Below are 125,618 nucleotides of genomic sequence, written 5' to 3'. Positions count from 1 at the left end.
TCATCACTTGCAAAACTGATCAGAGCCATAGAAAAGGATATGTGGACTGAAGATGTCTTATTCGTACAGGTACATGATACCCGAATGTGCTCTAGAGTCTGTTGTTGTGAGTACTGGAACATTTCATTCAGTTAACAAAGCTTGCAGAAAATCTGAAACTGTGTTTTCTCTTCGCACTCAATTGTGCTTTATTACACAGTTCTATTGGGCATTTAATTATTAGGTAATGTGTACAACCATGGAGACAGGAAGCTCACAGAGGTTTGCTACACATCTCTACACTTTTGCATTGCTTGATAAGTAGTAAAATAATTAAAACTAAAAATCTCTGCTGTTTACTGTGTAGGATACTACGCTGTATATTCCATTACGTTACTTTTTTTCGTTAAACAAGAAGAAGAGAATATAGATTAGGCATTTAGTTAAATTTTCTATAATTATGACCTAATTCCAAGTAACCCTGCATATATATTTATTTATATTTTTCCCCCACAGAACTTTGAGTCATCAATGACTAGGTAAGTCATTTCCTGCTTTTTTTCTCTCTGTGGTTCTGTTTTTCTTGATCTTGACAAAGAAAATAAATAAGAAAAGACATGATCCAACAGGAATAAAAAGTTACTAAAGTACTTTATTTAATTATGCAATGAAACTTTTGGGGTATTACCTTATAAAAATATAATGATGTGGCTCATAAAAGCAGAAACTGATTATTTACCAATAAAAACACTTTGACGCATGTCGTATTTTTTTATTTTATAGCACAGCAATTAGACAAAACACAATATACTTTTATCCATTTATAGCTGCATTTAATGCTCGTAAAAAACTTTTCCTTGTCATTCTCTTCACCAGCTTATCATTTTTGTACTGATTCTTTAATGCACAGTTATTAATTTCACAAAGCACCGACACTGGAGACTTCTTCTGTTAATGTCACTTAAAAGTCTCCTCACAACAATTTCCATAACAATAACAACCAAACAATAAACTAAACACTTTATTTAATAGAACTATGCATTTGTTGTATACAGTTTTATTTAGGTTCACCGATAATGTAGTTTTTCTCACTTAGGATTTCACCAAAAGATTTACATTATTTTTACGTTTGCATGATGTTAGTTTGGAAACTCAGCACCATACTGACTTTTGGATGTTGTTCTAGAGCTCAGTGCTCTTTGCAGGATCCACAGATGGTTTCAGGAGCACTGATTGATGAAGCAAAGCACTTGGGCAACCTGCAATTTAGAGTTTGGGAGAAAATGAAGAGCATTGTGCAGTACAGTAAGTCTGATACCTACTTATGATTAAGGGAAATCAGAAAGGTAACAAAGAAAAAGAAAATGGAATAGCATGTTTTTACTGATACTGAACAACAAACTTTTTCCTGTGAAGGGCCAAAAATAATAATGTATAGTACAATGAGAAACAATCCAGTTTATTGTACAATAGAGTTCAATGCCTGATACAGATATTCCGTGACCTTCTTAGATACATGAATCTTGACATGAATAACTCTTCTAATATATGACATGGCAGGCCAAAACAAAAATCACCACAAGCCAACTTGGCCTATGAGCCCTGGTTTGTGCATCTCTGATCTAGATAATATTTATGAACTTATATCTTACACACATTATTGAAAGAAACATGGCTTGTTAAACTTCAGAAAATTGCAAAATGTATGAACATATATAATCATGTATGCACTGCATCTCCTTTATTGCTCCTCTCTATGATCTGTGTCATTAGGTCCCATCATTCTAGACCCCAACACTGCACACATGTCCCTTGAACTGTCTGAAGATCTGACCAGCATGACATTTGATGAAACAGAAGATATGACGCACATTCCTGATAACCCTGAAAGGTTCGAATCAAGTGCGTGTGTCCTCAGCTCTGAGGGTTTTAACTCAGGAAGCCATTGCTGGGACGTCGAGGTTGGGAATAGTAGTTTGTGGGAGGTGGGAATAACCACAGAGTCCAATCCAAAAACCGGGCTGTTTTATAACGGGGTCTGGAGTGTGGAGTATAATTGCGGCTTTTACACTCGCTCGCCTTGTCGGCCAAAGTCTCCATTCTCTGCCGAGGGAGGACTCCAGAAAATCAGAATACAGCTGGACTGGGACAAAGGACAGGTGTCCTTCTCGGATCCTCTCAATGAGACAGATATCAAAATCTTCAATCACACATTTACAGAGAAAGTCTATCCATTTTTCTGGAGTCACATGAAGAACTCCCCTGTTAAGATTTTACCCCTGACGATTGTACCCATGACAGTTCTTGAGTGAATAAAGTAAAATCAGAATAAGGGCCCTGTATAATTTGTTTAGCTATAGAGGAACATGTGTGCATGCCTTTATCAATCTAAGAGCAAGAATGAGTGCTAATGATTTTTTGTGATTTGTTATTTTATACAAAAAACTATCATAAAATGGGTTTAAATTTAAAGCAGTACATTCATGCATTAATTCCTCCTTTTTCTTTATTTTCTTCGATTTCTTTTAGAATGTCTTTTACACATGTTTTAAGTGTAAAATAGTTCACAGTTGAATTTTGTCTAACAAAGTTGTTCTAATTATTGTTCTAATTCATTGCAATTTAATATTGTATTGTAATGATGTAATTGTGATTCAATTTGACTTTTTTTTTAAACTTAAGATAAAATTGTATAAACAATAAATTGATTTTTGCACTTAAATTAAAATATTATGTCTGAATTTATGTATGCATATTTAATTATCTTTGAGGAGTAAAGGGAGAAAATAATTTTTTCCCCTTTGTTGACAAATTGTAAAATTTTGTCACAATTGTGTGTGTGTGTGTGTGTGTGTGTGTGTGTGTGTGTGTGTGTGTGTGTGTGTGTGTGTGTGTGTGTGTGTGTGTGTGTGTGTGTGTGCATGTGCATGTGCATAAATTCATGTGCTAGTTTGATGTGTGTCTATGGGATCATGTAGCCACAAGAGCATTAATGAGAGCAGGCACTGATGAGGCACTGGGGTAAGGGGTCTGGGGTACAGTCCATGTTCCAGTTCATTAAGATGTTTAGTGAGGCAAATGTTGTTTACAGACCACTTGAGTTCATCCACTCCAAATTAGACAAACCATGTGTTAATGTAAAAAACACATGGTTACTGTTACAGTAAAAAGCAAAACTGTAACAGTAAAAACATAAAAAGTCACTTTTTACTATGATTGGCTTTTGACCTGGTTTTATTGACCATAAGCAAGAGTCTGTCATGAAAACCTGGTAACCCTGGTAACTGGAACTGAATGAAAAATATGCGGTTTTCCAGGTTATTTCCTTACACACCCACAAGTAGTCAGTTCTTCAAACAAGTTAGCGTTTAAGAGAAGGGACTCTGTGAAAAAAAGGAACCTTCTACTGACAGTTAACCAAACAGATGCAACTGTGTATAGCTTTGAAAGTAATTTTATTAGACAACCAGGAAATTTTTCCAGAACTCAGCGGAGAAATTCAAATCTCAATGTGACCCACATTCGCACACACTTTTACAGCAGCAAGGGACAGTTTAGAGGAACCCAGAAAAGCCTTAATGGATAGAACAAAACTGTACACAGAAGTACACCAAAGCTCAGTATTTTCAAGGATCAGATTGAATAGAATGAATTGAAAGATTGCGTATGGCTTTGTATTTTTAAGCATATGTAGGCCTATATTTGGGCATATGTATTGAGTGAATGTTGTGTCTATCTATTGGACTTGGTATTTACAATTGCCTTTTTTCACAAACCAGAACCATGAAGAAGCAGGATGAAATAATTTTTGATAAACCTAACAAATCAAAACAAATCATGACAGATGTTTTTATGGTGTATATCATTAATAGGTACCACACAAAGGCTTATGTGCACCAGCACATACAGTAAGTAGGATACATGCTGCTTTCAATCAATCTTAAGAATAGAAAGTAAAATATATGAAGCCTTTTTCATTAAAGAAAATGTATTGATAGATGTGAGTCTATGCTTTTTTTCCCCCAGGATCTCCAGGATGGCTGTGGAAACAAAAAATGTGCTTTTTACATAATCTATTATATATTACTCATGTACTGGACACATACTGTAAGGATGTAACTCATGGAAAAGATGTTCAAAGAGGATCTGAAGATATTGTAGTTTTAGGATTTTTGTTATTGATAAAATGTCAGTTAGTTATAGTTGTGTGGCATAACTGGGCTTGTCATACATTTTTAACATTATATAAAATATACAGGAGTTTGGTGCTGAACTGATTTTTTAGCTTTTTTCATCCACAATAGCGATGATCTTGTTTGTCCCAAAGATTCCCATTCATGACTTTGAAGTAAAAGTAAGTTAGGCATTCTGGGTTCTTTCCCAATACACATACACTTCCTGGTTTTTAGAAATAAAAGAGAAAGTGAAACAAAAAAAATACGTTTGTAAAAGCAAAACAGAAACATTAGTTCATCAGTAAGTGTGTAGCTCATAAAGGTCTCAGAATGGCATCTAAACGGCCCTTCTCTGAGGAAGACTTCAACTGCCCTGTGTGTTGTGATGTATTTAAAGAACCTGTGCTCCTGTCGTGCGGTCACAGTGTGTGCAGAAGCTGCGTTCACCGATACTGGGACACCAAAGGCTGCCAAGAGTGTCCTTTTTGTAGGAAGCGATCTGCAATAAGCCCTACTATCAACCTGGCTCTGAAGAACCTGTGTCAGACCTTCGTGGAGGTCCGAGAAGATCCAGAGACACTATGCGACATTCACAGAAAGAAACTGAAGCTCTTCTGTGTGACTGACAGACATGCCGCATGCTTGGAATGCAAAGATTCAAATAAACACTCACAACACTGCTTTATTCCTGTCAACGAAGCAGTAACGGAACTGAAGGTAAACTTTACACATGCTAAAGTCAAATTAAGTACAAATTAAGTTTTTGCCAAATGTTTCAACAATGACAAAAGTCCTAAAGGCTAACAATAACCCTAATTTTGAAAATTGACCGCCAAATGGTCATTGCTGTATAAAAGCTTTTTATCCTTAATTGTATCTCAGTGTACACCTAAAAACAATGGGTTTTTTTAGATATATATTGTTGTTTTGTTGCGCTTTATAACATATATGTCCCACCACCCAGGATGGGTCTTGTTGTTCTACTGTTGTGTTTTCCAACCATACTATACTGTTGTTTGCATTGCCATAGTTTATTCATTACTAAGCTTGTTACTCAAGGGTGGACACAGATTTGTGTTTCAACAACTCAAAGCGATTCAATGCCAGAACATTACTGTGCTTTATTAAAAACATGAATATAATTGAATAAAATAGCATCTTACTATTAAAAGTGTAATTAATATAAACCAGATATATCAACAGCCTTCCTTGCGATTCTCTATTGTTATCATCATAAATGCTATTGATAGTCAACCTTATTACAGCAAAACTGGAATAATATAAAACATTTCTTAATTGGTTTTGGTCAAGTTTGTTCTTAATTTCAGCTCATTTTTCATTTTAAATAAAATGAAATCATTCGCATTTAGAATAAACAATGTATTCTTTATTCAATAGGATGTTCTTACGAGCGCACTGAATGCCTTGAAAATGAAAGTTCAATGCCTCCAAAATGCCCAGGCTCATTTTCACCAAAATATAGATCACATAAAGGTGAGAATGGCAAACCATTTTACTTTATCATCAAACTTAATTAGGATATTATATGATTTGATAATTTATAAAAGTGTGCACAAAAGATAACTTTTCATCGATAATATATATGGTTCTGGTGGAATTCCTGCCAAAAACACCCAATAATGACAGTAATTTACTTTTATTTAATTAATTTTAAGTAACTTGTATTATGCAGGGTTTATTTGTGCAGAAGTTTGTTTTTTTACTAAAATTAATATTAGTGTCTATTATATTATATTTATAAATAAATCCTAATATAATGTCTGACTAACTTGAACTTGTGTTAATCATTTCAGCAACAGACAGTGTATATAAAGAATCAAATAAAGGAGGAGTTTACCAAACTTCGGCAGTTTCTGCGAAAGGAGAATAGAGCCATGATGGCTCAGTTGAATAAGGAGGAAAAACAGAAGAGAACGAGTCTGGAAAGCAAAATAGAACAAATCAATCAAGAACTGCAGTCACTGTGTGGCACTATTAGTGATATAAGCAAGCAAATGGGAGTAGAAGACATAAAATTCTTGAAGGTTAGGCTCCCTTTCTGTCTCTCATTTATTCATCAATCTTATCTATCCAAATTTTTTAATCCTTTTATTGACTACATTTGGTTATGAATTTAATAAATTATAGTCATGGTCATAATATGTTTATCAATCATAAGCATTTCTTTTTTACAGAGCTTTGAGAAGACTTTGGCGAAGTGAGTTGGATTTGACTTCCTTTTTGTTTTTGTTTCTGTTACACTTTTTTTCACTCAAAAACAAACTTAAAAACTTATTGATACAGTCTGTTGCCATTTTTAGACAGAAGACATCACAAATTTAAAATATCTGTCTATGTTATGGCTACTGATTAACTGGTGAAGCTATTTTGTAACCAATGAGATGCAACTATATACAGTATATTTTTAAGCATAAAGATTTCAATAACCAGATGTTATTAAAAAAACTCACATTCTGGCATTTGGTATCAAGATTATTGCATCTTTTTTGTTTTTCATTTAGAGCCGATTATAAAGGGTCTGATTTAAAAGTGGCCTCAGGTGAAGTTATCAATGTTGCAATGTACGTAGGAAATCTGCAGTTCAAACTCTGGAGCAAAATGCAGAGCATCATTGAATACAGTAAGTCCTTTTTTTTTTTTTTAAAAAAAGCCATTTGATAACTGCTTCCCGTGGGCTCACCACCTGCAGGAGAGACCGTAAGGGACGGTGCTGTGAGGATTGGGCAGCAGTCGAAGGCGGGGGTCTGCTTAGACTGCTGCCCCCGCGACCCGATTTACGGATAAGCGGGAGAAAATGACATGACATGACATTTGATAACTGGACACATGCTGTTTTCATTTATTCGAAAACTTTATACATTTATTTGAAAGATTCTGAATTGATATGAAAACGGTAATGTTTCTGGTGTGGTAGCAGCTAGAATGATTTAATAGACTGGGCCTCACCAGTTTACCTTCAAATGAATGTATATTACATTTAATTTTAAAGTGAAAACCAAGATTACACATAATTAGTAAATGATAGTTGGCTAATATCAGTTATTATTGTCTGCATTCTTTTTGCATGTTTGAATGTGTAAATGTTCATGTATTTAGTCTCATTATAATAGCATTTATATTAACAGTTGAGGGCTACTTTTAACATAGTGGTGCTGGGATTTAAACAGTCTTTCAATCAAAATTCCAACATTCTAACTTCCCTACCACAACCTTCTAGAACCTTCTATACCTGTTTTAGGTATCAATAATATACACTAATTGTTATTTGCCTCTCCAGCTCCAGTTGTTTTGGACCCAAACACAGCTCACCCACAACTCGTCCTGTCTGCAGACCTGACCAGTGTGAGAGACAGTGATGACGATTGTGAGGCTAAGGCTAACAAGCCTAGCCCACCGGTTTTGTACACTCCTGGATGGTTTAAGAGTTTGTGTGTGTTGGGCTCTGAGGGCTTTTCTTCAGGGCTGCACTGCTGGGATGTTGATGTAGGAAGCAACACCTTCTGGATGCTTGGTGTTACCAATGAGACTGTGCAACAGAAAAACCCCAGTGTATTTCCAAGAGGAGCATGGGGTATTAGGTATGATGGGCAAAAGCTGTGTGCTCGATCCCCTTTGGAAATGTACACTCCCCTCACTTTGGCTGTCAAACCCAAAGTGGTCAGAATTCGTCTGGACATGGATTTGGATGAAGTGTGGTTCTTAGATCCTGTCAGTAATGTTATTATTTACATGTTCTCGCACCACTTTACTGAGAAGGTTTTTCCATTCTTTCACAGCATGTGCAGTCACTCTCCTCTAAAAATCATTCCTCTCCAGCATTTGGTGGTGTTAGGAGACATTCCGTAATGCAATAAGTGCCAGTTCCTAACATTTGTGACTATAGTAGAGTTATATAAAGTTGTAATGTATTTATTGTGTTGTAGCAGCATGAAAAATGTGAATCACTTTAGGCTATATTCTGACCATTTGTGTGATGTTGGAATACTACCACATATATATATATATATATATATATATATATATATATATATATATATATATATATATATATATATATATATATATATATATATATATATATATATATATGTGGTAGCTCAGTGGTTAAGACGTCAGACTTCCAATTGAAAGGTTATGGGTTCAAATCCTAACACCACCAAGCTGCTACTCCTGGGCCCTTGACCAAGGCTCTCAACTCTTAACTATTATTTGCATAAAATGCGATAATTGTCATCCTGGGTAAGGGTACCTGCTGTAAAAGTTTTGCTTCTTAAACTTTCACAGCTACGGCTGCAAAATGATTGATCTGTATAATATAAAATTGTGTGTCGATTGTTTGCTCACAATTTAGACATAATACTGATGCACTTTAAAATGTTTCTCTTTTACATCTTGTGCTCTAACAGTTTCACTTTATAAAGTTTGCGTTTTTAGTCATAACCTTGCTCAGGTGACCGCTTTCAGTTATTTACCGTGCTTTTCCTGTATTCATTTTCTATTTGTGTTTGTGCCTAGTGCAAAATATTATGCCAAGGGTTTTTCCAACCTGACAGAAGTAGGGGTGTCAAATGACATTTGTTAAAAACGTCTCTGTCACTTTCTGGCATCTCACAGTGTGAGCAACATTATAATGTCTATGGTTATAATAAAGCAATTACATTTGTTTATAAAGCATGACTGGTTTTTGTTGGTGCCATGACCACTATCAAAACATGGGATTAGGGACACAGCCCTTTAAAAAGGCCTGTTTGATCTAGCTATGATGTTTACAACTGGACTGTCTTTGAGAACTGCACTAATGCATTTTGGTTTTATTATTTTTGCTTTACATATAAGTTTAGTCTAGTTGAGTAGTTGAAGCCACATATAAGAGATGAGAGACAAATGGATGATATTTACATTTACATAACATTTGTGGTATTTAGCAGATGCCCTTGTCTAGAGCGATGTACAAAAGTGCATTGAGTTTTTACCAATAAATAAATCTACACTAGTACGCCAGATTACAACTTAAGATAAATCAGCCCACAACTCTGTGAGAGTTTGTTTTTCTGTTGTAATCTGTTTTTTTGGTTTTTTTTAACAAAGTAAACTTGGAATGTGTTGGTTTAAGTGTTTCAGGAAGATAGATTGAAGATTGAAAAGATGACTTGAAGATAGAATTTAGAATAAATTAGACTTTATTTGTCACATATACATTACAGCCAAGTGAAATTTGTTCTTCGCATATCCCAGCTTGCTCGGAAGCTGGGGTCAGAGCGCAGGGTTAGCCATGATACAGCACCCCTGAGGCACAGAAGGGTTATAGGCCTTGCTCAAGGGCCCAAGAGTGGCAGCTTGGCGATACCGGGGCTTGAAACTCCGACCTTCCGATCAGTAATCCAGGGATAGGTATAGCCAGGGACTTAGCTGTTTAGACATCTATAAGAGGTTAATTCCACCACTTCAGTGCCAGAAATGAGAGGAGCATTATAAGTATTGAAGTATACTTAACTCTTACTCCGATAGAAGGTGGCACCAGCGTGGTACAGTGCAAAATGAGATGAGGTCTCTGAGGTAGGAGAGTGCTGGTCCATTTTTGGCCTTGTAGGCAAGCATCAGTGTTTTGAATTTGATATGTGCAGCTACTTAAAGCTAGTGGAGGAATCGAAGCAGTGGGGTGGTGGGCAGGTTGAACACAAGTCACGCAGCTGTGTTTTGGATCATTTGCAGTGGGCGAATAGTGTTTAGAGGTGGACCTGCCAGCAGAGAGTTGCAGTAATCCAGTTGCAAAATGACAAGAGACTGAACAAGCACCTGGGCAGCCCGTGTGGGCAGAAATGGTTGAATGTTTCAGATGTTGTAGAGAAGAAATAGACAAGAACTATGCGATTCTCTTCAGGAAATAATTTACCAAATATTAACTGTGCGGGTGCCAATAATATTGAAACCAGTGCTTTTCGCAAAAACAAATGCACTGCTATATGCTGTATTTTTTTTTTACATATATTTTTTATGCACATTTTGCACTTATACAAATGTTTCATATGCATGCTGTATAATATGTATGATATATATATTTTAATCCATGTTATTATGACTGATATTTTTTTCTATGTTTCTTTTAATAATGATGCCTTTCAAAAATATATTATTAATGATTCTGGATATTGGATACTGAGCTATGATGAGGAGTAACTAGATATGTAGCTTATATATGTATTATTTCCTTTATGCCACTTTGTTTTGTCTATTTCTGTTAAACAGTTCAGAAAATTATACAATTGCAGATTGTACAATTGCAATTAGTTGCAATTAATTAACAAATAGTTGCAATTATGCAATTGCAGAATAATATTTTAATATGATATGGATTGTAGTCAGATCTAGATGGTGAACGATACAAAATACAAATTTGAGGTTAAAATTTTAAGCTTGGCAGTATGTATGATTAGCTTCGCTCACAAAACGACCCATTACTGCTGCTGTTGTATTATTATTTTTTTCAATAGAAGTAGTAACTTTCTGCACTAATATTTTTCTCGTTTTTTTCTCCAACACTTCTCAGAAACAGTTGTTTCTGATGTGCCATTATGGTAAAACAGGTAACAGGTGTTACACCACATTCTGTGACCATCGTATGTTGTGACCATAGAGGGCGCTGTTGCTAAAATGCAGCTTAAAATAGATGGTCTAGAGATGTTCGCTACGCAAACAGCGTAAATGCAAACATCGGCGTCCACTGTTCATTAAATGTTGTTGCGAGAACGCGCCTAGTGTACGTTACCTTGAACGCGCGTGCAAAACAGAGCCGTCGTGCTGCAAAGAAACAGTTGCATGCGCCATGAACTGTTCATAAAAGACTGATTTACAGTACTTAAAAAATGTTTTACATAATGAATACAATAAAAAAAAAAATACATACAATACATGACATTTTATTAGCCTTGATAAATAAATAACATTCAGAGTGGTAAAAAAATAAATAAAAGCAGTCATGAAAATAGAGAAAGCATTTAAATGAAGTACTGTAAAATAGTCTTTTATGAACAGTTCATGGCGCGTGCAACTGTTTCTTTGCAGCACGACGCCACTGTTGTCCACGCGCGTTGAAGGTAACGTGCACGGCGCTAGGCGCGTTCTCGCAACATTTCATGAACAGTGGACGCCGAGGTTTGCATTTACGCTGTTTGCGTAGCAAACTTCTCTAGACGATCTATTTTGAACTGCATTTTAGCAACAGCGTCCTCTATGGTCATAACATACGATGGTCACAGAATCTGGTGTAACACCGGAATTAATATGACTAAACCCGGAACTGAGTAAGGGAATCGTTTTCTGGCAACACTGTTTCCAACAGAAAGTAAAGGTAATAGAGAGTAAACGACGAGGCGCATGAACAAGAAACTGGAATAAGAAATATTCTGTTGAGGTTTTCTGGTTAAAGCTGGTCAGGAAGTGTGTAGCTCATGAGGCTCTCACTATGGCGAATAAACGTGTTTTCTCTGAGGAAGACTTCACGTGTCCTGTATGCTGTGATGTGTTTAAGGAGCCCGTGCTCCTGTCGTGTGGTCACAGCGCGTGCAGAAGCTGCGTTCACCGCTACTGGGACACCAAAGGCTACAGAGAGTGTCCTCTTTGTAGGAAGCGATCCACGATAGGCCCTATTGCTAACCTGGCTCTGAAGAACCTGTGTCAGACCTTCCTGGAGGTCCGAGGAGATCCCGAGACACTCTGCGACATCCACGCGGAGAAGCTGAAGCTCTTCTGTGTGAATGACGGACACGCTGCGTGCTTAATATGTAGAGATTCTAGCAAACACCTGCAGCACCGGTTTATCCCTGTCGACGAAGCAGCTTCTGAACAAAAAGTGAGCTCCTAAACCATCTCATTGTCACTCACCAAACATCTCATTATATTTCCTAAACTATCTTACGCTCATTCACTAAACATCTCACTCACTAACCATCTCACTGTCACTCCTTATACTTAATCATCTCAGTCCCACTCCTTATCCATCTCACTGTCACTCCTGAAGCATCTCACTCACCAACCATCTCATTCTCACTCACCAACCATCTCATTCTCACTCACCAACCATCTCATTCTCACTCATAACCATCTCATTCTCATTTACCAACCATCTCATTCTCACTCACCAACCATCTCATTCTCACTCACCAACCATCTCATTCTCACTCACCAACCATCTCATTCTCACTCATAACCGTCTCATTCTCATTTATAACCATCTCATTCTCACTCATAACCATCTCATTCTCACTCACCAACCATCTCATTCTCACTCACCAACCATCTCATTCTCACTCACCAACCATCTCATTCTCACTCATAACCATCTCATTCTCACTCACCAACCATCTCATTCTCACTCACCAACCATCTCATTCTCACTCATAACCATCTCATTCTCACTCACCAACCATCTCATTCTCACTCACCAACCATCTCATTCTCACTCATAACCATCTCATTCTCATTTATAACCATCTCATTCTCACTCATAACCATCTCATTCTCATTTACTAACCATCTCACTCCTTAAACACGTCACTCTTACAATTTAACCATCTCTCTCTTGCTGCTTATCCAATATCAAGTTAAGTCAAGAAGCATTTATTGTCATTTCAAACATATATAGCTAGTAAATGAGAACGTTTCTCCAGAACCATAGTGCTACATAAAACAACTTAGAGCTACATCACACAACATAGTGCTACATCACACAACATCACAGAACATAGAGCTACGTAACACACACTGAGAGAGGACTAAAGTAAGTTGTCCTGGCAACACAAAGTGCATCATGTGCAAGCAGTGCAATACAAAAGACAGTGCAAGTCAGTGTAGGACATACACGAAACATCATAGCGCCGAGCAGTATACCTACTGTATAACATGTTCTACAGTACATTCTTACAATTTAACCATGTCACTATCACTAACTAGCCATCCTTCTCTCACTCCCTAACCATCTCACTCCCTAACCATCTCACTCTCACTCCCTAACCACCTCACTCTTACTCCCTAACCACCTCACTCTCACTCCTTAACCATCTCACTCCCTAACTATCTCACTCCCTAACTATCTCACTCCATAACCATCTCACTCCCTAACCATTTCACTCTCACTCCCTAACCATCTCACTCCTTAACCATCTCACTCCCTTACCATCTCACTCTCACTCCCTAACCATCTCACTCCAAAACCATCTCACTCCTTAACCATCTAACTCCCTAACCATCTCACTCCCTAACCACCCCACTCTCACTCCTTAACCATCTCACTCTCACTCCTTAACCATCTCACTCTGACTCCTTAACCATCTCACTCCCTAGCCATCTCACTCCCTAGCCATCTCACTCCCTAACTATCTCACTTTCTAACCATCTCACTCTCTAATCATCTCACTCCCTAACCATCTCACTCCCTAACCATCTCACTCCTAAACCATCTCACTCCTAAACCATCTCACTCCTTATTAACCATCTCACTTTCTTAACCATCTCACTTTCTTAACCATCTCACTTACTTAACCATCTCACTCTTACTCCTTAATAATCCCACTCTCACTCCTTAACCATCTCGCTCTTACTCATTAATCATTTTCATCCCCAAGGATTTTGACACACAGTATGTACATGAAAAGGGGGCTTATTGTTTTATTTAAGTTTCTAATATTATTTTCAGAAATATTTTTGGTGTTTATTTGATGCATCAATAAAATGAATTCACCTGCTGTGGAATGAATTTGTGCATTTCTTATTTCAGGAAATTCTTAAAAGTGCAGTGAATACACTGACACTGAAAAAGAAGAGCCTTCAGGGGGCCAAGGTTAACTTTCATCAGAATGTAAATCACATCCAGGTGAGAACAGCTAGAATAGATGAGTTAGACTATAGCTATTAAAAGCTAATAATATATTATAACGTGATTATATTAAATTACAGTATCCCTGGTTTTATACTAGGATCTTTTCAATATTGGTTGACAGATCAATTTAGACAGTATTTGATTTTTAGAGCATTGGTGAAAATCTAGAATACACAGTAATGAAAAATGATACAGAATTGTACAAGTACCTTTTTTTTTTTTTTTTACATATATTGGGTGCATGTCTGACTGACTGATACTTGTGTTATTCATATCAGCAACAGGCTCAGTACATGAAGACGCAGATTAATGAGGAGTTTACGAAGCTTGCGCATTTTTTGCAAGAGGAAAAAGCAGCCATGATGACTAAACTGGACGTAGAAGTGAAGCACAAAACTGAGACTCTGAAAACCAAATTAGAAAAAATTCAACAAGAGATATTGTCTCTGTCCAAATCTATTGAAGCATTAAAAGTGCAATTACATTCTGAAGACATCAGATTTCTGAAGGTCAGAATACATTTCTTCTCTTGTATTTTCTGACTCATCCCTCTTTATTTTTCTCACAAAAATCATGGGAACATTGAATGAGTGAGATATCAATGAATAAGTGGTATTGGTCAAAATGTTCTGCAGGAATCAGTGGTATTGGTCAAACCTGCTGCAGGATTATGTGAGATTGGTCAAAACCTTCTGCTGAAGTATAGGGGATTGGTCAGAATTTGCTGCAGGAATAAGTGGGATTGGTCAAAGATTTCTGCAGGAATATGTTCGATGGGTCAAAACTTTCTGCTTCAATAAGTGGGATTGGTCATAGTTTTCTGCAGGAACAAGTGGGATTTGGATTCAAAAGCATCTTGTGTGCACCTTTAATCTAATTGTTTTTTATTTTCTGTTTATTTACTGTAGAATTTTGAGAAAAATCTGGCAAAGTAAGTCACATTTCTCTTCCCTCCTGATTTAAGTACTTTTATAATCATGCTTCTGTCACAGCAGATACAAGCATTCAATTTATTAAATAAATTTTTTTTACGTCATAAAATTAAGATGCTATCTGGTATCTGGATTATGGAAGCCCTAACTCCTATTTTAAATTTTTAGAGCTCAGTACAACGATTTAGATGTAAATATTTCTTCATTCGAAGTGATCAGTGTTGCAAAGTACTTGGGCAATTTGCAGTTTCAAGTCTGGAACAAAATGCAGAGCTTCATCAAATACAGTGAGATTTCTTTCCAAACATTTTATTCATGAAAATGTGCACATTCAGCATCTTGAAATGAAACATTGGCTCTTATGTCAGATTTTACTTCTCTTATATGTACACTAATTATGATCTGGTTTTTGTTTTCAGCTCCTGTTGTCTTGGACCCAAACACAGCTCACTCACAGCTCATCCTGTCCCCAGATCTGACCAGTGTGAGAGACATTGATGATGACCATGAAGACCAGGCTGATATGAAAAACAGACCACCAGTAATGGACACTCCCGAGAGGTTTAAGAGTTTGTGTGTGCTGGGCTCCGAGGGCTTCTCTTCGGGGCTGCACTGCTGGGACGTTGAGGTGGGAAACAGCACCTTCTGGATGATTGGAGTAACCACGGAGTCTGGACAGAGAAAAGAATGCAATGTTTTTCCCACCGGAGCTTGGGGTATTGGGTATGATGACCAAAAGCTGTGTGCTCGGTCCCCTTTAGAAGTATATACACCTCTGTCCTTGGCTGCCAAACTTGAGACCATCAGAATCCGTCTGGACATGGATTTAGGGGAGGTGTGGTTCCTAGATCCATCCAGCGATGCCGTTATCCACATGTTCTCGCACCACTTCACAGAGAAGGTCTTTCCAATCTTCCACAGCATGTGCAGTTTCTCTCCACTGAAGATCAGGCCTCTCCAGCCTTTTGTGGTGCTGAGAAAGCTGCCTTAGTGTTCTTAATACATTTTTGGAACAAAAGTATTGGGACACCTGAATTTCCAGCCATATGTGGTTCCTTCCCAAACTGTTACCACAGAATTCATTGGAGTGCATTAAATTTGACTTTCAATTTGACTTGAATTAGGAGACCCAAATTTTTTCCAGCATGACAATGTCTCTGTGCATAAAGCCAGCTCAATAAAGATATACTTTAAATGGGTTGGAGTGGAGGATCTTGAGTGGCGTCTTATAGAGTTCTGACCTTAACCCTTTTGAACACCTTTGGGGTGAATTGGATCACTGACTGTACCCCAGGCCTCCTTACCTGGATTTAGGGGAGGTGTGTCAGTACCTGACTTTCCTAACACAATTGTAGCTGAATTAGCATATATCTGCACAAGCACATTTCAAATGGAACATCTAAGAATAGTGGAGGTTATTATACCTCTTTCCTCCATTCTTTCCCACACATATTTTACACTTGGCAATACACAGTTTTTGCAATTAAATGAATTTTTATTTGTATAGCACTTTTAACAATGGACATTGTCTCAAAGCAGCTTTACACAGATAATCAGGTACAAAAGAATCAATAAGATTGTTCTTTATAAGTGTATGTTTATTCCTAATGAGCAAAGCCGGTGGTGACTGTGGCAAGGACAAACTCCCTTAGATGGCATGAGGAAGAAACCTTTAAGAAGAACCAGACTTAATAGAGAACCCAAATGTAAATGTGTGTAATAATTATGTAACATTTTTGATTACTTACTTTAAATTCGACTAATGTGAACTCTTCATATATCAGACTCCTCAGTAAATATCTCAGTTGGCTTTGATTCAGACAGAAGGTGCTTCCAAAACTGTGGTTGTTGCATCATTGATTCCTCAGTCTGGCAACTTTCATCACATGACCCAAAGATAATTTGAAATCTGCCATCTTTGAAGACATATTGATTCTCAAATATTAATAACTATAGATATAAATAAACAATAATCCTTGAAAAAATGAAGAATAGATAAGCAATGTGTTTTTAAGTATTGTTATTTACAGAAAGATCATTTTCAATGTTAATTTGTTTTAAATGCTGTTTTGCTGAGCAAGGGTGTCTCATTTACTAAGTATGCAGACCTCAGTGCTTTCAAGGGGAAGACATTTCATTTGCCACAATAATTAACTGCAAGTAAATGTGCAGGAGTGATGTAATGTGCATATGGACACATGGTGTGAGTTCAGTAACTGAGTTGAAAAGGATTTAATGCCAATTTCATTAGGAGGCACACCAAATGTTCAGGGCCAGTGACAAAATACGCATCCCAATTTCAATTAAAAATACTCCATTGCCTTCCAAACTGTACATTTGTTCATGTTGCAATTGCTGTGTCATTGTACATTTTATATGGTCATGGCACAATTTGGCAGTCTAGCTTGGTTAGCATTAGACTGAACCACTAATAAAGGTTTAGGGTGCAAATATATATTATCAGAATGAAGTCAGAATGAGGTTATAAACCTATAAAACCACTGTATCAAAATGGTAAATCGTGATTTGATCCCCATTAAACATGCTTAACTTCATATAGAGCTACTGTGTGCTTTTTGATGTCTTGCTGCTGATATATTCCGACTGATGCGCCCTCACTGACCTGAAAATAAACTCTGAATGTTTGATAGATCACATTAGCAGATGGGCTGCTCACTTTACGACCGACATGAGTCAGCTGCCCTGGGTCACACAGCATTGACTTGATATCCAGAATACTGTATCATCAGAACAGCAGTGTGTTTGGACCTGCATCAAGAACATGCAAAAAAAAAAACGATTTTCAGCTTCCTTTCTCTGCTCAGGAGTTATCCTGTACCAGGTGCTACGACATCTTAAAGGATCCCATTCTCCTGGGTTGTGGTCACAATGTCTGCAAAGTCTGTTTAGATCAGTACTATTTCACATTCTTTGGACTCATTTGTCCAAAGAACTTTCACAATCACTGTTGAATTCTTGAGTGTTTTAGCTTTTTACCTAGTTTATTGCATATAAACAAAACATTCACGTGGCTCAAAAATCATAAAAGACTACATGCACTATGTATTTTTTTTTATTTCACAGTGCTTAAGAGCAGTTGCAAAATGGTAAGACTACTAATTTTTTTTAGGGATTTTTTGTCCTATAAATTATATTTCCAGCTTGTGAACTCTTCTCTATAGAACCAGTAAAGCCACTGACCACTTAATGCTGAATTCTCTACTCATAGCAGAGCTCTGTTCTCCTTGCAGGAACCACAGATGTTTTCAGGAGCATTGATAGATGAGGCAAAACACCTGGGAAACCTGATGTTCAGAGTATGGGGGAAGATGCAGGTTTGAAAAACCAAATTAGAGTATAATTTTCTTATAAGAGCTATGTAAAACACAGATTTTAGCATGTGTTCTTGAATCTTCGTTTTGTCGCTTTCTCCTCTGCAGCGTCTGTGATTTTGGATCCAAACACAGCCCATCCCGAACTGACCCTCTCCGATGACCTCACCGGTGTCCAGCGTGGTCATGGAACACAACAGCTCCCAAATAATCATGAAAGATTTGACCAGTCTTACTGTTTCGTAGGATCTGAAGCATTTACCTCAGACATCCTTAGCTGGGATGTTGAGGTCACTGATATTTCTGATTGGGAGGTTGGCGTGAGAACCGCACATATGCCAAAGACCGGAAAAACTGACTTGAATCGTGAAACCTGAAGTGTCAAGGCTTCTCATGGTGAACACCTGGCACAGGTGGGGTTGGCGTGAGGTTATGCCTAGGTGAGGTTGGCGTGAGAACCACACATATGCCAAAGACCGGAAAAACTGACTTGGATCGTGAAACCTGGAGTGTCAATGCACCTCATGGTGAACACCTGGCACAGTTTTAAACACTGAGAGCATTTAAACTTTATCCTAAAGAGAGTCTACAGAGGATCATTGTTCGACTAGACTGGGACAGAGGAGCGCTGGAATTCTCTGACCCTGTTACTGACACACACCTGTTTACTTTCAGCCATTCGTTTACAAAGGGAGTCTTTCAATACTCCATGCAAAAAGTCAGTCATTAGGATATTGCCAGTGTATATTGATTTTACAATGAATATAAAAACAGGTTTAGAGACTTGAGGTGAATAGCTGAAGCATTAATCCAATGTATTTCTAGTTTATATAGGTGTAGTATAATATGTAGCATAGAATATGACATTTCCAGAGAAAAAGAGAAATTAAATTGTCTTTTATTATCAATGTGAATAAATTGCTTATGAGGTTGGAAATGAAAGCACAGGAGAAATGATTGATGCTTGACACAATGATCAACCAAAGAAAAATATATTAAACAATTATACATAATATACTATTATTAGAGGGATATTACGTCTGTAGGTCATAAAGCAGCATGTTTTCCATGTGCATATTTACATGTAAAGATCTGTATATTTTAGAAGTATACAGTATCAGATAAAAGACTGACAAAACACTGCAATAAAAAGGTAATTCTCAGACATGGACACAAGATGGCAGGCTTGTACCTTACATTTCTAGATGTATCCAAAATGTACTAGCATATAGTAGACTGCCTAAAGATTTTGTAAAACATTCTAAACTATAATTATTAAACCTTTTTTTAAATCTTTATCAGCACAAGTGTATTATGTGGTAAAGAAACCCATTCAGAAAAGTGACTCTTTTAAAAACCCAACACTTTTAAATCTGTAAGTGCCCAGTGCAGACAGATTATTTAATTGAGAAAAAAAGGGATAAAAAAGGCATTCTTAGAACAACTAGAATAAACAGTGGCACTGGAGTTTTCGTAAAATGTGAAGAAATTTGCATTGGTGAAGAGCGCAAATAATGATGCATATTCTAACCAATTTTATGTTTAATTAATATTACAAAAACAGGAAAGATAATGCAATTGTTATCCCTTATGTCCTCCATTACCAAGATCAGTGCAGCACACAACTGCTAAATTCTTACAGCACTAATGATTAAAAAAAAAAGTGCCTTAGGCCCGGTTCACACCAGGCACTACTGTAAGTAGTCAGTGCTAAATACAGATGTGAATGGAATCCCAATTGACTTCAACATGTTTAGTGATCGGATCATTCGGACTTAATTAAAAGATGGTTCTGAGGACATATGAGAGCATAACATTTGTCGTGAAAAAATGCAAAAACATTTGGCTATCGCTGTACACTGTTCATGACCAGTATAATGGATTAAGGTAATGCTATGACAATGGAGAAAATTTCCTAGCTGCTTTTCATATCTCATATTACATTCACAATTCATTTTTTTACAAAATTAAAACAGTCTACGACATAGGATTTGCCATGTTCTGTTGATAGCTTTAAATACCAGGATTGAACAAGGCCTTAGAGATTCAATATTTCTGGTAAATATGTAGGCATATTGTAATGGACACCATTCAGCCATAATAATCATTTACTTGAGTATTTCATTACACTAGCACCTGTCAAGAGATGGGACATACTGGGCTTATCAAGTCAGCATTCATAGTTGATATGTTGGATGAAGGAAAAATGGCCAAGCATGTGGATATAAGCAACTTTGACTAGTGATACGCAAGTAATTGGGTCGAAGCATTTAAAAAAACTACAGGTCTTGTGGGGTGAGGAATGACAACCAGTAAACCAGGGCACCTGATGATCACTGAACAAAGATTTTTTGGTCTGACCCTACAGATAAGCCATTGTACTAGAAATTATGGCAGCACAAGGGTGACTTAAACCCAGTCTCAGGCCATGCATTTTACACCTAGGCCTTCAGTGGCATCCTTCCTGAGTCAGTCCACCTCTAAATATCATCATTATGATGAAACAGTGATAGAACCCATCAATATTTTACAGAAACCCATTACAACGGACAGGTATCTCATGCAGTGGGAATGAATGCCATTACTAAAGCAAGAAACCCAATTAGCACAATTCAACAAGTCTCTTTTCACTGCAGCCACAGCTGCACCAAATACATTATCACCCCAGGTTTTCTGTGCATTTTTTGCATTTTTTCCATGCATTACGTTTTTTCTGTGTTTGAAATGTGATATTAAGGCAAATTGTGTGTTTTTGTGCAAATTCTCAGAAAAAAACAAAAAAAAAGTCTAAATGTTTCAGGAAAAAGTTTAGAATGTTTTGAATGACCCTTTTCCCATAATGTCCAGCTAAAAGGTCAGTCTTGTAAATGTTAGTTAGCTAGTCAATCCACACAAATATACTTGAGCTTGTGCAGTTTGCTACAGATGTGGATTGCGAGCTCTGACTAGTTCTAGCTCTCTGACCGTCCAGTCAAAGGGCTTGAAAATGTTGATGTGATTGGACACCTTCTAGAGGGCCTAAGAGTGGGCAGATTGCAATCTTGGGAGTTTTTACGCAAGGGGGTGATCCTGAAGGGCTTTCGGCATGTATACCTTTGGCCTTGGCGACACTGAAGAAAACTTACCCTTAACTTGCACTTAAAGAAACACTATGCAAATAGGAGAATAGACTGGAATAATTAAATACATATTCTTTGACAATAAATATGTAAAAGTCATAAGTCAGTAACTGATCAGGAGAGAAGGCCTTGATTGCCCTGACACCACTGTTTAGACCTGCGTAAACTAGAACAGCTGGTTTTAATGTTTAATGTCTGTGATGATCACAAATGTTGAGCTCAGTAGCTCCTAGTTTTATAGCCATAAAGACTGTAGAAAGAACATTACTTATAATCTTATACTCGATTACTCATGTTAGTTTTCACTCTCCAGTGTTCTGTATTGTTGAAAGATTTATGATCAAACTCTTGATGTCACGCAAATGAGTATGGGTTCCCCTTTTTCTGGTTCCTCTCAAGGTTTCTTCCTTATAACATCTAAGGGAGTTTTTCCTTGCCACAGTAGACACAGCTTGCTCATCAGGGATAAATGAACCATTCACCTTGACTGATGATTTCTGTAAAGCTGCTTTGAGACAATGTCTGTTGTGAAAAGCGCTTTAGAAATAAACTTGACTTAACTTGACTTAATGTTATGGCTGATCAATGTGAAAACTGCAATCTAGAAAAGTGGGGATATAAGATCGAGGTTTCCTCCCCCTAAAAACAACCCAATAAGAGTGTCTGCTCTAGTCTTCCTGGTTGATGTGTCCTAGAGGAAAGGCGAGGAAAAGAAAGGGTTAAATCTGGTGGCGCTCTTACCCTCCCTTGAATCTTTGGGCATTTTTAAAACCAGGACGTCTCGTGTGGGATCAACAGCTTTAGGATGTCGGCTGATTTTTTGATCTGCAGCATCTGAGCAGGGATCCAAAACCGTAATAAACGATGGATGACAGCAGCAACCTGAGCGGATGTTTTCTGCAGTAGAAACCGCGATCTGTTTCAAGAGATTTAGTTTTTTCGCTCTTTTTATTTGCGACGAGTTTCCATAATGCGCTGCTCGGAGATCAGCAGATCCGCCGTGATTGTGCTCTGTCTTTTGGGATGCAATATCTGGAAAGCGGTAACAGAAGCCTTCAGAGAAGATAGCGACGCCAAGGGTACGTGTATTTAAGGGGTTATTTTGCAGGGGGAAAGGAAAAGTTTTGGTCTGTGAGCGAGGTAAGGATGAGATAGTGGATGAGAGGTGCCCGGGATTCCCTCTGCGGGTGGGCTAATCCCAGCAACAATGCTAGCTCGCTTTGCTAATATACTGTCAGCTCCTAACACCAGCAAAACGAACACCATATTCAACAACTATTTCCATTTTAAAACAACCAGGTTCCACAATTATTGTTTCCAAAAGTTTTTTGCTTGAATATATTGCTTAGGTGCTCTTCTATCATCTGACTGTCCTGTCATTGCTCTACCATTCAATCTTCTTATCCCTAGCTTATAATGAACAATATATTGATAGTATGTTTCTATTGTTTTCTAATATGATGAGCTGTTTAATTTAATAAACAGTTTGCAACTAATGTATCACAGATTCATGATTGGGGCAGAAATGCTTTGGTTTGATGTTTGTATACATAATATCCAATTCATGATATATGGTATCATTCGTGTGTCGTGATTTAGGACAGTAATAACCCATATTGATTATATTGATATAAGATCCATCTATTGGGTGATTATTTCTTATTTTTAACTAAACGTAAAAAACAACAACAAATACAAAAAAAATCTCACATGGCGTGAAAACACTGGATGCTTGGGCTTCATGTGGACCTACACTACAGGAGGTGTAAATGGGTTAAAAAGTCATGTTATTATACGTTTAATATTACATACATTTAATACTTTTATAAATCAGATAAGTCAAATTTAGGTTAGATTTATGTGAATACTGGGATGTTCCCCTCCCCCTCTTATTCCCAGGCATGTACTATCCACAGCCCACCAATTCATTTCAACTTTCCTGCCCTTCTCTCACTTTGGTACCCTTTTAGAGAGCTTTCCCACCCCAATTTACTTACTCCAAGTGCCATGCATGGAACCAGTCATCCAATCAATCTAATCAATGAGGGAAAAATCAATACACGATCAATATCTAAGTTGCTTCATATTGGCCCGAGGTTCCGGGTTGCCAGATTTATTTTATTAGGGGTTTCCATTTATTATAGAGAGACGCTTCAAGGTTGTAATATATGGACGCAAAAGCAGTCTATAATTTGATACAATTTATAAAAAAATAAAACTAATTCCTTTTATTGATTGTGTGTAATTCAGATGCATAATTACAGAAATGACAACTGAATCAATCTGGCAACCGCGGTGCGATTTTTTTTTTTTATTCATACGAATTGCCGTTCATAGAATCCCCCCCCCCCTCCAGACTTGACCACGCCTCCTGGCGGCAACTGCTCTTCATGCCCCGCCCCCTGAGGACAACTGCAGCATGACTGTTTTTTATATAGAAAGTGAGGGGGAGACATTTCGATACAATATTTTCATACAAATCACACATTTGTATTCTGGGATTTTTTTATTTTTTTTTTATCTAAAAGGAATTATTGTCATTCCAACCCAGTGATGGCAAAAGATCACTCCTTTACTGTAAACCGTTTAAGTGCAACTGGACCTCACATCATATCAATATATTAATATAGAATAATTAAAAAAAAAATGTATTCAATTAATGCATCCAGGCTGAACAACCACTATATAGAACACAAGCAGAGAAAAGATGATGTTGATGATCAGGTGATGTCTCTGTTCTCAGTCATGTTTACATCGCTGACTCCCTCCCTCTCATCCACGTTAGCCATACACCTTGTTGCCTTCTTGCTCATTGTTATCTTTGTAAACTAGCCTACGTCTGTGGTGCGTGATAGCCGGGAATGATACACCAGTGGTAGATTGATAAAGTCGCACAATGACAAGAAATTGGTTGATGGGCTGAAAACGCAATGAGAAGAAATAATATTGATCATATCAAGAAATTTAAAACGATTACGATTAAAACTAAAGTAACGAGTCTGGTTTAAAAAATGTAAGAAGTAGAAAGTACAGATATTTGTGTAATAAAAAATGTAATGAGTATTTGTTCTTCGTTATTTTTTCTATCTCTGTTCTAACCATATACAGTAGAGTACACATTGAAACGAAAAACAACATCTCTCGACCTCACGACGTAGGTGCTACATAAGAAAACAGAACCAAAACACAGAGCTACACGCAAAAAAAAAATTCAATCACCAGGACACAACGTAAAGTGTACGTAGGTGTTTTACATTTAGTGCAAAGAACAACATAAGATGGTGAGACGGTAGAAAAGTGACACCGCAGCACCAACCAGTACAGAAGATTTGTTTTGGTGCAAATAAGTTGTCTATATAATAAATGATTGATGGTTTATAGTAAGTGAGTTTTAATTGGTACTTGTTTCTGTAGTAAAATGCTGCATATAGACTAGGATTAATAATAAGCAATTCTTTAAATTCTTGTTAACCAACAATAGAACATGTTTAATCGTTAATGCGGCGCATTACTGCAGCACTTCCTCTTAGATTTCCACCATGGTGAAGTCTTCAGGACAGAATTTTGTTTACTATTATTATTTTTTTTATTCATTTATTTATTTTTTATAGACGGTACAAACGAGTTCGCTGAGGTAATGTCTCTTTAGGTGCAAATTCAATTGTCCCACTTTTAAATGTAACTATAAACCATAAAAAATTGCTCTAACTTTTGTTTATTCATGAAATAAAAATCGTCCCCCTAACTGTACCGAAATTGAACCGAACTGTGACTTAAAAACAGAGGTACGAACAGAACCGTGAATTTTGTAAACCAATGCACCCCTAGTGTGCTTCCTTCGTTACTCTCGTGCATAGTCACAAAGTGCCTTGTTTCACCACAAATGGTTTTAAGCTTCTAAAAACTCCAATATTTAATGTTGAAACACCCAGTGACCCCAGGATACATCACTGATGACATCACTTCAGTGGAAGCAAACTTTGCATGTCATTTTTCTGGCAACTCTGTAATTCCTTTTCCTTCTTTTTTTTTTTTTTTTCAATAAACAAACGGATGTTTAATGAAGTCTGGGAAACATGCTTCCCCCCTTTATATCTCAAACAACGTGCTTTGAAAGTCTTTTACTACTTTTAAAAGAACTGCCGGTTTTCCTATACATTTTCTGCACAGTCAGATGAGTCAGGTTAAAACCAAAACAGGCTTTCAAGGGAGGAAATCTTCTCTCTTCACAGCAAAAACAAACAACCGCAGCAGTAAATGAAAGACTGTGCTGGTGTCATTTAGTCCTTCCTGAGCAACTTTCCCTCGTCCACAGTTACATGCTCTCAGGACTCTCTTTTTTTTTTGTAGGGTGGAGGAGCGAGTCGGCTGCCTGCCTCACATCTGGAGAAGTCGTTTCTTTTTTTTTTCCTTTTTTTTTTTTTGCAAGAAAGGAAAGCCAGACATGTAGGCCTGCTTGTTTTATGTGGTACTGAACAACACGTGATATACAACCTCAAAAAGTGGCGCTCATTTGCACGTGGCTTTGCGTTAGGGTTGTGTGATTCATGTATTTCTTGCATATAACTTCAATTATTGGTGTATAATTGGGAATTATGATTTGGCAGATCTGTTCAAGTGGTCGTAGATACAGAAGTCTAAATCTGCAAGTAAAGGCTGAGTCTGATGGTAGTTTTAATGCTGTACATAAATTCATGAACACTTAGTTTAGGGATAGTGAATCAAGGATTTGTTTGTTTAAACTAAATTACACTTTTCTTACTGCTTCTTGTTAAACTGTGATCTCAGTGGGTTACAGTGAGAGCTTTAGTAAGAAGAACAGAAGTAAAAAAAATAACACTTAGGGGGAAATCTGTTCAAGTATATTAAGTACCAAGAGCATCATACGCCAAAGCACTTTGTCCATTACACATACACAGTTATAGTTATATATGTAATGTTCTTCATTCTTTATTCAGTGTTCTTTAGGCCATGTCCACACTAATACAGTAGGTTTTTGTTCGAAAACACAAATTTTTAGCCTTCCGTCCATACTGACACCGGTGTTTTTATTCAACGAAAAGTAGCTTCATACAAACTCTCCCCAGGTGGATCAATTTGACATTTTTACGTGTCTTTCAAAAAACGAAAATGGAACAGAAATGTTGCAGCTCAAAGCGTCTTAGATTTTGCTCATGTGCAGTACAGGGACGGTGTTTTCAGATGTTGCAGTGTGGATGAGCAACTTTTGGGAAACAATTGAAATGTCGTTTTCAGATTTATCCAAAATAGTGTAGACTGCCTCAGTTACTATTATGGGTTATGTTCTTTCAGAAATATTGTGATCTCAGTTGTGCAGTTGTGTTAGGAAGAAGACTGTAGTCATCGTTTTGAATCACACTAAGTTCCAGATCACATAATAGTGAGAGGTTCAGTTTTGACATCATTGGGACTTTCAGGTCGTCTTTGGTTGTAGAGCAGGCTGTTTTTGTACTGCGTTGGGGTTCCTGGGAAGCGATGAAATGATTTGACAGACAAACAGCAATTGTGGAAACAAAAAGACAGGGTTCAGAGAGGTCGAAAGTTCAAACTATGAACCTTTAAAGGAGTTGGTTATTAACCAGTCTTTAACTTGTCTGGAAAGTTTTATACACACTCTCACACACAATAACCTTGTGCAACCTTGACTGTCTGTACTTGAAGTTGAAGCTGATCAATGCTGCTGGGCTTTTGAGAAATTTAAAGCCTCAGAATGGGACCCGCATGCCTTCAGTGCTGTGCTTAAACTTTTATGTCAGTATTGGACACAGGATCATGTTCTCAGGGTAAATGATGCACAGACTCGGGAATAAATAGATGCTCTGGATTTAGTGTTTATATGAACTGTGTTGCAGTGCTTCTACAGGTTTCACCGTGCGTTTATACCAAAATATATGTAGGTTCTAACAAATATGTCATACCAATCGCATTACAAACAACATAATACAAGCATAGGACTGATTGCATGCCTTTTTTGAAAAAAATGTCTATTTAAAAGGGGAAATGGATTGTACCTGAACACTTTCTTTGACCTTGCTTAACAGCATGTTAGGAAGAAAAAAAAAAGACTCCTACTTAGATTGTGTATGTTTAAAAGCACCAATCCACTTTTACAACCCAGAACTGCAACCAGGTCACTGATATGTCCTCAGGGTGGGTTTAGTTCACTAGAAATATGATTTACACACACACACGCATAAGGATTAAGTAAATGGATCCGTGTCCAGCTGTGGTACAGAGGTTTGTCTGATGGAGCTTGGTGAGACATAGATTGGACTAAGTAATGCTCTCATATCTCATGTAGGTTTAAATGTCAGCAGTAGGATGACCTAAAAACACAGGGGCATGTCAATAATATGCTTAGAGCTTTTCCACCCACACACACACACACACACACACACACACACACACACACACACACACACACACACAACTTTGCTATGCTAGTCAGTTTAGATATTAAGGAATTTAGTTTAACTTACTGTTTTGTATTACACACACACACACACACACACACACAAAATAATATTTTAGCAGGTTTACCAATATTTTTTATATTTCTCTTGTAGCTTATCCTATCATAGCTGGGCTAATGTGTAAATTGGATACATGATGCCAGCCAAAAATATATTTTTTGAACTGCTACTCCTGCTGCATCACAGGGCAAAGGAAAACACTGATGAACGTTTTCTTCTGTTTGGTGTTTAGTATCAGTTTTTTCAGCAGTATTTCTTTTTTTTTCTCATACATTTTCTTATAAAATAAAGGTCAGACTGCAGCTAGTCAGAGAGTCTGGTTTAGAAGCATAAACAGGGATCTGGTAGTCATGTGATGTGTTTTTTATGACTGATTAGAACGTTAGTCTGCTTGGTTCTGTGATGTGTTTCAGTTGCAGACTACATCAAGACACAAAGCCTCAATCATTATATTATGGTGCCAGTCTGCAGTCAATCATGCTGGATTATTTACTAGCTCTCTCATTTCTATAGATAGTTTCACAGAAGAGTTAGAGAGAGAGAGAGAGAGAGACAGACAGACAGACAGACAGACAGAGACAGACAGACTTTTACTGTTGCATATTACACATTATACAGGTCATATTATAAATTGCCATAAATGTCTTTTTTTTTTTTTTTTTTTTTACTGTACAGGCTTTCCAGGGTCATGTGACCAGTTCAATCACTCTATCACTACCTCAATGCTTTTTAATTCTCTGATAACTGGGAGTGAATTATGACGTTATATCATTGATTTTAAGAGCAGTTGAGGTTGAAAATCTTGCTCAAGGGTCAACCAGTGGAAGCTTTGCAGTGCTGGGCCTTGGATTTTTTTGGACATAAACCTAGTTAAAATGTAACGTTTGAAACACATCTGGCCTTGTATCAAATAAAGCATTGTTCTTACTCCTGAGTGAACTGAGTGGGATATTAGGTGACTCGTGTCAGCCTGGTGGGCTGAACAGTATAGTCATTTGTGTTTGTGCCTGTTGAAGTTTGCATCTTGGGTTGTGTTTAACTGTTGATTGAGTTCTCAAACGCTGATTGTAGGGATGCGGCTTTCTGGGAATAGTAGGGTTAAACACCTCACCTGTGGGCACAGGGGCATTATTCATGAAATAAAATTTTAACCTGGTACCTTCATTTTTTTACAAATAAGTGTCATCTCAGTGTTCTTAGTATGTGCTGCAGTTGTTCTTGCATGTAGCTGTTTTTTGCCTGATTATCTTGAGATCAAGACCACCTGAATATGGTCTATTCACAGTGCAAATTGTATTAGTTTCTCGGTTATTAGAAAAAGCTTGATATGAATCAGGACAATTTTGTGGTGGTTCTCTGGGGGGTGGAGGACAAAGCTGGAGTAATCGCATTATTTGCTAAAAGATGATAAAATATTTTATTTGTGGTTGTTGGCTTGAAGAATCTATTATCTGTATCTGTACAGATGTTACATACTTGGGTGTCTGGTATGGCTAGCAAACTTGTTTAACTGAATACAGTAGTTTGTATTTCAAGATTTCATTATTGAGCACTTACATTTTTTACACTTACAATTTGTATTATTATGTTCCTCAAAGCTGTAGCAGTAACTAAACATTTTGAAAAGGAAAAAAAAAGACTATTTTATTTCTTTGCACAATAACAAAACACCTAAAGGGTTTTATTAATTACATTTTGCATTGTCACTTGCTTCCTGGCAAACACAAAGCCTTGCTTGTTCTTTGGCTTGCCTTTTTGTGCCATCCTGTTCTAAACATTTTGAGTGAAATCTCAGGAAGTCACATAGTATTTGAAAGGAGGCTGGAGGAGAGCTATAGGGAGGGGATTTCCAAGGTGAGACAAATAATAAAAAAAAATAAAGAGACATTTAAGATTGAAGAAGTTTCTGCAGGAAACTAGAGAATGGCGTTTCACAGGAAAGAGCTACACTGGGTCATTGTGTGCAGGGATTTAATGCTCTCCTGCTGAGGAAAAAACAATACATCTGTCATCTGTCCGGTTTGCAGCAGCACTCAAGGTATTTGAAAGGCAAGTGAGCAATACAATACGTCTCAGTGTAACAATGACAGACGTTACATAAAAAAGGCTAAAGCTAGACCAATTTTATGATGAACCATGTTCTTAATCTTAATAATCATGATATGTAGTCTGAAAGTCTTGAATTTGAAAGTACATAATATAGGCAAAAATATTTTGAACAGAATTATGGATTTTATTTTGCCAATAAGTAGCAATAAAGAATACATAAATCATAAAGTTACAAATAAAAAAAGCCTATATGATTCTAAAATAATATATAGGGATATTATTAGCATCTTAAAACTCCACATGTATCCTTTTTCAGATAATTCAGTCCAACCAAAAATGAATAGTTCACCATAAACACTATAAACCATTAAATGCAAAACATTTATGCCAATTTTAGTTCTAAGCCATTGTAGCAGACTATTTTATATTAATTAGAGTCCAAATCCATTCTCATAAGTCTTAAGTTGCTCGGTAATTTTATGGATCTTTAGGTTGTTTATGTGGAACCACTCTTAGTTGTTCAGAGTGGTCTCCAGTTGAAGAGAACTCCAATCACAGGTAGGGTGTAGGGTTGAATCAGGCAGGTCCAAAAGGAAGAAAGGAACATGATTACTGGTACTTCAGGAGCATGTCTAACTCGAGACAGAAAAGAGGATTAGAGGGATGACCGGGGGGGAGAAATAAGGATAATTATGTAGCATTATAGTTGCACAGTAGTTAAAGACACTGTACAATGCGATCAGGGTACAAGTCTGACAGAACTTGCTTGTGCAGCTTAACTAAAATGGAAAACCAGAAGCTTACACAGACATGAGGGATCTCTGGGATAAGAGACAGCCCACCTCACCATTGTCAGCAAACCTGAATGAAGTGTGACAGTTGGGAAACAACATTCTCACCAAAAACACTCTATATCCATGATCCCTCCAGATCTGCTTCTTGGCCTGAGGAAAACCTATTGACAAAAGGCTTGAATAAATATATAAATGGATTCACCACCCCACACTGTGATACTGCATTTATAATGAAACTGAATGTTTCTTGGAAAAGATTAATGTACTTGAAGTGCACAACTTTTGAGACTTTTCTGGTTTAATACACGATTATTATTAAATGAAAGTCCTAAGATACTCCTGATAGTAAGTGTGTGTTTTCAGGTCATTTAAAAAATAAAAATCAATAAAGTCAATAAAATCTTTTCTTTCAATATAAATTCAACACATGCCATGTGCTTTTAATGGCTAGGAATTATTATTATTTGATAAAGAGCACAAATTAAACAGAACAGGCAGGTCGTTCTTTTGTATCATTGTGTGAATATGCTGATAAATCTCTGCAAGTCAGCAGAAATCATTATTTTCCTTCTTGTATGTTAATATTATCTCTCCCACCTGCATCTCTCGGTATTTTCCACATTAACCGCTTGCAGTTTATGGGAACGTTTGCTTTGCAGACACACCATGCTGTGCTGAAAGAGGCTGACGTCTGTTTATGAGTCTGAACCTTGGTTTTATTTTGGGTCATGATTTTTGTATTAATAATTATTTCCAGTAACCCTTGAATGGTTGTGAAGCATGGTGGTGGGAGCATCGCGGTTTGTTTGTTTTTTTTGGAGAAAATCAGAGTAGCGGTGTATATGGAATACAAAGGGACTAAAGGACAAACTAAATGAACAACAGAGTAGTTTGCAAAGTAGTTTGCAATTTCTCTGGTGAGACATGTGTGAAGTCTGGATGAACAGGGAGGAATGATTTTAAAATTTCTTCTCAGTGTTATGAAAGCTAGAGGAAATGTTTGACATTCATAGTATACTTATCTTTCTGTTATGGATAAGAAAAATGTACAATTTTTGGGCTTTTATTTTGTGTGCACGTTGCACTCTTGACCCCTTTATAATAATTATTGTTATTCATAATGCACTCTTTTTTTCTTTTTTTATTTTGCATTTATTATTCACTTTATTTCTTCATCTTGCTCATCTGTTTAGTATAAACATGGAAATCAGTAGCCTGGGGGGTGTTCTCCAAGATTTCTGAATACTTTGAAAAGCTATATGGTGCATAAGCACAAACACTGTGTTCCTCCCTGAGACATGAAACCATATAGAGGCAACCTTCTCATCCACTGGAAAAAGCTTCAAATGCTGGGCTCTCAGCTTGGGAGTGGTGAGTATTCCCACACTGCCTTTGGCATATCTCCTGTGGGAAGTTGAGAGTAGGATAAATATCAAGAGGTTTAGTATCAGAGCTTGTACTATGCATGGATTTCAGGCCAGCTATGTCATTTCCTTTCCCAGACATTTCATGTTTCTGAACTCCATTTCAAAGGTTTAGTCTGTTTAAGATGGTCAATAACATCTGCCTGACTGGCATTGGACCTGACCCCCAAGCCTTATCTTGCAGGTAGTAAGCCCAAAACTAGCTCTTCATGTAATTATTTGTTATAAGCCCTTGGTGGACATTTTTCACAATTAGCATATTGTTTTTACGGTCTTTTAATCCCTGTCATAATAAATTGTTTAGATTCAAAATATCCTCTTTGAATCTTTTTCCATCACTGACCTTGTTGAAACAAACGAGCCATCGCTGCTCTGATCTCGACTCTGGATTAACAGATCAGGTGCATTACAGATAAAGGTCCTACAATGGAGATAGAGTGAGAGATGATCGATGATGTAAAGCAACTTTAATGCCAGGTTGCAGATCAGCACGGAGCCCTGACGCATCAAAAAGTAGTGTCTGCGTCGGCATTACTAGGCTATTTCTGTTCAGGGTAGACTTGGGGCAGAGCTGGTGTTCTGAGAAACACACACTCATTCTTTCAGCACAACAAAAACAATAATCCACCTGTCCTGCACCTGCGTTTGCAAAAGAACACAGGTGCATGCCTGGTCATGTGTGTGTTGCCCAACTGGTTGCTAGCAGTAGTAAAGTGATATCAGTTTATATATAAACAAATGTCCCAGTATTGTGTTTGAGGCTTGTTTTCAGTGTATTTGTCCCGTCATGTTCTACTCTTACAGTGGTGCACGCATTCAAGGTGAAGACGTTAGAGGCGGACATCAACCAAAATCCATTCATTCCTTTTGGAATAAAAGATTTCATGGTGTGCTGTTATGGAACATTTTGCATGTTACAAAGTGTTTCATTTCTCTTACTCAATGTGTGTGGAGAAACGATTCCTGTTCTTACTTGCATCAAATGCAGCAATAAGCAGTCATTTACTCAATAAACTCTTATTAGAGAATATAAAAATAGGACAAAAAGGCGGCTTGGCATGTTACAGAAAAACTGGAAAGTGCTAAGTGATCTTTTTGGAAGACACTCCAATGGTGGAAACCTCCTGACTATTACAAAATGCTGCCACTGGGGACTCATTACACTATACGCCACTATGTGAACAATTTTATATGTATGTATTTTTAAAATAACAACACAAATACATGTATTAATAGATTTAGATTATATAAAGCATCCACCATACCACAAATTCTTATCATTGAGTTGTCCCTTTAGATTGTGTATATATACTACATGATTTATTAAAAGCATAAGTATAAACAACACACAAGTGCATGTATCGGGTAAACTTTAACTCTTATTGCTCCAGCAGCATGCAATTGGTGATATCTGACTAGTGGTATTCTAGTGCTATGTGTAGCCAGGTCCTTGGTTTTCAAATTCTGCTCAAGTGTATATATATATATATATATATATATATATATATATATATATATGGGGGTGGGGGAAAAAGTTGTAAACGACAATTTCCCAAACTGTGCTTTTGGTGGGGTTAAGTAAATTGCAGCTGAACTGTGTGAGAAAAATAAAATAACATGTCTCCTGCTAGATAGTGACAATTGCACCGTCAGTGTCTTCCCTTTAATTTCTTTTACTCAATTAAAATCCTTTCTCTAGTGGTTTTTCCTCCTTTTGTGTCCAGCGATGAATTTCCAAAATTTGCAACATCCCCTTTCTCTGTATTTGACCCAAATTATACTACAGCAACTTCTCCATATGGCCAACTGCACTGAAAACCCTATGGCTGCCACTCCAGGCATGTTTCTAAATATATCCCACACAATGGCTTTCACATGGTTCTCACAGAATAAAGTGGCAGCAGTGACCACAACTAAACCAAACAACTGTCTATTTTAGGGTATGCAGTGCTGCACAGTCACTGCAGTTTCTTTCAGCTTTAAACGATAGTGTGGTAGATACTGACAATGGAAGAAACTTTTTAAAGAAAGAGTAGTTTAGAGATTTGAGCTATTTGTTGTAGCAGCAAAGTAACCTCAGAGCACACATTGACTGTGAACGTCACAATAGTTTTTCCACTGCCTATATAGATTATATATATCTATATCTCTAAATCAGAGAAATACAATATAATCATCCATGATAGAGCAGGAGTAAATCCACACTGGCTCTTACAGACTATGTAAATAAACTATCCATTTAAACAGATTTTGTGGAAAAAAAGACCTAAATCAAATGGTTTTCCAGGCTTTTAGGAACCAGTCCAATTTTGTGAGAAGTTCAGACTTTTACAGGAAGTGTGCTTTCATCATTGCTTAAAAAAAAAAAAATTTAACTTGGGAATTTTTAGAGGAAGGAAAAGCAGCCCATTGTTCTCACTGCATGTTGCTATTGGTTAATAAACAGGAAATGGATGGGGCTATCTCTATGACCATTGGTGCTTTTCCTTCTGTGGCCTCTCGAGAAATGAAGAAAACGTCGGTGAATTGTGTTGTTTATTTCAAAGCAGTTTGAAGAGAGAAGCGCATTCTATGTAGTTAATATTTTTTCAAGTTTTTAATGTATAAAAATATTGGCAGAGGAAGATTTATTTAGAAATTTATCCAGAAATTCTGAACAGTATTTTGATGTTTCTGTATCATGTCACATAACCTCATGCGATGGTTCAAGCTGGATAGTACCGACATTTTTGTGTTTTTGTGCAGAAGTGGCTTTGAAGGTCCACCTGAGTGACGCCAGCACTCACCAGCCGCTCTCGGATGCAAATGTGGAGGTCTTTGCTAATCACACCACCGTCGCTCGGGAGACTTCCGGCAGTGACGGCAACATTTTCATCAGGTTTCCGTATCGCCTGGGTGAGCTGCTGGTCATCACAGCTACCAAGCGAGGCTATGTCCCTAACTCCGCCCCTTGGAGACCATCCAGACTTCCTGGTATGATTTAATTTTCTTAGATTGAATGTTCTTGTTCCTTCTTTCGCTCAGATCCTATTAATGAGATTAAGCTGTTTAGAGGTTTTGCAGTGATAAACGTGAAGGCTTTTGGACCACCTGGCTTACAAGGGTAATAAAGGGAGGTAGGATATGGTGGGGTACAGTTTTTAAATTTGTTAAATGTAGCTAGAAATGGATAAATAAAGTATGACATTGCAGTGGTGGATGAGGTACACAAAATATGTACTTGGGTAAGAGTAGAGATACACTAAGTAAAATATGACTCCAGTAAAAGTAAATGTCCTCCCTTTAAACTTTTACTTGAGTAAAAGTACAAAAGTATTTGCAATCAAAACAAGTACAAAACAGAGCACGTTCTGCTCTACCCCGATTGGTGGCTTGCTGCTTGGTTGACTAGTTAAGTTTGTATTCACTCATAATAATGATAATAAAAATAATAAAAAGGAACGACTGATTTTACAAAATTTACTTGAGTAAATATTTGATAAGAAATGTAGTGAAGTTTAAGTAAAAGTCTCCCCAAATGGAAATACTTCCTAGTACAGATATGCGAAAAAAACTACTTCAGTACATTAACGAATTACATTTACTTTGTTACTGTCCACCACTGAATGTTTGTTAGTAAATGAATTGTCAGTGTTTGGAAATCAATGTGGTATAAAAGGAATAAAACACTCAGAAACTAATCAGTGATGTAGTGATCTCCCTGGATACAGAGCAGGGTTCCTAAAAACACCCTGAAATTAATTAATTAATTAATTTATATATATATATATATATATATATATATATATATATATATATATATATATATATATATATATATACTTAAGCAAACCTCATTGTAGTTTCATTCAGACTTTCATTTTGATTATTGGTGGGGGTGAACATGAACAAATGGGATAATGTGTCACTGTGCATGGGGGAGGGATGAATCCTGATCAAGTAATGACTAACATGACTGTGTGCGTGTGCGCGTGTGTGTGTGTGTGTGTGTGTGTGTGTGTGTGTGTGTGTATATATAGTCTTCTCATCACTGAGCCTGAATCTGCTTCCTGAGAGAGCTGCAACTTTAATGGTATATGAGGACGAGGTTCAAATCATCTCTGAAAACCAAGGTAAAAAAAAATGTGTGAGTGTGTCTGTGTGTGTCTGTGTGTGTCTGTGTGTGTCTGTGTGTGTCTGTGTGTGTCTGTGTGTGTCTGTGTGTGTGTGTGTGTCTCTGACACTTCCTAATCAATGCTCCATCTTTTCATTTCAAACGTCAGACCTCATTACACAGTATCGAACATGACTTAATTTTATTTATCATCAGAAATCGCTCTCACCACTCTTTACAACCGTGGTGAGCAGAAAAAGATCTCAGACTATGCAGCATGCCAGTGGGCTCCAACAACAGAACAGGAATCTGTGGCTACAGTGAGCATGGACACACACACACAAATACACACACACACAAACAAATGTTTCTCAAGGGAGCAGGAACGTCTTAATGAAGCTGACACTGGTGGGGAAGAGACGGGGGTGTGGCCATCTGTCCGCTCTAAAACGTGTGGCTTTTATTCTAATTGGAGGCTTGTGGGTGTGTGTGTATAAGATGAGTTTGATGTGTCTTAGGAAATCTTGGGGTTCTGTTTTCATTTACTCCGCTTCACCTGAATCCTATTTCTTAAAGTGTGTATACACACACACACACACACACACACACACACACACACACACACACGCGCGCGCGCTTACTTCTCAGGGTGGAACTGCATTTCATAGTTTTATCCTTACATAAGGGAACAATAATCGTACAAACACACACACACAACTATGAGATGCTTGACCCCAGCATTCTGGCACAGTAAGAAGCACCTCCCCTCGTTACACACACACACACACACACACACACACACACACTCTTTCTTGGATTCGCACACCTGCTTGCTAGCATATATTTCTCCAATAGAGAATCTTGTTACACTGCTGACAAAGCTGTTGTGTGTGTGTGTGTGTGTGTGTGTGTGTGTGTGTGTGTATATATATATATATGTATGTATATGTATGTATGTGTGTGTGTATATGTGCATGTGTGAACGTGTGCGTGTGTTTGTGTGACCCTGAGCTCATCCCAGGGAAATACTGAAGAAAGGGAAAAGAAAGGAGGAGGGGGTATAAACACTAAAATAGGGTGGGGAAATGATAGAAGAGCTCCTTGGGGATCTCTTTGACAGACAGTTAGATGGAGAGCTGAATATGACACAACTAATGGTCTCTCTCTCTCTCTCTCTCTCTCTCTCTCTCTCTCTCTCTCTCTCTCTCTCTCTCTCTCTCTCTCTCTCTCTCTCTCTCTCACTGTGTGTGAGTGTGTTAGCATGAGCGTATGTTGTGTCAATACTCCACCGGTTCTTAAAGTCTCTAATTTGTTCATCAGAGCAGTTTGGATTGTCTCCTAACGCCTGTGAAAGAGCTAAACAGAGTGTGAGTGTGTAAGAGCACCTGGTCGTGTGGTGTTTATGTGTGGGGTGGCTACGACTCGCTGTCATGTCTGTGGAATGCAGACTCCCTGCAATGGAAACTCAATGACATCATCGCACTCTCCAGAGTTGTACGGGAGGGCCACGGCTTTATGATTTACTGACCTAGTAGTTTAAAAAATAGAGATAAAGACATGGAGAGAGAGAGAGAGGGAGAGAGACTGCTTATATTTGGTTAAAAAGTAGCATGCCGAACTTGACTTTTTGTTTTATATTTAGGAAAATGAACGCCAACGCCCTCTCTCCATTCCTTTTTTAATTCATTCATTAATTTTTTTTGCTTCCAGTTTGGTCATATACCAGTTTCCACCCACCAAACAGCTATTAAGGAGGATGAAAAGTAGCATGTGCTTTGTCACACATTTGCCTTCTTCCGCATACATGGTCTGGTCTTACAGTCATAAATGATTGGCTACTGATTCCTGGCATTGAATACACTGTAAACAAAAGTTTGTAGACATCTGACTAGAAGATTAATCTGTTCTTTTTTTTTTAACGTCCTATTCCACATTTATTCCAAATTTCGTGTAATAATAACCTCCACTCTTCTATGAAGATGTTCCACTAGATTTGGAATGTGCTTGTGAAGATTTGTGCTAATTTTGCAACAAGGGTTTTAGTTAAGTCAGGTCCTGATGTAGGTGAAGTGAGGAGGCCTGGAGTGCTGTTCCAATTAATCCCAAAGGTGTTCACTAGGGTTGTTGTCAAAGTTCTATTTCAGACCAATCAATATCTTTCATTCCAACCCATGTAAAGCATATCTTCAGGGAGCTGGCATTGTGCACAGGGGCATTGTTGGGCTGGGACAGGTTTGGGTCTGTGCTAGTTCAAGTGAAGGGAAATTTTTTGATGTCTTTATTGCTACAGGCATCTTATACAATTGTTTGCCTCTAACTTTGTGGAAACTGTTTGGGGAAACCTAACTGGAAAATATTTTTTTTATTAATGCAAAACTATTTACTAATTCTTATCTTGTTTCATGTCTCTGAAATAAGCCTCTCCATAAGAAAAGTAAAGAAGTCCTAGGAGGCCATGAATTCTATATTTTTTTTCTTTATCTCGTGATCATGAACTAATTTTCTCGCCTTGTTTTCTTGTTATCACGACTTTTTTTTGTGATCTTGACTTAATGTGAAATTAACTACACATTCAGGGTTGCTATATTTTCTATTTTTATGACTGCCTCCATCCAAAGACAGACACAGAACTATTTCAGATTAGGTGAGTCCCTGAGCAAAGTAAATGTGAATGCACAGAAAAAATAAGTACTGTATCACGAGGAAACAATGTTTCTGTCAAGATTAAAAGAAGAAATAAAAAAAAAAGTTATGATGCATGGCCTCCTAGGACTTCTGAAGGAAAAATATAGAAACATCTAGAATTGTATTGCATGTATTTTGTTTGCAGGATCGAGGCTTCAGCCATTGGTTCAGTTCCAGAGACGAGCTCTGAGACTTCCTCCTAATGTCACCTACACCAACCTGACTGCCTTCCTCACTGTGACACACTCAGGCCAGGCAACACAGCAATTCCCATACCTTCAGGGCCTCGGCTCAAACAGCTCAGGTAACACGCGTATACATACACACACACACACACACACACACACACACACACACACACACACACACACACACATATCTCAATCCATTGCTCATTTTATGAACAATATCTTGAATCCTTATTAATTCCCCTATATTCATTAGGCATCTGCTTAAGTACACAGTGTTTGTACACACACACGAGATCCCACTGAGGAAGGAGTAAGTGGAAAAATAGGACCTCTTATCATCTCTAGGTTACCATGGTGACATTATGCCGAGGTGTGGCCTCGTGAGAACGGCTACAGTGCCCTTTTTCCCTGTCTTGTGCATCAAATCAGGCCAACAAAACAAAAATAGGTAACAAAAAGTAGATCAGCAGATACATATGCAACATACTGTAGATCACCTGTTTGCATTCTATTCATACTAGAACTGGCGTCTTTTTATCAGGATATGAATGTTTATTGTGGCAAAGTCTATTCATGTCGTTCTTATTTATTTATTAACGATTGAGCTTAAATGGTCTGCGGTAAAACAGGTATTTAAGACTAACCGTGCTTTGGTGAACAGCGGGCATGCATTTAGGTTGCTGAAACGGATCTAATAGGACAGGGGTGTCAAATTCAATTGCACAGGGGGGCAAAACTCAAAGCACACTTTAGGTCTCGGGCCGAACAGGATAAACATTTATTAAACATGTTTGTTTTTGTTTTTTAAACATAAATATGAATAAGAAAAGACAGGAATATTATTCCAGAATAAATCAACTTTAAATAACTAAAAATATTTTGCTTTCTATAAACATATATCCTGTCAAAGTTATACAAGTTAGACATATGAACCTGCTGCAAAAAAACCTGAAAAATAAATACAAATTGTGCTTTTAAGTAAACGTTAAAATAACAACAAATTAAAACAGATTTCTTTGCTCTTAAGCCATTGAAAAAAAAAAAAATTAAATATCTTATAATATTTTGCTCTCCATAAAAATATCTCCTGTCAAACACAAGACGTCTCACACCTTCATCATGCAGCCCTTTAGAAACTCTCCCTCGGTAAATGGCCGAGCTGAATTGGCTCTGATTTCTCCTCTGCCACAATAAAACTTGCTTTCACAGCAGCTTCACTTTGTGATTTTGCTCTGGTGAAAAAACATCTGCTGAAATGTCAGATTCTTCTTTAACTCTTTTACTTTCTGTATCTTCTGATCTGCATTCAGGTTTTTCAGCTTCTCCTGATGTTTTGTCTCATAGTGCCATATTAGATTAAATTCCTTAATTAAAGCCACATTCGCTCCACAAATAAAACACACGGGTTTACCAGCAGTGTCAGTAAACATATACTCAGCCTCCTATCAGTTTTGAAAGGCTCTGTTTTCAGAATCAACTTTTCTCTTCGCCATTGTGAGGAGCTTCACAATAACTTTACAATAGGGTTAAATACATCAACAGAAGCTCGACTTGATTGACGCTGGAATGTTTCCAGGTAGCCTAGCATTTGGTAAGGCAGCTGAAGCGCTGCGTTATGGGATATGTAGTTTGTGTGTTATCAGCGCTTACATTAATAACAATAATCATAGATCGATATAAAATGATCTTGCAGGCGGGATATAATTGTACATCGAGTTTGACACATATCTAATAGGATAATAAAAGTCTGTAGTAGCCATTGCTTGGTACGCTTCTGCTCTAGAGTCAATTCAGAGAAAATCCTGATGGCTCGGAATGATATTGATTTCAGATTTGCTGTTTATTTGTATTTATTTTTTTAAAGCCACATATCTAAAATTATCTGTGCTGAAAATTACATTCTGGTGAAATATAAAGATAGTAACAAATATAAAAGGCTCTTTGTTGTCTAGTGTAGATGTATGACCCATAATGGGTAACCGTAAGTCATGCATTTTTAAATGCTATCGTATCAAGCTTCACCAATCCATTTGTTCCTCTCTGATGGTCTTCAGGGAATTTATTTACCATTTCAATTTATCATTTGAGGATGTACCATTATCTGAATGTAAAAACATTAAAGGCCCCACAAACACACACCCTCTTTCTTACCTCTTTAATGCATCCCTCTCCCTATCTTACTCTAATTGGTAGGCAGCGACCGCAGATTTGAGCTGACCCCTGTGGCTGCTATAAGCGTTCATCTTTTGGGCAGTGATGGGGCAGAGCTTCATGTCAGCGAACCAATCAGTGTGAGCGTTCCCCTCCCTGCTAATAGTGGCTTGAAGGAGAATGACCACATTCCTGCCTGGAGGTTCGATCCCAAACTCGGTGAGTTTCATTCACACACACACACACACACACACACACACACACACACACACACACACACACACACACACACACACACACACACAGGCTCTACAAAACATTATTGTGAGCTATCAGGTACCCATGCTTTGTTTGTATTGGTGTGTATGGGAATAGAGGAAAGATGGAGCACTTGAGCATCACCAGATTTCCTGTTCCCTCCATCTGCCAGATAAGTCGTGTAAAAGGTTTTAGGGTTGGGATCAGGAAATGAATGTTTTAAAAAATGTCGATCGAAAGGTGGTTGTGATGTTCTGTGGAACAAGAAGGTCAGCCAGGTCACTACGAAGTGTTGTAAACACCACTGAGCTTTGGAACTTGTACAACAATTCCTTTTATACACTTACTCACACACACTCACACACTCTCTTTCTCTCTCTCTCTCTCTCTCTCTCTCTCTCACTCACACACACACGCACACACGCACACACACACACTCACACACACGTACAAACACTCAGAATCTTAATGTGGAATCTTTATAAACTATAGAACCTTATAGTATAAACAGTTAAAATAGTAATGAACCTGTGCAGAACCTGTGCATTTATTTTCTTGCGCTTGCTATAATTATATATTTGTTTCCTTTATTGTAGTGAGGCTGAATTAGGCACCTTGTTAAAAAGAAAAAAAAGTGTTAATACATGAATAACACCAGTCAAATGGTACAAAAGAACACTGGACCTAATTGTATCTGAATCACAAGGTTTATTTATTTTTAATCCAGTGTAAAACAGGTCAAATCTGATTGACGTGACATGGTGCAAAAACTGGTTGTTGTTTCTAATTTCGAATACACCTAAAGACCTGAGCATTCATGCAGCAATGCAATCAGACTGAATTGTGCATATAGAGGTCAAGAGCTTTTGTTCAATTTTGTATGTGATCTCATTGGTTTGTGTATTTCAGAAATGCTGCTCTACTGAGACTTTCACACATAGCAGTCTAAAAGTGTTTATACACAGAATGGTATGAAAAACAATAAAGCATTTGGTGAGTGTCGGTTCTGAGGGGGAAACACTTTGTTAATGAGTTCAGACAAGAGTTGCAAGGGAGGATATAGGAACTAAAATAAGCACTCGCAGTATGTTAAATCTCCAGTGTGGTAAATGAATTACAACAGCAGTTAAGCACTTTGGGTTACATTTTTGTCACCCAAGAACATTAATCTGAGAATACAATGGGCACATGTTGGACTGATAACGGTGGTCTTTTCTTTATTTAGTCACCTACTTCATCTAAGAGGCCTGATGCTTACAGTATCTGTTGAGGAAGTGTTCTCTCTTTAGGGGAAATTGTAGCTCACTGACCAGATTAGACAAGGAATCATTTAGAAGCAGAGTTTCTGATCATTATCTTTGTTTGGTTATGTCATGCTCTGAAAGAAAAAGAAATTGAAGTGTTATCTTTATTCTCATGCATAAATGAAAAAAGTTAAACATTCAAAACTCAAAATGGACGTTAAAACGTGCCGTTCAAATTAGAATGATTTTGCATAGTCAAATGAATGAAGGACGAAAAGTGTGCCCTTTTCAATGTGTTATGATGTTTGTAAGTAGATCTATGTGGCATTTTGACAATTCTTGTTGACTGCTCTCATCTCACTTGATTCAACAGTAAGGCTTGTATGAGGTTTAACTGTGTCTGTGTTAATGCTACTTCAGGATCAAGAATACATTGTTAGTATAATATATGCAGATCGCACAATCTTCATACATGTTGATTAGGAATGGTTTTCTTTTTTCATCCCATTAAAAACAGTTGACATAGAAATCAGGTTTGTTTGAACTCGTATTAATGGACCCTGAAGCCAGGATTAAACGGTCATTGTTTACTGATTAAAGCATGTTTCAACTGGCATTAAAAACAGCCATTATTTTTGCCCAGGCATTATAAACTGAAACCCTGCTGCACCTTCTCACAGTATACAGTATGTCAGTAAAATTTTATCTCATGTATACTACAGTATTGTACAATGTGTCACTATAGACGATAGGACACACCCATCTACCTCCTGCATAGTAAAGGTTTTTCTAATTTAAAATGGGGATAGAGTTGCATTTGTTATGGGGAAGACTTGGAGGTTTGAAAGGGGGCGGGATACATGTGGACAGACCGAGTGGACAACGGGGTCTTCTGTAATGTGGGTCATTTGTTAGACTGTCTCTTAGCAGCCAGGACTGAACAGAGGGAGCGTCAGGGTGTAGAGTAACTTGCTTACAGCTATTTTAAACAGTGTTTCAGCTTTAGGCCCTTGCCCAGGCATTTTCACAGGAAAGAAATGCCATGAGTATCTGATTACAGCCTTTAGATCCAGACGCTGACGTGCTGATAATGTCGGCAAACATGGGTAAAGCTCAGTGTCGGAGTACATGAATGTAACACAATTGCATGTGATTAATGCGTCGGTTTGCGTGACACCGGGTCTTTTGTCCAGCAGGGCGTTGCTTTGTGGTCTTATTCACGCTGAATCTTGAAGCACACTCAACTTTTTACACGGGGTTAAGTGTGTTTTTATACAGGCCCATGCGTGTAGCTAAACGATTATTTGATTGCAGCTTGGATGTGTTTTGTTTATATTTCTTACCTCAGAATTTAGGATGCACTTTATCAGCACTTAAAAACACATTTATTTTCTCTTTCTCAAACTGATATGAGGCTTTCTGTTGTGATCACACATATACTAAATGGACAAAAGTATTAGGAAACCCGACTTTTCCCAGCATATGTGGTTCTTCCTTAGATCAAATAAACATATTTGTATAGGATGTCTTTGGATGATGTAACATAATTTTCACTTCACTTGAACTAGGGGACCCAAACCTGTTCCAGCATTACAATGCCTTCTGTGCACAAAGCCATGAAGATATATTTTACATGGGTTGGAGTTAAAGATCTTCACCCCATATCAGTACCTGACTCTACTAAACCTCTTGTGGTGGAATGGTGCAAAAATTTAAGTAAAGAGTAAAGTAAAGTAAAGTAAAGTGAAGCTTTATTTGGTATTGGGGCGGGGCTAATTTCAGCTATGATGGAAAACACATCTACTTATTATTTTATGGCAATTAGGATATGTGCAGCTGTATGATAATATAGTGTAAGTATGCAGATGATTAGTCTTGATCCTCCACATACACAACACATGCATTGTTGGCAATAATGAGTACTTGTGAACTCTTTTCAAATGCCTTGCATTCTATAATCTTATATAATATAATTATTATAAATGTTTTGTTGGAGTTCCCTGTTCACGTTTGTTAAGCAAATCCCAGGTGCAATTAAATCTCTAAAAAATACTTTCCTCATAATTGAGATATCTTTACAAGAACATAAAGGCATGTAATGGAAAATTCTAGCTCATTAAAAGCCCCACACTGCAGTAGTTGTGTAACAGCTAACAAGTCATTAAGTACTGTTTTAAATGTCCTGGATGATGTGGCCTCATTGTGCGAGTGTGCGAAGATGGCTTTTAAATACAGACTAAGAGCAGGTTGAACACTGCAGACTGGCCATGATTAGTTTATGTTCAAATGGTTATAAAAGATATTTGATCTATACGGTCCTTCTTTAATCCTTTTTTCTATTTCCGTCAGCAATATTGTTCTTTAAGTGTATTGCAGTGTCATTGTGAGTGGATGTGTGTGTGGGTGGGTGCGTGTTGAGAGGTTGCTGAGTCGGTGCAGGTCAAATAGCAATCAATAGAAACTCCGGCTGTGGTGGAAAACAGGGAAAATATGCTGCATCACTAAACCTCTCTGCCCTCCAGTGTATACCTGCAACTCTTTCTACCCTATTAAACTGACTGTTCATAATTGTAGTGAATTTTTACTATGCTCTACTTAATATACATTATGTATGTGTAGATATTATACTCATTAATAATATTGTATACTCGATGTTTTACTCCTTGAAAATCATTTTTGACTCGGTCACTTCTTATCTCATATTCCTTTGTGACCATTGTAAAAATTGTACCTATTTTACCTTTAATTAATTCTTTATCAGAGTATGTAGGGTTATTCAAACAAATGGTCACCAAACTTTTTATAGAAAGTAAACATTTTTTTTTACTCCTGGTATCAAAGGATCTTTGGGAAATTATCAAAGGAATTATCAAAGGAAATTATATCTTTTTAATTATTTTTTTTGGTTGATCAAAGCAGTCAAGAACATGCTGCCTAACACAACTACAGTTCACTGCTTTTGCTGCCACATAGTGGTGTTACTTGGTAAATTACTCATAACTTGATACATGGTCTTAAAGATAGATGACCAGTATAGGGTAGTATAGTGTAATTTGTTAATACATATTAACAAAATACAGTACATCATTTAGCAAAATGGAGCGATAAATAGTATTGCACTGTATAAACTGTGTGTATGCACGCGAACACGTGGACGTACCTACCGTGAAAACCTCAAACCATTCTAATTTAGGGACCATTTTTACTAAACACTGATATGCTGATATGTTTTTTGTAGTTAACTACAGCTTGCCTTAAGCCAGTGTAAGTAAATGATTCAAGCAAGGACTGTGTGTGTGTGTGTGTGTGTGTGTGTGTGTGTGTGTGTGTGTGTGTGTGTGTGTGTGTGTGTAGGAGCCTGGTTGAAGAGCAGTTTGGGCTACGTGCAGAAAGAAGGAGGTGGGGAGCTCATCCTCACCTACATCGCCCCTCAGCTCGGTTACTGGGTAGCAGCCATGTCTCCTATAAACACAGGTAACACACACTTTCTCTCTGGATCTCTCGCTCTTGTCATCTCTGTCTCTAATTAATATTTTGTTTTTGTTTGCAAACTGCTAGCCAAACTTTTCATTGTAACTGACACCAACACTCGTACTGCAAGCATGTAGCTACTGTTAAGGTTATCTAGTTTGGGCCGCCAGTGTCTCCACTTACAAAGAGTAATCTTTGATTTATATTACATGCTAGGTTTACTGGCAGATTTCACTAGTAAGAAATCTAATTACCCTAGCTTTGTATGCCATTCAGAGTCTAATTTCTTCTTCATGATCTATTTAATTTATTTATTATAAAAGTTGTGAGTGGGGAATTGAAGAAACATCAATACCACATAGCAATAATTCAGAGAAATTATTCGGTCTAATTGTCTTTAAGTGCGGCTTTTAAATTGCCATACCTAATTTGCATTATGTTGCTTGATGTGTTTAGACTCGAATCATCGCTCACACACTGTGTATCTCTGTGTGTGTTTTAGGTCCTGTGGTTGCAAAGGACATCAGCACATACCACACTGTGTTCCTTTTGGCCATCCTGGGAGGCATGGCCCTCATCCTGCTCTTCCTCCTCTGTCTTCTGCTCTGTTACTGCAGGTGTGTGATTTATTGTATTTTTTGTTTGTTTGTTTTTCTGTTTCATCACTGAGCTCATCTTTCTTTTATTTATTTTAAATTTACTGTTGTATGTGCATTAAATGCAGAGTAATCAATAATCATTAATATGAACATTTAGTATTAAATTGTATTTTGTTGTGTAGTATGTTGTATTATTATCAAATTTATGTTTGTAATTAATACTACATTTGTAGTTTATGATATTGAGTAGAAATTAATATTTTTGTGGTAGTATTTTGTATTAATGCTTTTTTCATTATAAATATTCATTTTTCTACATCTTGTCCTCCCATATATTTTCCTATGTTTGTGTCACCAGGAGAAAGTGCTCACGCTCCAGACGGGCTAACCAGAAGTACTCTCTGACCTCACTGGACAGCTCTAAACGAGATCAAGCTACGTCCATGTCTCACCTCAACCTCATTAACGAAACCCAACCAGACCAGTTGGGAGTGGAACCAGACCTGCACACACCCATGCTGAACGCCGCCCCTCACGACTCATCCACCAGTGAGCTAGTGTCTTCTCGAAATGAGCTCGGGAGTCGGTCCCAGCGTGACTATCGCCGTAGCTACACCTCTATCATCTCATCAACTGTCCATCCTCTGCACATGTCTGCTTTGTCCTCATCTCCGTATCCGCTGCAACACGCTGCCTCAGCTGGCCGCCTGTCCTCAGAGAGCAAGGCCAATCCACGCGAGCTCCGCCTTTCTCCAGCCATGACTTCACCCACAACTTCACCAGAAAGAGATCTGGGGAGTGAGCATCGTCCATCTGACTTCCTACTTTCACGCTCTGTGGATCAGCTAGAACGCCCTCCAGGTCTTCTGCCTCGGCCCGGAGAACTGCTCTGCTGCACGTCGGAGCTGCAAGTCAGCCAGGGTGGAGCCGGATATCAGAAAGGCCGTCCCACTTTGCTTATCCCTGCCCATTATATGCGGCTGCCTGGGACACACCCTCTATCAGGACAAGCGCTTCTACTCCAGTCTGATGAACGGAGCGAGCTCGAGAGCATCCGTGCAGAGCTTAATGCATCCCATCAGCCTCAAGCTGAAGTGGTACAAGTGGACGACATGGGTGAAGAGATAGAGGAGGGGAAAACAGGAGCGAGGGAGGCAGGAGGAGGGACAGTGGATGAGTGGACGTCAACGTTGCCTGAAGCCTTGTCAATCCCGAACTCACTAAGCGAGGCGGCACTCGGGGTGGTGCAGATGAACGGAGAAGATCAGCTACTGGCTGAGAAGACGTTAATGGAGTTGAGGGGCGGGAAACCACTGCCACATCCACGAGCCTGGTTTGTGTCACTGGACGGCCGTTCGAACGCACACATCCGCCATTCTTACATCGATCTGCAGAGGGCTACACACGGCACCTGCTCTGTGGGCAGCAACGATGCCAGTTTGGACTCGGGCGTAGACGTGAGTGACGTCACGCCGAGCCGCAAGAACAAAGGCCAGGAAAAGAACACGGTTAGGACACCCAATGTGGCATGCACATCGCTGGTATTTATGGAGGATAAAGTTAATGCTCATTCAGAACCCAACGAAAGTGAAAGCCAAACTCCTGCCTGTAGCCCGGAAGAAAACTCTAATAAGCCCTTGTTGCCCAGCTCCGAGGTGGAGGAAGAGACTATAGTGCCTCCTTCACCTCCTTTGCTACCCACTCCTCCACTCCCGTCCCCTCCTCCGCTCCCGGATCCCGCCATGGAGGAACAAGAGGATTCAAGAGTAGACACTGAGCAGATAGTAAGGACTGAGCATGCACAAACGCACCTTAAGCTTCCCTCGAGCAACAGCGCCCCGGATGGTTTGGCTGCTCCTGAGGACATTGATGAGAACAAGAAGAGTCCGTGGCAAAAGCGTGAGGAAAGGCCACTGCTCTCCTTTAACCTGAAATAAACCCTGACCTTTAGCCTTATTACCTGTGGAAATGCCTTTTGGCTGAAGGGTTTAGGGTCTGACTTTTACAATACCTGTGAAAGTGGAGGGAGGGGGGAACAAAGCCATCGAAATTAATAACAGCTTCCAGGAACTTGCTCTCCAAAAGCACTCCGCGAAACCCATTTATGCACAACAGCTATGCCTTTTTAAACAAACTGCAACAAAAAAAAATGAAAGCCATTGAATGGTATGAAGGTGAGATTATTTAGCTTTATGAACTGCTGCTGGTGTTCAGGTAAGCAATAGGATCTTCAACTGGCAGCATACAGAGCACTGAGCACTGCGTCTTTGTCCACAGTAAATGTTTAATCACGTGTTCGTCCGCTGTGTCCCAGCACTTAGCTGAACAAAATTGTGTGTCGAGGTGTTGCGTCCAGTGGTTTTCCGTCTCCGACGAGTGTTTTCTTTTTTAAATGCATCACAGGCGAGTTTTCAATCTTAGGCATTAATCACATGCAGTATTTCCTTATCAGTTTGATAATCAGATTTGTCCACTCTAATATCTGTGAACTTCCTGTTGTTCTTCACATTTGAGACTAGAGGCTCGCATTGCTATGCATTAATATATTTTTTTATTATTTTTGAAAGCGTATTATGTGTGTTCATTATCGTATTCACTGTTTTGAATGTGAAACACAATTGAGTCTTTTCTTTGGGCAAAGCATATGTTTCTTTTTCCTTTTTCTTTTTTTTTTTAGCTTGTCTTACATTTACGTGACAAAAGCTCCGTCTGTCTAAAGTGCCTATGTAGCAGATGCATTCATTTACAATCCTCATGTCTCTTTTGCAGATTCAATCCTGTTACATATCTATCCTTTGTTTTTTGTATATATTTTTTTTTCCATGTAGTGCATAAACCATGTGTCTTTGTACAGTGGGTGAATGATGTGTCTCTACTCTGTGTTTCTCCTCTAGCAAATTTCAAGACGTGAGTTTTTGCCTGGTTGGTAATTTGTGTACGAATTAATGTGCTACAGTAGGTTGTGGTTGTCGCCCGTGGCCAAAATGTGTGTGTGGATATGAAAGCTGTCCTTGTGACATTACCACTTTGCAATTACTTCCCAAAAATCTCCTTTTGAGTGGTTGCTTATGATATAAATGAGTTCACAATTAAAAAGAAAAAATGTAACCAGTGCTGGCATTAAACAGTGCTTTCACAAATGTTTAGTCCACTATGTTCATGTCAGGGAATTATCATACTATTTCTATTTATAATGGCTTTAATAGGTTCAATCATACTGCAATCATATTATCCAATCAGCCAATCGTGTGGCAGAATGTGATACAGAAAATGATCCAGAGATCAGTGGTGGACGAAGTACACAAACCATGTAGTTGAGTAAAAGAAGAGAAACAGTAAGTAAAATATGACTCCAGTAAAAGTGTCCCTTTAAACTTTGACTTGAGTAAAAGTACAAAAGTATTTGCCTTAAAATGTACTTAAGTATCCAAAGTACGTTCTTTTCGGCTTCTCCCGTTAGGGGTCGCCACAGCGGATCCTCCGCACGTTTGATTTGGCACATGTTTTACGCTGGATGCCCTTCCTAACGCAACCCTCCCCAATTTATCCGGGCTTGGGACCGGCACTAAGAGTGGCTGGGGATGGTTCCCTGACCGGGAATCGAACCCGGGTCGCAGCGGTGGGAGCGCTGCATCTTAACCACTAGACCACCAGGGGACCTAGTCTTAAGTATCCAAAGTACTATGATTTATTATGGCTAATGTTCCTATTATCATTTTTGTCACAAGACTGTTGCTTAATCAACTCAGTTTATGTAAAAAGACTCATCATAAGCCCGAAACCTTTTCAACTACTTTACAAAAATCATGAAAATAAGGCCACGGGTGTTGCGGTGAGTTCGACTCAGGAGTTTCGTCCATCATTTATTCCTCTCTAAATGTTCTGCTTGCTGTTGAACTGATGCTGAAATGCATGTTCATGCTAATAGATAGCAGATAGCTGCAATCAAAACCAATTCAAAACAGAGCTCAACTCTGATTGGTGCTTGACCAGTTAAATTTTTATTCACTCATTAAAAATAAATAAATAAAAAGCTGGCACACTACTGCCAGATATCATTAATGATAACCACTTTGCTTTTCTGCATCTCGTACACATCATAAATGATGGTGGGTGAAGCTTCACTGGGCAAAGTCTCAACCAAACATTGGAAAATATAGTTTTCAAAATGTTTGTGTGAGTCTGCCCACAGTGGCTGACTGAATTGGAACTAAATGTAGTAATCTTTCTTATCTTTTCTTTTTTCATAAGCTATTAACTGATTTTGGAGACGGATGGTCCGCTGTGGCAAACCCTAATGGGAGAAGCCAGAAGAAGAAGAATTAACCGATTTGTACCATTCTAGATATATTTGGTTTGGAGGGGGCAGATGTAGAGGAGAGGGGTGTATGGAGACGGATAATCTGCTGTGGCGACCCCTAATGGGAGCAGGAAAAAGAAGAAGAATCATCATTCTAGATATAAACTATTCACCAATCCTAATGTTAAAAAACAATCTCACTGCAGTAGGTTTCGGCCTCGAGGTACAAATGTTCTCCAGACTCCTCTCTACTTAAGGTTTGTAATCTGAAAGCATCATCTTTGTACATAACAATTTAATAAAAAAATAAAAAATAAAAAAAGGATTAAATTATTCTGCCGAACCTGGAACGGCCTGATTTTTTTCCTGAGTTGTCCATCAACAGCACTAGTAATGATCTATATACAGTACAGACCAAAAGTTTTTTGGTCTGGTTTTCCCCATCACTCTCCTTCTTGGTCAAATAGCCCTTGATGCCTTCAGTATGAATCTACAATTTTCATAGTCATGAAAATAAAGAAAACTCATTGAATGAGAAGGTGTGTCCAAACTTTTGGTCTGTGTGTGTATATGTGTATATATATGTGTGTGTGTGTGTGTGTGTGTGTATATGTAACGTACCAGGCAGCAACCGAGTACTTTCTGAGTCGTGCTATTTGGGTTGCTTTGTAAAGCAAATGAATGCAGTGTATAAAAAGCAACTCAGTGCTTATGAACATGGTCACAAGATTGAGTTAAAATCTAGAGAACGTCTAATATTTAAAAAAAAAACAAAGGTAAAAGGTGCTTTATACTGGTGTGCACATTACAGTGAACTACTTTCTCCACATATCCCAGCGACATTAGTGTCAGAACACAGGGTCAGACCTGATGCAGTGCCCCATGATGCACAGAGGGTTAAGGGCCTTGCTCAAGGCAACATGAGTGGCAGCATGTCAATACTGGGGCTTGAATCCCTGACCTGTTGTGCAGTAACCCAGAGTCCCTGAAATGCCCTGAAATGAGTTTATAAGCTGTTAATTAGCTGCTCGAAAAAACTAGAACAATATAGAGCCAGCCAGGAGACACTGATTTAGGGTGTGGCTTTGAAGATAACACTGAAAATACAGACTGTATGTGTTGCAGGTTCCAAACCACAATATTTCACATACTGTAACATCCAGCTCAATTTGACACTTTGCCAAAGACACAATCATCTACATAATAAATAAAGGAAAACGTGCTTGTCATTCAACATTAATTGTCCAAATGAAGAAGTAGAAAAGTGAAATAAAAAAATAAAAAAAAATTTAAAAGAGAAGAATAAGAAGCTTATTGTCCTATTGTATGTACAGGAAACATATGTACATCAGATAATGAAATCATTATTATGCAAATCCTCCAAGAGGCCTGTGACATAGAGTTGAGGATGCTGCGATTTTCATTGTTGGTGAAGAGGATTGACAGGGTTAGAAATTAGTTTATTAGAGGGACCTCTATGATCAAGATGGCATGATTAAGATGGTGTGGTCATGTTCAGAGGAGGGACAGGAGGTATATATGGGTAGGAGAATTCTGAGGACTGAGCCACCAGGCCGGAGGAAAAAATGGTAGGCCAAGGAAGTTTATGGATTTGGCGAGGGAAGATATGTTGGTTTGAAAGAGGCAGATATAGAGGACAGGGTTGTATGAAGACGGATGATCTGCTGTGGCGACCCCTTACGGGAGCAGCCCAAGGAAAAAAGGCACAAGACATAAATGACAAATTTACAAAGCTATGATAGTGCACATGCAAGCAACAGAAGTGTGTGCATGTTCTGCATTAATGTACTGTGAAGAATCGTGCGTGTCCAGCAGGTGGCGATGTTACTGCAGTAATCTCCGCTAGCACGTATTGTAAAGAGTCCTAAATGTCCAGCAGATGGCGCTTTTACTGCACTAAACTTAAAATGCGCATGTACCGCGTAGAATTGCGATTGTCCAGCAGGCGGCGCTGTTACAACACCGAGGTCTGCTCGCCCGTAGTTTTTATAATAGCGAATGGCCAGCAGGCGGCACTGTTCGTGCAGAAATCTCCGCTCGCCCGTTCGAGCCTTTCTCCTCTCACCATCCGTGATGGCGGAGGACAGCGAGTCTGCGGCCAGCCAGCAGAGCCTGGAGCTGGACGACCAGGACACCTGCGGCATCGACGGGGACAACGAGGAGGAAAATGAACACGCACAAGGGTGAGCTTTGTTTTTCTGAAATGTCCCCTGGAAGGGACTTGTCTTGCGCTGTTCTGCATGATGGTCGTCTTTGGAGGCTAACACCACCAGCTCAGCATTAGCATATCCATCTAAAAAAGGACAGAAGTACCATATAACTGCAGAGAAGAGTAAAATCAGAGCGTCCATTAGAAGTACATCCGGGTCCGTGTGTGGCTTTTTTGTATTTGGTGTTTGATCAGATAGTAGCCGCTTATGCTAAGGTACAGCATCGGGCCACGTTTGAATGGAGCTCTTGGCTGTGTTTACTAGCTTAGCTCCATGTGCATAGCACAGAACAGCATAGCCTAACATGACTGACTAGCTAGCTAGCTAACGTAAGTAATCTCTTAACGTGCTTCATTTGGTCTCAGCGTTGCCCATCACACACGCTTCCATGGCTGAACCACAGCGCTGCTCATCTCTCGATTCTGATTGGTCAGAAAGCCGTTGAGCAATTTTCTCAAGCAGCAGCAGCTCTGAAATAAGTTCCGGCTGCAAAGCTTTAGATTCATGCGCCCGTTGCTATAGTAACAGCTCCTCAACGTGGATTTGGACGGCGGATTACTCCATCAGTGTGTCTTTCGTTAACCCTGGTTTCTCCTCAGTAAACGTTTATTTAGCGGATCTAGACTTTCCTGTCTAGACTTCCCAGTGTTCTCTCTTTGTAATTGTTAGTGTTATAAAGTTTTTCATCACAGGAACGTCTTTTGAACGAGATACCCAAACACATTAAAATAATACGTGGAACTAGTTTGCGTCACAGCCGCATGACAGCGTTGAGCCACGTGCTTTCTTTGATACGTGAAAAATAATGTAAGAGAAGCACCAGGTTGTGCATTTATTGAAAATCGATTTTAAGGTGTACCCACCTCACCGTCACACCATCCTGTCATTGGTTATTTTAACATACGTGGAAGTGTGTATAATTTTTTTGTGCCTTCAATTGGAAACTATAGCAAGTTAACTGAAAAAGCATCCACATTTCACATTTATATGTTTGGCAGATGCTCTTGTCCAAAGCCACTTGCAGTTAATGAAAACAACATGCGATTTATCGTATGATGGCAATAAATATGAGGCGCCTTTTATACACGGTTTCAATCTTCTTCTTTTTCCCGGCTGCTCCCATTAGGGGGCGCCACAACGGATCATCCGTCTCCATACCCCTCTGTCCTCTACATCTGCCTCTTTCACACCAACTACCTGCATGTCTTCCTTCACCACATCCATAAACCTCCGCCTTGGCCTTCCTCTTTTCCTCCTTCCTGGTGGCTCCATCCTCAGCATTCTTCTACCAATATAACTCATGTCCCTCCTCTGCACATGTCCAAACCATCTCAATCTCGCCTCCCTCACCTTGTCACCAATACGTCCTACATGGGCTGTCCCTCTAATAAACTAATTTCTAACCTTGTCCATCGTCGTCACTCCCAATAAAAACCTCAACATCTTCAGCTCTGCTACCTCCAGCTCCACCTCCTGTCTTTTACTCAATGCCACTGTCTCTAAACCATACAACATCTCAGGTCCCACCACAGTCCTATAAACTTTCCCTTTCACTCTCACAGATACTCTTCTCCATCCACTCCACCCTTCCTGCACTCTTTTCTTTACTTCCCTAACACACTCTCCATTACTTTGCAATATACACGGTTTTAATCATCGTTCAAAATAGTAAAAGTTAGGACAGGAAGGGATCAAGGTTAATAAGGGGCTGCTAGATGCGTTTTTAGCTGTTTCTTGAAGAAAGTTTGGTAAGTTGTTCAACCAACAGGGTACCGCGAAAGAAAACATCTCTAACTTTGTGCCCCTATGCGATGTCACCACGAGTTGCCCCTCATTTACCAATCACATGCTTTTGGAGGGGATGTAGATACCTAGGAGAAAACAGAGGTAGGATTGTGACCTTGTGTCTGTTCTGTAGGCAAGCACCAATGTCATGAACTGTATCCAGTGCCAAGAGATGAGGAGCCGTGTAACATGGGCTCTCTTGAGCTCATTGAAAACAAGACACGCTGCTGCATTATGAATCATTTGCAGAAGTTATTATTTGCTCACTGTTGCCAGGCAGATTACAAAACCTTGTGTATGTTCTACAATACGCCAAGTAATGATTTCTACAATACCGTCATCTGTCAGGTCTCGGTAGCCAAACCATCTTTGTTTGCTATCTGTGTATTAAAACGTTAATCTTGAGTTCAGCATTGCTAAAAAAAAAAATGACAACAACTTCCATATATGATCTAAAGAGGATCTGCTTTTATGCAGGAGTCCTGGTGGAGACTTTGGCGCGAAGAAGAAAAAGAAGAAACAGAAAAGGAAGAAAGAAAAACCTAGCTCTGGAGGAACCAAGTCTGATTCTGCGTCCGATTCTCAGGAGATAAAGGTCTCAAAAGTTGTACTTATTCCCTTTTTATTAGTTGTTATTTCGTTAATCATGTTGTGTTTTGCGATATTTTGAATGAAGTTCTCATTAGATTAACGAAATCATTCACTGCCTCGTCCCTGTTCTCTATCAGAATCCAGCCATTCCCATGCAAAAGCTGCAGGACATTCAGAGAGCAATGGAGCTGCTGTCTACATGTCAAGGACCTGCCAAGAACATCGACGAGGCCACCAAGCACAAGTACCAGTTCTGGGACACTCAGCCTGTCCCTAAGCTCAGTAAGTTCTAGTCAAAACTAAAGAACTGCTATGGATTCATACAGTCATGTCCATCAAACATATAGACTTTATATACATTTCTACTTCTTCATAGCTTAGCACAGTTCCTCTGATCATCTAGTGTTTCCAAAGAGACCACAGGCTTTTCTTTTATACCTCCTGGGGTCACAGATGAGAATTAGATTATCTCAGCAATCTACATTTTTCTTTACATTCCAGAGAAGTAATTTAATCGCATCAGGTCTGACTACGCTTGGGCTTTTCATATCCTAAGCTTTTCAGAGTTGAATGCGACTCATATGCATAAACAGCTTGTGTGGGTGTATTTTATTATAATCTAATCAAATTAAAATCAGCGTGAAATTTCCTTTGTTCGCTCACAGACGAGGTGGTGACCACTCACGGGCCGATCGAGCCGGATAAGGAAAATGTTCGACAGGAGCCATATTCCCTCCCGCAAGGTTTTATGTGGGACACCCTGGATCTCAGCAGTGCTGAAGTGGTGAGTGTGTGTAAGACCTTTGTGTGGGAGGTGGTAGCTCAGTGGTTAAGGCAATAGACTTTCAAACAGAAGGTCATGAGTTCAAACCTCAGCACCGCCAAGCTACCACTGCTCTCAACTACTCAGTTGTAAGCTGCTCTGGATAAGGGCATCTTCTATAAATGTGTGTGTGTGTGTGTGTGTGTGTGTGTGTGTGTGTGTGTGTGTGTGTGTGTGTGTGTGTTTATTTCTGCTCATTGGTTTTTGTTGTTCATGTTTTGTGTACACGTTCATTCAAACTCCTAGCAATCTGCATTTCCTCATTTGTTTTCTCTAACTCGTTCTCTTGTAGTTGAAGGAGCTGTACACGCTGCTGAATGAGAATTATGTAGAGGATGATGACAACATGTTCAGATTTGACTATTCTCCTAACTTTCTCAAATGGTAAGAGTACAAGTGGAATTCCATTTGGAATCGGAAAGAATCGGCTGTTCCAGTTTTCCAAAATATAACTTTATATTATATAAAAAAAAAATAATAATATTATACAATAACACATTTATTTTTCTAATACAAGAATAAAGGTACATTTTGGGTTCAATAAATGTCTTCTTTCTTTGCAAGTCAAATTCCTTGCATTTCACTATGGCTTGATTCAGCTACTTGTCTCATACAGTTCAGCCCAGTAACCAGTTTTACTTCCCATCTGGGTCATGTTTTAAATATATCACAAAGCCAAGTGATCTTGATATGCCACCTTTGGCTTGAAATGATGCTGTCTGAGCTTATTTTATTAAAGTACCCAACGTGACTAGGCTAAAGTTCGTCTCTGTTGTTTCTCTTCGCCTGCCTCCTGTAGGGAGGAAATGATGCTGAAATGATGCTGTCTGAGCTTATTTGTCTGAGCTTATTTTATTTTATTTTATTTTATTTTATTTTATTTTTTATTTTATTATATTTTATTTTATTTTATTTTATTTTATGATGCTGAAATGATGCTGTCTGAGCTTATTTTATTAAAGTACCCAACGTGACTAGGCTAAAGTTCGTCTCTGTTGTTTCTCTTCGCCTGCCTCCTGTAGGGCCCTTCGCCCACCTGGCTGGCTGCCTCAGTGGCACTGTGGTGTGAGAGTCTCGTCTAATAAGAAGCTGGTGGGCTTCATCAGTGCCATTCCTGCTGACATTCACATCTACGACACGTGAGTGCGAGCCTCTGACTTATTAATGAAGTTTGAAAATAAACAGTTACAGATCATATTTTTGACCTTAAAAACGTCTCGTATTTCTGATTTACAGGCAAAATCGAATATTTGACATTACACTTAAATTTAATACAGGTCTTACATTACGTACTATAGGCCTTTTTAGTTAATAAACATTGTGGCGGGTTTTTTGTGTGGGCAGAGCTTTGGTCGGGTTAGAAAGATTTCCCTGACCGCTTCACTAACGCTAGCTATTAAGTTTAGTTAGTTTGTTTTTAAACAACGACTGGTCAGAATCCGATTTTATCTGACTATGTAAGGGCACTCACTGTCCAGGACAGAACCAGATCGGCCGACCCGTACACAGAATGCACCTGACTCACTTGGGTCGTAGCAGTTATTAGGCAATAAAATCTATTTGTATATCTACATGAGAGTATGAAGCTAATGTTAATACTTTCGGTTGGCTACTAGCAGTGGCAAACGTTGGCAAATGAAAATACTCGTTCACAGACCTGACACAACATGGGTCTGTTCACTGTTACCTCTGACGACATACAGTTTACTTTGTTTAGTCTCTGGCTGTTAGCTAGCAAGCTAAAATGTTAGCGTTACATTGGAAATCAATTAACTTGTTCCCCAATTTCTGATTAGGTGGGCATGCATGAGAAATCTTTAGACCAGTAACCAAACCATATCAACAAAAGACAATAGTTTCTTTAACTTTACTTGATATGAAGTGTCATCGTCATCGTGACATAGGCAGTGATAGGGTCTATAAGAAAATACATGTAACAGCTGAAATTGTAAAGTTTTCTGTAAGATGTTTGTGTCTTTTTTGTGGAGGTTTTGGTGGTCTAGTGGTTAAGATGCAGCGCTCTCACCGCTGCGGCCCGCGTTCGATCCCCGGTCAGGGAACCAACCCCAGCCACTTTCAGTGCCGGTCCCAAGCCCGGATAAATTGGGGAGGGTTGCGTTAGAAAGGGCATCCAGCGTAAAAATGTGCCAAATCAAACATGCGGATGGTCCGCTGTGGCGACCCCTAACGGGAGAAGCCGAAAGAAAGTTTTTTTTTTTTTCTGTTACCCAAGCTGCATTTTGTCAACTTCGAGATACGAGTCTTGTGATGGAGCAAATATAGATTAACTTTTAAATGTCTCTTATAAAATGATATAGCATGTCGTTCATTACCTACATTTTAATAATCATTAGCAAAAAAAAAATTTTACTGATAAAGTTGCCTTTTTTTCCCAGATTAAAGAAGATGGTAGAGATCAACTTCCTGTGTGTGCATAAAAAGCTTCGCTCAAAGCGTGTAGCTCCAGTTCTGATCCGGGAGATCACACGCCGGGTCAACCTAGAGGGCATTTTTCAGGCAGTTTACACTGCAGGGGTGGTACTGCCCAAACCAGTTTCCACATGCAGGTACCAAGACAGGCACATGTACACGAATCGCTTAACGTTTAAATGTGAACCTACACAGAAACGTCTTTACTTTTTTGCAGGTACTGGCACCGTTCTCTAAACCCGAGGAAACTTGTAGAGGTGAAGTTTTCTCACCTTAGCAGAAACATGACACTACAAAGAACCATGAAGCTTTACAGGTTATCAGATGTAAGTCTTCTGTGACTTGGAGCTGCATATAGATCTACTATTTCATCAGCCAATATAGAATTAAATCTCAAAGGATGGAGAGAAAAAAATGTTTTTGAAAAATTCTTTTGGTTTTTTTTATTGCGACACAGAGCACTCGCACTCCTGGGTTGAGGCCGATGGCGGCTGCCGATGTGCAGCAGGTGACTGCGCTACTGCAGAAATACCTAAGCCTTTTCCATCTGCGACCTGTAATGGGGGAGGAGGAGGTGCAGCACTGGTTCCTCCCGCAGGAGAACATAATCGACACCTACGTGGTGGAGGTACGGTTTACTTTTTTGAGCATTTTTTTGTTATATATTATTTTTTATGGAATGTTGTTTGTCTCCCTGGTTTAGGGTTCTGATGGCACGCTGACCGACTTCATCAGTTTCTACACGCTGCCTTCTACAGTGATGCACCACCCGCTGCACAAAACTCTAAAGGCAGCTTACTCCTTCTACAACGTGCACACACAAACACCGCTGATTGATCTGATGAATGACGCGCTCATCCTCGCCAAACTGGTACGTCTGTGATTTCAATGCCACAGTACAGATTTGAAGCAAATATTGAAAATCAGTTCCATAACCAAGCTTTTCACATGCTCAAAAGATCTTATGTTAAAACGATTTCCACTAGATAGCACTTTCGAGCTAAAACTTCCCCGTGTGTCAGGTTTCCTGTTAAAATGAAATCTAACATACGATTATACAGATGTGTGACAAGTATACAAAAATAATTTCCTGCCGCTTTTACTTCCTCCTGAGCATGAGCACTATGATGACTTTGCTCTTTGTGCAAGTATCTCACTAACACACACGCACACACACACTGTAAAATAAATAATAAAAATTAGGTGTTAATTAATTTATATATTTAGTTGCGATTAATCGCACGATTGTCGAGTTAACTCGTTATTAATCAAAACGTAACCGCACCTTTGTATTTGTTCTAAATACAAACTTAAAATAAAACTTTTAATACTCTAATCATTATGGGCATGGACAAATATGGATGCTTTATGCAAATGTATGTTTATTAGTGAAACCATACTAAACATGGAGCATGAAGACAAAATATTCTTCTAAATTACAGAAATCATGAGGACACCAAACTAAACTTTTGCTTTTGTTTCCACACGGACGGTTTGAATTGCCGGATGTTTCATGGTGGATTTTGGTGCTTGATTTGAGACTTGGCGCATCAGTAAAACAAATATTTAGTGATTACAAAAAATTTTCGTTGGAGGTTTTTTTTTTTTTTTTTTTTTTTTGTATCTGAATAAATGTGTTGCATTTCAGATTAAAATTTCGCCCTTTATATTTATTTATTTATATTTTTAATAAAACTGCCTGTCCAAAAAAAGATACAGTAATATTTCGTTGGACCGCCTTCAGCTTTGATTACAGCACGTATTCACCGTGGCATCCTCCCGTTAAGCTTCTGCAATGTCACAGCATTTATTCCCGTCCAGAGTTGCTGTAAGTTTTCACCAAGATCTTGTATTGATGATGGGCGGGTCAGACAGCTGCGCAAAGTCTTCTCCAGCACATCCCAAAGATTCTCAATGTGGTTAAGGTCTGGACTCTGTGGTCATCAATCTATGTGTGAAAGAGTTCTCATGCTCCCTTCTTTTCTTTTCATTACAGAAAGGCTTTGATGTTTTTAATGCTCTGGATTTAATGGAGAATAAGACTTTCTTGGAAAAGCTCAAGTTTGGAATTGGAGACGGAAACCTTCAGTATTACCTTTACAACTGGAAATGTCCTGGCATGGAGCCTGAGAAGGTGAGCAGAATAAATATAAATAAAGGGCAGTAATATCCGTATGAGGCCGAGTGATATGGCATTGCGGTATAGACACTGCAGGATAATAGCATTATGATGAACTTCATTCCAATTGTTTCTTATGAGAATTAAACTGAAGAATCTGGTATAACTACTGGTGATTTATTTAAATACTGTAAGAGTCTATTTCTGCCTTGTTTCTACCTACCTTGATCATGCCATAAAAATAGCCATTAATGCATTGAAAAACACAAAGTCACGATCCTAAACCTTTTTTGCATCACGGACCAGTTGCTTAAAATAAAGTGCATATTATATTACTATTATACATATTATATGATTTTAATTGCTTTTATAATAAAAATATAACTTACCACAGTGTGGAATCAGTGGAAGATGAATTTATCAAAGAAGAAAAACTGCAACTGAAACAGGAAATGCACGAAATTGGCCTAGGTGGATCCTCCTCCTCTCCTTCTACTTTCGGCTGTTCCCATTAGGGGTCTCCACAGCGGATCATCCAGCTCCATACCCCCCTGTCCTCTACATCTGCCTCTTTCAAACCAACTACCTGTATGTCTTCCCTCACCACATCCATAAACCTCCTCCTTGGTCTTCCTCTTTTCCTCCTTCCTGGTGGCTCCATCCTCAGCATTCTCCTACTGATATACCCCATGTCCCTCCGCTGCACATGTCCAAACCATCTCAATCTTACCTCCCTCACCTTGTCTCCAAAACATCCTACATGCGCTGTCCCTCTAATAAACTCATTTCTAATCCTGTCCATCGTCGTCACTCCCAACAAAAACCTCAACATCTTTAGCTCTGTCTTTTACTCAATGCCACTGTCTCTAATCCATACATCTCAGGTCTCACCACAAAGTATGAAAGTCAATACAATTGAAATAAAATAAAACATTTGAAGTATTTATTCTTGCTATGTGGCCTGATACCAAGTGATCCATGGCCCAGTGGTTGAGGACCTCTGTCATACAGCATGTTTTCTTCCTGCAGTCGTCATTTTATTCGCTTCCTCACTTCAAATGAATCGTGTTCGTGTAGGTCAGGGTTTATGATGTCATGAATAAAAAAAAAAAAAAGAATTTTCTTTGATCCCATGCTTTCAGATTTCTAATACTGACTACAATAACCAACATGATATCGTCGGTAACATAAATGTGTGCAAGCTTAAAGACTAATGCACATCGGGAAGTCACTCACGATCATCTCTCGCCTTTCTTTCAGGTTGGCCTCGTGCTACAGTAACCAGCTGCTACATTCAGGTCCACGGGACGCCAGTCAGAAAAAAACCATGAAGAAAATCCATTCAGTGAATGAGTTCCATCATGCAGCTCTCTTAGGTCTCTTCTTTTGTGACAAGAGATTCTCCGGTGATTTTTTTTTCTTTCCTTTTTAGATATGGCAGAATGTGAAAAGCATCAGCTTCAGACTGACTAATACTTCATACTATAAACACACAATTCTTTCTTAGGGCATGCATCAACTCTTGATGTCTCTATTTAATTTGGGGATTTTTTTTATTTTATTTTTTTTGCAAATACATGATCGACAAGCGCATGTCTCTCATCTGATGTGTAAACACCCTCGATTACTTTTTAGTTTTGTTCCTAATCAGTGGAAAAGAATTTGAAGCGGTATAGTTAATATGCGATATTTATTACGTGTTGTGGTTTACAGAGGAGCCGAGAAACAGGGCAGGGTCGCATCCAAAGTTTTGACCATTGAACGCTGCTGTGGTTCCGGCTCTCGGTTTCGTTTTGCTGCGTACATGTGAAGAATGTATCACTTTTATTCCATTTCTCCTCGAAGCACGTTCTCTTAATAGAGCTTAAAAGCTTTAGTGTGCTTTTTTTTTGTTTAGGTCATGAGTGTGTGCAAATCAAGAAGAATGTGAAGCGTTGTTTTTTTTTTTTTTTTTTTTTACTGTATTCAGTGTTTTAGTCCGAAACAATTCTGATATTTAGAATTGTGTTTAAGTTTTACACGCATCATCAGTCAGTCGCAAAGAAAACCTTGCTGGGAATTTTCACACACAAGCACAAAGGAGACGAGACAAACAATCACTGGCGTCTCTTTGACGACGTCGCTGTCTTTCTTTCTAGCTTTCCCTGTGCTTTTAAATATACGCAGCTGAAAAATTGCTCATCACTTGATCAAATTGCTGTTACATGGGCCTCTAGAAACTTACAAAAAAAGAGCTTTTTTATATACAGTAGAAAACGCCTTAGTGTTCCTGCTTTTCTTGTATTTGACAAATGTATCCGTGTCTACAAGCCATTCAAGCACATCCAAATTACAATCCTGAAGAATTAGACACAAATCAGATGCTTGTTCTCAAATCCAGGTTGCTTTTTTTTGCCAGAGGTGTGTGTGTGTGTGTGAATGTGTGTGAGCACAGTCTTGAAGCTTGCTGTATGAACCAAGCATGATGATTTTTTCCTCTCCACCCTCATGAACGTCACCCAAAGTACTTACCTTATTTACGAGGTCGTTTTTTTTAAAAACCTGATGTAGATTCAAAAGGACGCTCAGCTTTCTCTGAAGATTTTTATTAAATTCCATTTGCAGGTTGTGTGAACTACGAAACGAACTGAAAAGATCAATTGTATACCAGCACCATGTCAAACACGGTGGCCACCAAGATATCTGATCATGAAAGATGCATTAACGAATACCAGCATGGATAAATTTCAATAAAATAAAAATCATCTGAAACCTGTAACAACTCTCATTCACTCAATCCCTCCACTGATTTACCCAGTGGTCCATATGTCCATATGTAATGATGTGCATGGTGGACTGGTTAGGGGGTGCCTTTAATTATTAGACACGTAAAAAAAAAAAAAAAAAAAAAATCAATTGCACCAATTTCAGTAATTCTTTTCACCTGCTTTACCACTTTTGTGAGCAAAATGAAATTGTGACCATCATGCATTAGATGTTTCAAGGGAATACGGTGGCATTGTTGCAGTTTGTCCACGTGCTCACTTTTGTTTTGCTTTCTTCTGCTTGGTTTTACGGATTTTTAAAGGATTTGGGATAATTTTCTTTACTTTAAGAGGTTGCAGTGAAATCACCGGGTCCTGAACTTCAAGGCAATCCTCCAGTCTCCTTTTTCTCCCTCTACCCAGTTTCTCCTCCTCATGTTCTTGCTTGGTTTCTTCTGACATTTCAACCCGTTTTGATTCTGACACATGGGCCCCTGGAGGCATCCAAGCCACAGCGAGCGGGGGCGTTTTGGCCGCGAGGGCCTCCACCGTGTCCGCGAACGTGCCACTCTGCCGCTTAAAGCCGAGCGCGAGGACGCTGCCGAGCCCGAGCGCTCCCGCGAGACCCGCACTCAAACCCGGGACCTGGCACGCAGGTACCGCGCGGGTTTGGCTCAGGGATATGAGATGGCTGGTCATGTGAGCGGGTTTCACCGAGTCGCACACGAGCACCAGGCCGAGCTCGTTCCTCTCCAGACCTTTCGTCACCTCGTTGATGCCGATGGCGAGCTCGTTCCTCAGGCGCTTATCGGTCCAGCATCGTTCATCTGACTTCTGTGTCGGTTCAGCGGTGTCCATCGATTCCTGGTTTTCCTTTTTGTCCTTGCGCTTTCTTCGCCACTTGCGGAAAACCTTTCCGTGCTGTTTCCGGAGATCGAGCGAGCTGAGTTTCTCGGTCACGGTTTTCAGGATGAATCGGGCCTGGCCCTTCTCTAACGGCTTCCACTTTAAGTCGTACGGGTTGCCGAGGCACGTTTTCACTGGGAGAGGTTTCTTTTTCTCCTTTTTCGTGGCTTTCTGCCCCTGTGTAGCCATCCTGCTATTAATACACACGTCTGCTTTAATACGGATTTAAAATATACGTATACGTTTTACCTCAAACACGCCACAAATCGCGTTTCTCTGAAGCGTGTGAGCTGTCCGTGGAAGCAGCCATATTTGTTTTTGTGCTCTTCTTCGCCGCATCAACATTTTGGATTTAAAGCCGTAGTGCCACCTGCTGTCCCGGTGCTATAACAGTCTAATAAATACCGTGGGCTTGTTCAAGTCAAAACTCATCCCCATAGTTATTGAAAGCAATGACCAACAAGAAAAGTGCAAATAATGTAAAACACAATTACAACAATCACTGTTGTAATTGTGTGTTGTAATTGTGTTTTACATTATTTGCACTTTTCTTATTGGTCATTGTTTTAAATAACTATGTGGATGAGTTTTGACAATAAATGAGTACAGTCTGCTACAATGACTTGGGTCTGCAATATACATGAACAATTTAGCATTCAAGAACCCATCACTAAACTGCACACCTCAACAATAAACTATAATGAATGGACATTCCATGTGCCCCAGATAAGGATGGGGGAAAATCCCTTTTGAGTCTGGTTCCTCTCAAGGTTTTTTCTCTTAACATCAATGAAAGTTTTAGATAAAATCAATGCATTATTTAAAAAATTATATTGCATTAAAATCAATGTATTTATTATTTACACTTGCACTTGTGTTATTGACATTTTGTGACATAGTTTAAGTCAAATGATTGAATTAAACTACAAACCTTAATACTATAAATATAGGAATCCTATAAATGTTGACTTGGTCCTAAAAATTCAGGAATTTTTGTATTTTGTTAACATAATAAATTAGCATGCAATAAAAATCTATGCTGCGTTTATGTTTTTAAGAGAGGTCAGAGGAAATGTCTTTAAAGCTGCTAAAACTCAAAAGCGTCTCAGCATTCACAATTGGGGTCTACTGGAGTCAAAAGCAGGAATTTTAAAGCTATAATAAAAGCTATAATATATATAAAAACTTAGCAACGGCTTAGCTAGTGAACCATATTAAAAGAAATCAGATTATTGCCTGGTTTGTAAAGACCCGTAATATATATTTTTTTTGTCTGGTTATTTTATCTTTGCCCCAACATTTTAATAATATTTTAAAAATAATAGAAAACATGACTCAAAAGCTGTACTTAAGAAACAACTCAATTGAATGCACAATTCAGTTCAATGCCTAATACAGATTTTCAGTGACCTCTAATCAGGGTTGGGCAAAGATACAAATAAAATACCAAATACCTCAACTTCCAGTGTATCAAAATAAACTACAAAATACAGCAGCCACACCATGTATCACAACAAACTACTATTTTTTTTATTAAAACTACAAATATTTTTACAAGGAAGCATGAAATGTCTTCACAAATCTTCCATTAATTGGTCTATTTGATTTGTTCCTTTATGATGTGTTATGATGTGTTATCCACATACATAGCTTTATATGGTTGAAATAACAATAAAAGTTTTTTGACTCATAACACTTGACTCATTTCACTGACTCAGTTGATTAAGTAAACAATGTTTGATAGCAAAAGCTTTTCTCGCAATAAATCTGCAAACTGTTAACAGATCAAATATTCACATACAATATTCCTGTGATCTCCCAGATGAAGATTAGTTTTAATGTAACCAACAGTTTAATGTTGAACAGTTTGTAAAAGACTCATAATTGTATCCTAATTTATTTCCTAGGTGTTTGGTAATGAAGGGCTGCTTCACATCAGCAGCACCTACTCAATGACAAACACGTCATTCATAAGAAGACGACTGATGGCACCTGCATTCATTGCAACTAGTTTCTAACTGATTCATCATTTGACTGTTATAATAAATATAATCATATATTATGTGTCATGCAATGTTATGCAAAATCATGTTCCCACTAAACAGTTACTTTAGTTAGGCTTCAATATTCAGCAATGACGTATTTATTTATGTCATTGGACGCCTATTTGAAAGCTGGCAGCCTGCACATTTCTTACCTTCATCACCTTCTTCCATATGCATATATTATTTGTTCTGATATGTGCAAACTACTAAGTAGGCACCAATCAGAGATCACGTTTTTATGTCGTCATCATGTAGAACTTCTTACGTATTTTATAACTTCACAAATACAAAACACTAAACAATTTAGATAGAAAATATGGAGCCATTTTCATCAACCCGATCAAGTACAAATGATAAGAACCTATTTTATATTTAAAATACTTGTATCATAAATACCGCCCATCACTGCCTCTTCATGCCTCTGAGAAGCTGGTTCTTATTTTTTATTTTATTTTTTCATATGCCATTTGTCTTTCCATTATTTCCATCTCATCTCATATAAATGGCACGAGCGACCAAATCAAATGTCGCCAAAGGCCCAATTTCTGCCCGCTGGCTTCAGTGTGGTCATATGTGGGTTATTTAAATGTTAGTGCGGTGATCATATTACTGTCTTTCCAAAACACACACACACACACACACACACACACACACACACACACACACACACACACACACACACACAGAGAGGGAGAGGGGGGGATGGGGGGGGGGAGAAAGAGAGAGAGACAGAGAGAGAGAGCGCGCGCCCGTTACTCTTATTATGGATTGTGCACGCGCTCTCTCTCTCTCTCTTGTCGTCTCAGCTCGACACGAACTGCGCAACTTAGCGGCAGATTCCGCGCGCGCTCGGACCGATCAATACTTCCGACGGAGAAAATGCTGCAGGTGAGAAACTCATGTCGTTTATAACATCGTGCACAATTTATTTTAATTTTTTCCTGTATGAGAACGAAAACGCGCATTTTTTCTGTCGTCTTTTTTGCATTTTTTTTAATTTTCCTGCAGGAAGATTTTTTAGCGCGTGTTACAAAATATGCTTTGTGACGTGTTCGATATCGATGTTTATTATTAATTGATTTGAGCATGCAATTTGTGCAAAAGGCGTCTGAGGTGTATCATTATTATAATAACAATAATAATAATAATAATAATTATTATTATTATTATTATTATTATTATTATTATTATTATTATTATTATTATTTAACAGCAGCTATCAGACACTTATGTTAAACAGCAGTGAGCATCTTTTTTGCCACATGAGGAAAAAAAAAAGCAATATATAGGATGAACATTCTGTGCACTGACTCATGCTGCCTGTCCAAGTGCATTTTGGGAAATCCTTATAATATGTAGCAGTGTAATATAATGCCATTAAGATTGTCTTGGAAAACACTGAGGCTTGAAATATAATCTGTGTAAGAATGTTAATGTGTGCATGGTTTGTTCTGTGTTGTTGTTTATGAGCATTTTACTGTACTAATAAACTAACCTTCTAGCCTTTAGGCAATAGACAAAATACAGAAAATCAGTAATGGAAAGAAAGGCATAAATAAATGGAATGCTTCTTTAAATTGTTAGTGACATAATTAAAACATTAATGAACATCTAGCATGAAAGAGGGACCACTTTGTGTATATAGTGATTTGTTTCCAGGACTGAAGAGATGCAGTACGTTTTTGCTGTGTAATGTTAAATTGGAGAAGGAGGTCAGTTAGTTCCTGCTTCTTTGTGATTCACTGCATGATCTTGCGGCTGTGAGGGGAGTTTCCTCTGGCATGCACAGCCATTTGTTAGTTGTTGGCTGAATAATAGACTTCCTACAGTAGAGGAATAAAGACCATGGCACACTGATTAATCATGGGCTTAGTGAGACCAACGGAGAGAAATAGGTCAAATATTCACAGGCTGGATTATTATTTTACCCAGTGTGAATTAAACGAACAAGGTGGACTAAATGTAAAGAAATGACATGCATTAACATGCTTTTTCCACATTAGTAAAGATTGCATGCTTTTTGTACCCAGAGGTAGTTGTCGGAATATATATATATATATATATATTGTTTTTCCAGGCAGAGTTTGAGAAGATTGCAGTGGATGTAAAACAGCTGAAGACCAGGCCATCCGACCAGGAGTTACTAGACCTGTATGGCCTCTACAAGCAAGCTACTGTTGGGGACATTAACATTGGTACTTTAAACCTTTCATCCTGACATTATATATAAAACAAAATTATAACAACAACAACAAAAAAACGGAAAGTGTCTTGTTTAATGCAGATGCACCTGGAATGTTAGATAGGAAAGGAAAAGCTAAATGGGATGCTTGGAATTCCAGGAAAGGTACTAACTGACTTTGTATTAATATTTGGACAATAACCCTATTTTGTAATATGTATTGGTTAGACACTTTGCATACTCAGGAATGCTCCTTCATGCTGTGTGATTTGCTCTCTAATAATAAACCCATCACCTTTTGTATTGAACAGGCATATCTACCGATGATGCCATGACTGCATACATCGGGATTGCCAAGGAAGTCATCAATAAATATGGAATGTGATCAGTTTTTATGCTTGGAATAGATTAACGCATGAACCCAAAAACTGTGAATGTGATAATTGCACACATAGATTTAAATAGTTAAGCCTGGTATTGGTGTCACTAATGTCACACTGTAATAGTCCCTTAAAGAGCAAGGAATAATGCTATTGTTTTTGCATACTACATAAAATAAGTTATACATTTAAAAAATTGTTGTGATTTGTGTTATTTCTTTGAATAATAATAATACTTTTCATACAGAGACATCCTCAAGTTTGTGATTAATATTTCCGTCTGATTTAGCACCTCTACATACGACTTCAGCACAATCTGTCAGAAGGAGTTCTTTGTCATGGAAAGCACTTCATTGGTATTCCAGTCTGGAGAGCAGAATGAGTGCTTAATGTGCACACTAACTACAAAACAAGTAGTAGGTTGTTCATCACAGTAAGAACTGAGCCAAACAAGTGGACACACTAAGAATATTAAAATTAAAATTATTATTGATTCGTCAGTGGCAGTCAGATGGAAAAAGAAATCGCCAAATTTCGTTTTATCTATTATAAGATTACTGCAGAAACTTAAGTGCCTCTGGTATTTGAATATCCAGGATCTTGACTGATATGGTTTGAGTTTTTATTCTCCATTAGCTTATACAAGAAAGTGATTTTGAGCATGACATATTTTAAATGGAAGATTTTGTCAGATTACCACCAGCTCCTACTGTGTCACCAGGCTGATAACTAATACTTGAATATATTATTGACTTGACCTGAGGCATCCAATGATGTTTATTGGTAATAAATATTATATTTTCCTTATGAATGCTATTATCTGCTGCAGACCATTTGGTGGGTTAAGGTTGAGTACAATTTTGGGCCAATATCAGTTTGTCCTTTTGGCTCCTAATGCCAACAGATTTAAAAACACATTTGAGCCAACTTTAGCATGTTGTCAGGGTTGTTATGAAAACTGCTCCATTTGTCAATGTTGAACTAACATTTTGCCAACTTTGGTGTGCCAATATGTAATAGCGTGAATAAATTGTACACATGAAGACATTAGTCATGAGCCATCAACAGAGCCATTATAAAAACACTTACAAAAATTATTACATTTATTAATAATTATAAGCACATCATTTTTTTTTAAGTACGTTTCATTGAAGAGTAACTAGTAATGATTTATTTACACAATATGACAGAACAGGTGGTGCAGTCATCTCCCAAATGTTGATATTTATTTATTTATTTATTTATTTATTTATTTATTTATTTATTCTTGGTCAGTCAGCTGATCTTTAGACACTATTCAGCAAGATTATACTACATCTTAGTCCTGCTGGCTGATGAGCTCATATGTGTACAGAGTCTAGAATCTGCTATTAGAAAGGCAAATCTGTGGTTGGCTTCATCACCATGACTGTAGCAGAAGAAACCATGTGATGATATTACATCACCCTAAGTAGAGTAACGAGTGTAGAGGGAAAGAAAGTGGAGATGGTTTGCGCACAAAACCCTAAGGAAATTCAGTGGAGGGTTTGTTTTGAACTGATGTATACAATCCTCAAAGGATTTATAGTTTCATGATGGAAAAAAAATCCATGCATCATATATATATATATATATATATATATATATATATATATATATATATATATATATATATATATATATATATATATATATATATATATATATATATGAAGAGAGAGAGAGAGAGAGAGAGAGAGAGAGAGAGAGAGAGTTTATTGTTCTCACCATTGTGTGAGAGGATATTGAAATTAAGACAGAACAAATATGGAATTATGTGGCCCAAAATCCGAAATATGTTTTATATATTATATATTTATATGTTTGATTCTTTAAAGTAGACACCTTTTGCTTTAATGAAAGCTTTGCACACTCTTGCCATGGTCGCAGTCAGCCACATGTGGTAATCACCTAAAATGATTTTACAACAATCTAGAGGAGATCCCAGAGGTGTTAAGTGCTTGTTGGCTGCTTTTCCTTCACTGTCCAGTCCAACACATCCAAACACCATCTCAACTGGATTTAGAACAGGTGATTGTGAAGTTATCTGACGCAGCACTCCATCAATCTCCATCTTCAACTAATAGCTATTGCAATTTAGAATACATTAAAAGTTTCCTGAGATTTTTTTTTTCCGGATTGACTGACTTTTATTTCTTAAAGTAGGAACAGACTATTTTCTCTTATATTTTTTTTTTTGGCAAAATTTATTATTATTATTTTTTTATATATTTTTTTACTTTTATTTATTTATTTATAAAAGAACAGCATAAAAAAAAGTATTTTTGCTGTTACTTCATTGGCTTCCTATTCTCACAGTTTAAATATACACAGACCAGAAATATCATTATGACATTATAACAATATGACCTGTGAGTGAATAACACTGATTGTCTCTTCATCATGGCACCTGTTATTAAACATTTTGTCCAAATTTGGCGTTTAGACGACTGGGTCAGAGCATCTCTATAACTGCAGCTTTTGTGGGATGTTCCTGGTCTGCAGTGGTCAGTATCTATCAAAAGTGGTACAAAGTAGGAACAGTGGTGATGTATATACAGTGGTGTGTGTGTGTGTTGTAGGACTTAATGGAGGTGGGTTAGCTCTAGTACTTATGGTACTTTTATTTTGAAATAGTCGACACACGCCGCCATTTTGCCTCATTACCTTCCTCGAGCTGTTTACAGGCAACTGTGTGAAAGGTCACTGAATCGGCGCACGGTTTTGAGTGAAATCTTTATTATTCAGTGTCACTGCACTGCGTCTTCCCTCTAACACCAACTACAACGTCTGCAACTGGACACAATCACCAGATGTTCACTTCTTGCTTCTGGGTCTCTTTCCTCTTTGCAGAACGGTTCATCTTTCTTTGAGGTGAGTTTGTGTTTATTTACCATGTGACAGTTACTATGTTGGAGAGGACACTGGTTTAAACATTAGATTTGGATTAGACAGTGCATTGGACAGCACAGTAGTATAGCACTCGAAAGGCAATTTGCAATGCATATGTCTTTTTTGCATTTTTATATAAAATTCTATATTTACTGTTTTACACTGTTTTTGGATTATTGCCACTTGTCTAAACAGGTTAGTGTTCAGTGCATGTCTAAATTATTTATTAAATTTCTAATGCATATGTAGCCTTTAATTGATTTTTTGTAGATTGATTATTTAATTGGACAGTAACAGAATCCTAGAAGCACAATTTGCATATGTAAATTTGCATACAGACTGTTATATCATTCTTATTATTCTGATTCTAATTGTTCATGTAATACTTGATTCTGGTTGGTCAGATTGGTGTTGGTTAAGAAGAGATTGTCAGCGCCTCTTTAACATCATGCAAAACATACTGAAATGATCTTTGCATTGCATTTCATGAAGGGGTTAATTATGTGCATAAACTGTTTGCAAGAATTGTTTGCATAAACTGTTACTATAAACTTTAGTGCAAGCTGTTGGTATGTTCAGTTTGATGGATCGAATATTATATCCTCACAGACATTACATTTATTTACAACTGAACTCACTGCTAATACACTGCTTTTCTCTTGTATTAAAGGTAATATGGATAATCATGCGTTCGAATCAGTGGCCGAGAGAACGTTCCAGTATCAGTCCACGCTGCCACCCCTGCCTGTGCCCTCTCTGGAGGAAAGTTTCAACAAATACCTGGACGCAGGTAAGATGAACTCCGTGCAGATGCTCCGTGCGTCGAAAGCACTGCTTTTCGGATGTTTTTTTCCATTTGTTTTATTGTGTTGCTCTCTTGTGTTTGTCTGGTAGATCAGATGTTGTTGCAGGAAAATCCTAGAATACCCCAAAAAATTAAATAAAAAATCTAATTATGACTAACATTTCTTTATGTAATATACATTGTGATGTTTATTTTTAGAATATTTACCCAAAATGATAAGGCTGTAAAATAAGGAGCCATTTTTAAAAGAAACAACTTTAGGCTATGAAAACATTGTTTTAAATAGTTATACATTTAAAATAATTTTCATTGTCATGTTTTTACAGATCCTGACCAATGCACTCTCGTTCTGTCGAGCCATGGTTTCTTTCTATCCACTTTTCCATACAGAGCTTTTACAATCATCTGCTTGTTCAATTCATATTCACAGAACTCCTTCAGAGTGACCTCATCATTGCCTCTCTCATAGTTTTGCAACCTACTGTATAGAGTTTACACTGGAAAATAGCAGTATATTATCATGTGAAGAGATTTTACAGACCATCAGAAATTTGTAAGCATGCAAAGGCATGTAAAGCTTTTTTTATTTGTGCAGTATAGGATGAGGTTTGTGTCGCAAGTATTTGAGAATTTGAACATTTTGATTTAAAAACATTTAACACTGTTTTGACCGTGTATGCCCTCATTTGTCATTGGATTGTCATCGAAATGAAATTGCTGCTTTTCCGCAGCGCTCAGATGCAGCCTTAATAAATTACAATCTATATTTGTTGAATTTAAAATGCGCTTTGCCAACAAAATCTCATTTTGTTTAGCTGAAAATTAAAAATTGTAGGTTTTCACCCAAATTTGCTTTATTTTACGTCAAACCTTATAAAAGCTTCACTATATATCGAAAAATATTCACAGGCACTTCATTCTTATAAAAACTTAAATATCAAAGAAAAAATAGAGCTACATGTGGTCATGGGGAAGGCAACTACACAAACTAAAATACACAACTTGTGATATTTTTTTTTATTTGATTTTTTCAGTGAAGCCTTTTGCTTCGGAGCAGACGTTTCGCAACACAGCAGCCATCGTGAAGCGCTTTACTGAGGGAATCGGGCAACACCTTCAGCAACGACTCCTTCAACGAGCCAAGAGCAGGCGAAACTGGGTAACACTGACACAATTTACATAGAATTCCTTTAATACTTCATTAATCTGATACATCTATTTAAATCTAAATCGATTGAAATGTAAAAGTATGGGACATTTCCTGTGAACTTCATGGTGTTTGTTTTTTTTTTTTTAGTTGGAAGAATGGTGGTTGGATGGCGCGTATTTGGAAGTTCGAATCCCGTCTCAGCTCTATGTGAACTTTGGAGGTCCAGGGCCGTACCTCGAGCACTTCTGGCCACCGTGTGATGGGACGCAGTTGGAGAGGACCAGTTTTGCAACATGGCTCACGCTTCAGTACTGGGACCTCATCCGCACGTAAGCATCGCTACTCGCATGTAATGCAAATGCCTATGTTACAGGAAAATTCAGACGTGACTGTTTGAGCATGAAACGTTCGATAGAAAATTACAAATTGTAGCTTGATGCCAAAATCACCAGTGATGCCGGATCAGATTCTCCAGTATATGGTTGATCCCACCTTCTGGTGTGGAAATTTTGTTATTGTTGAGTGTTTATTATGGTGTGTGTTTGTGTGTAGCGAGAAGTTGGCAATCCATAAAGCAGGAAACATGCCCTTTGATATGGATCAGTTCCGCATGCTCTTCTGTACCTGCAAAGTACCTGGTGTTAAGAAGGACAGCATTCTCAACTACTTTAAGACAGGTGTGTGTGTGAGTGTGTGTGTTGCAATACAGAAGTTGTGCATACGGGGTTGAATTTGAGTACAGAGGCGTGTCTCAGTTATCTGTGATTCTGACCTTTAGCCTTTTTTATTACTTTGCAATGTTCTCCTGCAGTATAATCTTGAGTGGGGAACAGTCATACATCCAGCACTACTGTTTGTAATTTATGTTATGGGCAGCATTAAATCCATAAATACATTTATATGGAAAAAGGTTTTGGCTGTATGTGGTTTTTCCTGAAACTGTTGCAATAATGTTGTAGGCACACAATTGTAGAACATGTTTTTGGATGTGGCAGCATTACATTTTCACTTCACTTGAACTAGGATACCCAAACCTGTTTCAGCATGACAATGCCTCTGTGAACAAAGCCAGCTTCATGGAGATACACCAAGTAGGAATAACTTTTACACCAATCAGACCTACTAAATATTGTCCCCATTTTAGTGCCAAAACAGACCTGACTGTTATATAAATCTGTGTTATTCACTTCACCTCTCAGTGGTCATAACGTTATGCCTGATTGGTGTATGGTTTGCATGGGTTGGAGTGGAAGATCTTAAGTGGCCCACTGCAGAGCTTTGACCTTAATTATATTGAGCACTTTTTGAATGTTTGAAATGCTACACTACACCCTCCAAAATCTCATAGAATCTTCACAAAAGAGTGGAGTTTATTCTAACAGCAAATGGGGACTAGATGTGTTATTGGATGTTCAAAAAGCCTTAGAATCTTATGCCCAGGTGTTCACAAACCATTTTACCTACAGTTAAATAAAAATGTAGGAATGTTTTACTTAAATGGTGGAAGGTGAAGGTTTTAATCTGAGAAACTGATGTAAAAGTAAAATAAGCACAAGCTATGAATTAGAATTTTGACACTACTTTTGGACTTTTGCCAACTTCGAATACAAATCCAGTGCAAAAATGTGTGTTGGAGTGCGAAAGATTTCACCTATGCTCTCTGTTGCAGAAAGTGAAGGCCCATGTCCCTCTCACCTCACTGTAATGTGTCGTGGTAGAATTTTCACTTTGGACGCTCTCTGTGACGGACGCATCCTTACTCCTCCTGAACTAATGAGGTGCAATTTTAATTGATTATTTTGTCTCGTGATTAAATCGTTTTTTAGGTTTTTTTGGATCAGGCCTCCAGTTGCCATTGTGTAAGTAAGAGTGTAAATATGTGAGATTGCTTAATAAACAGTTGTCCATGTTGGTATTAGGTATAAGTAATAATCAATATCGTGTTATTAGTGACGTGTGTGCGTGATGTTTTAGGCAGCTCACCTATATTAAAGAGAGCTGTGATGGAGAGGTCTCGGGTGATGGAGTGGCTGCTTTGACCAGTGAAGAGAGGACGAAATGGGCTAAGGTCAGATGCGAAATTGGGTCAAATTGTAATGTTACGTAGTTTTTCATAGCGCACGCTCAATACAATATACCAGTGGCAGGCCCTGTATGACACATCTAGGCCTTTAGTAGTGTCCTACCTGAATCAATCCACCTCAATAAACTGATTCATGATTTGATTCACTGAGCTGCCTAAACGAGCTGATTCACTGAGCTGCCGCACTAAGTTGCCTCAATGAGCTGATTCTCCGAGCTGCCTCACTCAGCTGCCTAACGTACTCTCACCTCATTATGTTTATCTCCAGGCACGAGAGCATCTGATCTCCATCGATCCTGTGAATAAGAACATCCTAGAGACTATCCAGAGCTCGCTGTTTGTTATCACACTGGATGACGCCAAACCGTATTCCACCCCGGAGAATTACACCTCGGTAATACCTACATACACCCACACAAAAAACACGTTATGCATGTTAAACAACTTTGACACAGTTATTAGAAAAATATATGGGACACAGATAACGCATAGTTGACACACAGGTTAACAGTAATGCATTCAATAGTGATGACATTATTGTTTCTGTAGTAAAAGATCGTTCTTTATTAACAGGGACTCCATTTTAGATTCCCTGATTTGCTTCATTTTTGGGAGCGTGTAGCACAATAGCCACAGCGAAGTGCCTGCAGGCAGGTTTCATGTTCATGGTTTTTTTAATTTAGTTTTGGTTTCTTCACGGGATAAGGGGCAAAGTCCGCACAAGGCAAATCTGGCGAGTAGGGTGGGTGCGGAAGTGAGATCATTTTTTACCGGCCAGAAACTCACGTGTGAGGAGAGCTTGGTGACAGAGCACGCACGTGGTCAGAATAGCAGATGTGGAAACGCACGTGGTCAGAATAGCACCAGTTGCATGGCTCCTCCTGGTGTACACACACTGTCACACTGACTTATTAAGGTCGGTGCTCCCTGTGACTGTGCGTCTATCTGCTGCCGGGTTATAAAACTAGTCTCGAAACTTTTTGATACACCGCGTATTTATTTTTTATTTATTTAATAATTTTTTACATATAGATGACCCTGCTGGCTCTGACAGGAGACCCCACTATTCGGTGGGGCGATAAATCCTACAACATGATCAGCTTCGCCAACGGCACCTTCGCCTCCAACTGTGACGTAAATCCAGCCTTATTCTTATTCTTATTATCATCCATTCAAGTCTGCATATTTTTGATTATTGTGTATTTAATACAGCACGCACCGTACGATGCCATGGTCTTGGTGTCGATGTGTTATTACATGGACCAAAAAGTGAAGGCTGCCGGCGGAAAATGGATGGTGGGTAAAAGTGTGTGTGTGTGTGTGTGTGTGTGTGTGTGTGTGTGTGTGTGTGTGTGTGTGTGTGTGTGTGTGTGTGTGTGTGTGTGTGTGTGTGTGTGTGTGTGTGTGTGTGTGTGGTTTTGTTTTAATATCACTGTGTTGTGTGCAGGGTACAGAAGTGGTACGAGACCTTCCTGATCCAGATGAGCTTGTGTTCACTGTAGATGAAAAAGTCCAGAGAGACATTACAATGGCTAAAGAGCAGTACAGCAAAAGCGTGAGTATTTATACCCAAGAAAGCTGGGGTCAGAGTGCAGGGTCAGCCATGAGGTTTAAGGGCCTTGCTCAAGGGTCCAAGAGAAGCAACTTGGCAATACTGGGGCTTGAACACCTGATCCTATAATTAGTAAACCACAGAGCCACTTAACAGCGATTGAGAAGGTCCGTGTGAAAAGGTAATAAATAAACAATCCCAGAATGCCTTTGGAGGAGAAACTCGATGTATATAGGCTAAGCAAACGTTGTCCAAAGTACAAATTACACGAAGGGTTAAAATAACTGTTATGCTTATTATAGTTTTATAATCACAGAGTAACTGATATCTGACCCATTCAGTATTTATTACTGAAACTGAGAATAGATTACAGGGTGTGAGGCCATGTAAAGATACACCACCCATGTAAAGGTACACCACCCAAATTACTGTATGGCATTAAGGGGCTTGCGTGTGATGATGGTGGACGAAGCAGTGTAATTAGTCGGACAGTATCAAGATGACACCCTCGAGCCAGCTCACTTTGTTTATGGAGAATTTCGGATAAAGTGTGGAAAACACGCTCCACCCCATCCCCCATACAGCAACCGATCACAAAAATTTTATTATTTTTTCTGTCCAGACTCAAGATCTGCAGCTCATCTGCTATGCCTTCACCTCTTTTGGGAAAGCAGCAATCAAAAAGAAGAAACTTCACCCGGACACATTTGTACAGCTGGCAATGCAGTTAGCGTACTACAGGCAACATGGAAAGTAAGTGATGCTGTCCTGCTTATCGTTTCTCAGTGGGAGGATTTTGAATACATCACATGATGCAAGAATGGTGGTACTAGTGATCTTTCTTTTTTCTTTCCTCTGTCAGACCTGGGAGCTGTTACGAGACCGCTACCACACGTCGTTTCTATCATGGACGAACAGAGACTATGAGGCCGTGTACAGTGGAAGCCATCCAGTTATGCAAAGTCATGCTGAATCCCTCAGTGACTGTAAGCAGCTTGTAATAAAACAGTAACTTTGGAACCTACATGACATGGACAAAGGGGAAGGGGCGGAGCTAAGTTCAAGACTGAGCATGAGAAATCTAGTGAAATCTGTTTGATAACAATTAAGCTAATATAATTTTTTGTTAATATACCTATAGTATGGCGTGCACCTTTTAATCTTTATTCGAGATTTTATTTTCATGAGTGTCCCTTCACAGGCTGAAGAGAAAAGAAAAACTGTGCTCAGTGCTTTCAACAAACACAACAAGCTGATGGAAGAGGCTCAGAAAGGAAAAGGTATAAAATATGCCTTAAGTGGTTTTAGTCACGTGGAACTGTCACGCAAAAATGTTTAGTGTAAAATCACTTGAAATACTGTCGTGTGGCACACCGCTGCATGATACGTGTGAAATACTGTGATGTGAAACTTTTCCACTTGAAACTGCATCACATTAAATCTCCATTATTTAAAACTCTAAAAATGCACATAAATATATGTGGATTTTGGGGATTTTAACGACATTAATACATTAGTTCGAATCTTTACATTTTTATTGTTAAATTAACATTATTTAATAATTTTTTAAGGCTTTGACAGACATCTTTTGGGCCTGTACATGATCGCCAAGGAGGAAGGACTTCCTGTTCCTGAGCTTTACACTGACTCTCTCTACACTGAGAGGTATGTCGAATTTTATTTACCCGGATTGGTGCAGAAAAACTAAACATGCTGATGTAGGACAAATGTATATACACTATGGCTGCATTTACACTTGGCATTAACATGCGATCACTGTGATCCGATCAAGAAGATAGACTTCTCCATCATGATAACCATTCGGGTCTGTTTTTCACTACGCAATATTTAAATAAGTCTGCAGAAGAGGAAAACCATTTTCAGTTGCGGGACATCATACAAATGAGGAGGCTGCATTCAGTAATAAAGTGGATAGATTCCGTTGTGGAAACAGTGGATCACGAGAACGTTGGCAGCTGTTGTGGGAAAAAATCTGCGTTCCTTATAGAGAGTGAGTGGTTCTGCAACTTTCAGGTGCGATGTACTCCGAACTCGATTGTAACGCAAAACCACACAGCTGCGTGCAGCGGTAGAGAGGGGCGGGGTTTTGCGTGAAGTCGACCTGCAAATGCAGACACGACGGCCGGATTGCGTTTACGTTACACAGATCCGATCGCAATGCGTCCTCGACTACCTCTGGACCAGGACACGCTGATCAGATAACATTCCGTTCAGAAGCACGGTTACACTTGTGTTTTCAATGTGTATATAGACAACATCTGGATACAGGTTGCATGTTAATGCCAAGTGTAAATGCAGCCTCTATAGACAAAAGTATTCTGACTTTTCCAGTCATTTGTGGTTCTTCCCCCAAAATGTTACCATAAAGTTGGAGGCACATCAGGACAGGCTGAAATTTCCCTTCACTTGAACTAGGAGACCAAAACCTGTTCCAGAATGACAGTAAACCTGTACACAAAGCAAAATCCATGAAGATATGCTTTACATGGTTTGGAGCAGAAGATCTTGAACAGCTTGCTATAGAGCTTTGACCTCAACCATGTTACACCTTTGGGATGAATTGGAACGATTACTGCAACCCCAGGCCTCCTTACCTCACCTACATTAGTATCTGATTTTTACTTAACAATGAGCACAAATCTCCAGAAGTACACTCCAAAATCTAGGACATCTTCCCAGAGGAGTGGAGGTTATTCTACCTGCAAATGGGGGATTAAATGTGGAATTGGATGTTCAGAAAGCACATACTAATCTTTTGGTCAGATGTCTATAAACATTTGTCCATACAGTGTATAATAGTAAACATAATCATTATGATTGAATTCATTACGAGGACCAGTTTCAAGACATTTTAGTAATGACATGCTGTTGAATTATATATTAAAGGAATTATTGAAAGAAATGCTCAATAATAAATATAGACAAAATGACGAAGAACGTTGTCTGTGTTTCTCTGAGCAGCGGCGGAGGAGGGAATTTCGTCCTTTCCTCCAGCCTTGTCGGCTACACCACTGTTCTGGGGGCCGTCGCTCCCATGGTGCACCAAGGCTATGGCTTTTTTTACCGCATCCGTGACGACAGGTAAGATGGGAAGTGCAAGCAAACCGCCCAGTTGTTGAGCCTCAGGATATTATTAATAGATTGCTTATTTTTTTTTGCTTCCAATTTTAGGATCGTCGCATCCTGTACCGCCTGGAAATCCTGTCCAGAGACGGATGCCGAGACGTTTTTCCAGAACTTGTGTACTTCCTTTCATGAGATCATGCAGGTCATGACTCTGTCCAACCTGTAGGGCAAAACTGGGCAACTGAGTACTTTCTTTTAGTACGATTTCTAGCTAATGTACACAAGCTGACATTGATCAAAGTGCCTCTAGCTGTTTAAAACCTCAGGCTTCCATTTGATACGATTTAGATTCCGAAGTAAACGGGTTGAGTAGTCTTTTTCCAAAATTTTTCAGCTTTGCAGCTGATCTAGCTTGTCTACGTGGCGTTAATTCGCAAATGATTATTACACAAACATAGAAATTATTTCTACAAAGCAATAGTGTGTAAAATAATAAAATTTTTCGAATCGAAAAATCGATCCAATTAGTCCGATAGTTACACCTGTAGCAACTAAAGCATTTAAATTCAGTAAGTAGTAATAAAAAATAAACAGAATATTCATAAAAGGTTCTGTTTAACCAAACAGCACTTCAGGTTGTTTTACACCTCCTTTTCTCTCGGTTGAAAAACTTTCTTAATTTGTAATGTGGAAGTCTCCAGAAAGTTGTATTCAGGCTTAGGTCTTTCCACTTTTAATCTTATATATTAACGTCCATCCTTCCTCGAATTTCCACTAGATTTTGTAGTGTGCTTGTGGTGATTTATGCTCATTTAATGACAGGGATGTTGGTAAAGTCAGGTACTAATGAGGCCTGGGGTGCAGTCAGCATTCCAATTCATCCCAAAGGTGTTTAATAGGGTTGAGGTCAGAGCTTTATAGCAGACCTCTAAAGATCTTCCACACCAAACAATGTAAAGGATATCTTTATGGAGCTGACTTTGTGCAAAGAGGCATTGTCATGCTGGATCAGGTTTGGGTCTCCTAGTTGAAATTTAGTGCTGCCAAATCCAAAGGCATTCTATATAATATTCTAAAAAAAATAGTACAGTTAAACTCAAACATAATTGCTGTCTGGATTTGGTAGATAATTATTTAATTAACAAATTGTATGCATCAAATGAACCATATGGTTCAGTTTCAAGATGAAACCCAGCACTTATGTTCAGCTCATTTACTGGCATTACTTTACAGATCGAAACTCTATCCACAGCTGCTCTAGAGCCGGTGCACAGAAAATGCAAAATAACACTTATCTATATCAATGTTGAATGTATAACATATACTTTAAATCCACCACGCAAAGATCAATGCAAGAAAACTGAAACAATGCAGTCATTCATACTTCATTTCATTACTGTAAGTTTTCTCAGTTTTATGCTGTTTTGCTCAGTTTTATTTCACAGAAACCGTTCTTTTGTGCTGCTTATATTTCTGTATTTTGATTATAGATAAAGAATGTTTGACTTGTACTGTATTATTATTATTACTAACCATTTAAGCAATTTTTTCTTCCCATGCAAATGTGGATTTGATTAGCTTTTTTTTTCTTTTTTTTAATGCATCAAATGCGCATCACCAGATGACTTAAACAGCACATTTGCATAAAAAGTAATGGCATCAGCAAGTACTACATAATTAAAGAAAATAAGACTATGGAGCTGCAAGGCAACACTAATGCAGTGTAAACAGCAATGTATCAGAGCAATGATATGATAGTAATATGATAGGGGATCTGACCAGAGGGTAGAAATTGGCAGCTGACCAAAACTGGGGAGAAAATTATATAAATAAACACTTATGCAATACTGATAGATTTGTCTTCCTAGATGTAACGTCTCAGCTCTGTGTCGACTGTCTGTATGCACTGAAATAATTCACTGCTTTTTCTGTAATAATGTGTAAATGCTTTATGAATGTGGGGTATGTGATCATATCATATAAAACTGTGCCAGACAATAATGTCGATTCTTACACAACGATAATGCTTCCTGTATACATTTACTGCCTGTATAAATATATAAAAAGATTAAAAATAAAACTGTAAATGGATTTTACATGGGTGTCTATGGGTTAAAAAAAAAATATAGCAAATTTGAACAAGTGCTAAAATTTATTTCAAACAAAAGTAGAGAGACAGTATAAATATTTGTGCCCAATTTGAACACAATACAGTGCCATAGCAGAACTTTTGCTACTTATGTGACAGGTTCTTTTATATATATATATATATATATATATATATATATATATATATATATATATATATATATATATATATATATATATATATATATAAAAAGCTTCATTAATTAAATAAATATATATTAGTAATAATTACGTACATTAAAACTAGCCAAACACACAGCATCCAATGATTCTTATTACTTCTGCGACACATTCTAGCTTGCTGAAAATCAATCTCTGTATCTGTTATTTTGACTGGGTGTGGCTAAATTATTGTTTTAAAAAGTGCTGTTAGTTGTAATATGGATCATAAGTGATTATTAACCTGAACTGAATTAGTTAAATAAACTCAGGTTAGAAGTGAATATATGTCCAGTGGAGTCAAGTTTTAACATCCTCAGTAGTGCAACCGTATTTTATTCCTAGACATATCCTTGTCTATTACAGCTTTTTAAATTGTTTAAACGATGTCGCATAAAAGGAAGAATAACATCTGAAATGTTCCTCGTCTAACATGATGTTAACATATATAACTATAACAACGTATCCTGTCTAACATAACAGATCATCTCACAATATGCTCAGCACCAATAGAATACTTACATTCTTCGAATTGCAGAAAACAAATCCTGGTCCCCTGTCATTATCTCAAGTAATAGCTAATTCCTATTTGCTGTATTCTATTTGCTGTAACCCATTTGGGAATTGACAAGTGTGTAGTAGACCCCCTTCTGGCTGAGGAGCTGTTTGTGGGTGCCCTCCTCCACCACCACACCGTTCTGAAACACGGCGATGACGTCTGCGTTCTGGATGGTGGAGAGCCGATGAGCCACTATGATGCAGGTACGACCCTCACGAGCCTTATCCAGCGCCTCCTGTACGATCTGCACCAACAGAGGAAATCAGTCATTCTCATATTTTTAGAGGTCTGCACAGGCACTGAATGACCCCCTACTGGGAAAATTCCCCTCTTTCAATGCATTAACATCATGTCGTTATTGTTTAAGCAAAAGCCACACTTCTATACACCTAGGCATTGCAACCCTTTAGCTAGTGAAGTCTGGGGAAATTATAACTAGATGAATTTAATAAAGATTTCAGATTTTGGTTATTTCCTCTTTTGCCTTTCTTATACCACATTTCTGAACCTTGCATGCTGATCACAGGTACACTATTTTAAACTTAAGCCTGTTCATTCCTAGACCCTTATGCATCCGCATCCTCTCCACACACTTAGTACTTCACTGTCTTCTACACCTACAGTATATACTGTAAAGATTTTTAATCCAACTATCCTTGTCACTCCAGTTCCCCTTAGGATTTCTTTATCATGTCATCTCAGAGCCTGTTCCCCATTATAGGTCTACATCTACATACAGATTTATGCATCGAACTACTTAAGAGTACTGTACAAATAAAATAAATTACAAAGATATTACATATTACAAGGGACAATACTATAAAAAAAAAAAGAAACTTGCATATATTTTAGAGTAGTCAATGCTCAGCTTGTATAGAAGTATAGAGTTACAGATTTACTGTTCTCTGAAAATAATTATTGTCAAAATATCTGGCAACATAAGCTTTTATATATTTATATATAAAGTCTCAGTACCTTTTCACTTTCTGTGTCGAGTGCTGATGTGGCCTCATCCAGTAGCAGGAGTTTGGGGTTGCGCAGGATGGCTCTGGCAATGGCAATACGCTGCTTCTGTCCACCTGACAACTGAGTGCCTTTATCACCTGCCTGAGTCTGGTATTTCTAAAAGACACAATACATAAGACCCACATGTTAAATGTCAGGAACAGCTGCTTAATTTCACAGAAATGTATTGAATGAATAAAATAAATATTTAAAATTGTAATCTAAATAAAATACTTGATCTTTATATGGTCTAATAGGATTAATGTTCTAAATTTAAGGTAATAATATTCAGACTATAAAAAAAAAAGGTATACCTGAGGAAGCCCCTCTATGAAGGAGTGTATATTGGCCGCCTTGGCAGCTTGTTCAATCTCATCCTGAGTGACCTGCCTGCTGTTATCTCCGTACGCGATGTTCTCAGCCAAGCTGCAGTCAAAGAGAATTGGCTCTTGGGATACAATTCCTATCTGAGAGCGCAGCCAGTGGATGTTCAGCTGTTTGGTGTTGTTATCATCTAGCATCTGCCAATCAAAAGGCAAATGTTAACATCTACGACTAACACAGCACAGCTGAAAAACAATGTAAGGACTCGGCCATGGATTAATGAGGAATAATCACCATGCTACTCTTGCTACCCTGCAGGAGGCAGTGCATGAAAGTATGAGAGCACTTTAATGATTCTGGATATGGATTTTTATGGTGCAATTTGTGTCAGAGGACACTGGACAGTATTTCATAGTTAAATGATCACAGTTTATTTGGCTCTCATCAAGTATTTGCCATAGAGTAAACGATCCATGTTAGTTATAGTAGGACTCATTAACAGATATATCAAGTTGAATTTTTATGACTCCCGTAACATAATTCTATTAGTTGTTTTTAAATAAAAGCACTTACAGAGATTAAAAAAAAGCTGACCCTTCCAAAACATTCTTGCCAACTGTCTTTGGTTATGATGTTTTCTGCTGGGAGCTTGTCACGTTTCCACATGTCACATCTCAAATGACTAAATAATTAGTTTTTGTGATACTATGGGGTTTTAAAAGTCCCAGCCACATTGCTGTACAGCACCATACATACTTGCAACACTACTGAAAAAGGTTAATCACTTATATTATATCTGCTAAGTGGTGGTCATATGGTGTCAATAATACAATAACAGGGGTCTGTGCATAGCAGTATATAAAGTAGAGTAAATCTTTTTCCACCTGTAAAGTATCTTTCCATGTTGTTACCTGAGTAAATACTCAATGTGTGTATATATACGGTGGATGTGTGTCTCACCACAGTGCCTTGTTTTGGGTCGTAAAATCTCTCCAGCAGCTGAATTGTGGTGCTTTTGCCACAGCCGCTGCTGCCGACCAGAGCGAGGGTCTGACCCTTCTTCACTTTAAGCTGTAGGCCCTGCAGTACAGGCACGTCCGGCCGTGATGGGTATCTAAAAATGACCTCCCGAAAGCGGACGTTCCCTTCAAAGTGATTCTGCACACATAAGACAGCGATCTCAACCAAAAATAATTACATAAAAAAAACAAAAAAAAAACATAGTTAACCTTTATTATGAAAAAAATTTAAATCCATAAGACAATCCATTTAATCATATACAAAGGCAAATATAGAAGCCTCAGCCTGAATTGAAATGTTATTAAAAATAAATAGCACATTCTGAACTTTTTTATTTTGAGAAAGTGAAATTAAAGAAATAAAGGGAAAGAGCATTGTACCGGTGTTAGTCCTTCCTCTGAGTCATTGTCAATCTCTGGCACTCGATTGATGAGCATTAGGATATGGGAAGCTGACATCTTAGCCTTGGCATAGTTTGGAGTAAATGAGTTGGCTTCTCCCATAGCCATGGCTCCATATATTATAGCTGAGATTACACTGAATAAAAATAAAATCAAATAAATATAAAATGTCAGTATATGAATTGCTATTACCCTACAGCCACACCATACATGTTCAAGCCCTAGGGGAAGATTTCAGTTACAGAATAAATAAGACTTAATGTTGTTGAAAATGTTGAACTTTTTCAAACCAGGGAAAATAATGCCTTTAGCCTTAGTAAACATGCTTCTAACTTTTTTTTAAATGATTAACGGATACCATGGGAACCAGTAACCTTTGTACCCTATATTTTGTTCTGTCTACTGTCCATGCAAGTAACTAATTTCTTGTGATTTTATGTGCGTGTTCTTGTGATTCATGATAACACTGCTACATTATTGTTTAACATAATTTACATATTCACCTTAAACTGTTGTACTACAACCTGGGTTTTAAAATATAGTAGAAATCTGGCTGTATTTGTGTTTTTTCTTTTTGCAAACCTTGCAATATCAGTATTATGGGATGCTTTAAGTGGATTTATGATGTATAATCACAATTACATTTCAGGTTTTAACACAAGAAATTGAAGAAGAGTTCAAAAGATGTTAATATGAAATTCATGAAATACTTGTCCTAATCACTTACAGAAAAACACCCTCAAACGTCATCATTTCTTGCTCAATGAGCCATGAGCCGAACTTGAAGCAGCCCGCATAAGCAAAGTAGATCATGGCTTGGGAGAAAGAGAACGTAAAGCCAAATATATGTGCCTTCTTCTGAGCATTCCTGAAAAAAAATAATAATAGAAATCCAATCCAATTAGTTGTTTTCTTTAATATGTACTAGCTGTAATTTTATTTTTAAACAAGCATGAAAAGATGAACTGACTTGTATGGTAAAATTAGGTTCTGCTGGTAAAGTGTCTCAAACTTCCCCTCTCTCGTCAATGATACAACTGTGCGGATATTTTCAATGGCTTCAGTAGCAATCTTAGAGAAAGGGAAAACAATGACATGTCAAAAGTTGCACAACAGTTCTGCACTGGGTTTATTCTAATTATTTAAAAAAATTGTTACATATACTGTGAAAAACCATATAAGAACTGCATACTATCTAAAGGTGGGATTCTTTTAACAGGAAAGATATAAATCACATCTTATTTATTTAGCTTACTATAAACAATGCAGTACCTTTCCAGCATGCTCTAACTCCTTCTTGTCCTTTACAGCATGACCTCCCAACATCTTCATCTGGATTGCCCCTGCTACAGCAATAATTGGAACAATGGACAGGATAAGCAGGGTAAGCTGCCAGCCATACACGAATGAGATGATGATTGCAGTGCCAAGGTTCGCCATATTTTGAGCCAATGTGGCCAATCTCACCCCTGTTGCCTGTCAAAGAACATTCACAATTCCTATTACTTTCAGTGTTTCTCCCCTTTTTCTTTAAAGTAAAAAAGGAGGGATAAATAATTCTAAAATGCACTAATGTTTAGTATTAGATACAAACCAGTTTGATACACACTTCTGAAATAACAAATTTGCTCAATTTACCATTAATTATATGTTATTATAAATAATTAATGACATCATCTATATCTAGTCATCTATATTTTCATTTAAAAATTCTCACCAATGCAAGTGTGATTTAAAAAAGTGATTTAATAAATTTGATGCAGCTCACTGGTAAGTGGCGCTATGGTGAGCTATTCTTAGGGCAACTCATGTGGTCCCTGCTGGCAACCTGGTGCCTGCGAGCACCATGTTGGTGACCCCTGATCTAGACTAAGGTATTTCCTCAGAATTCTTGAACAGTTGGATTTGGATATAAAAGTTTAAGTATGGCTAAATTGAAGAGAAGTTGTAGGGAAGAATACCAGAATGAAAGTCACTCATACAAATTATATCAGCACTTTAATTTTGTAACTTCAAAAGGCTAAAAACTGCATATATATATATATATATATATATATATATATATATATATATATATATATATATATATATATATATATATATATATATATAAAAGGAAAAGAGAATAAAGACTCACGCCCTGCACTTGTGCAGTGTCGGTGGCCAGTCTGGTGGTCAGGGCTCCCACACTATTCTTAGGGTCATCATACCAACCTAGGTCCTAAAGACACACATGCAAACATGAAAAAGGTCTTCCTCTGACCTATTCTATATATGATTGGTTTAGATCATATACTATTAAAAGCAAACTTTTGACTCTGACCTGTCTCATCATGGATTTGAAGGCTCTGTACCTCAGTCTCATGGTCAGAATCTCACCAGCTTTACCAAAACAGTAACCCTGAAAGGAAGACGTCAAATATACTGTACTTTATTTACATGCAAACTGCAAATCATTTGTCTACAATAACAATATTAAATGCATAACCAACTGGCAATTCAATATACAGTATATTCTTTTTCTATTTATTATTCATTACAATGCATACACTGCCAATTTTCTTTCCACTTGCACATATCTGTATAAAGGATCTGTAAATTCTGCACATACTTTATTTAAACTGGACTGTACAATGTCTAAAAATATTTTTTTCCTTCTGAAAACCCAGGATTTTTTATTAAAAGCAAAATAATTGTGGTGTTTTAAATTCGCCACTTTTGACACCATTGTTAATTGTCATGGTGGATCAAAGTTAATCAATAACAAATCAAGTCAGCTCAGCTATGTCTGTAAATGAATAACCTAATGTTCCACTGGTACTTGTATGAAATAAAGTCATAACATTGAAGGCAATTTGTTCTTCAACATAAACTCTTTTCAAGAACAGTGATATACTATCTTTATGAAGGTTTAGATTACTACACCTGTAAGAATAGAGAGATGAAAGAAACCGCCCCAATGACAGCAAACAACAATGAGAAGAGATTCGCCCTTTCCCTTTTTACATTCTCATCTATCTCAGCAAACACCTACGGGAAAAAAAAGTAGAGAATGTGACCCAATCAACACTGAATTTTTAAATTAGCTTCGGTGTTAACTGCATTTGTGTGTCTTACAGCAATGATTTTGGAGAAGATAACAGCAAAAGCAGGCTGCAAGCCACCATTAATGGTCGCACAAATGATGCCCACCACCATGTAGGGCCATTCTGCCTTATTCAGACTAAGTACTTTGAAGAATGATACTTCTGGGACTTTTTCCTCCTACAAAAAGATGAAATATGGTGAAATGTGTGTTACAATATCAGTATAATGATCATCTAATGAAAAGATTACCAGAAAATAATGCAATATTTTTTTATCATATGAAAACTGCTTTTAGATCACCCTTTAAACATCTGAATGAAAGTAAAAAATAAATGAGTTTGTTTTTTTTAAATGTGCATTGCTGGGCGTTTTACCTGAATGGACTCTTTGTGTTCGTCCTCCTGGCCTTTCTCTGAGCCAATGAAACTCTTGGATTTCTGTCTGAAGAGTGTTTGTTCAGTAATAGACGTGACAGACGGGCTTTTCTCATCCAGCCCAGGCTCCTCTGCTTGTGTCTCTGTACCTTCTGTGCTCTTAAAAGTCTGACGGGTCAAATTGTTTTTTTATTTCCACGATATTGGACACATTAAAGTATGTACAATGTACAAGATAAACTTTACAGATTACTCTCACAAACATCCTTTCTTTGTGTGTCAGAGATCAGCTCACCTGCATAGTGACCAATGATTGATAGACTCCCTTTTTCTCCATCAGTTCCTCATGTGTGCCAAGCTCTACAACTCTTCCATTCTGGAATCCGGCGATGACGTCAGCATTGCGGATGGTGGACAAACGGTGGGCCACAATGACAGTTGTCCTGCCAAGTCTCACCTACACGGAATCCATTTATTACGTTTATTTATCTTGTGGCTAAAGCATATGAAATAAATAGAAATTAAAACTACTTTATTCTACGTGTCTTCTAAACAACTGCACAAAAAGTGGGGGGCATTATAAATGGTCATGTCTTATAATAAACTGGTCTTGTGGTGTGTAAACTGGTGGTGTTTAATGGGTAATAGTGGCAGGTTAAATCTCAGTGCTTATTTTAAGACACATACCGCATTCCATCAAAGACAAATAGATAAATGAATGATAAATGTATAAAATAAATGATATATGTCAGGTTGGGTTCCATCTCGCTTACAAGCAGCTCTAGATAAAAAAAAACTGCTGTTGACCAGCTTACTACACCTTCACCAGTGTAATAAAGAGGCCTTGTATGACGTGCTTACCTTATCCAGGGCTGCCTGTACAATCGCCTCACTTTCTGTGTCCAAAGCTGATGTTGCCTCATCCAACAGGAGGATCTTCGGATTGCGCACAAGTGCTCGAGCGATGGCAATTCGTTGTTTCTGCCCTCCACTCATCTGAGTGCCTCTGTCTCCCACCAGAGTCTCGAATTTCTGTAAATGATGCTTCATTAATGCACAAATAAATAAAGCCTAAAAAAGCTTCTTTCTGCCTAATGTCCTACGTTTATTACCAGACACTATTATTGCTTTCTTTTATCTTTTCTATTTAGTCCTTCAGGCTCTTTTCTTAAGTTGGCCTTTTTTTTTTGTTAATAAATATTTTTCAGTATGACTTACATCAGGAAGTTTCATGATGAAATCATAGGCATTGGCCTCGCGTGTGGCCTGTTCTATCTCCTCCTGGGTCACGTCTTCACGGCCGTATCGAATGTTCTCTGTAATAGTGGTGGCAAATAGAATAGGCTCTTGACTCACAACGCCGATCATCTCCCTCAGACAGCGCACGTTCAGAGAGCGAATGTCATGGCCATCTATAGTCACCTAGACAACGAAAGTGGGTTGAGATTTAGGAAGTATGTCCTAAATATATTTGACCAGTTTTCTTTTTCTTTGCCCACACTTACTGCTCCTTCTTGGGGGTCGTAGAAGCGCTGGATCAGCTGGACTGTTGTACTTTTACCACAACCGCTGCTACCTACAAGTGCAATAGTCTGTCCACTGCTGATCTTCAGATTCATGTTGTTTAAGACCTATAGACAGGCAGAAATTGGTGCTCTGAACAGTTTTTCCTTAAACGTTTTTCCTTTAAGCTCAATGACAAACATCTGGCTAAGTAAAGGCTTATATGTACCTTCGTATCCTGCCGTGAGGGGTAACTGAAGTGAATGTCTTTGAACTCTATGTTTCCTTTGACCATGTCAGGTTTGTAGCCTTCATCTGAGAAACTGTTGATGCTGGGTTTCTGTGGACAAAATACAGGTGTGCTTTACTTCCCTAGATAAAAACAAAAACAAACTCCAGAACAAAATAATTAATAAAATATTTCATGTTTTTAGCTCCAGACCAAAAGCACTCTAATCTAATGGAAGCTTGTTTGGACTGAGTGTTGTTTAGAACTCAGTAGGGGACCACCTCTGGTCTTGGGTTCATGCTGCCACTGAAACAATGACAGGAAGCGTTAAAATCGACTTTTTATTTATTTGGACAGGCTCTGCGTTTCTGAAGTTTTCTTTGTTCCTCAAAGCTCTTGTTTGCTCTGTGAATGTTTATTATAACTGAAAAATTGGCCATGACATAGAGTGTATATATCTGTGTGCATGTTTGAGTGTGCACTGATCCCACACCCTGACCTCTTCTTTCCTTACTGGGAAGAAGCAAGAGACAGGAAGTGAGAAGTCCCAAGCAAGATGTTTCCTAATTCTCTATGTGAGAAAATTTTATTTAGTAAGAGGGTCTTCCAACTTCCCTTATGAAGAGCAAATGTAAAACCAATTACTCGGTTTGAATTCCTGTTTCTGTATCCAACTGTAGATTTACATTTAGTTTAATCTTTTACGTCTAGCATCAAATCTAAGAGCCAGTATTAAAAATACAGAGGTGAATTTCCTTTTGCTTAAACTTTGAATGCAAGAAGACAAATTTCCTATAATTCAAATTTCCTAAATGTGTGTACAACCCAGAGTGCACAAACCTTCTCACTCATGGAATTTGATGGAGTGATTTTGGAGTAGCATGTTGGAACGATATCTAACAGTGAGAGTCAGTTCAGAGTTTGATTTGAGTCTGTGGAATTGTCACTTAAGCAATGTCTTCTCTCTTTGTAAGAAATCACAAAGTCAGTATGAGTTGTTACTCACATGATCGATGATGTTAAAAACCTTGTGAGCAGCACCTCGTGCACTTGAGAATGCTTGAATGTTAGGCGAGGTCTGACCAAGGCCGAAAGCTCCAATCACCACAGCAAAAAATACCTAAATGGGGAATAGAAAGTGTGGCTTTTTTACTCCTTTATGTGGTAATGACTGACAGTACATCTGACAGTGATATTTCTTGTTGCATTTGCATCTTTTGCAGAGTATTTGCTTTTGTACTGTACACAGTTTTAAGTAAAGTTTACCAAGTCTGTTCATTTCTAATTATAAAATAATAATCTAGTCATCACGAACAAAACTGATGGAATATCCTTTATGATTAATGAAATTTAAAGTCACAGTGTCTGAATATATCAAACCTTCTACTTACTGTCAAGAGTGTTCCGATGTCATACTCTCCAGCAAAAATCAAGGTGCTCCCATACCAGAAGGACAGAGCATAGGACATGTATATCATGAAGTATGTGAAACCTACAGCAATGTTTACTGTAATGGCTTTCTTGATACCAACGTTCTTGGCGTCCTCCAGGTTTTTCTGATACCTGTAAAAAAGACAATCAATTGTTAAACATTATTAGGTAGCCTCAAAAAACATTTAAATATACAGTGCATATGGAAATTATTATTTTTCAACATTTTGTTATGTTACAGCCTTATTCCAAAATGGATTAAATTCATTATTTCCCTCAAAATTCTACAAACAATACCTCATAATGACAACGTGAAAGATGTTTATGAAAATCTTTGCAAATGTATAAAAAATGAAAAACAAAAAAATATTACATGTAGACAAGTATTCAAGTGTGCATTCTGTTTCCACTGATCATCCTTGAGATGTTTCTACAACTTGATTGGAGTCCACCCTTGGTAAATTCAGTTGATTGGGCATGATTTGGAAAGGCAGACACCTATCTGTAAAAGGTCCCACAGTTAACAGTGCATGTCAGAGCACAAGCCATGAAGATCCAAGGAATTATCTGTAGACCTCCAAGATAGATCAAGGCACAGATCTGAGGAAGGGTACAGAAAATTTCTGCAGCATTGAAGGTCCCAATGAGCACTGTGGCCTCCTTTATTCATAAATGAAATAAGTTTGGAACCACCAGGACTCTTCCTAAAGCGGTGGGGGGAGAAGGGCCTTGGTCAGGAAAGTGACCAGGAACCCGATGGTCACTCTGAAAGAGCTTCAGAGTTTCTGTAAGAAATAAGAACCTTCTAGAAGAACAACCATCTCTGCAGTACTCCACCGATCAGGCCTGTAAAGTAGAGTGGCCAGATGGAAGCCACTCCTCAGTAAAAGGCACATGACGCATGAAGGGGGTTGTTTTTAGCATCAGGAACTGGGAGACTGGTCAGGATGCAGCTCTATAGAGATATCCTTAACAAAAACCTGCTCCAAAGCGATCTTGACCTAAGACTGGGGCGATGGTTCATCTTCCAATGGGACAACAACCCTAATCACACAGCCAAGATAACAAAGGAGTGGCTAAGGGAAAACTCAGTGAATGTCCGTGAGTTTACCAGCCAGAGCCCAGACTTGAACCCGATTAAACATCTCTGGACAGATCTGAAAATGGCTGTGCACCAACGCTCCCCATACAACCTGATGGAGTTTGAGAGGTTCTGCACAAAAGAATGGAAGAAACTGCAAAAGGTGCTTCAACAAAGTATTGAGCAAAGGCTGTGAATACTTGTTTACATGTGATGTTTTGGTTGTTTATTTTTAATAAATTTGAAAAGATTTTAAACAAACTGCTTTCATGTTGTCATTATGGGGTATTGTTTGAAGAAATTTAAGGAAAATAATTCATTCAATTCATTTTGGAATAAGTGAAATAAAGTGAAGCGTTGTGAATACTTTCCAGATTCACGGTATGCACCAAGCAACTTTCACTTGTTTTTTATATACTTTTACAAATCTTTACTAATAAAGTGTTTGACAGATTTTATTTTTGTTGCACAAGGAACACTAACCTGTGGGATTCTTAACTCTTAGTTGTCACTATGTCTGAATTCGTAACGCCTCACCTTGGGGAGTTTCATGAAACCAAATTACTAACGATGAAATCGACCAAAAAATTTCCAAATAAACAGTTTGTAATCAAATATTAACTGTTAGATTTTGCATGATGCTCTTGTACTGCTTTCGGAAATGAATTTTTTAAACGCAAATCTCTTTTTTTCCCCACCAAATTTTAAAATGCAAAGATTTTACTTGCAGCTAAGGTACGTACAAACTTTATATAGTGGAAAAATATCATACATTTAAAAAGTAATGTTTTTTTCCAGGTTCTCACAAAAAATACAAAGCACAGATAAAGTTCAACGACAAGTGATAATTTTATCACTTTATTGTGCTAAAGTTCATTTGTCTGCTGTTCAAATAGGATGGAGTGTTTATGCACACTTTTAATCTATGACTTTACATACTGGTTTGCTTTGTATATAAAGCTACACATATAAATCATATTTGCTTAAACGCACTTAAGAGTGGTCGTAACATTCCCCGGAGGTTTGCACATAACATTGCCTATTCTCTAAATTAAACACACCTCTTTATTTCCTTCTTCTGTCCTCCAAATGCAAAGACAGTTCTTATAGCAGACAGCACCTCTTCAGCAACAGCTCCAGCTTTCGCATATGATGTCTGCTCCATTGAAGTGAAGGAGGTCATTACCTAGACAGGAAGCACGCAAATATCTAAACTTCTTTTATTTCACTGTGTATAATTAAATACTGCTTTAACTTATACTGATTGGGAAATGTTTTGGTGTTTCGAAAAATGTATGAAGACCCCATCTATTTATTCGCATCTGTTTACTTTCTCTCACCTTGCTAATAACCGCAGCAGAGATGCCTAGCAGGGGGCTTATGGAAACAATGACAAGGGTGAGCTTCCAGCCTTTGATAAAGCCAATGATGAAGCCCGTTAAAAAGGTGGTTAAGGACTGAATTAATGTGCCCAGCTTGTCTGCAATGCCTTCATTTATTTTAAAAATGTCACTGAAAAAAGAACAGAATATAATACAGATATTTGTAAATAAAATATTTTTGCGCGTGGCACGTTTTTCCAATTGCACGTTCCAAATTATGTGGAAGTATTAATTATTTTTAAAGTATTATAAAGATCTGTGCATTGATTCAGAATTGTTTAAAGAAAGAATTTGTTACATTTAAGAGTCCATTTATTCAATCGTATTTAAATATAGTGTATTTAAAATCTATTATTCTTATTATCAAATAATTAATATTTTTTCTGGTATTTAACCCTGTTTCTTACTCAGCAAGCCTTGTATTAAGCTGTCCTGTTTCGTTGACATCAAACCAGCCGATGTCCTGTTTTAGGATTGAGTGAAAGAACAACTTTCTGAGTCTCTTCACTTGCCGCCCTGCAGCCAGGGTCCAGAAGGCCACCTGCATATAGGCTGCAAAAAGGACTACACCTCCCATGATGCTGTAGTAAATGGCATGCCTGAGCAAAGACACATAGAAGACACATTTTTGCAGTTAATGTTTGACTACATGATTGACAATAGGCGACAGGGATGTAATTCAATATGACATTGCTGAAACATAGCCAGTAATAATGAAAATAAAATCTTAAGTAATGAGGTACAAAGAGGAACCTGTTACCTTGTCATTTGTTCTCCGAGTGTTTGATTGGAAATTGGCCATCTTATGTCTAGAATCAGGAATTAAGCAATTAAGAAATAGGGCTTTTTTTGTCTTAAACACTTACTGTGTTTAAATTTGTTCTTTAATATCTATTTATGTACTTTGTGTAATTTATGCAATATGTACTTTAATTTTCTATTTCAATTAATCATATTCAAAGTAAATTCTCATAGAAGTTTTTTTACTCACTCCCTGGCAAAGTGATGTTTGGCAGGTTCTGTAAAATACTGTCATCCACAAAGCTGTTTGTCATGTCTCCAAATACAACCACCATAGCAGGAAGCACTGCTCCGTTAGCCATGGCCATGATGGTTCCAACCACCATCAAAAAAATATCCAGACTATCAGCAAAGCGAAACTAATAGATAGCAAAAAAGACAAGTTGGAGAACATGGTCATATTTAAATAAAGCAAATATGTATATTTTTTAAAATATTTACAATCTAGTAATCATCGTTCATAGATTGACTAACAAGTGTTAGTATTTAAGCTTGACTTCCATTCATTATGAAGGGTTCTGTAATGAATAAATAAGCATTCTAGACTGTGTTTTGGTACATTTTTATAAAATAATTTTTATATACACTGCCCATCCAAAAAAAAAGTCAACACCTAGATTTAACTAAGTAAATGGGTAAGAGCCTCACTTTGGAGAATTACTGCATGGATGATTTCTTTTCAGCTGGAAACAATTTATTTAACTGATGCAGTGAGTAGCTTCTCATTTCTTAAACAACCATGTCGGAAGACACGTCCTGTGGTCGTGGAAAAAATGGTAATCTGTTTTACAAGTGTCAAATTATCGGCATGCATCATCAAAAAAAAAAAATCTAAGGAGATTACTAAAACTACTAAAATTGGGTTAAGAACTGTCCAACACATTATTAAAAACTGGAAGGGTAGCGGGGAACCTAATGATAAACATTCTGTGCAATCAAAGCATAAAAAAACAACAGTAGAACTCACGTCTATGTTTAATAGTAAAAGTAAGAGCATTTCCACATGCACAATGAGAAGGGAACCCAGGGGACTGGGACTAAACAGCTGTATAGCCTTAAGAAAACCACTTATCAGTAAGAAAAAAATGGTTTGCTCCAATTCGCTAGGGAGCATAAAGATTAGACTTTGGAGCAATGAAAGAAGGTCGTGTGATCTGATGAGTCCAGATTTACGCTGTTCCAAAGTGATGGGTGCATCAGGGTAAGAAGAGAGGTGGATGAACTGATGCACCCATCAGTTATGATGCTATAATATGGGGTTGCTGCAGTTGGTCAGGTCTAGCTTCAGCAACTACCTGAATATACTGAATGACCAGGTAATTCCATCAATATTGGCATATTCCAAAATGACAATGACAGGATTGATCGGGCTCAAATTGCAAAAGAGTGGTTTTAGGGAGCATGAGAAATAATTTTCACACATGGATTGGCCACCACAGAGTCCAGACCTTAACCGCATTGAGGATCTTTGGGATGTGCTGGAGAAGACTTTGCGTAGCTGTCTGACCCTCTCATCATCAATACAAGATCTTGGTGAAAACTTACAGCAACTTTGGATGTTGTGACATTGCAGAAGCTTAAAATATTAGTGTGTGTATCTTTTTTTGGGACAGGCAGTGTACATAAATGACTCAGCAAAAAACTAACATCTGTAAAGTAAATTGAATGATCATGATATTGTAGAACTGATATTATAAGATTTGGACTCACTATTTCTAAAGGTCCCACCATCGGGTCCGGGGCAGGTTTCTCTTCTTTTTTTCCCTTTTTTCCTTTTTTTTTCACACTGTAAGATAAATGTGTATCACACTCAAATACTGTACCACATCAAATTCTAGAAACCATGGCAATGCTAAATCAATATCATTATTACTGATGTTAATACACCTTAGATTTACTGTATATTTATATATAAATGTCAAAATATCATTAAAAACATCACTTTATTAAACACAACATTGTTCTTTTTTTAAACGCTCTCTAGCAAACCAATATGTCATGATGCACATGATGTATCATAGAAAAGTCTTGTGTATAAACATATTGTGGCATCTATACTAATACTACAACTGTTGAATATTATTTATTCTGTTTGGTCAGAAAGTGTTTTTTCTAAAACGGACAAAAGTTTTGTCTGCAAGGCAAATCATGAGTTTCAGTATAAAAAAGAACATGCAAAGAAACTTGAATGGTGGATGAGCCCCATAATCTTAGCCTAATGAACCTATAAAACCTGTGGATGTATAAGATAAAATAAAGTTTAATTATTAATATGTTCCATCATTCAGGTAAGGTTTTTATAACATTTATAAGAGTCTCCAGTGTCAGGGATTTTTTCATTGCAAGAAAAGTTAGGACAGAGTTTGGGCTTTTGGGGTTTCTTGCCAACTTGCCTACTTCAAAAGAGAGGAAAGAGAGAGACAAAGACAGTAGTGAGAAAGCAACCATGAATAGCTCTTACAATGCACATGATATCAGGATCTAACTTGTCTCCCATAACACAGATGTTGCTTCAAAGGTTGTAAAATAAACTGTCGTACAAATATGTGTTAAATATGTTAATATTATTATTGATAGAGGAGGCATTGTCCCAAAATTGTAGAGAAATAGCACATATTTTTGTTTAGTTTTTGATATAAGCTTATGTCTATTACCCTTTAATAATATACAGTAAGGTGTATATGTATATAAATCATTATAATAAGTCAACATTATGATCAAAAAGTCTGAAGGTTAGCATAATATCTATCAATCGATAACATTTAATTCAGTGTAATGACGTCATTCCAATGTTTTTTTTTTTTTTTTTTTTTGTAAATCATTTGGTTTATGAAATAAATTTCTTTTCTTTATTTGTTATTTCTGTGTTTCCATGTTTTCTATAGACACCGTGTCCCTGTGATTGCTCTTTTCTTCATCCTGTTGAGTTTTAGATCAACTGAGTCCTCCATTATTAACTGTAGTCAACCTAAACTATTACTCAATTACTTATTCTTATGTCTATATACCTATATATAATATACAGTAAGGTATATAAAGTAATATATATATAAAGTAATCATTTTAACAAGTCAACCTTACGATCAAAAAATCTGAAAGTGAACATCTAAATTTTACATAATGCAAATTATATATGAATGTAAAATGTAGCTCGGAAATTTTTATTCCAGTGGGTTTTTGTTTGTTTGTTTGTTTGTTTTTTGAGCATGACTGGCACACAGTGTATAAGTAATATTTCAGTTTTTAGTCATGTCTGTGTGTTTTTGTTTTCTATAGACAGTGTCCCTGTAATTGATGTTTTCTTGATCCTGTTGATTCTGGAGCTTGAGATGAACTGAATCTTAAATTATTTGAGCGTTCAATATTCTCTCCAAGGTGAATTTGCTGTTTGTGTAGTAAACCATTATATTTTTTAATAGCTTAATGGGGATGTAAAGAAATAAAGTCATAAAGTAATAAAAAAAAAAAAACCTGCTGACTCGTGTGCTGTTATTCAGGACTGATGGATGTGTTTTTGTAGAGCCGGTGAAAACTTTTTAATTCAGTTTCAGGTAGGGCGTTTACTTGAAATAAAGACTTCAAAGTGTACACAGTTTAGACAAAAACCTACCTTATATCCCCATTTGGACTGTCTGGACCTTCCTGTTGCTTTAAGTCGTACTTTTTGCCCATGGTGCCTGCTGTTGTTCAGTAATGTTGGGAACTCGAGCTCTGCTGCTTCCTGAGGCGACACCGGTGAAAAATGTGTCATTTATTTAAATATTAGCAACATCCCGATGTCAGCACCTGTATGAGAAGTAAAATACAATACTTGCTTTACACACAGCCGTTACCTTTAGCTAGGAGCTCGTGCGCGGTGGTCAGTCGGCGCGCGCGGCTAGGTGACGCGCGCCCGGTGCGCCCGGAGTTTTATTCCACCTGCAATGACGTCATTTTACAACAGGAAGCGCGGGGCTGATGCATGTGTCAGATTCTTATACTGTATATACAGTACCAGTCAAAAAATTTTTTTATTTCCAACATTGTAAGAACATGTATGGAATTAAAACGTCTTCAATACAAAAAGTAATATATGATCTCAACTGGAGGTCAGGTCATCTGAAGCAGCAATCCATCAAATAGCTCTTACATAATCTAGAGGTGTGGTGGAAAACCAATAAGGGTCCCACTGAGTGCAACCCAGAAGGGGCGGCATGTCGCTGCAAAATGTTGTGTCCTCAATTTTTAGTCAATCCCCAATGGTGTCACCAGAAAAGCATCTCCACACCATCACCATAAGTCTTAAAAGTTACAGTGGTAACAACCAAAAATCACAACTTTGGAACCATCAGACTAAAGGACAGTTTTCCACTGATCTAATGTCCATTCCCTGTGTTTCTTGGCCCAAGCAACTACCTCCTTCTTGTTCTTGGAAGTAATGATTTCTTTGCCCAAGGTTGACTTACACAGTCTACTCTAAACAGTGGACATTGAAAAATGTCTGGCACCTAAAGCATTTATGTATATTGGTGATTTCGGTAAACGTATCATCTGTAGTAGATGTAGCCTTTGGTCTTCCTTTCCTCGGCTGGTTCTCATAAAATTCTTAAAATTTCTTCAAGGAATGATGGAGTCTTTTCTTTTTTCTTAACTGAGTGTTTCTTACGATAATAAGGAGATGTACAGAAGTTGTAGTTGCACTAAAAGGGGTATTGACCCTGTACTCACCCTTTCACTGATAGTCTAAAGCACATTAATTAGGCAATTGGACCTGTGAATTGAAAATCATTCCGGGTGATCACCTCGTGAATCTGATAAGAGAATGCCATTAGTTTGCTAAACCGTGCTCTAAGATAAATGTAGCTACTTTGGACAATCTAATTATAAAACATATTCTGGGATGCTTAACACTTTTTTGTTTACTACATGATTTCATACGTGTGCTTTCATCATTTGGTTGTCTTCAGAATGAATGCACCTTTCACTGAATGTTGCCAATATTCTGTGTAAATGATAGAAATGTGTCAAAATTTCACTAGCTCAGCAGAAATCCTCAGCCCATCTGACAACAGCAACCACACCACTGTCAAAGTCACAGAAATCACATTTTTCCTGATGTTTCAACTGAAGCACTAATAATTGACTAGGATCTTGTGCTGCAAGACTACAATTTCATGGATAAATACACGTATTCCCTAATCAGTTGAGTGATCAGTGAGCTGTAGATGTAGATTTTAAGATAAATAAGATGCTTCAAACTAAAAATGTCAAACAGTTTCCGACCAAAATCAGGCAAATAAAACATCCACATTGTCCTCTGCAGGTGTAGTTAATGCACACTATCATTTCTTTTCAAATTTAGCCAAACAAAATAGCAATCTTAAGATTTAAACTCAGAATATATCACAATATCACTATGTAAATAATCCATACATGACGACTCTATCTGAAGGAGCTAGTCTCAGTGTTTCTGACCTCCACAAAGTAAAACGATGTGTCTGAGACACTATGCTGGTTTAGTGAAATATAAAAAAATTACTCTTCTGTATGTTTCGGCTTTTCATTTTAAAGCAGCAGTGAATAACTTCAGTCATGGAGGGTCTACCATGCCTGATTTAAATGACAACAAATCCAACATTCTCATAGATGAAGATAGACAAGAAGACTTGCAATCTGTGCCCCAAGACTAAAATATAGATACATATATTAAATTCCATTTAATTGATGTTTATTTGTATAGCGCTTTTAACAATGAACATTGTCTGAAAGCAGCTTTACACTGATAATGTGGTGATAAAAAAATGAATACGTTCTTTATAAGTGTAAGTTTGTCCCTGATGAACGAGCCGGTGGCGACTGTGGCAAGGAAAAACTCCCCGAGACGGCATTAGGAAGAAACCTTGAGAGGAACCAGACTCAAGAGGAAACCGATCCTCATCTGGGTTGCACCGAATGTCTATTTATTGCAGATATACAATGTTGCGGGGTGCAGTGATGATGATCAGAAGCAAACTGTAGTCCTGAGTCAATGTAGCAGTCTGTTGACATTATCTACAGTCCAAATCCATCCTCAAAGCTCACGTTCTTACTCTGAAGAAATATATGTATGTATACTGGTGTTTCCTTAATCTATATCTAGATAAATGGGACTAAAAATGTCTATTATGCTTTTAAGCAAAGTAAAAAAAAAAAAAAAGCAAATATACTTACTTACTTTCATCTGAGGAAAATTTTCCCTCTTGTCGGATATCACCAGGAAATACATAAGAAATTACTTTTGAATTACTTCTTTATTACTTTTGTTTATCTAAAAAATATTATAGCCATAAAGAGTCACCTGAGTCATATATCTACTCTGTATTTCACAAAGAAAGTGACAAAGAAAATGTGACAAAGTACTAAATATTGGCAAAACAATCTAAATTTCTATATAAAATGCATGAACATTTTTTCACACGCATGCGTAGTTCCTCTTATGGAGAGAGCCCTAAGGTCATTCTGTGGGTCGTTTTATAAACATAATAAAACTTTATTATATGAAGCGTAACTTTACAGATAAAAGCAGTAAATAAAAGCTGAAAAAGCCTGGCAAAGGTGATCCTCCATATAAAGGTGTTACTGATTACCATGGCTATACTATATCTCTCTTTATAGATTTTTTTGTAATTTAAAATAAAATGTTTAAGATAAAGAAGTAAATTATGTAGATAATCTATTGGAGAATCTATTTAGTGTGTCTAAATAGTATATGCTGTATATGTCTAGTATCAGCTATTAAAATTATATTTTTTGATTATCATTGTCTACTGTTTTCCCTCTTTATTGTCCCTCTCTGTCCCGCCATATCAGATCCTTCAGGGTTCTCACGTTACATCGTTTCATTGAGTCATCATTTTGTCATGCAGTGAGTCAACACAAATGTAATTAGGCTGCAGGTTTCAAATCCGAAGCAGGATATGAGGTCACTTTATGATGTCATTATATAAGTGTTTATAATATTGTATTACATAGCATTGTTGTATTTTTATTCTTACTCATTATCTGACATATCTGTTTAGCAGTTTGAGATTCAAGAATGTAAAACAATAAAATATACCTAAAAGATTGAATCAGAAAATATCTGAGACCACCTCAGACTTTCAAGCCAGTATCAGATTCCACAATAAAAATCAATAAAAACATAGATGTGACAAATCATGATCTTATATATGATCTATCACTCCGACATAATTTCTTTGTGACTAACTCAGTCTCTTCTGACTCAATTTATTCTGCTGTGTATAATCCCACATGAATTAAACCTTAAGATGCACACCTTCCCAAAGTTTATGTCCAAGTCTCATCCTTTCTTTACCTGATAATCTCCCCTGGGAACTATAGATTTTTTTTGTTATTAAGATGTCTCTTGCTGTCCCTTGGTACACAACAGATATTGAATATCTTTTAAACACACTTTAATATTCCATTATACTCTTTAAAACTAAAAGTATTACAATAGTACAATATGGTGTCCCCCAAAAGAAATTCTCACTCCTGTCATCTTCAGGGAGTTTTTCCTTTGCTGAAATAAGTATTTTCTTCAATTTTAAATTTGGATCGAGTAGTAGGGTAGGTTTTTTTTTTTTTGTGCTGTTGTTTTTTTTTTTTTTTTAAAGCATTACTTCTGATAGCCACCAGAGGTCACTATTGTAACAATGATTATATACAGTAAACATTTTTCCGGCAAATAAATAAATAATACTAATTAGTTAGAGATAGCATTCAAGACTTTTTTCCAGAAAAATCCAGTTCTCTGTCTGAGAGAGTAAAACAATGCCAAAACCATAATTTACAATTACAGTATAAAAAAAAAACAACCCTACAATATTTCACATCCATGAGAGTGTGTGTGTGTGTGTGTGTGTGTGTGTGTGTGTGTGTGTGTGTGTGTGTGTATGTACATGCTGTTATGGTCTTATTTTCTAAAACCTCCACATTATCCTCTGCCCGTGTAGTTAATGCACACTCGAATTTCGTTTCAAATCCAGCTAAACCTCAACTTGCAGATATGTAAATAATCCATATATAATGACTCTCTTTGGGATTGGCAGTTTTGCCATTCTACATTGCCTGACATATGTACAACACAAACATTTTCATCCAGTCGGACCTGCAATCTTTACTTAAGTCATTATCAAACAGGAAGCTTATTTACCTGTCTAATATCCTTACCTGAATACAACGACTAAAAATAATCATTGGGGAGTGCACAACAATAAAATAAATAGATAAAATTGCAGATAATGGAGCAACATAGTGTTATTGTCTTACAGCTCTGGAGTTCCTAGATTGATCCTGAGCTCGGTTTCCTGTCAGAATAACATTTAGTTTATTCTTCCCATGTCCATGTCCTCATCCAAAGTGTGTGTCCCATCCAGGGTGCATTCCCAGCTTGTGCCATCACCCTAAACACAATAAAGCGGTTACTGAAGATGATGGTTGCTAAATGTTGGTTGGATAAAGATGCTGTACAATCATACACACCCAAGATCTGATGCAAGATATTGATGGCACTGAAACACTAAAAGCAGTGGACACTAATGCTGCTTTCTGCAAATTGTTCAAATTTGTTGAGATGCTTTACTGATCACCACGTTTGTAAAGAGTTGTTTTGCAATTCTTTTACATTTCTTAAATGGTGATTGTAGGCAGATAAAACTTAATGTATCACATACTATAGCACATTTCTTTAAGAGCACATCCTGAAGTGCTTCATTATGCAGGTGAGTTTTAAGGAGGCAAAAAAATTGTGCAAAAATCAAAATGCATCAATACTGGAGATAAACAGATATTAGAGGTGTGTGTGTGTGTGTGTGTGTGTGTGTGTGTGTGTGTGTGTGTGTGTGTGTGTGTGTGTGTGTGTGTTGGGTATTAACGGGCAATATCTTGCCTTCTTGATGCCACGTTGCGCACGTGACCGGTGAAAAAAAAAAAAGGCGAGGGCTGCGTCTCAATCTCCTCTTTGTCCAAATAGAGGCAGGTTGCCATGGTTACGATACGTCGCGGTGTATTTCCAGTGATGTGAGATTGGGACGCAGCCGAGGTAACTCCTTCCCTCCTGGTCCTGCATCAACGCCTTCGTGCACGAGCTGCGGGGCCTGGTGAAGAGGACGGGACAAGAAAGAAAGAAAGAGAGAGAGAGAAAGAAAGAAAGGAAGCAGTGGGACAAACAGGCAAGCATCTCGTTTTCGGGGCTGCACGGAAAGCGGGCATGGCATCTCCGAGCCTGGGGTTTACCGGCTGTCGGAAGAAAGCAGCCACGAGAAACGGAGCCGTGGAGAGGCGGAATTTAATCACCGTGTGCAGGTGAGACGCGAGCGCGCGCGCGCTTCATCATTAATCAACGCTGTAATGCATGCTTTTTGCATTGATCAAACTGTTTGTAGTGTTTATAAACTGCTTAAATAATAATAATGATTATTAGTATTATTATAATAATAACACCCGGAAATCATCACTTCATTATGCATTATTAAACTTATTCTCCAATCGTGCAACTGTATATTATTATTATTATTTTTTTCCATGCATGCAGTTGCATCTCTTTCCTGTATGATCAGATTGATTTATTTTTATTTATCCAAACCGTTCCCCCTGAATCAGCTATTTGCTTTGTAAAGGCAAGCTCAATGGAAGTGTGTAAAATGTGTGCTACACGCAGAAACACTCACATCAGGTTGCCAGATTGTGTGTGTGTAGACGTTGATGTATAAAAAAAAGTCGGAGTCGCAATATATGCAAGCTCATGTGGCATACAGAAATCTTACTTTCACACTATATAACAATATTTTACACTTCTATGACCATAACCAAATTCATGATTGCAGGGAAGAGGTTATATAATAAATTAAGATGTGCATTGTATAAAACTGGATTATATTTGCATTCGTTTTTCCGTCAAAATCATAGAACCAAAAAGTCAATTGTTTTGTTTTTGAATAAATCCAGTTCTTAAAGAGGAATACGAAAGGACATGGCAACCCGATATTCGATATTCTTGCATCACGTCATTTTTATGCAAATTCGACCGGTGACAGAAGCTGATATTTTTTATTCCTCTCACGCATATGAAGGTTTTTTCAACACTGCATCATTGCAGACTTTAATGATCAACAATTCACAATAATTTGTTAGTTTGTTACATACGCACCAGTAGAATTATGATATGTGTTACAGGAGAATAATTCGAATTAAATGAAGTAGAGGGAATGGGATGTGTTCCCAAGATGCAATTAATGGGAAGGTGAAACTGACAATACTGTATTATTAAAGCAACTCAACAATTATCTATTGATATTAGACTTATAGACTTTGTCATTGTAGTGATACAACGAAATTTGTTTGGGTTTGTTTGTATTGGATTCCCAAATTGGGTTTAGTCTAAACTGCAGGGATTTTGCAGGGTCCTAAAAAAATCTTAATTGTTATTCTCTAAAATTCACTGTTCTAAGTCTTAAATCTTTTTAAACAGGTCTTAATTTGCCAATGTTTCCATGCAACACTACCTCTAATGCTCATTGAAATGCTCACACAGATCTAGAATGTTTTTTTGTTTGTTTGTTTCTGTGGTGTTGTACTTCATTCTTCACTTTATTATTACAAATGAGACCACCATGCAACAGCCAATCAGCTTCTGTTATTGGCACAAATGTTTCTTACGTTGTGCCACACTTGAAACGCTTGGAAAAAAAAAAAAAAAGAATTACGGGCTTGGTTAAGGCCAGTTGCTAACAAAGTATTTGTGTATGTTTTTGATGTCGTGATATAGGTTTTAAATTTCATTCTTAATGGTCTTCAAAAGGTCTTCAAAAATCTTACATTTGACTTGGTGAAACCTGCAGAAACACTCTAACTTGGAAATGTTTTAGTTTTTTGTTTTGTTTTTATGAAATATGAACCCTACCACAAGTTTAAAATCAGTCATAATTTGAGAATTTATTAGGTCTTGCCTACAAAATTTGTAACCCAATTAAGTCAGCCATAGTTTAATCAGAGCCCTAAACCCTGACCAGGCAGTTACTAAGGATGAATACAGTAAGTGAACCTTGTAAACCCATTGTTCACATTCACATAATCAATGTGGGGTTTATTTGTCCCTGTGTTGTAAATATCACACAGCTCCTTCACACTTATGTTTCCTAATGTTATTAGGAAGACGTAAACATTAAAGATTGAACAAAAACAGATGAAATGAAAATGGAGACCAAATAGCTAAAACATAGTGACAAAGCAGAAAGCAGAACATGGATCGACAGGACAATGAGCAGTGCTAAGCACATAAAAACCGAAATCATGTTTTCCTTGTAAATTTTATTTCTATTAGGGTTCCAATTATAAAGTTAATTAAAAAAATGGAAATAAATAAATTAAATGAAATGTAGTGCAAATAAATCTGAACCGCAAATGTATAAGGTAGTGGTGTGTGTGTGTGTGTGTGTGTGTGTGTGTGTGTGTGTGTGTGTGTGTGTGTGTGCGCGCATGCCGGAATGATCTTCAATCAGCCCAGTGGCCTTGAGCACAAATGTTCCTCACTGCTTGACAGTCGTGCAGCTCAGCACAACGTGATGCTGAACAAGGAAACCAGTTCCGAGGCTGGAAGAAGGACACGATACTGTGACTTATAAGTCCTATGTAATTGGCCCCAGCAAATATCATGCTCAGTGCTTTTTTTTTATTGATCTCATAAAGTGAAATCAGGAAAAAAAAGAAAAATGCACTAATGCTGTTTGCAAAAGAAAAGATAAAGTGTATGGAGAATTATTTGTTTATTTATGAGAATCAAAGCTTCTTGTAAAGAAGAACGGCCCGTTCCTTATTAGGAATGGAAGATGTAAGGGGATATTTGTATTTGAATATTAATCCTCTTTCTGCTATCTTCTTTAGCCAAGATGTGTGAAACATAAGTGATGGCACTGATGGCAGTGATAGAATCACTGACTTATATTTTTATATTTTTTGAATTAATATAAATATTTATAAAACCATTCCCAATAGTCAATTCTCTTCATTTGATAGAATTTATGCTGCTGCTTAAACAAGGAGCAGAGAATCCGAGTGTAAGTTTCAGTTTGAGTTTCTATCCAATCAGATTTTAGCCATCAAATTACATGTTGCTGGGTTCAAAGATGTCTGTCTGCCTTGAGCCATCACTGTGACCACTGCAGGCATTCTATAGTTTACAATCTTTGTTGCTTAAAGCTGTTGCTTTAACCAATCAGATTTTGATTTGCCGACTCTGAGGCCCCCTAGAAGGTGTCTGATCACATCAGCATTTTTACATTCTTTGATTGGAGGGTCAGAGAGCGCACTAGTCAGAGCTTGCAAGCCGAATCTGAAGCAAACTGCACAAGCTCAAATACATGCACGTTGTTTTATTTGTATTGAACTTACTATAAGAAATATTTGCATTTCTAATTCTAAATTATAAAAACCAGTGTGAAACAGTTTCGATTTCCGTATATGAAAAAAAAAGACATTTTGTAACACAATAAAATTGTGATACTTTATGATACAGTAATACATAATGGATGCCAAGTGCTGGTAGCATCTGTGTGTATTCATGTCGCTGCTCATTTCAATACAGACCGGCATATGTAATGTAGGCTGGGTTTCAAAAGGTACCTGAAAAATGAGTTAAAGTGAAAGAAATGTAAGATTTTTGACTCTATATAGAGGTATTAAGCTGAGCTGTGCAATATTCATTCAGTTTTTATTTTTTTGTGTAAAACCATTCAATAATTTTTTTTAGACATAGCAGGATGTCTGGCACATTATCTGTTTTCATGATCTGTATTTTCTTTTTGTCTCCTGGAAGGGAAACGTCACAAGAGAAATTAGCAGCAAATGTCATTCTCCACCCCAGCTGCCGAACACCACATGGCTCACTGCTCTCAGAGCTTTTTTAAAGCATTTTAGTGAAATGATTATAGGTCAAAAAGTTTAGAGAAGCATTAGTGACTTCTTTATGTTCTGGACCAAAATTGAGTGCTTAATAAATCCTGTAGAAGTTTTTACTTTATGAAAAACTGGTATTAGTTTAGGTTTTTCTGTTTTTATAGCTTAAATAGCTCAGTGTTTAAAACGTTGGACATTTGATCGGAAGGCTGCGGTTTCAAATCTTTGGTAGCCCGTTTTGGCCAAGTCTGACTTTATACCTCGCAATTGTATTTTAAATTGAGATTATATTTCACAATTCTGACGTTTTTTTCTCACAATTGCAAAAAAGTCGCAATAACCTTTTTTTTTTGCCGGAAACGGCTTCCATACAAATCCCAACACCTTTAATGCCAGAGCCACTGTGTAATTCCCCTAATCCTGAGCTGCTCATTTCTATAAATGAGATAATTGTAAATCACTCTGGATATGGGCATCTGCCAAAATGCTATAAATGTAAGTTATCAAACAGATAACCACAACACAAGTGAAATATTTAAAGGTAATAAAAGAGCGAAGTTTGCGAAGGAGTACCTGGCTATAGTGAAAAGTGGTTACACTAAGACGTGGTTACACTAAGAAACAAAAACATAACTACTTAGCAGTAAAAAAATTACTAATGTTATTAAAAACATAATAAAACTGATGTTTTCTTATGGTATTGGATGTGAGTGAGCTTTAAGATCACAGGACAAGGAAGGACTACATTTATTATGGGAATGGAAATAATGAATGTAAATGAGTGAAAGGTTAATTTATACATCATTAGGAGCTCCCTGGTCAGTGTTGCTGTAATTAAACTGTGGTCCCATATATTAGGCTACAAATTTGCTCATATTTTGAAATGTAAAAGCAAACTATTGTGACCAAAGGAAAAAAAACGCACATTTCTTGTTGAGACCTAATACAAACTCTTCAGTGTTTTTACAATGCAAAGTGAAAGGGTTCACATTTAGTTTCAGAAAAACTTGCAGCTCCAGGTTTGGTCTATGCCCAGTCTGTGTTTATATTTAGTGACTGAGTCGTATCAACTGATGCACCATGCAGTGACTTTGAAGTTGGATAAGCCATAATGGCAGGGTGCCAGCTGAAATGCTTGCTAATGTCAGACACCACAGGGAGAGACTCAGCAGGAACACCTTGTTGTGTAGGCCATTAGTTTACACCTTAGCAGAAGGAAGGAGTATGTGGATAAACAAAAAGGCATGTCACATGCTTTCAGTGCCGTCAAGAGAAGTATTACAATACTATCAATAGCAAACAAAAAACTGTTTAGCGCAAAGGGGTATTTTGTCAGGCATAAGATTAAGGACATCTTTTTTATAAACAATATCTGAGAACTGATATCATCTACTCACAAATTAGCTCATTTCATATGCACTTATATGCAGAAAATGACAGATTTTTAAATAACGTTGTCTCTTGTTGATCTAGATAGCTACCTAACCTTTATTGTAAACGCTAATTAAAGTTACTCCACATTCACCTTCCAGGATAAAAAAAAAATTCAAGCTAACTAGAAAACCTTAGTGGACATTTGCATATTATTGATAACATTGCAGTAACTGATAATGAAGAATATAGTCTGACATTGGAAATCAATGAAGATGAATTTGCAGGTAAAAAATAAGGAAAGAAAATCAGTTATTGGCAAAAAATCAACAGCAAATTAGAATCATATAACAGCTTGTCCTAGATCATCATCCAAACAGAGAAGAGTATTTACAGAGTATTTACTCTGTACAGATCACAGTATACAAAGGTATAAAATGGTAAAATATTTCAATTAGGACTGTCTGAATGAATAAATGAACAAAACTTCTTTTCTCTCAGACTTTTACCTCAGAAGATAAGACCTAGTCTGATGTTGATGATGCTAATATCAAAGTAAATCCATGTCTCCTTTTTTAAACTTAACATTTACTAGAATTTTACTTCTAGTTAAAGCATGTGAAATAAACATTTCTACTGTATTTCATTGAAAATGTAAAATTGGATAAATTAAAATGTTCTTTTTTTTTTTTTTTCCTCTCCACTGATGCATTTTGGCAAATCCAAGAAAATGTATAAAAATGTATAAGCATCAACGTTTTCAGGGATAGAAAGGATTTTGTTTGATTTCAGAAGATTTTTCGATAAGCCATTGTTTCAAATTACATTTATTATTTATATTATATTATTAATGATTTATATTATATTTATTATTATTTATTATATTTAGTCATTGAATCTTTTACTGACTAAATATATCAGGTACTTGATATCATTGATGTCATTTTATTGGCTGACTATTTTTCTATTCTAATGACAAGTCAAATTGGCCAATAGCAATGTTAAATGATTAATATAACTTATTGTATAATGGTGACTTATTATACAAAAATATATATAACTTATATATATAACTTGTTGTATAATGGTGAATTCCACTACTGCAACCCAAAAAAACCCCAAAAAATTAAGTGTTATAATTATGGAGTCAGAACTTTATTCTGTGTTACACAAATGGACCTGAGAATAGCAGCTCAGATTCTGTAATTGCCGCTGTTCTCTCACATTTTCTCTCTCTCTCTCTTTCTCTCTCTTTCTCTCTCTCTCTCTCTCTCTCTCTCTCTCTCTCTCGCTCTCTCTCTCTCTCTCTCTCTCTCTCTCTCTCTCTCTCTCTCACACTCACTCACTCACTCACTCACTCACTCTCTCACGCGCACACACACACACACACACACACACACACACACACACACACACACACACACACACACACACACACACACACACAATTTACACACTTTTTTTCTCCAGGATTAAAGAGCTTGACCTATTTTTTTTGGCATTCGTTAATTGATCTGGATGTTTTGTTGCTTCAAGGAAGGGAAATGTCACATGTGAAATTAGCAGTGAAATGTCATTTTACCTCCTGACTGCAGAACCCAGCTGTTGTGTGCAAAAAGTCTTTGGAAAGCAATGAGCCAGCAGCGTTACGAGCGAAAACGTCATTTCACAGTAATTACATGTGATAAATACAGGTGGTACAAAAGGTCTGAAATTGTTTCCCTTTTAAGTTCCTCTGAACAAAATACACTCAGAGTGCAAGAAGGTACTAAATTACTAAATCAGTAAATGTTAAATATGACTGTACATATTTAAATGCTTATCATAATTTCTTTTAGTAATAACCTTTATTTAACAAAGATACAACTTATCTAGATGAAATATCTCTTACAAGACTTTTTTTACTAAAAAGAAGGCAGCAAAAGACAATTTTATGTGTGTGTGTGCGCGTGCAATAATAGTCCCAAAACAGACTCTGGACCCGCCGCAACCATGATCAGGATAAAATGTTTACTGAATTTAAATAAATGAATTTGTTTTATTTGAATGTAAAAGCCTTTAGTGGTTTTATGGACAATAAAAACGCATTACATAGTTTAATGGAGTGCATTTATTGGAAAATAATCAACATCGGGTTGGTGTAATGCTTTGTCTTCTTGATAACAATTGTAATGAATTAAAAAATTAATAAAGAATCAAATAAATAATTATTATTGTCCATATATAGTTACATCTGAAGGTTTTTCTATGAAGACTTTATTATTAGCGTCATATGAGCTGTCACAGGATGACGTATGAAGTTTTTTTTTTCTTTAAGGAGGATAATATGATCATAACAGAGCCACAGCAGGCATCTATGTGTCAGACATATGGTCCTGAGAATTGCTTTCCTTTGTAGATAATGTTTTTAATTGCCGTATTATTAGATATAGAGTACATAGAGCATCCAACTGGCAATAAACTATTACTAAACAGTACTGTATATTAATTACTGTATATATACTATACAAATAATGAAAGAAATGAGAACGTATTAGAAGTAAGCTTGTGATTTGCCTGCACTACACACAGAGCTGCTGTAATAAAAGATCATTCAACATCATCTGATCAATCAGATTTAAGGATCCAACACCACTGTGCTCTATAACTAATTTCAACCTTCAATTGGATTGTTGGATCGTCGCATACGTCTTATAACAAACAATTAGCAAATATGTTATTTCTTATATATCTGAATACACACTACACTACACTTTCTCTGTCTTTGTCTATGCATCTTGCAGTAGTAGACACACACACACACACACACACACACACACACACACACACACACACAAATTCTGAAATTTTGTTAGCCAGCATATAAATGTAGACTGGGCCTGTATTCTCATCTGATGATGCAAGTTACACGTCATGGAAAAAAAGCCTCTAGCCTGTCTATTAGTCAACCTTGATAATGCTGGATGCCTCAATAGCCAGTGATCGAGTGCATGTATGTGTGTGAGGCAGATTGTCCATTAAGAACAAACAGAAAGCCTCTGATCGTGACCTCTCTGCTTGCTATAAATAAAACCTCCTTCTGATGTAGTCTCCAGCTTTAACAATCTGACTCCTGTAGATCCTGATTTTCAGTATTTGTCTTTTTCATACAATGAAGGACTTTTGTCTATGAACAGAACTGTTCTGGAAAATGACTATGATAACTATCCACCATAATTACTACATTGCTGTTACTTTTTTAATTTTTCTATGTTAACAATGTATCTGATATCCTGGTAAAAAATGAACCTTCCTACCTCTATATAAAATTTTATAAACCCTTGTTACAGTAAATAAAATTTGACCTTGTTAGTACAGATTTATTTCATGAACATTGTTTAAAGAGTGTGCAGCGTTGCGTCCCAGTCTAGGGTTGGGCCACACAGCGTGATTAAAGGCACAGGGTGGTGGATATAAGGTGAATGTTAGTGTATCTGGTATTAAGAGAGACAAGAATGGAACACTAACAGTGGGATATCTTAAAACAGGGTTTATATTAAAATATGTACAGTACAGCACCGGGATAAACTTCAGAATGAACCAAGGCCAAAATAACAAACAAAAACACTCTATTTACAAAATCTAACTTACCTATAAAATAAGCTCAAAAGAAGACAAACATGTCCTTAACTCCCACAACAAAAGCAGGGTAGAAACCCACACTCAACACAAATGGCAGCCACACCTCTACTACTGGTGAACACTTCAACACACATATTTACATATATTTAGAACAGGTATAATACAATGAGTATTTACAATCAGCTACTCAAAACATCAAAAACGGGATAGGGCAAACACGGAGTCAGGACGGGCGTAGGTCAATAATAGGTTAGCAAAAGACACAAAACAGAATAACAAAACAAACAAAGCGAGCGTCAGCCAGGCGAGCTCCCGATCCCAGCTTCTGACCCTACTTTATATGGTCGCCTCCTGGTGACGTCATCTACGGGAGGTAAACGCAGCTTCATTTAGCTAGAGTGCAGGAAAGGCCTGGACTGGAGTCTCGGAATGGCATCTGCACATATACAAACCACACATCCCATAAAATTCAATACAACCAACACAGTAAAGTTGTATTTGTTGTATTTGTTAGAGTCATGTAACAATTCATAGAGTCAAGTGTCATAGTCCCATTTTGAGTCTGGTTCCTCTTAAAGTTTCTTCCTCATAACATCTAAGGGAGTTTGTCCTTGCCACAGTCACCCCAGGCTGCTCATCAGGGATAAATACCCATCATTCACCTTAACTCTTAAATTCTGTAAAGCTGTTTTGAGACAATGTCCATTTTGAAAAGCGCTATAGAAATAAACTTGACATGTAGTTTCCTGTTCCTGAATTGTTCACGGACAAAACACATCAGTGGTAAGTTGACATTATTTAATAGGCTATTAAAAAAATAGTATATAAATCGAATAAAGGGGATCAAACGAATTAACAATTTCATGAAACAGTATATAATTGCAGTGAAATAGATTTTAATTGATTTATTCAAAATAAAAATGGAATTATAAAAATAAAAAATGGAATATGTCCAATTAAATAACAAATCAGCCAGGGCACTAACAATAGCTTAAATAATTGTGGATTCCACTATTGTAATTTAAATAAATAAATAAATAAATAAATAAACACACAGACCTTCTTGCTGATGAAAAAGCACTGCTATAAACCATTATACTCTAGTATATATCTCAATCTTGCTGTCAGATGTAATGTATTGTATTATATGTGTCTCCTCCAGTATGTAATAAGCAGGAAGTTATTCTTCAGGCAATAAAAACAAACCAGACACCCTGACATCCATATTCTTGTTTTCGAGCCTTGCTGTATTCCTGTTTATATCCCACTGGTTTAATAAGCTTTTGTTACCGATTTCACCATTATATGCTCATATTTGGCTTCCTTAGGGCTTCTATTGAATTACCTGCACCTACTGCAAGTACATCGAGTCCCTGGATTAGATTACTGGTACCTTTTTACTTTGAGCTCCAATGCCATAACTATGAAAAAAACTAAACAATTTCCTTTGCATTCACGAGCATTTTCTCAAATCTTTCAACAAAGGAGGGTGATTAGACTTTCATAGTCTGACACAGATTATAGCAGAACATTGTTTAACATGTCAGAAAAAGCAAGCACTTGCTAACATTAGTGTTAGTAGTGACCTGGCTAATGTTTCTTTTCTTGTAAAGGTTAGCAAGGCACAGCAGATTTGTTCAGATGGTGAGTCACGAGCTCCAGCTGCTCGGTTGAAAGGGAATGCAACAAAGCTGGTTGTTCCTTATCTATTTTTATACTTGGTCTGATTTGAGGTGCTGTTTTCTTTCACCAGGTTTAAATCAGAAGTTCAGATCGGAATATTTTGCTGTGGTTTTTCTCAGCATGTTTTTGCTTTGTAATTTCCATGTAATAAATATACACAGGGATGCAGGGTTGGATAATATAGTATTATTTATTTATTTAATTTTTTGTGCAATCTCATAGAGCAAGTAAGGGCATCAGTGTTTTTCCGAGTGTGTTTTAATTGCCTGAAAATGATTTAATGTGGTGAAAAAGTGGGAACTAACATACCAAAAAATTCCGTTTTGAATGCCATTTGATGAATTAGTTAACTAGTGCATTAATACAGACTAAGAGAAACAAGTAGACCCTCTTCTGATTAAGTCTCCAATGTTGTTCATTGAGCTTGGGTCTTTGGGAAAAATCAGCAGGTTGTTTTAGCTATGGAGCAGCGAAATATTGGTTTTCAGATTCTGTATTTCAGATCTGATCCTCTGTCCACACATTGCTCGTAAAACATTAGTAGAGATATCATCGGTCAATTTGAATGCAACAGTGAACAGTTGTTAACTTAAGCAAAATAGACTTCATATGCCCTAACAAATGCTCTTTTTGCCATATAGTACACAGTTATAGAAGGGAATTATATACAGTATCTCACAAAAGTGAGTACACCCCTCACATTTTAACAACCATTTAAGTCATCTCAAGGGAAAATACTATAGAAATGAAACTTGAATATATTTTAGAGTAGTCAATGTGCAGCTTGTATAGCAGTACAGATTTACTGTTCTCTAAAAAACAACTCAACATACAGTTATTATTGTCAAAATAGCAGACAAAAACATGAACATGATGTGTGACTTTGCATGCTTACACAACGTACAGCTGTTATCACTTAGGGTGTACTCACTTTTGTTGCCAGGTATTTTGACAATAATGGCTGTATGTTAGGTTATTTTCAATGGACAGCACAGTAAAACTGTACTACTATACAAGCTGCACATTGACTACTCTAAAATATCAAAGTTTCATTCCTATAGTATTGTCCCTTGAGAAGATGTTCTAAAATGGTTGCTGAAATGTGAGGGGTGTACTCACTTTTGTGAGATACTGTATAATTGCACAATCCAGTGACACCAGTTAGGGATAGGTTTGATTTTTAATTCGGGTTTCTTTCCCTCAGATCAACTCAGTGAGTTTACACCATTAAAGATAAACTGATAGATTGATAAGTTGAAATGTATACATTCAAATTTTTTATTATATTTTTGTATGGCCGCTTTGTGACAATTTCCAATATTAAAAGTGCTATTCAAATAAATTGAATTGAATGTATCCACTTAGTCAGAGCCTGTCCCAGGTGAGGTGTTTAACATTTACATTTACATTTGCGGCATTTAGCAGACGTCCTTGTCCAGAGCGACGTACAAAAGTGCTTTGAGTCTTTAGCAATGAATAAATTTACACTGGTACGCCAGATTACAAACTTAATAAAAATCAGACTATAACTCTTGATTTTTACAAAGCAAACTTGGTAAGTGCTAATTAAAGTGATCCAGGAAGAGTCTTCAACTGTCACTTAAAGATGTTCAGACATATAGGTGGAAGTCATTCCACCACCTCGGTGCCAGAACAGAGAAGAGCCTTGAAGTATATGCAGCAGGTGATGGTATTTGGAACGAATAGCAAGAGCTATAAAGCTTTGAGGTGCATCACAGCATGTATAACAGTATATATAGTCCCATGCAGAATGTTCCTTTTATTTTTTAGTGTCTCCTCATTTTATCTCATCACATAAGCCACAGTTAGTGACTGTTTACACACTGTATGTCGGTGAACTGCCAACCTTGTGATGTATGCTTCTTTTGACAACCAGTGTCTTCTAATGCGAATATTGTTTTCCAAACTTTTTTTGCACCACTGACCAGTTTTTACACGACCCAGTCTTTCCATGGATGGACAGGGTGGGGGTAGTGGGATCATGGACATAACTAAACACCTTTTATGATGAATTGAAAAACTGACTGCACCCAAGGCCTTCTCATCTTACATTAGTATCTGACTTTACTAACACCCTTGTGTGTAGCCTGATGAACACACATGTCCACAAGCACACTCCAAAATCTAGCGGAACATCTTCTGAGAAGAGTGGAGGAAATATAAGAGCAAATTGGGACTAAATGTGGAATGTGATGCTGAAAAAGCACATACCATACTTGGTGACTAGGTGTCCCCAAACTTTTGGTTATATAGTGTAGTTATGGGACAATAGAAAGCAGGTTTCTTTTAATCTTCTGGTTATTAAACATGCCAAATGTAAACCTAGACACAAAGTCTGCTTGATCATTTGTGCCCAGGCTTCCGACTTTTTTATACCATCCTGATGTGTTTATTGTTTAGGGAGTCGGGATTGCAATTCAGTCAATCAGTCATTTCCTATTATATACAGCAACCAACCTTATTTGAAGTAGAATAAAATTCTTAACTTGCGTCCCTGCAGGTTCTCGGTGAAAACGCTGATTGATCGGTCTTGTTACGAAACTATCGATGACACCTCCCCGGAGTTCATCAATTTCGTCTCCATTCTGGAGCAGATCCTCAGCCATCGGCTCAAAGGTAAGGAACGGGACTGCACACGTGTCGGACTGCACACATGTCAAGCATTATAAAAGCAAGCCCGGTGCCATACATACATGATTAACACACAGTTGGTGTGTCCGAAATGTACAAATTTTGGAGGCATCGGGTTCCTTCTGGATTGAAGGTTTGCATAAGACAGGCAGACAGTTACTGCTAGAAAGATGACAAATGGAGTGAAACAGGGAAAATGTCAAATGAAATGAGAGTGAATGGTAGGTATTAGAAATGAGAGTATTGTTAGTAGAAAGAAGCAGAGAGTGTGTGTGCAAATTGTACCATGATGGAGATGGATAGAGAGAATGTGTGGCACTGATAGCAGTATGAATCTTGTACATTCTGCCAATGTAAATCTATGGGAATATTTGATCATCCTCTATGAGAAAAACATTAGTCCGGTCAGTTAGAAAAAAAAAAATGACAGCATGATCAATGTGACTGTAGCTTTGTAGATTCGAGTTTTTCAGTGGAACTCGATATAAACTTTTCCATTTTGATCTTCTGTAAAGGGAAAAACCAAACAGTTATCAAAGTCATAGCGCTTTATGTTAAGGTTTGTTTATACTTTAAAAGTACTGTACAACATTAAAAGACATTATACAGTATCTCAATACTGTACAAAACTGAGAAATAGCAGTGTGTACCCACAGAATGTTTATTCTATTTTTAGTGTCTCTTCATCCCGTAAGCTTTAGTATCTGTTCACGTACATCAGCAAACTGGCAACCTTGTGGTGAATGCTTCCTGCGAAAACCAGTGTCCTCCCTCCCAAACGTTTTTTGCACCACAGACCAGTTTTACGCAAGACACACAGTTTTTCCCTGGACGGCAGGATGGGGGTGGGGTTAGGAAATCATGCACATAACTAAATACTGTAATGTGCATGTTATATTACTATTATACTTCATATATTATACAATTTCATTATTAACTAATTATTACACATATAATGAACATGTAACTCAGCTCACCATAATACAGAATCAATGAGAGCTTAATTTATCAATGCATAGAAAAAACTGCAACTAAAATAGGTGGGAAATTGGCATAGGTGGAAGTGGGCATCTTTCAAAATATGCAATATTCAACAAAGTTGAAATAAAATAGAATTGGAAACGATAGTTAGTGATAGTTATAGGTACTGGGACATGGCCTGGTGTTTGGGTATCCCCTCTCTCACAGACTATTGTTTTGTTTTTGTTTTGTTAAGTGCAATTCTGTAGGAAACTATTTCAAGTAATGTTAATGTTTCTTTCTGTACCCACTTAGCATGTAGAAATCGTTCCTTTCCTTCACATACAGTGTAAACAAAATTACGTTTCCATTATATGCCATTAGACACCTGTCTGTAAAATCCATTAGCTTTCTGCTGCCATTATGCATGTCGGAGGAAGCATATGGTCTCATAATTTTTTTTTTTCATTTTGTTTCAATTTCCTGCTAACAGGCAGCACATAGCAAAAAGGAAGAATAATCAGCATACATGCATGAATATATTACCTCAGTGGTGAGACGCATTTATCAAAAACACTTGATTATTCTCGTCCAAAAATGAAAAAATTATCTTCAGCTCCAGGACAACAAACTTTAAAAAAAACATGTTTTATGTCTTACCTAGTCTCATCCCTAATGTCAGTTTTTTCCTGCTGGCATTGTTATATGCAGGTCAGATCACATGGTTTGGCTACGAGAGTCCACGTAGTTTTTGGGATTATGTGCGTGTGGCCTGTAGCAAAGTCCCTCACGGCTGCATCTCAAGCATTGAGATTATGGAGAATGTACGCAGTTCCAGAGCGAAGGTAAGGACACAAACACACACATAAACACACACAAACAATATTTTATCATAGATGGGAATAATGGGCTGTCGTATACAAAACAGATGTTTTATTTTGAATGAATTGCATATACAGTGTTGTGAAAGTGTTTGCCCCCTTCCTGATTTCTTATTTTTTTGCATGTTTGTCAGACATTAATGTTTCAGATCATTAAACTAATGGAAAATTAGTAAAAGATAACACAAGTAAACACAACATGCAGTTTTTAAATGAAGGTTTTTATTATTGAGTGAAAACAAAATCCAAAACTACATGGCCCCGTGTGAAAAAGTGTTTGCCCCCCTGTTAAATCTGTGGTTTATCACACCTGAGTTCAATTTCTCTATACACACCCAGGACTGATTACTGCCAAACCTGTTCACAATCAAAAAATCTCTTAAATAGGACCTGCCTGACAAAGTGAAGTAGACCAAAAGATCCTTAAACGCTAGACATCCTATTTCTTTCTGTGCCTCTTTCCATTATCTATCGGCCTCTCTCTTCTCCTCTTTCGCCCCACATCCATCAATCCATCTATCTCTGTGTATTTCTGTTTCAGGGCCGTGCTTGGATCCGAGTTGCCTTGATGGAGAAACGGCTTTCTGAATATATATCTGCTGCCTTGAGAGACTTCAAAACCACAAGGTTTTACACACACACACACACATACACACACACACACACACACACACGCAACACACACACACACACACACACACACACACACACACACACACACACACACACACACACACACACACACACACACACACACACACACACTCACACAATTTGAAAAAACTGTACAAATCTGCAAATATTTACTACTAAAATAAATTATAGATAAAATCTGATTGTCATTAAGCCATTTAAATGTAGAATTTAGCCCATATATTTTTTTTTATTATTCAAAGGTTTAAAATAAACACAACCCTGTTCTTTGGGTTTATATTTTACTGCTTATTATGCTTGTTATTAAATTAGATACCTGCTCCTGTCTACACAATTGCGCATGATTATGCATGGCAGTAGGTGGTCCGTGTATTTGAGTGCAATGCACCACTGTGTCTGGTACATTGCTATACGCTGGTGACCTTTGTGAAGATCATGATGATGACTGTAATGAGTTTGTTTGTGTGTTTGTACATGCACTGATGCTTACCAGAAGGTTTTATGAAGAAGGTGCAATAGTGCTGGGAGAGGAAGCCGGTGTGCTGGCAGATACTCTCATCGGACTAAACGCTATTGATTTCAGGTAGACCACTTTCGCTCCCTCTCACTGTGGGGCACTTTTGACATTCAACCATGTATCAGTCGGAGGGGATGCAAATTATTCCACTTACTGAGACTGATTTTATATACTTGCTTATATTTTATATATTATTTATTTTACACAGCTCCCCAACTTGTTTTGGAATTGATTTTGTAATATTAGTATATACGTAGTAATAGTAATCATTGAGTTTGGAGCTTGGGGTATGTTTAACCTGTTTTTGGTGTATTTTCTGTTATAAGTTACAGTATGTTCTTGAATTTACCTTTCGCCATATTGAAATTCTTTTGAGATTTCACGAAAATGTCATCTGAAAGGAATGTGGTGTCTTTATATAATGCTATATTGTTGCTCGTCGACAGTTTTTGTCTGAAGGGCAATAGTTTGGATGGAAGCTGTCCTGCTGTGATTGACTACACACCCTACCTCAAGTTCACGCAAACGTAAGGCTGAGCACTTAAATAGACATTAGATCATTTCAACCGGTATATAAAAACTCTATACCATCTAGACCATAGTGTGTGCATGTGTTTCTCAGCTCGGACAGCATCAGCAGTGATGAGGAGGAGATGAGGACTTTGGGTAGCAGTGGCAGCGAGGCCAGCACTCCGGAGTCCAATATGGCTGCCTGTTTGAGTACAGACCTAAGCAGCTGGTACAGCAAGTGTAAAAGAATGGAGCAGAAATATAGAGTGGTGCTGGAGCAAAAGGCAAGTGTGTACATGTAGTGTAGAGATCAATACAACATCTATAGATCTCCAATTTGCAGGTGATTAGCTTTGCATGATGCATACATGCCTATGTGTGTGTGTTTTCTATTATCTAACGATTAACATAGACATCAACTATACAGGCAGTGCAACTATATTTACTGTGTGTGTGTGTGTGTGTGTGTGTGTGTGTGTGTGTGTGTGTGTGTGTGTGTGTGTGTGTGTGTGTGTGTTTGTGTGTGTGTGTGTGTGTGTGTGTGTGTGTGCGTGTGTGTGTGTGTGTTTGTGTGTGTGTGTGTGCGTATAGGGTTATCTGGAAGAGTTGGTTCGTCTGAGAGAGGCTCAGTTGTCAGAGTCCGTCTCCCAAAATAAAGTTTTACTGCAGCGCTTTGCAGAAACCGGTATCAGCCATAAACTGGAGAAAGAACAACTGGAGTTCATTATCTTGGAGCTTCAGGACCAGCTGTGAGTACAGATGAAGGTTTTAAAAAAATTAAGTGAAGCCTCTGTTCTTGTTGTCAATAAGAGGGCGGTGTGGCCGCTGTGGTTATTGTGTCAATGAAGGAGGTGGCAATTTATCAGATGTTAATAATTGTTAATAATAATAATAATAATAATCTTTCTCCAGACTTAGTTATTTCAGGCATACAGCCAAGCTATTGAAGGTTAAGGGCCTTGCTTATGGTGGTGTTTGGATATGAACCCATGACCTTCGGTGTTTCTGAGTTTTCTCGCTGCTTTTGCACAATCCCAGAAAAACTGCCACAACAATTTATTATACGGTTCCACATGGCAGATGAATACAATTTTAATTGCAAAACAACTGATATGAATTTTCTTAAATTCCAAGAATAATTAGCATGTGGATTCCCCTGTTCTGATCACTTTGGCACATCGTTCTGTTATTAATATGTTTACTGCAACGGGAAACTTTGCAAGGAGAGGCGCCCTGCTTTTAGTTTATTACGATCAAAGTGCTGAGTAATCAAACATTCATCAGTGAGTTGGCACTGCGAGGGCATTGCAGAGGGGAGGAGAGAGTGATGAATTGATGGATAAGGAGGAAATGAGAAACAATGGGAGGAGGGATGAAACGGTAGAGTTGAAAGAAGGAGATAATGTGATGGTAGGAGGTGTAATGAGTAAGAGTTATTGCTAAAGAAACAATTATTTAGACCCATACGTTAATATAAACCTGTGATTTGTCCTAAGGCAAGAACTATTATTCTTATCAACATTTTCTGAACTATGATATCTGAGAATTCATAATTGCAAATTTAATGATTATTTATATAGTACATGCTACACAGAGATAGTGTTTTAGTCCAACTAATGCTTTTAACTACATGTGAATTAAATCCTGTCATGTTTACTGCATCAGAAATACTTGAAAAATAAATAATGTAAAAAAAATTAAAAAATCCTATCTGTGCCAAATATGGATTTTATCCTAAAGTGTTTAAAAAAAAAAAGATTATCACACAACATTGACTAAATGTTCCTTATCCTCAGCTACTTTACTCAAGTTTATAACGCAAACTTTGCTCAAGATTTATGCAGAACCTTTTTTATTTTTTCATTAATTTGGATTTTGTGCTGCGAAAAACTGAGCCCTTTCAAAAGTATTCTCCTGATAGGATTAATATTAAATTCATTCATTCATTCATTCATTCATTTTCTCCCGCTTATCCGTAATCCGGGTCGCGGGGACAGCAGTCTAAGCAGGCCCCCGCCTTCGACTGCTGCCCAATCCTCACAGCACCGTCCCTTACGGTCCCTCCTGCAGGTGGTGAGCCCACGGGAAGGCGGCCCCACGTCACTCCGACGTCACGGACCTTGATATTTCCCTCGTAAGGGACCCCCGGAGCATAGAGGGTTAAGGGCCTTGCTCAAGGGCCCAAGAGTGGCAGCTTGGCGATACCGGGGCTTGAACCCCAGACCTTCCGATCGGCAACCCAGCGTCTTAACCGCTTGAGCCACCACTCCCCCTAATATTAAATTAATATATCAATTTCATTAGAAAATTATTAATTATTGAATAAGGAAATAGAGATATTCAATGATGTATTAGTCATGAGACAAATAAAACAATCATGTTTATCATGTTTTAAGTATTGAGTTACCCAAAGCAACAACTTAGCCTCTGCATCTGTTCATTTAAAAAGCTCTGTGCTTTTCACAAACATCAATTGAAAGAGATGGAAATAAATGAAATGCCTGATAAAAATGGCAGACTGGCAGAAATAAAATTTTTACACATCCACTGTATGGGGACATTAGAGAGAGTTTTAAAAAACTGTCAGATCTCTCCGGATTGTCTGGTACCAGTCTGGTATTGTTTGATTTCTGGTGTTAACGGTTCACATATGGCTGTACGTATACCAATAAAGGTTCACATATGGCTGTGCATCCGTCAGTTTGACTTTAACGCCTTTTGTTGTATTGTTTCTCAAAATATAAACCAATTAGTTCGTGATTTTTTTTTGTGATTTTCTGCTCGCTCGCTCATAACCACATGAGGATAAAAAATTTAGCTTGGGGGATTTCTTTGCTTCGTCCTGCAGAATCCCAACTAATGCACATGTCTAGACTCAACATAGTGGACTCTGTAGTGTATTTATTTTAATGTAGATAAATAAATAATGTGGATCGTTTTATTTCTAATTATGCCTTGTGTACGTCATGTCATGTTTGAGCACATATGATAACAGGATGACGGATTGGAGTTTTGGCTTGAAGCTGGTCAGACTCAAAAATAAATATATATGAAGGTAATATGATTTGGGCAGAGATAAGTCTTGTAATAAGCTGAAAAGATAAAAAAAAAAAAAGGGAAGCAAATATAGTTTTGGTTTGATATGAACTGAACACTCTACAAATACTTTTAGATAAAAAAAAAAAAGGAAAAAAAGCCACAAAGTCACAAAAGAGTGCATTTTGTCCTGTAGGTGTATCTTATACAATTGATTATTCATCATGCAAAAGTATTATTTCAAATTAGAATGATGATGATGATGATGATGATGATGATGTGCATTCACTCTCCAGACTGCATTGCCAA

General features: G+C 37.6%; 10 protein-coding genes across 20 annotated transcripts in view; 8 read left to right on the top strand and 2 right to left on the bottom strand.

Moving 5' to 3' along the window:
• The window catches only part of LOC310719926 (zinc-binding protein A33-like), a 4,501-nt gene extending 1,800 nt beyond the window's left edge, over positions 1-2,701 (top strand). For both annotated transcript variants that reach the window (XM_083530118.1, XM_083530117.1), the window contains exons 3-6: positions 1-69; positions 496-518; positions 1,166-1,284; positions 1,753-2,701. The exon at positions 1-69 is cut by the window's left edge and continues 162 nt beyond it. In XM_083530118.1, the coding sequence (XP_083386244.1) occupies positions 1-69; positions 496-518; positions 1,166-1,284; positions 1,753-2,291 (750 nt within the window). In that variant the 3' untranslated portion in view covers positions 2,292-2,701. The remainder of the gene's footprint in view (positions 70-495; positions 519-1,165; positions 1,285-1,752) is intronic.
• A 1,704-nt stretch (positions 2,702-4,405) lies between these two features.
• LOC310720117 (uncharacterized protein) lies at positions 4,406-17,536 on the top strand. The gene is made up of 12 exons (XM_083530462.1): positions 4,406-4,871; positions 5,553-5,648; positions 5,969-6,199; positions 6,350-6,372; positions 6,677-6,795; positions 7,453-8,017; positions 11,556-12,024; positions 13,948-14,043; positions 14,328-14,558; positions 14,958-14,980; positions 15,150-15,268; positions 15,401-17,536. The coding sequence occupies exons 1-12, from the start codon at positions 4,485-4,487 to the stop codon at positions 15,970-15,972; spliced, it is 2,931 nt and encodes a 976-aa protein (XP_083386588.1). The 5' UTR covers positions 4,406-4,484; the 3' UTR covers positions 15,973-17,536.
• Positions 17,537-18,310: 774 nt separating this feature from the next.
• On the top strand, positions 18,311-19,043 carry LOC310720116 (butyrophilin subfamily 2 member A2-like; the record flags this gene model as incomplete). Its single annotated transcript, XM_083530461.1, has 3 exons — positions 18,311-18,316; positions 18,379-18,685; positions 18,874-19,043. The coding sequence occupies 3 exons, from the start codon at positions 18,311-18,313 to the stop codon at positions 19,041-19,043; spliced, it is 483 nt and encodes a 160-aa protein (XP_083386587.1).
• A 3,072-nt stretch (positions 19,044-22,115) lies between these two features.
• On the top strand, positions 22,116-50,025 carry fam171a1 (family with sequence similarity 171 member A1). Of its 4 annotated transcripts, none has more exons than XM_083530391.1 (8): positions 22,116-22,511; positions 34,939-35,166; positions 36,213-36,305; positions 39,117-39,275; positions 41,356-41,532; positions 46,170-46,289; positions 46,789-46,903; positions 47,244-50,025. In XM_083530391.1, exons 1-8 carry the CDS (start codon positions 22,403-22,405, stop codon positions 48,820-48,822), a joined length of 2,580 nt encoding a protein of 859 aa, XP_083386517.1. In that variant the 5' UTR covers positions 22,116-22,402; the 3' UTR covers positions 48,823-50,025. The 4 variants fall into 4 exon arrangements, with proteins under 4 accessions (XP_083386517.1, XP_083386518.1, XP_083386520.1 ...); XM_083530392.1 differs by having other exon boundaries at positions 22,126-22,511; positions 47,247-50,025; XM_083530394.1 differs by lacking the exon at positions 22,116-22,511 and adding an exon at positions 34,694-34,766 and having other exon boundaries at positions 47,247-50,025.
• Positions 50,026-53,210: 3,185 nt separating this feature from the next.
• Positions 53,211-63,922, top strand: nmt2 (N-myristoyltransferase 2). The gene is made up of 12 exons (XM_083529741.1): positions 53,211-53,389; positions 55,679-55,796; positions 55,930-56,074; positions 56,458-56,576; positions 56,908-56,999; positions 57,638-57,754; positions 59,012-59,182; positions 59,263-59,371; positions 59,503-59,673; positions 59,749-59,916; positions 61,042-61,179; positions 62,425-63,922. Exons 1-12 carry the CDS (start codon positions 53,280-53,282, stop codon positions 62,443-62,445), a joined length of 1,479 nt encoding a protein of 492 aa, XP_083385867.1. The 5' UTR covers positions 53,211-53,279; the 3' UTR covers positions 62,446-63,922.
• On the bottom strand, positions 63,734-65,003 carry rpp38 (ribonuclease P/MRP 38 subunit; the record flags this gene model as incomplete). The annotated part of the gene is made up of 1 exon (XM_083529742.1): positions 63,734-65,003. One exon carries the CDS (start codon positions 65,001-65,003, stop codon positions 64,185-64,187), a length of 819 nt encoding a protein of 272 aa, XP_083385868.1. The 3' UTR covers positions 63,734-64,184.
• Positions 65,004-67,602: 2,599 nt separating this feature from the next.
• On the top strand, positions 67,603-69,669 carry acbd7 (acyl-CoA binding domain containing 7). Its single transcript, XM_083530469.1, has 4 exons — positions 67,603-67,747; positions 68,937-69,054; positions 69,144-69,206; positions 69,353-69,669. Exons 1-4 carry the CDS (start codon positions 67,739-67,741, stop codon positions 69,424-69,426), a joined length of 264 nt encoding a protein of 87 aa, XP_083386595.1. The 5' UTR covers positions 67,603-67,738; the 3' UTR covers positions 69,427-69,669.
• Positions 69,670-72,169: 2,500 nt separating this feature from the next.
• crot (carnitine O-octanoyltransferase) lies at positions 72,170-82,173 on the top strand. Its single transcript, XM_083530101.1, has 17 exons — positions 72,170-72,316; positions 73,003-73,121; positions 74,171-74,295; positions 74,434-74,615; positions 74,839-74,963; positions 75,956-76,064; positions 76,261-76,354; positions 76,638-76,763; positions 77,402-77,503; positions 77,582-77,665; positions 77,817-77,924; positions 78,544-78,674; positions 78,784-78,907; positions 79,123-79,201; positions 79,493-79,586; positions 80,904-81,023; positions 81,114-82,173. Exons 2-17 carry the CDS (start codon positions 73,007-73,009, stop codon positions 81,232-81,234), a joined length of 1,839 nt encoding a protein of 612 aa, XP_083386227.1. The 5' UTR covers positions 72,170-72,316; positions 73,003-73,006; the 3' UTR covers positions 81,235-82,173.
• Positions 82,174-83,141: 968 nt separating this feature from the next.
• On the bottom strand, positions 83,142-100,430 carry abcb4 (ATP-binding cassette, sub-family B (MDR/TAP), member 4). Its single transcript, XM_083530100.1, has 29 exons — positions 100,346-100,430; positions 100,123-100,233; positions 98,223-98,298; positions 96,703-96,871; positions 96,472-96,520; positions 96,119-96,310; positions 95,670-95,841; positions 95,391-95,515; positions 93,209-93,380; positions 92,824-92,937; positions 91,818-91,928; positions 91,591-91,716; positions 91,304-91,507; positions 90,947-91,117; positions 90,381-90,542; positions 90,086-90,253; positions 89,742-89,888; positions 89,550-89,654; positions 88,948-89,025; positions 88,762-88,845; positions 87,897-88,100; positions 87,595-87,695; positions 87,352-87,492; positions 86,604-86,760; positions 86,164-86,361; positions 85,194-85,400; positions 84,850-84,996; positions 83,352-84,118; positions 83,142-83,259 (listed from the first exon to the last, which is right to left on the bottom strand). Exons 2-28 carry the CDS (start codon positions 100,182-100,184, stop codon positions 83,915-83,917), a joined length of 3,846 nt encoding a protein of 1,281 aa, XP_083386226.1. The 5' UTR covers positions 100,185-100,233; positions 100,346-100,430; the 3' UTR covers positions 83,142-83,259; positions 83,352-83,914.
• Positions 100,431-105,426: 4,996 nt separating this feature from the next.
• rundc3b (RUN domain containing 3b) overlaps positions 105,427-125,618 on the top strand; it is a 27,237-nt gene continuing 7,045 nt past the window's right edge. For 2 of the 7 annotated variants that reach the window (XM_083530097.1, XM_083530096.1), the window contains exons 1-8: positions 105,433-105,836; positions 118,621-118,736; positions 120,423-120,556; positions 121,134-121,219; positions 121,743-121,829; positions 122,210-122,290; positions 122,386-122,557; positions 122,865-123,022. In XM_083530097.1, coding sequence (XP_083386223.1) covers positions 105,742-105,836; positions 118,621-118,736; positions 120,423-120,556; positions 121,134-121,219; positions 121,743-121,829; positions 122,210-122,290; positions 122,386-122,557; positions 122,865-123,022 — 929 coding nt within the window. In that variant the 5' untranslated portion in view covers positions 105,433-105,741. Of the gene's footprint in view, positions 105,837-118,620; positions 118,737-120,422; positions 120,557-121,133; positions 121,220-121,739; positions 121,830-122,209; positions 122,291-122,385; positions 122,558-122,864; positions 123,023-125,618 lie in introns of all 7 variants that reach the window. The other 5 variants (XM_083530095.1, XM_083530094.1, XR_014531610.1 and 2 more) reach the window with 4 other exon arrangements.

The sequence above is a fragment of the Silurus aristotelis genome (assembly GCF_946808225.1).
Source record: "Silurus aristotelis genome assembly, chromosome: 25".
NCBI classification, from domain to species: Eukaryota; Metazoa; Chordata; class Actinopteri; order Siluriformes; family Siluridae; genus Silurus; species Silurus aristotelis.
This window is presented reverse-complemented; position numbering and strand designations above follow the sequence as displayed.

Coding starts and splice junctions, on each gene's coding strand:
- crot (XM_083530101.1), top strand. CDS start 73,007: ATGGATAATCATGCGTTCGAATCAGTGGCCGAGAGAACGTTCCAGTAT. Junction 77,925..78,543: donor AAGAGCAGTACAGCAAAAGC/GTGAGTATTTAT, acceptor TTTTCTGTCCAG/ACTCAAGATCTGCAGCTCAT. Junction 78,908..79,122: donor TGCTGAATCCCTCAGTGACT/GTAAGCAGCTTG, acceptor GTCCCTTCACAG/GCTGAAGAGAAAAGAAAAAC.
- LOC310720117 (XM_083530462.1), top strand. CDS start 4,485: ATGGCATCTAAACGGCCCTTCTCTGAGGAAGACTTCAACTGCCCTGTG. Junction 12,025..13,947: donor AAGCAGCTTCTGAACAAAAA/GTGAGCTCCTAA, acceptor TTCTTATTTCAG/GAAATTCTTAAAAGTGCAGT. Junction 14,981..15,149: donor TTTGAGAAAAATCTGGCAAA/GTAAGTCACATT, acceptor TTAAATTTTTAG/AGCTCAGTACAACGATTTAG.
- fam171a1 (XM_083530391.1), top strand. CDS start 22,403: ATGCGCTGCTCGGAGATCAGCAGATCCGCCGTGATTGTGCTCTGTCTT. Junction 41,533..46,169: donor GAGGTTCGATCCCAAACTCG/GTGAGTTTCATT, acceptor GTGTGTGTGTAG/GAGCCTGGTTGAAGAGCAGT. Junction 46,290..46,788: donor CATGTCTCCTATAAACACAG/GTAACACACACT, acceptor TGTGTGTTTTAG/GTCCTGTGGTTGCAAAGGAC.
- abcb4 (XM_083530100.1), bottom strand. CDS start 100,184: ATGGGCAAAAAGTACGACTTAAAGCAACAGGAAGGTCCAGACAGTCCA. Junction 89,889..90,085: donor AACACAAAGAGTCCATTCAG/GTAAAACGCCCA, acceptor ATCTTTTTGTAG/GAGGAAAAAGTCCCAGAAGT. Junction 89,655..89,741: donor TCTTCTCCAAAATCATTGCT/GTAAGACACACA, acceptor TTTTTCCCGTAG/GTGTTTGCTGAGATAGATGA.
- acbd7 (XM_083530469.1), top strand. Junction 69,055..69,143: donor TGTTGGGGACATTAACATTG/GTACTTTAAACC, acceptor TGTTTAATGCAG/ATGCACCTGGAATGTTAGAT. Junction 69,207..69,352: donor TGCTTGGAATTCCAGGAAAG/GTACTAACTGAC, acceptor TGTATTGAACAG/GCATATCTACCGATGATGCC.
- nmt2 (XM_083529741.1), top strand. CDS start 53,280: ATGGCGGAGGACAGCGAGTCTGCGGCCAGCCAGCAGAGCCTGGAGCTG. Junction 53,390..55,678: donor GAAAATGAACACGCACAAGG/GTGAGCTTTGTT, acceptor GCTTTTATGCAG/GAGTCCTGGTGGAGACTTTG. Junction 56,075..56,457: donor TCAGCCTGTCCCTAAGCTCA/GTAAGTTCTAGT, acceptor GTTCGCTCACAG/ACGAGGTGGTGACCACTCAC.